This window comes from Centrocercus urophasianus, unplaced genomic scaffold (assembly GCF_019232065.1).
Source record: "Centrocercus urophasianus isolate 14NV4802_14NV808 unplaced genomic scaffold, USGS_Curo_1.0 seq_14, whole genome shotgun sequence".
Classification (NCBI taxonomy): domain Eukaryota; kingdom Metazoa; phylum Chordata; class Aves; order Galliformes; family Phasianidae; genus Centrocercus; species Centrocercus urophasianus.
The window spans coordinates 25,600,179-25,742,880 of NW_024884586.1; the positions used below are offsets into that span (position 1 = coordinate 25,600,179).

At 35.3% G+C, this 142,702-nt stretch overlaps 1 protein-coding gene across 2 annotated transcripts; it reads right to left on the minus strand.

The window, feature by feature from the left end:
• Nucleotides 1-38,210: 38,210 nt before the first annotated feature.
• STXBP6 (syntaxin binding protein 6) lies at nt 38,211-120,449 on the minus strand. Of its 2 annotated transcripts, XM_042814011.1 has the most exons (7): nt 120,349-120,449; nt 110,609-110,743; nt 92,314-92,497; nt 55,769-55,899; nt 53,819-53,984; nt 43,085-43,242; nt 38,211-40,444 (listed from the first exon to the last, which is right to left on the minus strand). In XM_042814011.1, the coding sequence occupies exons 3-7, from the start codon at nt 92,465-92,467 to the stop codon at nt 40,421-40,423; spliced, it is 633 nt and encodes a 210-aa protein (XP_042669945.1). In that variant the 5' UTR covers nt 92,468-92,497; nt 110,609-110,743; nt 120,349-120,449; the 3' UTR covers nt 38,211-40,420. The 2 variants fall into 2 exon arrangements, with proteins under 2 accessions (XP_042669945.1, XP_042669943.1); XM_042814009.1 differs by lacking the exon at nt 110,609-110,743.
• Between the last annotated feature and the right edge of the window lie 22,253 nt (nt 120,450-142,702).

Consider the following 142,702-nt stretch of genomic DNA (forward strand, 5'->3'; position numbering starts at 1 on the left):
GCGACTCATGGTTACTCATCATTATATGTCACTTCAGACATTCAGCTATACACTGACAATGGTACTGGAGCCAGATATGCTACAGTGTAAAAAACATGGTGGAAGGGGAAAGATCATTTTTGTCTGTACATTGCACCTGTGGTCAAGAATACACCAAGTTCAGTTCAGAAAATTGTTTTCAATATCCTATAATGTGTGTTAAGTTGAATTTCTTAAAATATTTCTATACTGTGAAGAAATATTTAACTTCCAGGCCTCAGAATTTCAGGATTATAGGGATTTTTTTTTTTTTACAGTAATGTTGGTCAATCCTGAAACAAGTGGGGCAGTTCATTGCTTTGTTCTTGTTTGTCAGCTCTGGTCAGGTAATGAAAACTCTTACAGTTTGATGTAACATGAAATTGAAATATAGATGTTAATAATACAAAAAATATTTTAATATTATATGACACTAACATGATAAAACAACTATCACAAAGGAATCTTAAGGAGTCCTAAATGATTCCTGACATTTAGAGATACTTGTTAGCCACCTAACACATCCCAACATGCATATTTATTTCTGTGGAACTTTACATGTTAGTAAAAAATATTTTAAGGATCATTTCTATATGAAGAAACATATCTGGATGAAGATAGAAATATCTAAGCTAGTTCTTTTTGTCATACTATATTATCATCACAAAAGGACTTTAGGGAGAATAGATTCTAAAAACACAGTCTAGGTTTGGGCTAAAATCAGCATGCTCCTAATCAAAATCTCTGGTTTGAGTCTAATTAGACATGAATGGGTCCATCCTTGCTTTTTGTAAAACAAAAATCTGACCTGGATTAAGAAAATAATAGTAACAATTATAGTTTTACCCAATTGTACATGACTAAATTTCACTCAGAAAAAAAAAAAAAGTCCTGGGTGGGAATGGCTATTGTACTAGGAAGAATCTTTATTTTTGTCCTCTAATTCTTGCAACTGAAACGTATTGTTTCAACAACCATTTCCTCCCTCAGTCCTCTTACTTCAGGAGAATACTGGAGTGCTGTAAGTGTCAGTATAGATAACACCTTCGCATGTATGCTGCTCACTGACCTTAAATTACATGAATAAAAGGCCAAGAGGAACCATGGTGGAATAAGATGCGGTGTTTTTGTAAGGAATGCATGTTTTATATTATTTGGCATTATGCTATTCTGTTCAGAATTAAAAGATGGATTATTGTGGATTTGTTTTCTTTTAGGAATTAGGGCTGGCCCTGGCTTAGCTTCAGTACTGCAGAGGTATTAACTGCAATGCATTTCTGTCTTACAGCTTCATCCCATTTAGCCATTGTGACTTTGGAGTGACTTCCAAAGCAATCCAATCAGAATGAGTTGGCAGATTAATGTTAACTTTCATGTCAGGACTGAAAGCAATGCAAAATGAAAATGCTAAAAGAAGAGGCATTGCACCAGCCATAGTGAGCTAAAAATAAAACTGAACTGTCTCATGTGAGCTAATGAGTCTTTGTTTAATCTACAAATGGGTAAAGCATTAGTAAATGCTCTTTGTTTATATTAATCACCCTCAAAATTTAAATAAAATTGATAATACAGCCTCTGGCAAGTATAGGAGATTGTACCTAAGGGCTGCTCTTTATTCATTTAAAATTTTGGATTATCAGAAAAGTTTCCATCTTTCTTCGCCTTGGCAGCCACTGAGTTTTTGATAAATTTTCTATTGCAACTTCCCAGAAACTGATTGCTGGCAAGATTAGAAAAAGATTGTTTCACCTTTAGTTTGGGCAAGGATTCCTCCTTGCAACAGATCCTAATTGTGTGGGCTGGTACATTTTAGGGGTCAGAGTCCAAGGGGAAAAATTTGAAATAGTATTAAATAACTTCCTTCATAAAATTTGTATATTTGTTCTAATTCAAATATCAAAGATCAATAATCAGAAGTGCATCTCTTTGGCAGGACTGTGCTACAACTGTGAACATCTTGTATTGTCATGTGTGACTCATGCTTCTATTCTAACATTCATTCATTCTATTCATGCTTCTAGCCTAACACATTTCCCTTAGTCTGATGATTACATTTCTACTACAAGTTAAAATACTTTTTTCTTCTCACCTGCATAGCACTAACTATGGAGAAGGATATGTTTTGGCCTAACAACATTGGAATGTTATATATTATTGTACCTACTTTGCTATTTCTGTTCTCCAGAAATGCAAATTAATAAATACATTAACATGTAACATGCAACGTAACAAACAACACGTTACTGTTATCGGTCTGGTTAAACAGTTACTAACTGTCATTTATCACTTACTTAAACACCAAACAGTAAGCCTGAAATTTGTTTTTCAGCTTTAGGAGAGCTATTTCTTCAGAAGAACTTGTTAATCTTTGAGAGAAATAGAGGCTTGGATCTCTGTGATGCAAGGGAATAGTATCTGTTGGCACTAGTATGACTGGGATGTTCTTAACATTGACACAAAATACTAATGTTACAGAGCCAAACAGCAATATCCCCATTTTGGTCTTCCCATGTCTGTAAGTAAAGTTGATGACTTCCTAGTCATAATAAAATGAAATTAGGTTTGCTGTTCTTACAACATTAGATTTTTTCTTTTCACCAGGATGCTTTTTCTCTTTCACTGAAAACAAATTTCCTGTGTTAGAACACGATTCATATAAATCAGTATTCATGTGTTTCTGTAAACAGAATTAATAACCCCTTAATTTAATATATAAATGCACATCACAGTACTGTATTTATACCAAGATTAAAATATCTTTTCTTATTCATAATAGAATGAAAGTCTTAATATATAAGCCCACACATTTTGCTTCTTGTTTGCTGGGTACTACATGATAGGAGGAAAAATAGCAATAAAAATAGTAGCCATTTAGCAGCAGCAATAATATAACAAAAATTGCAGGGATAATTTCTCATTTTCACACATGGCACGTTTGCTTTCTTAAAAGTATACTGATGCACTGAGCAGTAAGTAAATTAACATTTCTCTGGGGTCTAGCTGCTGTATTATACATAGAACAACCAGATAATGTGGACATGAAAATTTCCCTGTACTAACCATATGCAATTATTCTAATGATAACATTTTAGGCTAATAATATTGTCAACTTAATATAATCTGCATAGTTACTGACATTTTCTAGAAGGTCAAAATCTGAAACATAATTCCAAAAATTAAATATAAAAATGATGGAGCTAAGACCAGCTAATCTCTAATGGAGGAAAGTCACTACATGTAGTTCAGTAGATATAAATTATCAGGTGCATTTGCCTCACTTCCACACTTGGTTGCTTTGTTTATTTTTTTCCCCCAGATTGAATGCGTTTACTCAGGAGGTGGCTACTGTGAGCTATAAGTTCACATGGGATTTCAAGGTGGTGGGGAGTTCCTCCTGCTGCATTTCATCTGATGCCAGCAGAATTCATCCACAGTGTTGCAGTTCTTATGTAATGTCATAGGGCTAAAAGCTGATTTTCCTCCCATTTCCAGCAGTATGCAGCTTTCATTCCTTCTTCTGCAGTGTCACAAATCACTAAACAACAAAGTTTACAATCCTGAAGATCTGAATGCCAAGTGTTTTGAACCTTGGACCTAGCTAACCTTTAGGTAATGTAAATGGGGCAAAACAATCTTCAATACATTACCTTGTTTCTTTTCAGAGGTTTAAACACAAAGAAAAATAAATTTGAAGTGGTGATATTTATAATTTCACATTATTTTCTTCAAATGGCATGTTCACAACTAAGATATTATTTAACTGATATTTACCTGTATAATAGAAATCTCTTGTTGGAAGATCGCAGCTTTTCTTTTCTCAACACAGAATACACGAAAATGCATAGAACATTCCCCACAAGTTTAATATAATTTCGTAATGAGGAGTAGCAAATTCTCTACAGAAATCATTTTCTTGCCTTCAAGATTCTTAATATAACATCACTGCTTATACTAGTTGCTACCTACTCCTTTTGAATGTAATAACATCTTGATATAAAACTAAACTGGAACAGGAATGAGCTAGGGATGAAGTGGTAACATACCATGAGTTATGGATATGTTTATTTCTGTGAACACTGCGTTTCATTCATGACTAATACAATAACCTTCTGATTAAAATAATCCTGTTATTTGTCAGACTGGGAGGCTTGTACCATTTCCCATTCCTGGAATTATATAGGGAAAACACAGAAAATAAAAGTATAGTTTTACTCTTGTAGCAGTAATGTATGTTACAAATTCCTCCTATAGCTATAATTTTCTCTAAGAGAACTAGAGAGATAAGCAAGATCAACTCTTACACACTCACAAAATGTGCAGTGCTCTGACAAAATAGCAATGCTTGGTTTAATTCTGATGACCTTGGATCTAGCTCCAGTCTTGCAGACAGAGTCCTTACGCAGAGTGCACAGCCATAGCTAGTACAATATCATTTAATATTTTTTAAAAATTTCAATGTTGTACTGGAGCATTGCATCCAAGCTAAGGGTGGTGTACAAAGCCTAACACATTAACTCAGTTACAGCGCAACAACAAAGTCCAATTTGCAACTTGAGTCCAAACCTCTCCCACAACACAATATAGAAGTACGTAAGTATATTTGTCTTCTGTAGGATGAAATAAACAAGAAAATGATCTGTTAAAACCCTAAACTTTCAAATTCTTCAGCAAGAGCATTTAAACATATCCCATAAATTTTTTACTATTCATCACCTCACAATATTTAAAAATATTGTACATATTATAGCTCTGTTGGAAATGCAAAACATTAAGATAACATTACCAGTTTATGTATACCAAAAGAGGGATTGATGCATTTCATTTTTTCAAAATGTCAAAAAGCAGACTTTTATATATCTAAGAAACTATAGAACACAAATTTAAAGTATAATGGAACAGATTTAGCTATTCTCTTCATGATGAATCTCTGTTACAGTTTAAACAAGATGCTGATGTGTCTTAAATATTGTAAGTTCCTAAATAACAAGTATTACTCTAAAGTAGCAGTTTCCTTTCTTTTTTTTTTTTTTGTTTCCCAAGTATTTTTCAAACAAATGTACATGTACTTATCACACCTGATATTCATCAAATTTGCTGATTTGAACAATGGTATGCAAATAACTTATTTGTTTTTCTGTTGTTCCACTTTACGTTCATTCACTTTATGTCATATTCTGAAAATCTACAAGAGAAGAGAATTTTTTTCTTCACTGCAACTTTTTCCAAGCAGCTATAGAAATAATACATTTTTTCCTCTAAAATTCACATAAAATAGAAAAGTCTTCAGATTCCAGTCAGACCTCTAAGATTAATCAATAGTATTGTCTTAATTTCTTTCTTTTCAGTTTTCAGGTATTATTTATTGTAAAATTCTTTGAAGTAGCGTTTTTATATCATTAGCAAGGAAAAATCTCAGATAAGGTTAATTGTTGGTGCTATTTTTACAGAGGCTATGTAGTGGACTCCTCTTAAACTGTATGCCAATTGTCCAGACAATCCTGACAAAAGCTGATTTTCCAGACTAAGTCCATTTTCGGTATGGCATGTTAAGCCCAGTGGAGTATTTTAAATTCACTATTTATGGTCATTTTTAACAAACTCCTTTCATCCTCTAATAGCCTCCTTCATCCTCTTATGACTATAATTTTTTAAGTGCTGCAGGTGTGCATGATATGCTAGAAGCAGATAACAGACAGTACTGAACTCAAGGGGGTTGCAACTGAAGCTACAGGCTTGGAAATAGTTGTATACCTGCCTAGCTTCTCCCTCTGACAAGGCCCTTGGAACTGTGATCCTGAATCATATCTGATTCAGTGTCATTTAAAGCAGCAATAATTTTAAAATAGACATCAAATTTCAAGTAGAATTAGTTGTAGTGGACCTGATTGGTAGGTTGACTAGTGAACTCCTCAGCCCAGATTTAGGAATTTCCTGAATTAGGGAGGCTTCAGATCTTAAGCACAGGATCCACAGCAGCAAGTAGCTGGGTAAAATTCACCTAAGCCAGCCTGTAACACAGATTAAAAAAAAAAAAAAAAAAAAAAAAAAAAGGTTGTTAAGGACATGAATTCTCCAGGACTGGGGAAAGGAGCTAGTTGCATGTTGGATTCTTAACCCTATCAGTTCATCTGGCTTCTAATAGCCTACTCCGAAAAAGCAAGCAAAAAAATCCCTAACAAAACAAACAATAAAAATCAGGCAGAAATGCTGTTTCTGTTTTATACCATGTCTCAGGGAAAAGACTGAGGTACTTAGCTTCTGTGTAGCCCCTGATTTGGAAGTGAAATTTGAAGGAAGATCAAGAAGTGAATATTATTTAGAGATAATGTAACATCTCCTCTGGCAATAGGATGTCTGAAATTTGATTTGATTGTTGGCGTATGAGGATGTCTATGAAATTAGTCCCAACAGACTAGGCATTCTGTAACTTGGCTTATTTGAGAATCTGTCATTTTCGCATTCACAGCTGCTCAGCATCTTCAAGATTTGCAAAGGATATGTCTTTCTAGCATCAGAAATTTGGGCACCTAGAAGAATTTACTGGGAGAGTATTTTGGAGCTGAGATAATTTCAGTGCCTTTCAGGCTAAGTAGAGCTTTGTGATGGCCTCAAAGTTTTAGGGAACTGAAGGGGTTGTCTAAATTTAAACAGCTGAAGTGCTATCAAAATTCCATTCTGAAGCTATATGTAGAGAGCTAATCTGCTAAAAGAGGATAGGTATTCTAAAGGTTTGAACAAAAGAGATGATTTGCCAATGCAACCACTTAGATTCAAAGAATACAGTACTTGCTTTTTTTCCTTGCTGCATTGAGACTATGATGAAAAAATTGTTTGAAACGTGCATTTATCATTATTGTTATTGTTTTTAAAAGAAATACAGTAAAGCATTCACCACTCATTCAAGGTCTTGCTTTAAGTGTTCCTCCTCCAGGAAGGAGGTGCTCTGAACTTAGGGTATTTGGATTTAGATACCTTGAGTAAAACTTGTCTGTGTAGCCAAAAAAATAGATCACAGATATATATTTGGATGTGGTTTTATTAGCCCTTCTTCCTTTTGCCCTTTAAAAGGCATGTAATCAACTTATATTGAATCTGCTATCTAAATCAAACACAGCACCTCTTTCATGTCTTTTGTTACAGCAACTACACATAAAAGTTGACTTTCATTCATTCTTTCTTTCATTTTTACTAAAATCCACTTCAGAAATACGTTGCAAAGGAAGTAAAAGTATTATCCCAGAATACAGTATTTTTTCTGTGAATAAAAAGTTCTCCTTTGAGAATTTGTGTATCAAATCTTAATCTGGATAGGCTACTCATCAGTAAGTTACAGTATGTTAATTGCCTTTAAAATCCAACCTGTGAACTCATGGTTCACATCTACACTCAACTGTTATGAAGTATAGTATGTTTTTATCTGAGTTCACACTGCACAGACAGTTCTCTTATGGATTTGGGTTTAATACAATACATTTATTACCAAATATTTTGTCAACATAAATAAAATACACAGGGGATTTTTTTAGATTAAAATGAAGTCTGCTTTGAGTACTCCATCAAGAATTCCTTAAAATCTTGAAAAATCAAATGAAAATACTCAACAGTGAGTACTGTTTTAGTCTTTGTGATGGGGACATCATTTAGACATGGTCCAAATCCATATACAGAATTAGCTCTAGCTTAGATTAACTTTGGTTTTATCTTTTACTTTTAAAACTTCTTTGTGAATGCCATAAAAACCTACTATCCTTTACTCCACCTTGTACTAGTATTGTTATTCTACATATTACTGGACTAAAGTGCCTAATTTCAACCTGAAAACCTAAGAGTGGATTTACAGTTTTCTTGACAACTTATGTCATTGCTTACCACATGAATAGTAATTCTTAACAGCAGGATAATGGTTTTGCTCTATAGAGTAATTTTTTTTTTTTTCCCCCTCTTATTTTTTTCTTTAGTGAGAATGGAAGTTGTTATATCTTGGAGTTTACTTGTTACAACATACTTGAATGAAGAAATATAAAATTATCAGAAACCATGTTTTTCCCTTTCACTCCCTCTTGCACTATTTAATAGTACTTAGTAATAGTTTTCTCAATAGTGGTTAATCACCAGCAGTTAACAACCCCTTCTGGCATTTAGTTAATTGCATTGTCTTTGACTCTGGTGAAAGGAAATGGCTATCAAGGGCAGTGTTTGCTCAATTAACCAAAAGCAATAGGCACATGCTTAGTTGTAATTGAAAAAGGAAATCCCTCAAAATCTCCCCATCTTACTGAATTGTCCATAGGAGATAAGCAGCCTGAAACAACAAATTAAAGTAGATTTTTTTTTTTTTCCTCCCCGCCCGCCCCCCCAAAAAATGGGGCAAGAACATTCTTCTGTAAGATGCAAGCTCCTAGGCTCAGCCAAGATTCATGGCATTCTCAGAACAGCTGTGAGTAACTTTGGCCAGGATGGTCCCTTTAATACCCTGTGAGCTGAGCTGGATGTGGCCCAGCAGATGATTCTGCTTGGCCAGCTGCCTTTTCATTAGAAGAGCTGCCACAGCTTCATCCACGTGTGGAGGAATCTTATGGAGGGCCCAGCACCATCTCCATGTGGACTATACAGAATGAACAGTACAGAGCTAGTATCTGTGCTCAGTAAATAAGGTTGGGCTGTATGTAAGCTTTGTAACAACAACAAAAAACGCACTAATCAACTAACTTACATACAGGTTTGCAAAAAGTTCTTCAATAAAGAATTTCCTGGTTTATTCTGAAATATTTTTGTAAATAAAAAAAGATCGTTTCTACTCAAAAAACAGCTGACATCACTAATCATTTTCCATTTTTCCCATGAGAAAAAAGTGTTGTATTTTCTTATATGTCATAATGCTGAATCAGTCCTTTAATAACAATCATCAATGATTGTTACAATCATAAAGGCTAGTGCGGTGGAAAGACAATACAAAAATGTAACAACAAAGGGACCAGTGCAGATAGGATGGTATTTCACAGGACAATAAATGCACTCACCCATCTCTGAAGGCCTAGGCTTGCAGAAAGGACTCCATGAGAGATCTCCAATCAGGGATCCTTCCACAGTGGCAGTCAGCCCTTAAATGGGGTCTAAGAGATGTAGAGCCAGGCACCCCACAGATGACTTGCCTTCACCTGTGCTCCCAGCTGATCAATCAGTGGTTCAGGCTGTGACTCAACAGTTCCTATACAATGATATAAATACAACTGCAGGCAGCCTTTATCTCTTTCTGCATGATCAGTTCATTGACTGAATTGGAATCTTGTATAATCTGAAACAACAAAGAAAATTCTCTGTCTGTACCCTTCTCTTCAATGCTGTCATATCAGAAAATTTAATTGAGCTCTCCATGCTTGAATGGAGGATCAAGTTCCAGTTTAGCAAAAAGAAAGATGTAGTAACATATCATGCCTAGAATAATGTGCCACTTACATGGCAGATGGAGCCCAGTAACTCACAATGATTTGGGAAAATGATCACAGAATCACTGCTTCAGTGCTTCAGCATGAAAGAAGTAAAACACAGAAGAACAGTCATTTTTATTCCTAGAATAACTCCCAGCATATTCTCAGAGAAGTTACTCCTTATTAGAGAAAAAAGCCCAAGTGATAATTGCCTTTCTCCGGGGTGTTGCAGTGGAGCAGATACTTGACTATATCCACTTAAAGATGTCCAGAAATATCACTGTAAAAATCCTTTGAAAGGATACTGTTGTGATTAATATTTTAGGATTAAGTTTCTTTTTGTTTGTTTGTTTGTTTTCCTAAGGCAGATAATTAATCAGCTTTTTTCATCTGCAATGTGGTATCGTGCTTATATCCTTGTAGGGTTCAGTGGAACAGAGGAAGGAGAATTCCAGAAGAGAATTGGTGGCCAGCATTACTTTCTGCCACAATAATGTCTAAAAGTTCTCTTAAATCTCAGCAGGAGCAAGATTTTAAATGTTCTACTTATAGTCTCTCCTAACTACACGTGTCTGTTTTTCTGGCATCACTATATAATTTTTAAGGATTCTAGCAGCACAACTTTTCACACAGCAAATATTCAAACAAAATAGTTTGCATAACTATTTGATTGTTTTTTTTCCAAGTAGGAAAGGTATAACCACAAATGTAACAGAACAAATTATAATCAAATTTACTTTTCAGCAGCATTAACTAGGATAAATCTTCTATGAGTCTCTGTGATACTGCATTTGTAGGGCTAAGTTAGAATGAACAAAATAAAAGTATATGCCATTTTGTAGGATGGTTCAGAGTGGTAACATACAGCCTGGGCATAAAATGGCTGATTTCCACTATAAACAAAAAAAGCTTTAGCATTGCATAATAGTTTCAGGGCTGCTTTCAGCTGTATTACTTCACATAGGGATAAATGTGAGAATTGCAAGGTGATCTGGGGTGAAAAGCACAATATGTTTCCTAAACTAGGAACAGAAAAACTATTGATACATCCTGATAACACTTTCTTTCAAAAGCATTGATAATCAACCCACCTCCTTAAAAGTCTCCATAAATTCTTAATACTTTGGCACGAGATTCTCTGAACTTTGTGTAAAATATTTTGTCTTGATTTCAAATCATGGATCACAAAATATATTTTTCAGTCTAAATCTGCAGGCATCCTTTGACACTCCACACTCTCAGTGTTTGTCAGCTCCATGGCTCTGGCTTGAGGCACTCAGACAGTCATGAGACAATCTGAGGGAGTAGCCAGAGGTTTGAAGTTAACACAAAGTGACTGAGTTTATATCTAGGACTATGTTAAATAAGGTTAGATCAGCTGGTTTAAGTAAGAATTCTATTTATAGACTATGATGTTCTTAAAGTAAGTGTTTTTCATATAAAAAGTTATGTCAGTGCATTGTTGTGCCCCTCAATTTGTCCTTTAACACAAAGATATTCTTTGTGAGGGGTCATTTGGAGTTATAACTTGATATAATTTCTTAATGTATTCATCCTGTCCTATGAGAGCTCTTTTGTAGAAGGTGGTAGAAATTGAATGTTTACTCTAGTACTAAACACTGTAGAATGTTATTTAACAACTGAAAGGAGAAAAATAGAAACACAAAAATTTTGGAAATTATTTGAACAGCTGCTTTTAAGGAACCACAGAAGGTGTACAGAGGCTTTGAGACAGAACAGGCTAAAATTAGTTAAATTATGCACTTAACTCTGTTTTTTGAGGAAACTGTATCAGAGAGCATCAGACTTTGAAAAGGGCAGGCCTTCAACATTATTGTTTTTAAGTGGGTTAGCAATGCAGTTAGCAAGAAGACATTATCTCTTTTTGTCAGGCTAGTAGCTAGAATATCTGTTTTCTCAGGAGCAGACAATAGATCTCTCTGATGACTGGGAGATTAACTTTGCAACAGTATTTTGAGTGATAGCTGCTCAAAATTGAGTAAAATGCTAGAAAAGAAAGAAAACGTTATTTCAAGACCAGAGTAACCATTTTGCAGACACAAGATCCTACAAACCTTTTCAGTGTGTTTTTTCCTTTGAGCTTCTTTTGATGATGAATACCTAGAAAGTATGTAGGTTGCTCAAAAAGCAATGTCTCCTATTTATTTCCTTGGAAACTACAACAAAGAGCACAATAATGCTATTTGATCTAGCAAATTCTCAGCTATAAAACACTATTTTTCAACATAGCCAGCACCAGTAGCTTTTAAAAATCTGAACCAGCACACGTAACCCACTGTTGTCACCACTGCTGAAATGTACTATCCACTGCCTCACTGTGCTCACATCCACTGTTTGGTCTTCATATTCAGCAAGTGTAGGTCAGTGAATGTCAAGGAGTGAATTTTTTTCCTCATGGAGGAATTCAATGACACTTTTCTTCAAACACTTCCATGTCAGATGCTGCTTTTTTTTCAGACTACCCCTCTGCTGTCATCTGTTGCACAGCAACAAAATGCAACTCTGAAGATGTATATATGGACAATTTCTACCATAAAATTAGAAGAGTGGAAAATAATAAAAGATACAACATTGAGTTCCTGAAAAAAAAAATGCAAAGGATTATTAGTCTAGTATAATCACTTTTTTGTTGATTTTGTAATATTATTTATTCTACACACATTTATTAAACAGTCTAAAAACAACCCAACAAAATCTGTGAACTTATTTACACTAACAATTTACTTTGTAGTAATTGATTTTCAACTAAGTTATTCCACATTGAGCAACAATGGATTTGTAGTGAATCTCTCATTTGTAATGGGAAATCAGTAATTGATCAAAGGTTTTCAGAAAAATATTCTGTAAAATGCAACTATAAAATTCATAATACTACAATCAGACTGTGGCACATGTTACAGGGAATCCACTGCAAATGAAATTGACTGGGATTGTCAAAATCAAAAGGAAGTCAAGATTGTTGATTATTTTCTCAACAAAACAGGTGCATCAGCGCCAACCTGACTCAAAAAATATGTGCATGAACACCTCCTTGAGGCCTTCCAATACTTAAAGGGAGTTTAAACAGAAAAGAGAGCAACTTTTTATGCAGGTAAACAGTGATAAGACAAGATGGTTTAATACTAAGAGAGGGGAGATTTGGAATAGGTGTTAGGAAGAACTTCTTTACTCAGAAGGTGGTGAGGCTGCCCAGAGAAGCTGTGGATGCCCCATTCTTGGAATGTTCAAGGCAGATTGGAGGGGGTGGTGGGCAGAATGATCTATTAACACCTCACGGAAACACGGAAAGTCTGGGAAGAACCCATATCGTTCAAGCTCTGTCTCTTCCACAGACCAAGATAGCCATGATCACTTTACTTTTCTGACTGCTAGGTGCTTATAAAATACAAGCTTTTCAATATGCCAAGAGAAAAATCTTACATATACCAGGTAACCTGCAAATGTTTATATTTGCTGTAGTTGCCAGGCAACCATCACTGTCTTCAAGTTACTAAAAATTATCTGACTGGAATTGACCTTACTTTTATGCTACAGTTAACCCTGAAGCCTTCCCCAAAATAACAAAATTCTGTCAATCTGCCAGAAACAAAATTCTGTCATTACACTGAAATTTTGCAGCCCATTAGTCCCTAACATGAACTACTGCCTTTAGGCTTCCCAAAGGGATGAACCATTCCCAAAGCATTCCCAAATGATTTATTTCAGTTAGAAACAAGTTTTATTTTTGTTTCTCAGTGCATGTACATTTCCCTTCCCTTCCCTTCCCTTCCCTTCCTTCTTCCTTTCTTTCTCTCTTTCTCTCTTTTCAGGATACAAATATTCATAATGATTCTAAGCATTAGACTTGGGACAAATTCTGCATTGTGATCTTAACCAAAAACTAAATTAGATTGAATAAGAATGTAGCCTGTTTGTACAAGTGCAGTATTGGCTTTAGTGGCCTTAGAGCAAAAAAATTCACATAACTAATTACCATGTTTTGGTGTCAGTATACAGATTAATATCAACTCAGAATTCATTACCAGGAAATTCCATGTCCATTAAATCACATTATCTTTTAATATATTTAGAATTCATTACTTTTACTACAAATGAGCTGTAAGAAAGAAACTGTTTTACAAGAGTAGTTAGAAAACATTCCTAATTTGGACCTAGAAAAAATAAAATATAGACATATTAAAGACTTCTAAAGACAAAAAAATCAGCCTGAATTTCACTGTTGTGTAATACTCCTAATTCAGTGAAATCTTAAATTCACAGAGAAACCACTCAGAAAGAAACTGAAGCCTTATCCAGGGAACTACTTGGATGACCTTTAGCTCACTTAAATTTACCCAGCCTAAAAAGAAAATTTCAAGTTATTTTCTCTTTATAGGCAATGGAGAGAGACCCCAAGGATGGTTCATCACATTTGAATGGTATATTTATGTCTGTATTGACAAGACATAAATGCAATCCAGATCAGTAACTTAAAGCAAGTAGCTAACTTTTATACTGCTGAAGTTCAGTGGGATTAGGCACTCAGTTATTGGCAATCAATGGAACATATTATGCAGATGGACTTTGTGGTCACTTTGCAGTTATGAGCAATCAAAGGTCTCAGATTACCTAGCTCTGTGGTTTATTCACCTGACAATACTCTTTCTGTAGATAGTTTTCCATATGTTGGAGAAATCTTTTCCTAACAGTAAATAAAAAAATTAAGTGACTCACTGTTTCTTTTCAGCTGAATTTCATTTATATTCTGTAAACTCAGTATCTTACTATATCACTCAGAAATGAGATATAAGAATAATTTACTTCCACTCTACAGAATATTTAAACTTCATCTGAGTAATATGTGACATCGAATGAGATGAAATTTTGCATGTCTTCTTCCACGATGTTAAATGCTCAGAATACTGCTGGTGAAGATAAAATAAATGAATAAATAATAATTAAGAGCTCCTAACCTTTTTTTCTTCAATTACTATTAAAAAAAATAATTCATGAACTAGTACCATGACAGTGATTTGTATGTGCTTTGTAAAATTTCTAGTTGCATATGTCACTCTTTCGATATCAAACAGGATTACTTTGTCTCAAAGTTCTCTGTGATTCAGGATTATTACAATAGCATTACTGTCTGCACTTATAAAATGCTGATTGATGTGGTACCTTGGTAAGAAGATATTTAATACTTCAGCTATGTTACTCCTAAACCATAAAATGGTCTTAGACTGGCCACAATGGAGCAAGAGGTGCAAAGCAAGTAGTTTCACAAATACCTTATGGCTTGATCACTCTTCCCAGAGTTTTTATGCTCATTTTCACATTCCTATACTGTTCTACTCCTTATTCCAAAACAATCATTTGTGAATGTATGAAAGAACTACAGAACACAATAATCATTCATTTATGTATTTATTGTGCTGAATTAGTTTTAACTCAAGTAATTTATATTATCCCCATTTTTGAATCAGAATCTAATGGATGTAGCATAGAGCGCAATTGTGAGGAAGAGAGATCATGTCATAGCAAGGAGAAACATAGAAACAAATGAAGTGCTGGGGCCATTTACCTGTTTGACTATGCTGATTAATGCAGATTTAATATTTGTGAAAAGATTGTCTTAGTCACCTGAGTAGTAGAATTTTTGAATGGTAAATACGGATTACTGGGGTCTTTTTAGTCAATTTTCCTTCAGGATAATTCATTTTTAAATAGCCTTATAGTAATCTCATGAAAGTCATTGAGTAAAAAATCTTGTGTTTAATATTAGCAAGTTTAAAACTAACCTGAAGGATTTTAAAATATCAAATCACAGAGATGCTTTGTCTAAAGAACACCTGCTACTTTCAATATTTGAGTGCTTTCAATGAAGACAGCAGAGCAAGCCATCATGCATCTAGTGAGACTATGTGCTCAAAGACGAATGCTGTCTGGAAGCAGCATTCAGAATGTAGAATGTAAGCAGATATGCTAGAGGATATAATGTTGGTAGCTGAAAGCTATTCGGATAGCAAATGCTGCAAGTTTTATGAATGACAGTCAGGAGCCAGTGGAATAAAATAAACCTTACATAAGCCACAACAGAAGCATGGGTATGGACTTGTAAAATATTTTGTACTCCCTTTTTTAGGATCAGATGGAAGACCTAGGTCTAGATCTGAAGTTAGATGGGACTGATTTTGCTAGGATAGTACAGAATCTCTCTTAATTTCTAACCTCAGAAGAGAATAGCTCTCAAAGATAAAAATGGATACATTCATGAATATAAGAGGAATCTGCCTTGACATATCACTCCAGTATCTAGTTAATCTTAAAAATGTAAACACGTCTAATGTGATATGATCTATCTTCAACTCTCAGCTTCTGGTCCTTCAACGCTTTTTTTTTTTTTTTTTTTTTTTTTTTTTTTAATGCTAGACTCAAAACTTTTTCTGTAACATCTAGCAATCTAGAGAATGTGACCAAATAATTAACTAATTTCTTTGTAGTTAGCACAAACAGATACCTCGTTGAACTTTTCCCTGCCAGGAACATCTTCCTATGTTTTTAATCATAGCTGGGGCAGAGTTTCGCTTCAGGCACCAAGAGAACAGGATGGCAGGCACCTGGTTGCATCAAATACCTCCAGGACTTGGCACCTTAGGCATTGGCTGCTTATTTTGTATCTGTGAGGAGATTACTTTGTCTCTGTGGGAAGAACCGGGAGGCAAACTTCTTAAACAGTAGGTCAAAATCTCCTTTTGCCATTCAAAATTTCTAACCTAAAAATAATAGAAATCAGGCTAAATAGATACAGTCTCTAGGACCATAAATGCTGAAATATTTTCCTAAAACTATTCACACGAATATAAAGCATTTTGTCCAAGAATTATAAATCACTTTACAAGGAATCACACCCAATTTTCAGCCATACGGAAACTAAGTAGTCATTTGCCTAAAGTCAAAGTACTACTCAGAAACAGATCTGGAAATAGAAACAAACCTTCTCTTTGAATGATCATCAGAGAATGAATCAAGTGTGTTCTATGATATAATGTATCTATTTAAAGCTCAAGTGAGTATTTAAAAGTAGTTCTGCCATTTAAATATTAAAATCATGATTTGGTACGAGTTCATATGAATGATTAGATCTAAAACGTAAAATGTCCCAGAGAAAGATGCACAAAGATTTGAAATGTACCTTTTGTTTAAATTGTAGTCTTGGTTGATTTTTTTATTTTTTTTTTAATCCATCTGCCATGTTCTTTTTAATAAGTTAATATATAAGAACTATGAGCTGTCAATCTTCAGAATCTTATTTTATTTCTATTTTTAATTTGTTTCTACGATCATTTGATCAGATATGACTATAACACCAGGCCTTAGACCAAATAAGTCTGAGGGTAGTGAATGAATAAATACTTGTGGACATATGCTGTCCTAATTTAATGTAGCTGAAATTGTGGGTTTGCTCAACAGTTGCTCATATGCACCATTAGTGCCCTCTGCAGTATTTTAGCATAATATGACACTCAATATAATGATAAACGTACAAAAAAGAAGAGCCAGATTTCTCAGTGTTAAGGAGCAAAAGTGTGAGATGCACTGTTTGATTTCCATCAATTTAATATCATTATGCAGCACAATATGATCCCAGTTTATTTTTGAATGAAGATCTTTACTAATGCAAGCTGCTCCCTGACATCAGCTATTAAAAAATTCTAAATTAAAATCTTGATGCTGCATTATGACAGTTGCATGACATTGCTAGGGATGTGTGCACGACTCAAGTGTTTCAGTCAACAGCAGTGGCCTTCCAAGGCTCATCAAAATATCAGTGTTCTTCACATTTTGACACTGCTACTCTCACTTTGTCCTATGCAATCTGTCATCATCTCAGCTTTTGATTTAATTTAGTTTACTATTTTTATCTAAAATCTGAAACTGATTTTTTTTTTATCTGAGACAGAACTGCTTTGTTTGGATAATAAAGTCACAAGAGAAGTGAAATTTTCATAGTGAAGGCTGTGCTGTATTATACATGAGTAGTCTTGGAAAGAAATGGCTAGGGAGGTTCCCTGCATTGAGAACTGTAAAAAGAGGACTTTAAAAGAACTTATTGTGCTTATCATGGCCATTTTCATGCTGCTACACAATTAGTATTATTACAAGTCCTTGGACATCAAAACAGTTTTTTAATGTTATAATTATAGCTTAACTATAATGTCAAAATCCAGCCACACTCTGCGTTATTCTCTCTGTTTCAGTTTAGTGCAATAATCTGGGAAGCACTAATTGTGGAGAGCTCAATGTTCCTAAGACTGTTAGAAATAAATGAACAGATGTTTGTTCATTTGTTTGTTTTTAATCTGATATTATGATAAAAAGCAAGAAGAAAATGCATACATGTACAGACATATATGACAGCCTGTATTATCGAGAATGATCTAGGAATTAAGTAACTTTATGTGACAGTGAAAAGTGACTATTTTGTCAACTGAAGGAAGAAAAGAAAAAAGAATACCTAGGACTGAATATTGAAACTGAGAGCTCAGAGAGAGGAAGAAACCAAAGTGAAGATGACATGCTATTTAAAATTTTCTTCTAAATTCAGTAAAACGCCATAAAGCAAGGGCTTTGAAGGAGCAAAAGACTGCTGAGGCATTTTTAACACTTGAGATAAAGAAGACTGCACTGAGCCTCGGGACAAAGCAGCATTTCTAAAATGGTATCAGGCTAATCAAAATAACACATTTGTCCTAAGAAGAACTGACATATTATTGCCAACGGGATGAAAGTTTGGAAAACATGCTTGCATTTTCTGAAAAACAACAACAATGACAAAACAAGAACAACAACAACAACAAAAATATTGAAGACATGACCGACAATAAATGTGGAAACGAGGTGGATGTTTTGTTTGGGCAAAGGGTTTTGTTTGCACAGACTATTTCAGCACATTACACATGGCTGAATCTTGATGCCCCTATTCAGGCTTAAAATTTTAACCCCTCATCTATAGGTCACCTCCCACAGGACAGTCTCCTGCAGCTACCAGCCAGTTTGTAATGAGAACAGCTTGTAGCACAGCCAAGTATTTGGAGCATTTCAGTAGGCTGGAAGACTAAAGTAGACCTTCACCTTTTAGATTCATAGCTTTCAAATTTAATAACTATTTTTATCATGGTTATACCCTCTAGTCAAGTGAAAATCTGTTTAGCTTAATTTCCTACTTCTCTTTACGGTTGACTTTCTAAAAAGGCAGCAATTTGAAGAAAATAAAGGAATAAAAACAAACAAATCCAACCTGTAAGAGCACAAATATAAGACTTGGAGGAACCTCATGGTTTCTAGCAAAGAAAGGTGTCTCAAGCTTTAGCTATAGAATGCTCCTCTTGAATGATGGCCTAGTACTAGCAGACTAATGTAGTTATTTAGCTACAGTATAGTCTAAGACTAGATAAAAAATCAACTTTCTGTACCTACGTGGAAAAAAAAAAAAAAATCAATACAACCCAGGAAATCTCCAGACATCCGTAAAATCACTTGCAAAAAAACTTTGACTCCTAAAAATATTTTTGGTGTGCCAAAACTAAAATATGCCTGCCCCAGGGACTCTTTCTCCCTCAGGCTACTTCTAAGGGTTGATTTACAACTCTTGTTTTGTGTATGGAAGCTAAATATTCACATGTAAATAGGCAGGCAGAGTTAGCCAGCATCTGTTTTCATGGGACTGGTGTGCAGCTGCATCAAAAGCTGCGAAGAAGACAGGTCTGGTGAAAATACAAGCATCTCTCTAGAAAATTTTGATTATATGAATTTATACCTCTGACCAAACCAAAAGGGTCTTTCTGGATTATTTTGCTCTACCAGTTGAATGAGAGTCAGTAGTGCACTCCTGTGGCAGTGGGGCTGATTGTGTGCTGGGCACACAGCTGGACCACACCAGCCACTCTTCCTTAGGAGGTCATATCTGCTGTACCAAGCCCAGCATGAGATCCTCAGCACAAGGAGATATTGGCAAACTGGAGAAAGACTGTTGGAAGGCCACCAATATGAGAGACTGTAATGTGTGCCCTCTGACAAGGAGCTGATAGAGCTGGGTTTCTTTGGGATCATGGAAAAAGCTGAGGGGGGCAATTGTAGTCTTATTAAGTCTACCGAAAGGAGGCTCATAGGCATTCTTCCATCTAAACCAAGTCTAGATTTTTGTTATTAGTACTGGCATTTTATCTTAACTTTTTTTTTTTTTTTTTCCTCTTTTTTTTTTTTTTTTTTTTTTTTTTTTTTTTTTTTTCCCCCAAACAGATGCAAAGGTTTTTTAGTATGCATATGCTGGAAGACCAAACTCGTATTCTCTTGAATTCCTAGGCAGTGTTGCTAATGAATCAACAACAGTGAGGCACTAAAGGGTGCATATACTTTCTGACTGAATGACGTGGCTGTTTAGCTAACACTGCTAATCATATGTGGCACAATAGAACCGATAGTTAATCAGAAAGTTTGTGTTTTTAAAGAAGACTTTCAAAACCGTTAGAGAAACACTTGCATCAATAGTTACCCAAGACTTGAAGCGTCTAACTAAATGAATACAGAAATATCGTGTAACTATTTACGTCGGGAATCACTGAGATAACGAGAGGAAAGCAATATGACTTTTTTCTTCAGTCTAAATAATCCTATAAAAGCACTTATAGAACATAATGGAAGCATATATTGGGATTGAGACAAAAATAACGGTACTAAGAATCATTACTATTACCACCTTCCTATAAGACAGAGATGATACTCCATTGTGAGCTTTGACTGAGTCTGAAGGAGATGCAGCCTGATTTTATGAAGTATTTGAGAACATTGTCTTTTCTTCAATGTTTTTTGGGAAAAAAATAATTCTGTTTTTGTTTGTTTGTTTGTTTGTTTGTTTTTGTCTCCAATAAATCTTGGATTTATAGCTGAACCTTCAGAAAATGTAATACTTTATGAATTACAGTGCTTTACTTTATTATTTTGGCCTTTTCAATATCCAGCAATTTACGTGACTATCACTTCAGCTATCCTCTGTTTATATCACCACTGACTTCCCTCATCACTGCTCTGAAGTAGACTCAAGCCAGTGCTGGATATCACATACTAGAAGTCCACTAACAATAAACAATAAAATGTCAACTTCAGAAATAAACTAAATGGCTAGAATTACATATCCACTACAAAATTAACTCTAAATATACCCTGATTTTATGGAAATATATCTCGAAAGAGAAATCTAGACATATCCTTGTTATTTCAGGAGGCAGTATTTCGTTTTAATGGTGGTGCTTTTTTTTTTTTTTTTTTTTTTTTTTTCCTTCCTAATTCAAACAATAGATCTTGCTCCATCTAGTGGCCTTACAAAAATTCTCCTCAACGTGTAATAGCCACTTCGGCATCTAATCACAAATTATTTCCAGAGGTGTACAATGACGAATCACTGATGAAAAAGTAAGAACAATGCACTAGAAGCTTAAAAGTAATATTATACTATGAGAATCTAGCAATTTCAAATTCTGCTGCTCCAGTATCAGATATTTGAGTAAAGGTGAATGGTGAATGTGACAATAATACGGCATTCTTCTTTGCAAGGAAATACCCAGTTCACATAAGTAATATAGCCGAGGATGATACTTTCATTAAATGCTTAATTTTTGATCTCTGCTACACTGTAAGTCATCTGACTGTCTAATATAAAGACATCTACTATGCCGTTGTTTTTTACGTCACAGTATTTCCTTTACTTCTCTCCAGATCTCCCAGCTGCTGGAAAATCAATTAATGATATAGGTTCTGCATAGAAATTCATGCCCTTGGACAGTCAGCTTAGTTCCTGGCAAGGCATGACTCTGTGTAATTTATATTTTTGTCTAATTAGGTCACTAATCAGCCATGACTGAGCCAAAATGCCACCAGCATGGAATAGAGAGAGTGTAACTATCACAGTGCCAAGCTATGGAGCTGATATATCTCAGCATATCTCAGATTACCTAACTTGAGTGAAATACTGTGTGTATTAGAAGTTTAGAAGTCATAGTTAAAACACCAGGTTTTACAAGCTGATTTGTTCTTTTAAATAAAAAAATTCTCTCTCATTTCCCTTTAAAATATGCATCAGGAAATAAAATTCTCAGTGTTGTCTATTATATCCACAGTGTATGTGGAATTTTGCCATGAAATCATGTGTTATTTAAGCAGAACCGGAGTACTCAATTTCTTAGAGATTAAAAAGAATGACTAAGCTGCCAGGAAACATATTATAATGGCTGCCTTCTTATTGTTTTATAAGAAAAGAAAAGAGCAGAAAATATAATTTTCTACCAGTAGATATCCATTATCTACAAGGTGTGGCAGTAAATCTCAAAATCTGAACTACATAGAATAATTCAATAGAATTCAAATTAATTCAGTATTTATTTTGTGTATTGGGTTAAGTAGTCATATCTCTCAGCTTTTCTTCTGGATAGTTAAACCATCAAAATGTCCTGACATTTCTTAAGTCTAGATAAAAGTTCAAGAAAAACAACTGTCATCAGGTATGCTGAAGATTAGGAATAAATCTATTTCACTACTATCTTTTTAAAAAAATCTCCATCCATGACATCTGACATAGAAAGTCCTTTAGGAACCACTGAAAATTTGCTTTTGCTCAAGAGACTTTACTAAAGAATACTTCTCAACTTTCCTGATTTGTCATCAGCTAATTTAATATTGCACTTTTTTTGCCTGCTTCAAGTATTCTGTAAGTATTGCTTTGCATTTATCTAAATTGAGTCTTTAATACCTCTTTTATTGCCCAGTTTTCTTGAACCGTATGCAGTAATTTCTCTCTGTATTTTCAGGTTTGTAGTCTATCCTAATTTGCAACTGCCTCAAAATGTAAGTACCATACAATTGTTTTCTTTCCCTAGAATACTTTTCATAATATAGTTATATAATTATTATATAATTATTATATATTTATAATTGTATATATATATAAAAAATACTTATATTGTGAAATCTATTTCAAATATATTTGAAATAAAACTTTAGCTGGATGCATCTTCTCTTACTGCTTTGTAAATCTTTCTAAATTTGATCTCATAATTTAAAATCATTTTCTCATCACTAAGAAGAATACATCATTCACACATAATATTCAAGGTATAAATCTTTCTAAAACATCAACATAGTAATAAACTAATTCGAGATGTACTTATCCTGAATTTATTTAAAGAATCTTGAATCGAAATGAGCTGATGCTATATTTGCTATTCTATAAGGTTCAAGTTTGGAAAGGAGAGGTGACAAATGGCAGTTCTCATAAAAAATATCTATAAATTCCCTGGATAGAAAAAGTTAAAATTCAGTGATTTACAAACACTGTGGGCTCCCATGTATCTGGGCTGGAAACAGACTTGTTTTGTGCCAGGAGAAAATAATCATGACTATGCCAAAAATTCAATTGCAAAGAAGGTTGAGATAAATCCAGAGGTGGCAAAGTGTATAACACACAGGTCTCAGGAAAATTAATTTTAGAAAGATACAAATACATAATCTACTCACATCAACAACAGAGTTGAAAATCAGACCAGAACAATGACAGGTAAGCATTTTAACTTTCCAGCTTAAATACTTGTATAATTCTTGCACATAAGTAGTTCTATTAACATTCTTGTTTGTCTGCCCCCTGAGAAAACTTTGAGGAAACTACTAGTACAACAGTTATGCTAAACCAATCCAGATTATGATTTTAAATCCACGTAATACTTAATGATGGTGTCCCACAACTCTGCTCTAGCTGTGAGAAATCAGCAATGAAAATCTCACGTGATACACACAATTTCCACAGTTAGAATGTGAATTTAGGAGACTGAAGACACATGTGCTTGCCACAGTTATCTGTTCTAAATACTGCGACTGCGTTGACTGCTTGAAATTATACTTGAATGGTTCCAGAGAGGGGGGATTCACAGCCTCACTGGGCAACCTGTTCCAGTGTCTCACTGCCCTCACAGTAAAGAATTTCTCCATGATATCTAGTCTAAATCTACTCTTTTCTAGTTTAAAACCATTTATCTTCATCCTGTAGCTACCTGATTTCATAAAAAGATCCTCCCCAGCTTTTCTGTAGCCTCCCTTCAGGTACCAGAAGGCCTCTATAAGGTCTCCTTAGAGTCTTCTCCAGGCTGAAGAACCCCAGCTCTCTCAGCCTGTCCTCATAGGGCAGGTGTTCCAGTCCTCTAATCACCTTCATGGCCCTCCTCTAAACCAGCTCCAACAACTCCACGTCCTTCTTACAATGGGGGCACCAGAACTAGACACAATACTTCAGGTGGGTTCTCATGAGAGCAGAGTAGACAGGCAGAACCACCTCCCTTGACCTGCCGTCATGCTTTTCCTGGTGCAAATCAGGATACAGTTCTTCTGGGCTGCAAGCACACACTGCTGGCTCATGTTGAGTCTTCCTTCAATCAGCACTTCCAAATTCTCAGGGCTGCTTTCAAGCCATTCTCTGCCCAACCTGTATTGTACTTGGGATTGTGCCAACTCAAATGCAGGACCTTACACTTGGCCTTGTTGAAATGCGTGAGTTTGGTATGACCCCATCACTCAAGCCTGTCCATGTCCCACTGGATAGAATCCTTTCCCTCTAGACTGTCAGCTGCACCACTCAGCTTGGTATTGTCTGCAAACTTGCTGAGAATCCATTCGATCTCACTGTCCATGTCACCTACAAAGATGTTAAATAACACTGGTCCCAGTATTGATCACTAGCTTCCACTTGGACATTGAGCCATTGATCTCAACTCTCTGAGTACGACCATCCAGCCAATTCCTTATCCAGCAAGTAGTCCATCCATTAAATCCACTTTTCTCCAATCTGGTGACCAGGATGTCATGGAGGACAGTGTCAAATGCTTTGCACAAGACCAGGTAGATGATGTCTGTTGCCCTCTTTTATCCATTGGTGCTGTAACTCCATCATAAAAGGCCTACAATTTTGCCAGGCATGACTTGCTCTTGGAGAAGCCATGTTGGTTACCTCCCACCATCTCATCTTTTTTTGCCATGTACTTTCAGGAGGATCTGCTCTATGATCTTGCCAGGCATAGAAGCGAGACTAACTGGCCTGCAGTGAAAAGAAAAAAAAACTAAAAATTTGCATTTAACAGTAAGTTTCTATTTTTCTCAGCAAGGAAAGGCATTTATAACCTATATATACATATCAAACATTCCCTCAGAATTTGTCTTTTCTTTAATTAATATTCAGAAGAATGTTCTTTTTAGTTTTTTTTTTCATATGTAGGCTATGAGTATTGTCAGATTTCAAACTGTTGGAAATACAAGTGAAACATTTCCTATCGGTATTCAGCTACAGTTTCCTCCCTGAAGTATACTGTTTGAAACAAATATTACTGTTGACTCGACTCAGGTTTTTAACTTGAATGCCTTCCTTACGTTTCTGACTGTCAAAACTCTTTGTTCTCTGCATTCTTAGTAGCTAGATTTTAAATTTCTCCGAAGAGACCCATATTTAATGTAACTTCCAAAAAGCAGCTAAGTACGGTCTTCCTCTTTGTACTTTTACTCAATTTCAGCTAAAGCTGGGTCAGCTGTCCTGGCTGTGTCCCCTTCCATACTTCTTGTGAAGCCCGCTCGTTGAAAACACTGCTCAGCCATAGCTGAAACATGGGTTTTATCAGCACTGTTTTGGTCACACATCCAAAACAGCACCATATACAAGCTGCTCTAAAGAAAATTAACTTCATCCCGGTTCAGTTACACAGAAATCAGTATACTGATTTTTCTCACTGGCAAGTCTAAAGTTCTATTAGCAGTGAAGAAAAATGAATGACGATAAAATAAAAAAAATATCTGCTTGGACTCTGATCCAGTGCAGCTTGATGCTCTAAGAGAAGAGCATTGAAGGGGAGAGCTCCTTGCAGGAATCTTTATATTCAGCCAGATTGCCTTTGTCTTCCAGGAGGAGGAAGGGAGAGAACCAAAGCCAGGAGGACAGGGAACAAGATATGTTTTATCACTATTGAGATTGGGAAGGCACTAAAATCTCAGCACACCAGATGGTGCTTGGGGAAGCTGTTCTGCTGCCATTGTGATTTTGCTCTCTCTGCTGCTGCCTCAGGCAACTTTCTGTTTGGACTGGACCTACAGCTGCCTCTGCCTTAGCACATGTGTTCCTTACAGGTTTTATGCCAGGTTTAGAAATTTCACTTGGGAGCTGTCTCATTGTTAATAATATTTTCAAGTTGTAAAAAAAAAAAAAATAATAATTGAAAAATCATTATTTTAAATCAAAATGCTTCTCTATTTATAGAAAATGTCACTAATGCAACATTTAATTCAGCCATTCATTAAACAGTAATAAAAGTATGATAAACTATATATAAGTCCATAAAGAAGTACCTGCATTAAAAGGTATTTGCTGATTCTCATGCTGAATTTAAGATGGGAAATCCTCTGCTCTGAAGTTTTCTTTATTAATTTTTAAACAAAAGTGATTTAAAATCTACACTGAAAAGAAGAAATATAACATCTTTATTGAATAAAGAATATGTCAGTTGACATAGAATCATATAGAAAAGATAAATTGAGGATGTGTCAACCATCTACAAATATTGCAAAACTTTTAGTAAAAAAACTCTACATGTGTGCAAGAGAGCACAGGTATGAAAGAAATGAAAGAAATGAATATAATTTACTCATATATATCAAATAGAAATAGTATTACAGAATGATTCTTTCAAAAGAAAAAAGCATGGTGACTACCAAAGAAAGAGAGAAACTTCTGAAAACAGTGATTAATAGATTTTAGACCTACCTTTCAAGGAAAGCGAAGTATACCATACCAGTCATGGCTAATAATAGTTATGTCTTGATAATTTATTTCTAGTGGAGCAACAGCTCAGAAAAAATCCTCAGGGCACATAAATTATGATCACAATAACTGACTCAGTAACAGAGTTTCTGATCATAAGGTTTAATGCACCTGGAGAAACTGGGAAAGTACTTGTAGCGGAAATGTTAATCACAGCCTGAAACAGTGATTGAGCATGTGGTGGAAAGGCAGGGCCAACCCAGGGATGCTCAGGAGCATTGCACGCGCCTGTGTAACCAGAAGGGGTGGATCCTGGCTCCAGCCTCATCTAATTGTTGGTAGTGGAAGTGAGGGTATATCTTGTTGAAGACCCCTGCCTGAGGCCTTCCACAGATAAGAAGCTCTTTTCCTTCATTTCTGAGTTTGTGGCGCTGCATTTGGGCTTGTTCTCATTTGCTGCAGTTAAAGACTTTTCCACCCTGCTATTAGCACGTTACTTTCCATCTCACTGTACTACATTACACTACTGCACCTCTGTCTACAATTTTCTTTCTGAAACACAGTGAAATGAGTACTTGGAAAAAGTCTTTACTTCCTTTACACAGAATCTTTTGCTTTTCCACTAATTTATTACACTTTCATCACCTTTCTCTAATGTGATTCTGCAGTCCATCAGATGTAGTGAAAATAGCAACAAAATCCTAATTACAGCTAACATCTTATTCTGCTGGCTCAGAAACTTGACATAAATAAGGTGAAACTTCAGGAAAAGGAAATTATGGAAGAAGCAGACCTACGTGAGCAATCCACAGCATATGCAATTCTTTTATTTGCACTTATAATTCAATGAAACATACCCCATGCTCTTGGGAATGTTTTTCAGGTTCTTATACTCACAGCATTGATATCTGACTTGAATGAACTTCTCAGATTATCTCTATAACTAAGTTACTGATGCACAAGAGGGCAGTATGTCACAGGAAAATCTAGCTTTGAATTTATAAAGTGCACTGTTACTGCTTCTAGCATCGAAATGCTTTGGGACTGGTGTGGTTACTTATTTATTTCAAACCTAATCATTGAACCAATGTAATGAGCCCAAAATATGAGCAAATTAAACCCCTTCTCTCTCTCTCTCTCTCTCTCTTTTTTTTTTTTTTTTTTTTTCCAGATTATATAGGTTTTGTATATACATCTTCCAGATTATATAGGTTTTGTATATGTTATTTCATAGTGTAGGGAATTCTGCCAATGCTGACAGCATTTTTACATTGTTGCAAGTGCTTCAAGGAGTTCTTGAGAAGGGCAACAATCAACTCAGCAGCGTGGGTTGGATTCAATACTCCAAGGTCACCTTTTAGCAGCAATAGAAAAAATTCCAAAGGTAGATTTTTGACTTCTGTGAAGTTTCAGGAAACATAAGAAAGGTTTGCAAAGAATGTTCTGACAGAATATTTTAACTTACCTGACCATTAAACAACTCTTCATTGTCCCTGGACAATAGGGGGAATGGATGTGTCGTTCAATATGACACATTAATTTATGCCTTACTAAGTCTTTAAGCATCCTAAGATACTATAGCATGTAATTATCACCATGTAGTCTATGCATCTTTCTGTTTAAGACATTGTGAACACCTCTGTGGTACAGTAATGTTTTCTTCATACACCCACTTTCTTAGTATAAAAGCAGTTGGTTTTACAATGAATGTAACTTTGCTCATCTGGAGAGCATTACTCTAATGCTATTATGATTCTTTACTTTAAAGAAGCTTGGCAAACATTTTGAAACAGCATAATACAGCAAAATACATCAACATTTCTAGTGAAGTCTGGAAGTATCTTCTACTGAAGCCAGGACATGTCAACATAGACTCAATAGAATCGTCAAACATAGACAGGTTTGTGTTAGAAGAGATCCTAAAATCCACCCCCCATTTCCAACCCCCTGTTGTGGTCAGGGCTGCTGCCTGCTAGATCAGGTTCCACAGGGCCTCGTCCAGCCCAGATTTGAATGCCTCCAGGGATGGGGCATTTCTGGATTAATCTCTGCCAATGCCTCATCACCCTCTGAGCTTCCTCACAATATCTAATCAAGTCTTCCCTCTTTTAGTTCATCCTTCTTTGTCCTATTGGAGAGATACTCATACAATCCAAGGAAACTGGATAAAAATGCACACCTTTGTGCAGTCATAGTGTAGTCATAGTCTAGTACAGTTCTTTTGTCTCTGCACAAACACATAACTAGCACAAACACATACCTTATCAGTGGAATCTAGCACAGAGAATTACTATACTATAGTAATACTATAATTTAGTATAAATAACAGAAAAAATACCAGGCAAATGGAAACTTAGGAAATAAATATAAATTTCATATATAATATGATTTCAGTTGGAAATCATTGAATGGAGGAATAGAATCCTAGAATCACTCAGGTTGGAAAACACCTTAAAGATCACTGAGTCCAACAAGATCTCCAACTGACAGGATCAAATGGTTGTCAGAGGTGGCTGCGAGTGAGACGACCCCTAGAACAAATGATAAGCTATACCCTCTCAGCACTTCTGCAAAACTGAAGAAGAAGAGCTCATGGACCAAAATGGTTGGTTCACTGCTTTCACTCCAGCAGACAGCATCAAACACTGATTTGCTCAACCTAAGTTGGAGAGAGTCCTAGAGTCATGCATTGCACTGGACAGTTAGAGGTATTTAATAGCAATATTGAAGCTTCAAATGCACCTCTGTCTTTTGCTTTTGAAGTTTTTAGATATAATACAAAAGAGTAATTTATCAAAACTTCTGGCAATAATAGTCACTTTCTGGACATATATATATATTTTTTGTATTTCAATTTTCTACATTCTTACGCTTTATGAAATAAGAACAAAACAAGAAAATAAGCCAGTAATAAATAGTATAATAATCATGTTAGGCACAAAGTTAGATATGTGGAATTTTTTATTTCTGCACAGCTATTCAGTGCTGTTGGTCTCTTACTTCTACAACATATCCATTCAGTAACACTTGCCAAGATCTTAATGTGTCAGGTTTGATTAAAGGTGACTATGAATTTTGGATCCTGCTTACGGTGTTTAGTGACACAGACCAAAACTGTTTAGAAGAGTGACAAGGCAGTCAACTTTAATTTTTATCTCTTTCATTATCTTAATGCTTCTAATTTCTCCTTATTTTTAAGGCTCTTCAGAATTGCTCTGCAGAGACGTGCCCTAATATCGAAAGATTTTTCTACTATGCCATGTACTGAAATGGCACTTAAAAGCAGTCCTCAAGTAAATGTCACTTACAAACTAATTTAATTCGTGATATAATGAGTATGTCTAGAGAACCAGTACAAGATAATTATTATGTGAAACACAGTTTGAGTCAGTCTGTTTAAGTGAACAGCTAATAGAATGGCAATCAGAAATCACAGAACCATTGATAGTGTGGATGAAAAGGATGTTGAAGTCACTTGCCTTAGGAGAAGATAAATCATACCTCCAGCATTTCTGGTTTCAGAAATAGCACCATTTATTTTATAGTCTTCAACACTGACAGCAATGATAACTGATGTAAAAACAGCAGCATCTAGTAATTGCCTCTTAAATGGGCTCAAGCCACTTTGATTAGGTTCATATCTAATAAGAAGAGCCAAAATAACCTCAGGACACAGTGAGCCAATATTCAGGTCTTGCTTTGAAATCGGGTATGCTCAGAAAAATGGGACTTAGTCAGATTGTCTTCTGCTCACAGCTAGATCTCAGCAATCAGAGAACTGCATCTTAACCTTATTTTTCCTATTGCTTGTTATGCTAGTACTTGATGCAAGTTGAAAACTGTTTCCGTATTTATCTCTTCATCTAAATATTAAAAAGAACTTAGGATCTCAGAGTATTAGAAATATCACATTAGGAATGGATATAAGGACACTTCCCATGCCAAAATGGAAATTCTGAACACATCAGACCTGAAGTTTTGAAATTTTTAGAGGTCTGAGACAGTCACACCATTCCATAAGCAGGAAAATAGAAACAATAGGGAGCTTAATGACAGATGGTTTAATTATTTCCTTTGTCCCTCTTTGCAAAACTTGAAGTATTTCAATAGAGTAAAAGAAAAGAAATGGTGCTAAATTTATCTTGGTCTAGTTTTGACCAGGGCAGACGATTTTTTTTTTTCTTTTCCTGTTCTCTTATTTTGACATTAGGTGGAGTGCTATAATCACCTGAGAACTTCCATATGAGAAAAAAATCATCGAGAGCACTGCTTTGTGGGTTTTGGTTGGTTTTTGTTGGTTTTTTGGTTTTTTTTTTTTCTGTTTTAAACAGGAAGCCTCAGGTGCCCAACAGCCATTGATTCATCTCACAGAGCATGAAATTGACACTGTGATGATTTTTAAAGAACAGTACAGACATTACTCTTCAATCTTTTTTCTTCCTTGATCCAAATCAGTTCAAACATACTTCTAAGATACTTTCAGGACAAAAGTAACCAAACAACTTCCAATCATTTCTTACTTCTCTTTCTTAATGTCCACATTTTCAGTGTATGTAAGGCTGGATGACAAGTTGAAGATCCCCTATGTACATTCTCATAATCTTTTGTACGATACAAACCACAGAGTTCAATAAATAATGCATTTGCCTTGAATGCTCTTTCTGCTAGAATATTGATGTTCCATCTCTTATTTAAATTGCTTGGAATGTGTCATTAATATCCTTTGTTGTTGAGATTTTAGTAATCTGTTTAGCTTTAAAATGCAATCTTAATATCTAAGTTTTTGAACCCAAAATCTTTTCAAGACTTGCCATACTGAACTCTTTATCAATAGAAAATACCAACTCTGTCTTCCTTTACTACTTTCAGTAAGCCAGGTGCCTTGTGTGCTAAGTGTGCAATACTGAAAGCAAGCTATTAATAACTTTAATATTCCTTGAATTGCATTCCTGTAGTATTTCCTTCAACAGCATTTTTTCAAAAGAAGTTAAAAGTAATGTCTCAAAATTCAGGTTGTTTGCTTTTTTTAATTGGCAGGAATGATTAACTGTCCTTTGTGAATCTTTGCCTAGTATTTATGTACAGCATATTGCATACATGCCACAGTTACCTCAGAAAATACAGAAAATATCTAAATCATGGTTCAGGTTCTTAAAGAACACACTTCACACAGCAACTTGGTTTGACTTTTCAGTAGAAGGTCATTACTACTATTTCTTTGAACTGCATCCTGCACATGCTGATCAACCTGTTAGAATTCCTGCATGTGCCCTTCAGTGCTGAACAGAACTAGAATTAAACAGAAAGGAAGTAATCAATAGTAGTTATGTACTGTAGCAAAGTGAGAAGTCACATTATATATGAAGGATGTTTAGGGAAAAATAGCAAAATACCTCGTTTATAACCTGGCTGTAAATCTCACTTTAAAGGACAGTTAATACAATGGTGTACTTCAGAAATAAGTAGAACAAGTTGAATTCTGATGGAGAATATGGGAGAAATTCTTCTTCTTCTTCTTTTTTTTTTTTTTTTAGTAAATAATACAGTAAATACAATATATGAAAAATTAGTTAAAGAGTGATAATTTAGTCTTAAAAAACAACACTCTAGAATTTCTAAGTGAAGTTAATCTTCATATCATGACATTAGGGAAAAAAAAAAAGAAATAAAAATTAACAGATGATTACACTGATAGCATAGCCCAAGGCTTTACAGTAGATTATCTAGCAAGAAAAAAACCCAGATTTCTCACTTCTTAGCAAAAGTTCTCTCTATTTTGTAACAGAGAAAAAAGTGAAGTGAGTCATAACTGTTATAGAACGTCATGAAGAAAATATTCCTTTTATATGGAGATGTCATTTTATAAGCTAAAGCAAAATACGTACTGAAACAGAAGTGATAAACTAAAGAAATGCATCTGAAACAGCATGACCATGAGATAAGAGTTGAAATTTAAAAAAAAAAAAAAAAAAAAAAAGGAAAATTTTTAGAACCTTTATTGTTTAATTAATTTTTTTTTTTTTTTTTTTTTTTTTTTTTTTAACTACAGATGATTTTCCAGTAGTTTATACATTAAGTATTGGACTCTGAAAAGATACACCTTTTTCAAAAACACATAAAAGACACTAGAATTGTCTAGTAAATCTTTGGCAATTTTCAAAACACCACTAATAGAGAGTACAGTGCAGCTGTTCATTAGTTTTAAATGCTTGAAGAGACAATTGTAACACTCTAATAAATCCACATACAAATTCACACTCTTTTTTCCCCCAAGTTCAACAAAGATACGGCAAAAATTTTTCATTTTGTTTTTCGGAAAGAACAGTTATGCTTGAATGCCTGACTGAAGTGTGCCATGCTCCAGATATTATAACTATCTTGCAGTAATACAAAGTAAGTTACAAAAAATTTTTGCTCTTCCTGGAGTCACCATTTTTCAAAGCAGTTGTCAACTATGCAGTTACCAATATTTACTAAAATTGACTTCCAGAAATTCCTTTTCCTGATAATTTGAGGAAAACAAAACGAGACAAAAAACAAGTGGATTAGTATAGTATAGTTGGAGAAGTATAGGAGGAAAAAAATTCTATTTGACCTCACCAATTAGTTCTGTGTAGGGGTAAAATGCATTTTCTAACCCTGGTTACTGTTGCATGGTTTTTGAGTCTTGCTTCAGGAAATAGTGGTATCAAAAGTAACAGTTTGACTCATACAAATTATGAAATTTTTATCACATTACTAGACATATATGCTACTGTTTGTTTTCCAAACAAATATTTTCAGTTATAATATTCTAAGAAAATGTTCTCATTCTTTGACAGCTGGCTAGATCAAGTAACTTCATCTTTCATTTGCTGAGATAAAAATAAGAAACTAGGGTACAAAAATTCTCAGAAAAATGAATATTTTCATGTGAAAAATTGAGTCAATTTTAGAACCATATTTCATTTTAGAAATCTGTTGTACTGACAATATGTTTTATGTGCTTGTGTGCATATGTGTAACAAAATCTGTACGTTTTCATTTTGTGCACCTGTGAACTGTTTTCCTTTCCATACAAAGACACGAACGGGCGATAGGTGGGTGTGAATGAGTCTTGTAGAAGTTCACAGTTAATTTTAAGCTCTGTGGACAGTATACGAGTGAGAGTTATTAATATATATTATATATAAGTTGTTATTTTCATAGAAAACTGTGAATATACAACTACAGAGATTGGAATAAAAAGCTGTCTAAAACAGATCAAAACAAATCCCGCACACAGAGACTCCCTCATGCTGGTGTCATTCCAGCATTGTTTTGTTTGTAAATTCATTGAGATGTTAAGTTAACCCAAATTTGTCTGAAACTGACTGCAGTGATTAATTATAACTAAAAATTGATCCACTAAGACACACTAATTATTGTGCCTTGACTGTCATTTAAAAAAATTATTTGTTGCTCATCATAACTTTAATTACCCATACAATTCCATGGTCTACCCATCAGCAGGATTTAAGAAAAGACTATGTTTATCTCGTCTTTTGTGTTTTTGTGTAGTTGAATGTGGATGTTCAGTGTAGCTCCAATGTTAGGAGGAGGATTTTCAGTGTTCTGTCTGAATTTTACTTTTTCTATGAGTCTAAGGATAATGAGAATGAAACAGTAGAAGCAATTAAGTTGTAGCTTTGGCAGGAACCTGTAACTCTACACAGCATCTTTTGACAAAGCATAGAAATTGTCTAGGGAGTCTAAGATTATTCAAACAAGGCTACATCTGAGCTAATACAAAGCAACCTTTACATATTATCCCTGCCTAGAACATTCTGCTCAGCACTCTTTGGAGATTCCAACCAATCATTCTCTTCACTCCTTTCAATTTGAAAAAATAAAACACTTTATTACTACCATTCCCCAACATTCTTATCATTGTTTTACATTGACTTGCTTGGAATGAAAAATCCTGAAGCAACTTTGACAGTTATTCCCCAAGTCAAATCGCAAGTGCAATTATTTGCATCACGGATATCTAGAAATCTGTCTTGCATAATACCAGTCTGCTTCTTTACAGTCTTTAGAATAGAAAAAGACACAGATTTAAATTCTATATAACAATAAATAGTAATTCCTGTCTTGTTTAACATAGTGTTTGATAGAAACTTGCTAACACTACTCTAGATTGGTAAGTCATTTCAGGCATATAGTTAGTAGTATGAGTTACGAATCTTACAGTGTTAACATACGGAAACTGCAGTTAAAGAAATAATAAGAATAATAAATAATAAAATAGAAAATAAGAGACTCATCTCATTCAAGTAGTAAAAGTTTTACAAAACTCAGAATCAAAGAATTCCAGATTTGGTGAAAGGAATTGCTGAAACGTAATCCTCCTGCAGGGCAAGGAAACTTGGCAGAGTGAAATACTAAAATACTAACATTGCAAAGACGTGTTTTGTATGGAAAAGATAGCCAAAGAATAGTCTTTTGTGTTTTTAATGGGTGAGAACATGTGTAACCCAAATGAAAGGAAAAATAAACCCTCTGAAAGTCGATTAGCATTTGATTAAGAAGGAAAAAGTTGCTCGCAGTTTAGTATATGCAACCTGAAAATGGTCCAGTTCTTGTAATTATGAGTGCATCAGAGAATAGAGTTCAACGCTGTTTGTTAGAGAATGATGAATTATTCACTGTTATACAATGAGCTTTCTCCACTTCCATATTTGCAAATTTTCTGCATTATCTTAGGAAATCTAACATTACATAACTGCCTTATTTCTCTCTTGGCAATCATGAATCACACTGTTTTCAGGCTGTCACATCATCCCTCAAATAGGGTTTTGCAGTCCTTTGAGGGCCATGTTTTACAGTAAATCCTCATTTCTTCAAAATAATTACATCACTGTCTGTGATATGAATTGTTCAGCTAATCCCATTACAGTACTTCAAAATATGAATATTTTTAAATTTTTATTATCTTTTCTTGAATTATATCTTCCATGCTTATAGAAGGGAGGGTTCATGTGCCTTTGAAGGGCATTTTTAAATGAAAGTTGACAATAACAATGCATCCTGTGTTGGTCTGACACACAGATGCTTTTGTTCTTTACACTAACCTAGCATCTGTAAGAGTTGCTTGAACACAAGAGAGCCAGTTTTTCTTCACAGCTGCTGAGGCCTGTGAACAACAAAAAGAGATGCACAGAGCATTCCTCTAAAAGACTTTAAACTGGGTTCCTTCACTGCAGTCATACAAATACTTTTAGCCTGAGAGCTGAGAGCTTCTTCCAGTGCTGGTAAAACTCAATCAGAGAAGTAATGCTTTCTCAGCCCAGCTTTTCTCTAGTGTTTCTTCCTCTTGGACTCTCTCTCTACAGAAAGATTTTGCCACAAGTTGCATTTCACAGTGTATACTGTGCGCTATCAAAGAGGTGATATTGCTGGAGCAGGATGAAAAAAAAGCATGCTTGCAAGAAGTCTACTTTTTTTTCTGATTCTTTCACCACAAAGATAAATACAATGTTTTCAATTACAACATATTGAACTAGGAATAAGGAGATCTGGGTTTTACAGTTCCAGATCTCTAATTTATAGTAAAACAATGGACAGGAATAGAACACTTACCTCCATAATGTTAATGTGTATGTGAAATAAGTTAATGTTTCTCTTTGAATTCTTGATACAGAAGGGTGGAAAAATGCTATGAAGGCTGCTCTGGAAGTATCATCTCCTGTTAATGGTGGTGACAATGTTAAAAAACAATGTTTTGTAGCTGAGAATTCACTCTACCAAAAAGTGCTCTCGTGATCTTTGTATCTGTTGTAGTTTCCATGGAAATAAATAGGAGGCATTACTTTCTGAGCAACCTACATACATTCAAGATAGATGATTCTTCCTTAAATTTGTTAAAGGCTTTTTTTTTCAAAGTGAAGTGTGTAATAACAAGGTTATTTATTGCTGGGTAGCCCAGCACTATGATCTTCTGACTTTTAATAAATCTTGTCCTCCCAAATCCTTTCAGACCTTCTGAAACACTTTAACTTTGGCCTCGTTGAGTGTTTTCATTTTATGTGCAGTACATATCTACACCTTCTTCATCTACAGACAGTAACAGGCTACATCCAACAACAGAACATGAGGTTTTAAACACCAAAAGGACAAGGGAGTGCAAAAGATCTTACTATGCGATGGTCTTAAAGGATGAGAGGTAACTGTGGAGCTACCTCTCTGGATGAAGGAGTTGCAAGTGAGATAATAGGACAGAAAATTGTTATTGAGTATGGGAAGACTGTACAAAAGCAGGAAAAAGGAAAGACAGCCAGAGTTGTAGAGGAAGCCACAAATAACCTCGTACATTTACTGTGTCATACAAAAACTGAGGGGAGGATCCTATGAAGCATCACCAGTCAGGGAATGTGAAAACACATCCTTCCTCTTTCCACCTCCTTTTCCTCTATCAGTGCCATTGCTATATAAAATACTGTTAGATTAAAATCACTTCTACTGAGGTCTCTAATATGAGTTAATCAGCAACAACTAACAGTTAACAATGCTTTCCCTACGAGTGCATGCTAAGAGGAATGAAACCGCGTCTGGCAGATAAATCTTATGCAACTGTTTAACTATCTCAACCATTTGTCTTACAATCCTGTATGTACAGCTATTATTTCAGTTATGGCAGCTCTGCAGTTGTTTATAGTCTCAGTGAAGAATAGTACCTGACAAGATGTTTGAGTGCTCTGCTTTTTAGCAGACCTGTTTCCAGCTTGACTGAAATGAAAAAAAAAAAATGAAAAAAAAGTGAAAAACAGCACATGGGCAAGCAACAAAAATGAACAGATATCCGGATAACCTAGGGTACTCATTTCTCCATACATACTTTTAAAAACTACTCAGAAACACTCTGAAGAAATTTTGCAACAAAAAGCTGGTTAAATCACGCATGGTACTCCAGTGACTTGTGCAAAAACACTAATCACAAGATCTCTGCCACTGCTGTTCTCTTCCCTGGGCACTGTTTGGCTCACTTGAGCTTAGTGAGATACCTTAGTGAATACCGAATAGTTTTCACTCATCCGCTCACTGGTATAAGTGATTTTTATGAAAAATACTAAGATTCAGAAAAGAGTCAGTGTGGCAAAACTGATTTTAAAAATGTTCAAACAATGAACCAAATACATTGAATACATTTACAATAATGAGCTGCATTACACTAGCTGAATTACAATAGGAATTATTAAAAAAAATGCTCTTCTGATTAATATCTGTTCTGATCCACCAGAGAACTATTTCTTTTACTGCAACTTTCATTCAGCTTGGGCATCATGCATGTATATGATATTGAATAGCAGATAGACGACAAGCATTCTAGCAATATTTTTTTCCTAAAGATGTACTTCAATCATTTGATTATATTTGTCTACACTGCATTTTGAGATTAGGAACTTAGCGCCCCTAAGGTATTAAAAAAAAAAGTGATAGTGGCAGTCAGTTCATACTTGATATAATTCTACAAGCAGTCCTCATTTTAATATATGGAATTGCTTCTATGTTTATAGACCCTCATCACCCTCATAATTTTGAATTCCCATAGCTCAAGGTGAATTTCTTTTGTAGACTGATGAAAGAAAGAATAACAATTTGTGAGTAACATTTTACAGAAAACAGACAAAATTAACAATTATCTTTATCCTATATCTTTTAGGTAGAATAATTACCTGTGTTAAGCAGGGTCTGGAATGTCCTTCTACCCAGTTCCCATTACTTTTTAAAAAAAATTTATTACAGTATCCTTTATAAAAACAGATTTCATCATTCCAGTGAACACTAAAAGAACTATATTTCCAGCAGAACTGAACAAAAAGTGAGAGTAAGATGAAAGAAAGCATTATTTACAAATCATTTGTTTTTCAAGTAGACAACAAAAATAATCCAAGGACAGTTTTGTTTTGACCACATTTGAAGTATTTAATGACAAAAAATAAAAATAAAAAATAGGATTTCCAGTAATTACACAAGAGAGCAGGTCCCACTTTTTGTTTTCCCAGAATGGCACAAAATTTCTACATCTCTGAGAACTTTTGAGGAATTGGTTACATAGATACCAGCAACTATTACAATTTTGGTAAATCATAGCAAAACCTACCAACAATTTAGGAGCACTTTTTTGTTAATATTTCACATAATGCACAACTACTCTTGACTCAAAAATAGCCTTTTAAGACAGAATTTGCAGCACAGTAGTTTCAAGTCTAACAATGCATTATTTTTTTCCTTGCAGAACTTTAAAAAGATAAACTATTGATGTTGTTACAATTTACAAATACATTCTTTCATGTGAAACACTAACCTGAATTATAGTATACGTTATGTACATCACTATCTAATAATACTATGTTGTATATGCTACAAACTGATTTCCAGGAGGAAATTGTAATGCTATAAGATTTATCTATTTATCTCTGTATGGACATTTATACATCTCTTTTTTTTTTTTTTTTTTCTTTTTCTTTTTCTACAAACTACCAAATTTAGTAGTTAAATGAACAGCAAGAAGAAGGTGAATACATAAATAACCCCCTTTTCCTTCATTTAGTAACACTAAGTTACTCAGAATTTTGATAGTAAATGGCTTTTTATGGCTGAATAAAAGTCCTGAGTTATGATACATAACACAATACTATTAACTGGAGAATATACAAAAAAATCCTGAAGAACTGCCATTGGGATTAAAGCAGTGTTTTAGAGCAGCTGAACTCACAAAAGATCTGGAACTTCGCATTGCAACTGTGACCTTCACCTTTTCAGCAGAAATTCATGTAAAAGTCTGAAAATCTATTATATTTCTATCTGAATTTAGAAAATTCTTATCAATTTAATGATGCTAAATCTGTATAAATGATTGTGTGGTACTACATAGACGACAAAAATACACCTTCTGTCAGTTTTCAGTGTTGGGTTAAATAATAAGCATCATTAAAACAGCTTAATTATTTAAAAAATAGATGCACATTTTGAATGTACCGATAAGAATGTAATGTCTTAAAGTTTTTCTAAAGACAAACATCTTTTTACAACATGAGTATTTCCAAGCCAGAACTTCAGTTACATCAGCTTGTGGTAATTGAAGTATCTTAATTGTGACAGAAGATTTTATCTTTTGTCTAGCACTGCTTGGAGGGCTTCAGATTGTTTAAAGTGTCATTAACAATGGAAATATCTTATTCTGCATTGAAAGTGAAAACCAAAGTGCATTCATTTAATGCCAGTTCTCTGGCTCTCCAGTAAGATGAGGACAAACGTTTCTGAAGTGCATTGCTTTTAAAGTGCATGCATCTCCAGAAGATGAAGACTGAAGCTTCTGCTAAAAAATAATATGAGATGTTACTTTACACCAGATTGCTAGACACTAGTTTATTTCTGAGGCACAGCTATACATATAGATTTATCATTCTCTTTTTCCTCAGTTTTGAAACATCACACATACATTCACTGTATGTTTCTTTCATTTTTCTCTTCGAACAATCCATCTGGAAGTTAAAATAGAAATATTCAAAATGCAGCACTGGAAACAGATTCCCCTGTGAAATTCAGATATGCCCTTCAGAATGCTGGTGTTGGCACATGCAAAACTTTCTACACTGGGTAGGCTTAACAAGTTTTCTGTTTCCCAAGGCAGTATTCTCGACCACAGTTAAATCCTCATGTGTTTAATTCCAACATTCATATTCTGCTGATGCTACATAAATTCAAGAAACATGTATCCCTTCTTTGGATTTTATTTCTGCATGCATGTCTGCACTTAATTAAAATACTCTTCTATGCAATACCAGGGAGGAGTACTGGCAAAGAATATTACTATTTTAATTTGGATCAACTTTGTCATTTGGTCCATCTCCCTTGTTCACTTTAGTTCCTGTAATAAACAGAAATAGAGGTACAAAGTACTGCAAGATTGTGTTGCAGTATTACAAAAGAGGAACAAAATATAAGTCAAAAAGGTAGAAAAGCAACATCTTTTCCTGCACGGAAGCTGAAAGAATGCATCTCCACTGAACTGGAATGAAAAAAAACACACACAAGTCTTCATCTCCTGTAAAAACTGCTCAACCTAGGCTTTTCAGTTTCTTTCGAGAATATTTCAACTTTGGGCAGTATCTCAGCATTTGTGCTTCATTGCAAGCTGAAAAGAAAAAAAAGAAAAATGAAATAAAGGATCTATTTGATTTTAGAGCTGTGTTTCCCAGTGTTCTATTCTTTTGCTATACATTATGATGGCTGTATGTATTAGCAAGAGCCCTGAAATAGAGGCACACACACATGTAATAAAAGTAATACTAAATTATTTAAGTCCAATGTGTAATTCTATACAGGTAATTTTAAGAGTTGTCCAGCAGCTCTGCCATTACATGATGAAAAAAGATTGTCTTTCTGCCTCTGCAATTACTGAATATTTCAATTCCAAGTAATAAAAAATGGACTGAAAGCTGGTAAAAGAGGGATAAAGCAAAGCTAACGCGAGATGAAAGCCATATAAAAACTGCAGAAAAACTAATTTTGCCAAAGCAAGTAAAGAACTTTGTTTTAAATTTCATATAATATAAAAATGATATCTGTACATAACAGCATGGTACAGAAAGATGAGATGATTGAACCCTCTACGAAGTTATTTCGAAAGCAAAATCAGTACACGCAGTTAAAATTTCCTAATTTCCTGACAGTGATCAATAAATGACTCAAACTGAAGTGATAGAAACCTCTTATACTCAAGCACTATTTTTGAAAACTCTGATTTGTAGAGACATACTGGATAAAAATTTCAACATATAAAAAGTACAACCAACGTGTTCTTCTCAACACTCCAGAAATCAGAGATATTTCAGGAAAATTATACTTCAGTAAGCAAATCTGACAGCAAATATTTTTATACAGAATCTCACCTTCTATGCATTCACCAGCATGGGCAATTTTTCAGAGAGAAAGAAGGTTAAAAAACACTATCATGAGGACAACTTGAGGAGAAACCCTGAACTAAGTTCAAGACTTTACGTAAGTAAGCCCACTCTGTATGGTACACTGTTTCTAGTGCAAGCTATTTTTTTTTTCTGCCATCAGACGACTAAGATATATTTTAAACAAGCTAGAAAGATCATTCCCATGCCTTGAATCTTCTACCATGTGCATGAGGTTGCATATATATTAAAACAGCCTGAGACATAGCCAAAATAACATCCAGACATGCACAAATTAAGCGGTAAGAGAAATTCTTATTCAGTCATAATACTATAGTGATGAAATTAATTATGGGCTGACAATTTTAATTCTTATTCTTTACTGAAGGCAACCTTTAGCTATTATTAGGCTATCAAAAAAAAAAACAACCTCTGATTTGCTTAAAGTGTTCACCATTTCTGCTAAAAATCAAGTCTTAAGTCTTCCTAATAAAATACACTGCTGGGTAGCTGTCTTATGCATTTTTGTGAGATAACAGATGCAGAATTGCAGAACTACTGCATATTGCAATATGCAATTTAAGGTTTAGGGAAACAATACAGAAAACATGCAATACAGAAAATATGCAACAACATATTACATTTAAGAAGACTTATCCTTGCATTCAAAAAAGATGACAACTAATTTTTTGATGGAGTTGTTCTGTGTTCATGAGTGTATAAGAGAGAGATTTGTATAGATCTGAAAGGGAACAATCCAAGATTTCTAGCACTAATGTACTAGAAATGTAATACTAATTACTAGAAATGTAATAAAGAATTATACAATTACTGAAGCTAGAAAAGATCACTAAGATAATCTAGTCCGTCAACCCATCACCACTATTGTCCACTGTTCCTCACTGCCACATCCACTTTCCTTCAAAACCTCCAGGGATGGTTGCTTACTCCACCACTTTGCTGAGCAGCCTATTCCAGTGGACTACCACTCTTTGTGAGCACAAATACTTCCTAATATCCAACTTGTACATCCCTTGGTGCAACTCATCCTAAAGGATTGTTTGGCACATATACAATAAAGCCAAAAGCCTTTTATCCACCAAGATATAAGCCAGTTTCTTTCTTTTACCATGAAAAGCAGACTCATGCAACAAGTACATAGGTTTTAGAAGCCCAAGGATGATGTGCTAAAAGCCAAAAATTGTATATTCTTAGTACTAACTAGAATTATACAAGTGCTTTAAAGTGGAGTTAGTGAAATTAATCTGACCAAAAATTCCATGTCTTAATTTAGCATTAGCTACCTGTACGTCAAACAGGTTACTTTTTTCTAAGTTACAAGTACCTTTTTTTTTTTAATTAGTGGGATGGAAATAATTGGATAATACAGCTGTAACTCTTTATCTTAAGGTTTGATCTCTTTTCCAAGGAGTTTGGCTACAGATCTATGCACAGAAGTAGTTACAAAGCAGAAATCACTCAAATAAGGAACAATTACAGAGAATCACAGAATCCTTAGAGTTGGAAGGAACCTCATGTGGTTCACCTGGGCCCACTGCTCAAGCATCTAGATCCCCCTGGATGGCATCCTGTCCTTGTGTGTTGACTGCACCCCACAGCCTGGTATCATCAGAGAACATGGTGAGGGTGCACTCAACCCTACATGCAATGTCACTGATGAAGATATTACAGAGTATTCCTCCCAGCACTGACCCTTGAGGGACAGAATTTATCTCCAGTGAGTGAGTCAGTGAGAAAGCAAAGAGATCATAAACAATGACTGTCTGCAATTCTTTCAAGACATTCCTCCCTTCTCAATAAAGGAATGTATGACTTTAACTACTGAGAACCTTATTCTACCAAAATCTTACCTTGTGTGCAGTTTCTGCAAACTGCTGAGCACTGTTTTTCAGTTCCTCCGTCTTTTCTTCTGCTCGACCTAGCCTTTCACCACGCTCATTCAAAGCCTGACTTGCCTTCTGTACTGCACTTGTCACACTGTCTGCAGCTGAATGGAGTATGCTGTTTCCTGCAATATCAAAATAAACAGAACACACACACATATATATACACATATGTTTTGCATTAAATTCAAATACTTTCATTTATAATGTCGTAGAGTGAATGCATCACTTGCCACTTTAGTCTTGCCACTAGACTATCATCTAGTCACATTTTGGATAGTGGGATTAGTTACGGTATTCGATGAAACCATATTACTTGTAAGCTATAAAAAAATACCATAATACCATACTACAGTGTACTTGGAGAGTAAAAGGAAGCAGTGGACACAGGTTAACTATGAGTTGTTGGTTTTTTTAGCCTCATACTAAATATTATTTAGTATATACTACATATATTTTACATAATATACTACATATTATTTCAGAAACTTACTCTAATAAATCCGTTACAGACTACAAAGGAACAGCTTCTTTCAAACAGTCTCATCTTAACATAGAGTAACTTTTTTTGAAACAGTCACACTGTTCCACAGAATAATAAAATGGTTGGGGTTGGAAGGGACCTTTAAGATCATCTAGTTCTGCTATTGTCAGGGATATCTCCCTCTAGACCAGCTTGCTCAAAGCCCTGTCCAGCCTGGTCTTGAACGGGAGGGAGCATCCACAACCTCATTGGGCAACATGTTTCAGTGTTTCATCACCTTCATAGTAAATAATTTCTTCCTAATATATAGTCTGAATCTACCCATTTCTAGTTTAAAACCTTTTCTCCTTGTCCTGTTGCGACCTGCCCTTGCAGAAAGTTTTTCCACAGCTTTTCTGTAGGCCCCCTTCAGGAATTAGAAGGCTACTATAAGGTCTCCTCAGATCCTTCTCTTCTCCAGGTTGAAAAGGCACAGCTCTCTCACAGCCTGTCCTTCCAAGGAGGTGCTCCAGCCCTCTGACACCTTCAAAGCCCTCCTTTGGACCCGTTCTAACAGCTCCATATCCTTCTTGTATTGGAGGCTCCAGAATTGGACACAACACTCCAGGTGGGCTCTCACGAGAGCAAAGGGGCAGAATCACCTTCCTTGCCATGCTGGTCACACTTTTTATGATGCAAGCCAGGATACTGTTCTCCTTCTGGGCTGCAAGCACACGTTGCTGGCTCATATTGAATAACTGATAAATTAACACTCCCAATCCTACTCTTCAGGGCTGTTCTCAAGCCATTCTCCATCCAACACATATCTATGCTTGAGATATATTTACCACTGAATGATGCTTCTTATAAATTCAACCACTTTCTTCAATATTAAATAATCATCCTAATCAACCTCCATGTACAAGTCCACCCTAACACTATTGCTACAGTCATTTAATGTCACACTAATATACTTTCATACTTTGTCCACATGAAATACTAGTCATGGTTTCATGAGACAACATACTGAATTTAACTCATTATATTTAAAGTTACAGCAAGCCCTTAAGATTTAATTAATTATTAAATAATTAATTATTATTAATTAAAGCCTTTAGCTGTTAATTAATTTACCTTTTTCTTCTCTAGAATACTGTGTAGCTGTTTCTTCAAGTTTTTGATAGAAAAACTCCTGTGAATTTCTCCTCTTTGTTTACCACTTCTAAACATTCACTCCAGTTGCTATGTTTTATATACTGCTTCTAAACAGAAGAGCTTATTCTTTTTTGTGGAGAAATTGCTGAAGAATGTTTATGATATGTACTACATTACAAACTGAAAACTGCTCACACAGTGTTGTACATTTTAAGTATGAACTAGTATGTATTAAAATACACATGACAAAAATGTGCATTCTATCCTTTTACCTTTTCAGCAAAAGGACTAGTAAAATATCAGCCTTCCCCAAATTGTTGGTATGAAAATTCTGTAATGTCTTCCAATAGAACTGCAAAAGCTTTAAAATTTAATCTACATTACAATAATTACTTATCTAGACATCTATAAAGTCACTGTGAGAGAAGAAAATCAATACAGGTAGAGTAGGTAGAGTATTAACGACTGGGCACATCATAACTGCTTGTTTTCTGAACTGCCTCTGAATATTGTATTCACACAGTTTCTTCACAGCATTAAACATAAATGTATAACATTTAAATTCTTTATGCTGGTAAAGGTATAAAATTAGTTCAACAGCAATTTGAACATTCAAATCGAAAATTGAGCAGCATAGTAAATTTTTGTTATAACAGAGTTTGCTGTTCTTAGACATACAAAGACAACTTTAAATCAGCAAAAACCAACTGCCTTTACTATTAATCTGAGGGATATGACTACTTAAGAATAATCACAGATTAACAAATAAAACCCAAACACTACATTGAATGATTATTTTGCTACTAGTTTCACTAGGAAAATCAAGAACAAAAGATTCATTGAGTCTAACCATGCAGATAATACCTTTTTCCTTAGAAACAGCAAACAAACACTCAGTAGTGAAACCAGAGTTTGTTTCAGATAGACTATGAAACAACAGTGCAAACTACACACATATAAACTCTTGAGAAAAATAACCACCTTGCAATTTTAATTAACTAAACCAGAACTATTATCACAAAATGAAGATATGGAAGGGACCCAACAATCTACCATATGCTGACTTGTGGAAGATGAATCATAATAGAAATACCAACCTGAGACCTCCTGATAACACGTCTATCAATATTGCTAATGCTACACACATTAGTAATTAAAAATTAAATGTGTATAAGATATTGAACATTGGCAGAATTCTTCGTTTTTGCACGAACAAAGGAACAGCATTTATAAAAGAAAATTGATACTATAACTAAAGACATGAATATCTAAGAATATTGTGAGCTGCCATTTGTTAAGACGTAAGTGGAACTTCATCTTTTCCAGCAGTCTCTGTTTAGCCTCTGAGAAGTCTGGTTATAAAATCAAACAAATCACTTTGTATGTTTTCTTACTTGAGTGTTTCTCAGTCAGTTGCTACTTTGTTCATAGCTTGCTTGTTTAAAGCTAGTTCCACTAATTTTTCTTGGAAGCTTATTTTGGCTTTTGTTCAGGTCATATTTCCTGTAAACAGGCATACTAGGCAATACTGCATTGGAAATAGTTTCCTTTTTTTTTTTTTTTTTTTTGGTGGAGTGATTTAAGGCCTCTTGTACCTCTTGTACAAATCAGTGCTGGTTTTCTGGGATAAGACTTTTTAAAAGCTCTCAACTTTGCCTGTTGCTTTGTGCAGACAGAAAACTTCCGCTGAATTCAAGTGAAGCAAAGTATATGGATATGGAGAATTTCATAAAACTCATAATCATCTAAAGCCTTAAAACTTGTTGGAGAATAGAAGTTAACAGATTGCTGACCTGAAATGTAGGCAAACATAGGAACAAACAATCCTATACTGTATATGAGCAACACAGAAACTCATATCTCAGTATTCTACTGAATTCCATCAGATTATTTCTAGAGCATGTGTAGGTGGTTCCTGATATGATTGACTATGCTTTGTTCTTACATTAGTATCTCTAAATAGTAACATTTGTACTACATTGACCAGACAAGCATTCCTATGAACTGAATTCCTATCACATAAAATTCTTCCTATAAGCTGCAAAACTTTCAAGCTGCTGTACAGGAATTAATTACCAACATTCCAAATTTTTGGACAAGTTAGTTCTGTGACTGAACACCAAAACTGCCTGAACTGCACCTACTAAGAAGAAAATAATTAAATTCATTTCAACCGACTGATGTGCACAGAACCACTTGAAAAAAAAATACACAAAATAAACAAGTAGACATGCAAAAACTGTCATTAACTTTTTTGCCCTTCCTCTTTATAAAGATTTCATGACTTCTGATGATCTTCAGGTCAGATGCAGAATCTGCTCAAAATAAAGCTTTCAAAAACTTCTCACAAAAATCTTCTTGGGAAAGATTTTCTAACACTTGCAAGAGGAGAAAAACATACCAAAAAACTGGTATGGATGAACTGATGTTCTCAAATAAACATGAACACAGAGCAGAAAAATTTCCATATTTTACAATTTTGTGAAACTGCGCTTTTATTAAGTGCAAACACACAGCTTTTTATTTTTATTTTTTTTAACCTAGTAGTATTTGCTGACTTACAAAGTGGAGCAAATAAATACTGCCAGATAACATAGGAAAAATATGCATTCAGATTGAGTATGATTTAAAGTAGCAGATTAATGTTAATTTCTAATATTAGCAAAATGTGTACATTTATGTCAATTTCCATATGAAACTATCAAGAAGGATATTGGGTTTAATTCAGTATTTTTCAACAGAAAATTTGCTATTATATACACAGAAACATACTACAAATTTATTTTCAGTTGCTCAAATGATTGGCTTAAATTGGTAGTTATTAATACAGCTTTTTCTATGATATTTTGTCTTATCTGAAATTGTCTTCTCATCTGAAAAGGAATTGGACATTCAGATTTTCAAATCAATTAATAGCTACGCAGTTCAGTAATCCTTTCTTTAAATTTTACTTCGTTTTATTTTATTAAGCAAATCAGACATTTTGTTTTGATTTTTTGCTGCAGAACTTAAACTTCTGGAATTAAACCCCTCTTTTTCGTTAGAAAATTCGGTTAGTGACTTGTGTAATTATATATAATGTGTCAGATCCGAAGGTGCAGAAGCAGTGGAAGGGCAGCAGCCTTTGTATGAGTGCATTAGACCAGTTGTCCTGGAGGATTTACTTCCTGATGAAGAGACAATGAAGAAACAACATTTTCCAGGAAGCCCTAAAGCTCCTGCCAACTTCATTTTTAGGTATTGATTGTTATGATCACAAACTATTTCAGTGAACGCATTAAAAAGTTCATTCTTAATCAGTACTGTGTTCTCAATACAGAGTACCTGAAAGATATACAGAGTCTATCATCAATCACCATGGAAATCGATCAATTTAAAGAACTAATTTTTGTCCTGAGATACCATTAGTGTTTCCATGACCTGTTTTAACATACATTCATAAAAATTTCATCATATTCTCTATTAACCATGCAAAAAATATTTCATTTCAACCCAGATTTTTATATGTACATCAGTGGTAAGACTTTACAGTCATTGATTTGTAAACACAGGCATTCAATTTTTAATTGTGTGTGTATTTAGCAATTATCTTCTGTTCTGAGAAGGAAATAATTGTGAATATTTATAGTAATTAAGAAGGTCTTTCTATTACACCAAAACAACTTATTTCTTTTTAAGAAAATAAGCTATATATGCTTCCTATTGATCTGCAATAAAACTAGACTTGCATTACTAAATAAATTAAGGTTAAAAGAGTAACAGCAATTAGTTTAAATTCACGAACAAGACCAACTGTAACACGACGTATCTACTCTTTCTGCCCATACATACTATTTTCACTACTATATGTTGAAGTCACTAAAAGTTCAACATAAATTTGGAAACAGCGATTATAATTGAAAAGAATGACTTTATCTTCACTATTTCATGTTTTGTTAACTGTCTGTGAACTCATCATCCAGGAACAAAGGCCATTGCACCATTAAAATATCCAATAAAAAATGAAGGTCTTGAGAGAGATAAATATGCTGAAAAATTAAAATTTCAGTTAAGAAATAATTCCCTTTTCCCAAAGAAGCTGGATCTAAATTCTTCACTCTGGCTTGCAAAATCTTAGGCATAAAAACACTGGACTGTCTTACACTACTCTTGACGATTTTCTTGGTAGAAGGCTCTTAATTTCCATGAAAACTGTTTCCAAGATTAGCCGCACCTTTGCAGGTTCCCTATACTACAACTGGACTTTTCCATTGTCTTCCTTGAATCTGAAGTAGTAAGTTCTAAGTTCACAGCCAGAAAATTCATATTAAACAAAAGGCCAAAGCCTGAACAGAAAACAAGAATTTTCAGGCAGATCAGTATCTAAGCAAACACAAGGATGTTCAGCTGCAGGTGGCAGTGCTAGCACAGAGGTGTCAGATTTCACATCTTTTAGCTTGTACCAATCATACAACATCAAAAGCTCTGTGCTCTCAAGTCACAGATCGATGTTTTCACCTTTGTAAAAATCCGACTCTGCATGGGAAAGTAGCGTAAGTATCAGAATAAGAGTTAACCTCAAATTAAGAATTATTACACTAGTTTCCACAGTTTTGATTTGGGGTAGGTAACTTCTTTTATTTACTTTTTTAAAAAAATCTTTTACTACTCTTTAATGCCAGTGATGGTTCAAAGTAGCTTTGAATAGAAAAACACAGATAAATATTGCGTGCTATTTTGAAGTGCAGAGATTTTTAGATACAGCCAATCACATTTCATACATGCATCTAATTCAGTATTATGTCCAAAGTATATAATTTAAAAAAAATAAAATAAAATGAGTTGAAGTTCACGGTGTGTTAAGAGGAATCTGTATGATTCCTGCAGGGTGGCAGGGGAAATCTGAAGGGTATTATTGATACCCTTCAAGTCAGAAAGGCAATGACTTCCCTAAGTGCAAATTTAAGTCAACACTTGAGAGGACTCCAAATTCCTGTTGAAATCCATAGTTAGCTATAAAGCATTATTTTAACATTAGTTCTTTAGAGGGAGGGAAGGGGAGGAGATGGAGATAAAAGACACTGTTTATATAAGTGCACGCACATGTTTAAACTGAGGCCTTCCCAAAGAATCAAAGAAGTCTTTTGATGTTATATCTTGTCAGTGGTCTGGCAGTAGAGAGGATATGGAAAATGCTGTGTAAATTCATCAATTACGTATCTTTTCAATGAAGAAACATTTCAGAAGGAATAAAGAGATTAGACCAATGACTTTACTAGATTAGTTCATAGTCTGATAGCAGTACAAGATTTACCAGGATTAATAGTTATAAATGGTCTTACAGTATTTTGGACCAACTGCTCATTCACACCTTCAAAAATAGGAAAGCTAAGTATTTTTAGGAATTGTTATTTCAGATTTCATCAGTCTCTGCCCCTGGAAATCAAAGCAGTGATGCCTCCCTATCAAACCTCCTCTCACTCAAGATGTCAGGTTCCATCAGCTGCACAGAAGAAATACAATGCATTAAGTCTACACCGAGTGAGGGTTATGCAAAGGCAATCTGTTTTGAATTTTATGAGTGAGTTTATATACTTTGAAGACAAAGACATAAAATCAACAAATTGTATCCTAGGAGAATTACCGTCATAGCAAAATGAGTATTCTGAAATGGCCATCAAATTAATTTCTCTTCAGCAATTTTCCTTAGGCATATACAGCAAATATCAACTCCCAGGAATACTGCAATAATGTTACAAAGTTCTTATCAATAGCACCATTAGTTTGTGAGTCTGTGCAGTTATACTTCATTTGAAATATAGCAACATTTTACAGCTGGAGTATATGATATCTCGTGTTCACTGAATTGCAGCAGTGGAACCACACAAGATTATTGTTGTAGATTTCTATTGTGATTGACATTCAGAAACTGATTTCTCTGTCAATTCTACTTGTATAAGCTGCTCATTTTCTTCCGCAGAAGTATTTTTCAGGTGGAACTTTAATTAAAAAAACAAACAAACTCCAACCAACAATATAGAAACTTGCAAGCAACAACAGAAAATAATTTAAATTTAAATGCAGTTTCTTAGGAAAAAACACAAAAGCAAAACAAAAGCAGAGACATAGACACGCAAAATACAAATAAGCATAGGCCTCAGAAGTGATGGAATGCACTACTAGTGCTATATAGCAGTTCAGTAGACGAACTGTATTTTATTGACCAAGGAAAGAAAAAGTGCAAGTAAGAAAACAGAACTGTCACAGTGGATCAGGCTAGTGCTTTGACTATTGCTTTATCTACCAGTATGCATTACTGCCTTCTCAAGGGGCCTTACTGCAACAGTAGGTAAACTGGAATGAATACACATAATGAAGCCTTCTCCTAGGGCTCAATACTTATTACTTTTCTTGACCAGCAGAACAAGTGCTTCCAAACCTTGTACATTATTACTTACAGATGAAATTAATCAGTATTTTATTAATCCTTTCAGTATTTTTACATAAGCACCACATTAAATGATTTGCCAAAGCTATTTTTTCTTTTCTAACCTCAGTCTCTGTCTTAATCTTACTTATTAAAATAAATGTTAAATTTAAAAGGATCAGATACTGTTTATAATTTTTCAACAGTTACAATTCAGAAACTTTGTTATCTTCTAAGGTTCAATATCATCATATAGTTCAGATGCCCCACCTTTCTCTGCTGAAATGAAAAGTTTAGCAAAAGTTGCAGAAATTAGAAAAATACAGAAATCAGAAATCAACAGTTAAAAACTAGAAAATACATTGCACAAATATGAAAAGTAAAATTGACAGATCATTGATGCATTTCTTAAAAAAATTACCTTCTATGTTTCCAGTGTACTTCTGTTGATGTTTTTAAACACTGGCATCGATGCTGGGACAGGATGTTACCACATTGAGGATCAGATACAAAGAAAGGAATTCTTAACTTGAATCAATTCCTTATTACTCTTTTTCTTACTCTTTCCCAAACTGAGAAATTTAAACTTAGTTTTATACTCGAATATATTCATATAAATCAGGACAAATCCAAGTTAGTATTTTCAATTTAAACTAATACAAATAAAAGTCTACTGACCAGAAAATTTACTATTATTTATTAGATGAAAAACACAGAATTACATTCTGGCTCAGTTATTTCAAAATAAAAAAATACTATCAAAAACAAGTGATAGATTTTTTTTAATACATAGATAAATTTTATCACAGTACTTTCACTTTAATTCAGAGTAATAGAATAAATTTACATGTGCAAGTCTGTAAGGGTCACATGCTCAAGAACACAGTTTTTAAGTGACTATCAGTTAAGAAATGAAAGCAGTAATTATCAGATATTTGAAAGAAAAGGGGCCTTCCCATCCTAATTCTTAATTTCACGTGTCTTCTAAAGTCATTCATTCAGCTTGAACAGTAAGAAAGAAACCAATACACATTTACTTGGTTTCAAATGACTTATTCCACCATATACCACTCATGAGCATCTCTTCTAATGCATAAAGGTATCCAGATAACACCAACAAAGTATTTTGCATTAAAGCTGACAGTTACTAACAAACTGCAAAACTTCTGTGAAATCTACATTCTGAAACTTCCAGTCTCCAACTGGCTTTCTGAAATAGGACAGAAAAACTGAATTCAAATTGTCTTTTTTCATGTAGAAATTTCATCCTCATAATTAAACCCAAAGAATTAATGAAAACATCATGAATTCCTATTCCTTGATATCTGAAGCTGAGTCAATAGCTTACAAAAAAAGAAACTCATTACCGTTTCACACTGGCAATATATTCTTAGAGAAGAGTGATCCACTAATAATTTTTGTCAGTTGTCCTAGAGAAAAGGTTACACAGGTGAAGATATAATTTATTTGGGTTCTAAGGATATTTTAATTGATTTGACAGAATAAGTACAGACTATAGGACAAAGCTTTAAAAAAGCGAACAAAAAAAAAAAATTTCAAGATCACCACCTTGCTTCCACTCGTCTTCCTTCCTTTTGCAGTTCTAGTGTGTGTCTGAAGGTGGCAGCAATTGTTTATCATTACAGGCTCAGAATTCAGGTTTGTTTTTGTTTAGTTTTGTTACTAACAATTTGTGTAACACAACAATACCTCAGATTAGATGCATTCCAGTGTCACTACCAGCACATTAGAAACATACAGAATTGAAAAGCATTTCCTACTATAATAAGTAATAATAATAATAAAAAAGACAACTCTCCTCCTGCCTTTCTTTTCTTCTACAAAGCATTATCTAGAAACCTCATGTAAGGCACAGATAGGTCTCTTCCCTCGAGAGAGGAACTTGTAATATTTAATACAAGATAACACTGGGAGGAATCTTATACTTACAGTCTTTCCAAATTTGAATATGCTCTTTATTCTAGGAATTAGAATTAACCCAAAGTTTCACTTGATCACATTATCACTATACTCAATATCACAGTCATTTGTTTATTTTTACTCAGTGCGGGAAGAATGTTTCCACTAGATACACACATTTTGAAGTTTTAAATATAATGTAAACCAAAAGCTTTTGAAAATGATGGGAAGATTAGTGAAATAGGAAGAAAGAAAGGAAGCTTTTTTTTTTTTTTTTTTTTTTTTCTAACCTGATGTCCCCTCTAGGATTCATTGTGAAATGTAACAAAAACCTTCACGGATTTCTGCCAAAATCAAATTAAAGGAGTTGACCTCAGCTTATGGGTCCTTTCCAACTCAGGATATTCTATGAAATTTCAAAATCCATATAAGAAATTTAGTAATAAACACTTTGGGGCACGCTTGTATAAATTTATACTGTAGAGAAGTCCTCTGCTGCTGTGGGTAGAAAGAAGGTACTCTCAGAAGATGAGTAGTGAATACTACCTCTTAAACTAAATATTTGAGAAACAAAGACATTGGAAGAATTTGAAGAGATGTTTGATGGTGAAACCTACAATTTCATTACTGTTAGATTAGCATATTCAGACTCATGATATCAAAGTATAAATAAGCACATTTAAGCACAGAATAAGTCACATGCAAACCATTGTTTCATGTCCACATGCTCAGAATACTCCAGTTTCAATTGACTTACCTCCAATAATTTTAGACTGGCAGTTGATAAATTCTGGCTTCTTGTCTGTAAGATATCGCTGACATGTGTGATGAAGAATCTGAAAGAATGTGCATTTTTCTGAAGCAGTGCTTGCTACCCATTGGTCAAAAGCATTTTCAAATACTAAATCAAATTCTGGCGAATCCTAGAAGAAAGAATACGCAACTGTTATTCCAGTTTCATGAATGATTTGAAAAAAAGATTTCCAAAATGATTTTGGAAAAAAAAATTAAAAAGCAATTATGTTGGAAAAAACAAACAAACAAACAAAAAAACCACATGAAAATCATGTAATTTCATATCACCCCAGCATTATTTTTTCTCCTGTATATTTCTGATAAAAACACATGCGGGAATTATTTTCTTTTGTATTTTTAATGAGGAATATTCAGCTAAGAAAAGAAATACCTGAAGACAAGAATATTTTAGATCAAATTACTAGAAGTTGGAATCTGTTAAGAAATTCTTCTTAACTACAGGTATGTAGCTACTTTTACCTTCTATATTAACACAAGGATTTTTGTTTAAATATGTTTGGCCATTCAGTCTAAAATATATTCTCATGCTGCATTACAGTAAATATGGTTCTGGTCTCTATATTTACCCAAAGAAAGAAACAGAAAGCACTAGTCATTGTATTTAATTTATTATCATAGTGTTGTATAGATCTCAGGATAACAAGAACAAAAGATCACTTTCAGAACCAAGTAACCTCCAGCTCTGTGCCTTGCAACGGCTGCCAAAATTGATGGATTCTACGAAAGCTGTGATGCTATACGCTTAGCAATATTTGCTAAAAATCCTTTTGTAAACGAATCCAGTAAATATTATTTTTAATCAATGACACTGAACTATAGAATAGTAAGTCTGAAAGGAATGTCTAAGCTGAAGAACTTGATAGGACTTTGACACTGAATGTATCTCCAGATGCTATTTATAGAGTTCTTTTGTAGATTATGTGAAATATCTATATCTATATCCATATCTATGTCGTTATTCTCATTTTCACCATCCCTCTTATCCAAATAAAATTCTGCTTCCTGCTTTTCACTTAGCAGTGGCCCAAGAACTTAATATTTGTTAGCAGGACTGTACTAAATTTGGTGCACCACTAAGATGCTTATTTGTTTGATCAGAACACAACCCTGAAGAAACCAAGTGCAGTTAACCATGAACATTCTGCTGTACAATGAATGCAGTAAATAATTTTGTTATCACACAATATTAGTCACATTGCTACCTTCTAATTTTGCTGTTTGACTACTGACGATTTGCATTTATAAACACGTTAGTACAATTTTTCCCCAAGAATTCAAGTCAGACTGCATATTCCACATTAAAAAAAACACGTAGGCAAAAATTCTGGAAACAATTCCAAAACTACTGAGTGGGTTTTTTGTTTGTTTGATTGATTTTTGTTTTAAATCAGTGGTCATGTGACACTGGCAGCAAAGGTACACTACAGCCTTTTGTGGATAATCAGGGTGTAGGAATCTGAGGAGTGGACTGTCCTGGGAAAAGGTTCACAGTATTTCCAGAAACTTGAACCTCAGTAACCCCTCCTTTCTTTGTTTCTACTTACTGCCCTTACAACACAGCTGCATGCCAAAATGGAACCCAAGAGGCTTATAGTTGAAGACAAGACAAACACAGCTCTTATTTTTCTCTTTAAAAGAAAAGACAGAGCAGGGAAAAGAGTACGGGAGACAAGAGGGAATAAAGAAGATATCTGCTTACGAGCTTTGGCCTCTTCTTGTCTTTCCCATTAAAATCTATTTTATGTACTCCACCAAATAATTTCTTGTTTGAGAATTTGCACTTAAACCTGTCTCTTATCTTTCCATTTGCCTTTTGAATAATGAAAGACGCTTGTTCCAAAAATCAGTTGTAAGACCTCAGTTTCATTTTTCTAGAACTGTTCAAACTTACCTGATTAGGATCAATACCGTTGACCTGGCGAAGCTGCTCAAGCATCCACTGTGTTCTCCTAACAAATGATGTAGACCCTTCAAATTGCTTGACCTTTGTAATAGTTGCTTGAGCTGGTTTTTTGTTTGTCACTAAACACATAAAAGAAAAAACATGCAACAGTAATGGGCTGAATTTTTCAGAAGCGTTCTGTTTAGTTCAATGTATCAGTTAGGTTAATGGTTCTGTAATAACATATATATATATATAATATAATATAACCATAATATAACCATGTATATATAAAAATTCTATAAGGTCCGCCAAAATTAAAAACCTATTGCTAATTCTGACAGTAGAAAGCATTCTCTTTCATAGATAACTTAGTGAAAAGTATATTCCTTATGAAAGATGACACAATGCCAAACAGCTGTTATATAACTCAAAATTAGGTACATTTCAGCTCATGACAGGTTAAGTTGCCAAGTTATGTTATTTCCAAAACACATTTCTATTTCCAGTGAAAAGATGATTTCTAGAAGCACTGTACTGCACAATCTACTAAAATTGGTCTGTCACTCATTTTTTCAGAATAAAACATATTTCTGTTCATTTTATATGATCCTCCATAAAGAGTAGCATTGGGAATGCCCACTTTTCTCTTGGCTTTCAAATGTTGGCAGTTAACAAAGACTTTTTAAGTAATCAAGTCTTAAATAGTAAGATTAACTCTTTTTGTATACTCCTGTTACCCACATTCTCAGGAAAACTAACAAGACAAATCTGAAGGTATATACTGCATAAACTTTTGTACTCAGAGGACATATATGCTGTAAATGTTGATGTAGTGATCAACATTCCACAGAATTAAAAAAGCTGACATTGTTTTTCAGGATGAAAGTTTACTATTGCACAGGTCAGTGACTTGATGTTAAAGGTACTTTAGAATGGAATAGCAAATTCATATTAATATGAAAAAATCTTTTTAATATCTCAGAAGTATTCTTTTAAATTGAGACTGTGGATGTAAAAGCCCAAGAATCTTCATGAGAACTTGTTTTTAGAAAGAAATTCACTTTCATGAAAAATCCAGTAGGTTAAAAAATAATTAGATATTAACATTTCACATAACAGATAACTGTTTATATGGAATTACTTCAGACTAGAAAACACGGCTGGATTCAGTATATTGACTGGACTATTCATGAGAATATAATTATCATTTTATATATATATATATTATATGTATATTTATATATATTATATATAGAACAGAAGTCTCTTAGTCAACAGCCGAAAACATTGTCAGATCTTAAAGAGAGGAAATCAGTGTAGTATACCAGAAAGGTAGTAGCAAAATTAGATAAGAGCTATCAAAATGCAAAAACTAGAAGTGAGATAAGTATTAAATATCAGTTGATTTCTCAATGGTCTGTATGTTCAATTGGACCACTCTGACTTAAAGAAAAAAGTTACCATAAGGGGTTCATTGACTTCAGGCTGTACTGGAATATTTTTCTGCAAGAAAAACAGCTCAATTGAGCTGCAAAAAGCAAAGCCTAACAATTAAACAAAACAGAGATGACAGGCACCATACCTGTACTTACACTGTACAGACAGATTCTGCTTTTACTGCAAGTTTTCAAGACCATGAAGTAGAAAACAAACAGTATTACATGAGCACAACACAAACTGTGGTCACTAGCTTTCTAAATTAATCCTTTTTGATATTTACTCACATCTTTTTGTCAACACCTGTGTTAATTTTGGCAGACTGAATTCACTGGGCTCAGTTCCACTTATCTTCTACACAAGGCTGACAGAAGAAAGCTATCTAAGAGTGGCCTTAATTTTAGCATCCCTGCGGTATTATCTTTCTAAAGAGATCAGGCAATATTCTACTGCTGAATTACCCACTTGTTAAAAGAAAAAACTGTGCATACAATATGTAAGGCACATATAGGATTAATGCTAGCAGTACTGCAAAACAAAACATTCAAAAATTGGAAGAACTAGACAAAACAATTACTTATGTGTGATGAAATGGTTTTTTTTTTCCTTCAGAATCTCACGGATAATTGATTATGAGGCTTACTTTGAGCTTAAACTTGATTTCAACCAACTGCTCTGAAGAATTCTACATGATATACTTTCTAGTGCTTTTGAAAACAGAGGTCATTTACTATTTCAAGTAGAAATATCAGATTTTACAGACTTGATGGTGAGACGCAGGATGTAAAAACTCCGTAGATTGCTCAGTTAATACATATTTACTATTTGAATAATCTAATTATTTACATTTCTCTACATAGCCCTTTCAACAATGAACAGCTTTTCCTTCAACTTTTCAGTGAAAGCCTATTCTTCAGCTACTCTCAACAATTCCTCTTAGAAAGAAACAGTTTAAAAACAAAAATGAAAACTTGACTAGATGACTGGTTCTATATCATCCATACAGTCAGCCTTGAAGAGGCTTTGTCGTACAGAAAAATTTACAGCACTCTTGAGCATCTCAGTCATTGCTTTAAATAGAAACACAGCCTGAAGTCAGGAGCTGTGACACTCCTGGAATACTAGCAGTTCTCCCTTTAGGTCTCTCACTTGTAGTTACTGTGTGCAATGAAACAGACCTAGTTGCATTATACCTTCTTTATCTAGGCATTTAAGGAAAAGAATGGAATTTCTAGAACATTCTAAAAGCAGCTACCCAAAAGACTACCAAATATGCTTTAAAAATCTTCATTTATCCCATAACAGGTTGACAGTAGTGTGGCAGTCATCAAAGACAGTCATTAAAGACGCTCCAGATTCTCAGACTCCCTGGCATCTGGAAGAGCAATGCTCACTGGCTGCCTTGCAGAGAAGCCACAGAGTATGCCTTAAATTGCAAATATAAGAAGGAAAAAATTGGAAGCAATTACATTCTTCCAGACAAGACATGCAGACATATTTACTGAATTTGTCACAATCTTTATCTACCTTAATAAAAGACTGTACTAAAATCATGTTTTGATTTTAGTGATTTTTCATTCTGTGCTTGATTTTTTTTCTAGCAGAACATTAATCCTTCAAAATATCAAGTTGTAACGTGCACAAAGAACTCTTATTAGATATTATTAGATTCAGTAAAATAGATTTATTTATACATTTAATTGAAGGGAACATACATTTATTAGTAAATTAAGAAAATGTCTGAGAAGTCAACTTACAGCAATTAATGATGGAACAAATTAAGGGCTATTTTACTTAAAACAAACAAACAAACAAAAAACACAACAAAACAAATAGAAAAAAAAACCGAACATGCAGATGAAAACACAGCACTAGATTAACAAATAATCAAAAAGCAAAGAGCCAGAAAGAGCATTACTTCCGAAACTAAAGACGCTACTATTTTGCATCACAAAAATACATCACAGCGTTGTTTCAAAGACAGGTGAAATTTAAGAGGGATGCCTTTAAGTGAAATTATTTTTCAAAAGCAAATTAGAAAATAAGAGGCAGAAAGAATTAACTTTAAATCCCCCTGTGAGGAAGCCAAGAAAGTCACTGCTTTAAAGATCTGAAGAACTTTGAAACACTTATTTGAAATCCAGACATAAGTTAGAATTCTGTACAACATGTGGCTGGAATCTTAAGCAACTAATCAATATAGCTTTTCACAATGAAAGCTAAGGGAGATGAAACTAATGGTCTAAAATTCATTTCATCTGCAGTCCAGAATTCTTTTTTTTTTTTTTTTCACCTGTGCTTGAAGTCTTGATTCTGGATATCTGAGTTCAGTTTTGAATTGTCTTTAAATTTGGATTACTACGTATGCTAAATAACTTTTAAACTCTTTAAGTAATTAGTACTCATAGGACGAATGGTTTTTTTGCCTCACGAAATTTCCAATCATATTGTAGCATGTATCTAAAATCCTTAGTGACTGAAATAACTACTGCAGGGATCACGGAATCACAGAACTGTAGGGGTTGGAAGGGATCTCCAGAGATCATCGAGTCCAACCCCCTGCCAAAGCAGATTCCCTACAGCAGGTCGCACAGGTAGGCATCCAGGCAGGTCTTGAACATCTCCAGAGAAGGAGACTCCACCACCTCCCTGGGCAGCCTGTTCCAGTGCTCCGTCACCTCACTGTAAAGAAGTTCTTGCGCACATTTGTGCAGAACTTCCTGTGCTGCAGTTTCTGGCCGTTTCCCCTTGTCCTGTCTCCACTCACCACTGAAAAGAGTCCGTCCTCGCCACTCTGTCCCCCACACCTTAGATATTTATAGACCTGGATCAGGTCCCCTCTCAGTCTTCTTTTCTCAAGGCTGAACAGACCCAGTTCACTCAGCCTTTCCTCATAGGAGAGATGCTCCAGGCCCTTCACCACCTTTGTGGCCCTCTGCTGGGCTCTTTCCAAGAGATCCTTGTCTTTTTTGTACTGGGGAGCCCAGAACTGGACGCAGTACTCCAGACGAGGCCAGATAAATGGGGGATAAATGAGGATAAATTAATGTACAAAGTCTTGAAGCAGTTAGTGATTGTTGCAACTGTTCACATTACAGCATGGTTATATTTATTTAATAGCTGGATACTACACAAGTGCACAATTGTTCTTAGAGATTTTTTAAGTAGTTCAACTTTTTATTGCTTCTGTGTCTCTTGGTCTTGAGAAAAAGAAAGTAGTGCAAATGAAGATCACTTTCATTTGTAAGACTGACAGACAGAGGAATCTACTGAAGTTACTGGCTATATGTGTAGTTTAATCCAAAACCACCCAGCAATATAATGTTCTGTCTCATCCTGTAGAGTTGCAGTATATAATAATATATAAATATAATAATATATATTTTATATATAATATTTATTTATATATGCACATATATATATAGTATTATAATAATGTAATATAATAACCAGTAATGAAATTTGTATAAAAATAGTTGTCAATAATTAATGACAGAAAAAAAATAAGTCCTATAAAATGCACTCAGGAGAGTCTAAGGTGACTCCAGATTTTATCAGGAAATAGATAAAATGAGCTGTTAATATTACTGGCACAATTAAAAGAAATTTTTTTCACAAGCCCATTCCCAAAAATAGAAAGTAGGTTACAAATAGACTGTGAAAGAAATCATTATTCCTCCATACTTTGCAGTTCTCCAGAGTTACGTATGAGAAGTTGCCTTTTCCCCCCAGAGTTCTGTGTGTGCAATTCACTCTAATTCAGCAAATCCCACTCTCAGCCTCCCAGGAAGCAACCGCTTCATGAACTTGCAAAAGCTCCTTGACTAAAACTCTGACAGACAGAATTCTGGTAAACTATATCTAGCACTTAGTTCAATGATCTGGAGTTTCTGATCTTCAAAAGAACACTGACTTTTCTATGCCTCTAATTGCTTCCCCATCCCACAGTCTGAGTTTTCATATTCAGAGAATAAAGCAAGAGTAACTTCAGGGAAAACCTCAAATGCTTAAGGAAACCCACAACATATCACTTTCTTCTAAATGTATGAAGTCTCAAAGAAAAGAACACATCCCAAATTTTCTAAAGTAGCTTTGCAACATTGAGACAGAAGCTGAGGATTAAGTAAGTTGGTGCATTCCAACATATTTATGTGTTAAATAATGAACCAGATATATGATATCACCTTATGACATGGATTTCAGGAAAGTTATTAATAGTTTGCTTCACATGCTAGTTGTGAGCTTTATTATCAATTTCAGCTTTGAGTTTGAATACAAAAATTTATAGTATTTTATATTTTCACACAGTAATTTCAATAACATACTGATTTAATATGGAGATTAAATTCCTCATTATAGAACTTACCACTGTGGTCGTACAACTTCCTGCAAACTTGAGACCTGCCATGGTTCTCATACCTCAGCTATCTAAGGCAAGGAGGTGCTCTGAGGAGACAGTGATACTAAATACACACACTGCTTCCTCCAGAATGAATTTCAGGTAAAGAAAAAAAGATTTGCTCACAGCAGAAAATACCTAGTCTCACTAAGATTTTTGTAGTATTGCATATAGTTTTGATAAGCTGATTTCTTCATTTTGTTTCTGAAAAAAATGAGGTTTATGAGGTTTTTTTTTTTTTTTTCCCCGGGGAAGAAGTTTTGGTCAAAAGAGAATGTGGGAAAGAGGAAGAGATTCCATATCAGTTATCTGAACAATACGGGATATTAAAAGAATAGAGGGAAACTCTCCCTCTCCTCCTACCTTGCCTATCTCTTCTAAAATAAACAGCTACTTAGCTGTTTATCTTTCACACTATAATTTAAGTAATATTTTTTCCTTCTACGTGCAAGTTCCCTTTGTCTGCTGAATAAAAAAACATAAATTTAAAGAATAGCATTAAAAATGAATTAATCTCAAAATAGACTATTATGTAAATGTATGTGATACTTCTCCAAGAAGAAAGATTAGACATGACGGTTTAGTTGTGTCTTCGAAGAAAAAAAATAAAATAAAAAAATTGCTTTGGTTTTTAATATCTATACGATAACAAATATTTTATGTTGTGTAAGACAAGAAGACATATTCTAAGTGAATGCCTGCACATTTTTCAAACTTACGAAAAAGGGCATTAATAACAAACAGATTCCTCTAAGTAATGCCCCTTCTTTTAGTTTTATACCTGGTTATCCATTCTTTACTTTTCACAGAACAATGTAAATCCATGTCCTTATAAATTGTTTTAATGCCTATTCAATCATTTTAACCCCCCTCCTCAGAACATCTCAAAAGTCAGCCTCTCATTTTTCATTCCTATCAAATTTTTCAAAGCTAGGGAAGTAGAAGCAAGATAGTAATAAATTAATGGCTTTTTTAATGTATTCTTCATATATGACAGCAACATAGCTTAAGGTATTAACACCAAAGGAATTGTTCTCCATTTTGGCACAGTTCTGCAAATGGTTGCAGTTGACAGTGGGAAGAGTGGCAGACTTTGCTTGTAGCCAGGAAGAACCCTTCTGTATTCTTCTGCAATTCCTACATTTCCAATATTCTCTCTCTTTTCTTTAAAATGAAGGTAGTATAATAATCAACCATTACTGAAGAAGATACTTTAAGCAGTTTGTAAGCACTCATGCTCGCTTCAGAAAATCTCACTTCAACCCAATTTGTAAATCAAGGCTGAAGTTACTCACTATGGTGTATATTTACATAGGAGGCTTGAGATATTTATCACATTCTAGTCATTTCAACAAAAAACAGTCACAGATAACTAGTTGAAGATTGTATCACAAATGTATTTCTCTTAATAAATGGCGTTTGGCATAATTCCTACACAATCTAACAGATGTGCATCTGCATGCAGTGAGTACAGTAGAAATTACCTCACCATCCTGAAAACAATGTTTCAGTGTCCTGAGGGGCAAACTAAAGTTCTAGTTCATTCTCAGTATCTCATAAAATGTACTGTATTAGGAAATAGTTTTCCAATTATGTTTGCTTAGATAACTTGACAACCTTCATGTTTTGGAATAAACTGTCCAATGACTTCTGAGATCCTACATAGTTACTTCCATAAAAGAGACAGAGAGGTCAAACAGGAAGGAAAACAAGTGGGCCAAAAACTGCAATGCCAAGTTATCAGATATTATTTTAATTGAAGTCAGTTATTTAAATGAAGTCTATTAAATGACCCTCCAAAAAAACCAAACCCACAAACAACAACAAAAAAAACAACAAACAAAACCAAAACAAAAAAAAAACCCAAAAAACCAGAAATCTCACAGAATATGTATGTGTTTACTCCACTAAAACAAAATGTTAATCCTTTCTTATATCTTAAGCTTGGAAGTCTTAAAATGACATTTAAACTGCAAGAGAAGAAGAGATTGTACTTGAAGATTTTATGAGCAGATAGCGTTGAGTTGCTCTGCATAGTATTTTAAATTACTTGAGATATAAATATTGCATACACTTCTATTAACAGGATTTCACTGTAAGGGTGAGAGCAGAAACAAAAAAATTAAATATTTAGCATCCAAACTGTTACTCCAATTCTTGTTCAACAGACTCAAAGTCATCTGCAATATTAGTCTTTGAGTAATCTTTTGTAATCTGTGTGTATCGGTAATGCATTGATAGTCAAATCAAAATCAGGTGGAACGAAAATAAAATAGTATTCCTCAGATCATGATTTCATTAACATTCAAAGGTTAAAACTAAAAATATTTTGAAGCAGATTAAAGATTTCAAAAGAAAAAAGAAGAAAAAGAACAGGTATGAAATATGAAGAATTTGGATTAGTTTTACTATTCTACAATCTGTACGGCAAAAATTATACAGCTAGGACATTCAGTAATTCCAATTTTTATCAGATATGCCCTTATAGCTCAGAACCATGCTGTGACCATTGATCTGACAGATAGAGAACACTAGAATTACCTGCTGTCCTGGTAGGTGGTTTTGACAGGGGACACTAGTAGTGCTGCAATTAAATTTAATAAGATTTATCTCTAGAAATAGTCATGCACTAGGAGAGAAAAAATCTAGTTGTACATTAACACAAAAAAACCCCTAATCTATGGGAGTATCTGGTGATCCGGTGGATAAGCACCTCAACCTAGGAGAATTAAAATGGAAAAAAGGGAGAAAGGGAGAGAAAAGTTAAGAAAAGTAAGAATCTGGGTATGCAGAAATACTGCAAAAAATAAGCAACATTTATTCCATTGCATGACTAATCATGTGTTAGAACATAAAGAAAATAAGCAACAAGCACAGTTGGCACTGTAATACCCTGCAGATTTGTTCCTACTATTGTTGCTATATAATCATTGCTCATTGCAATTAGAAAGATTTATTTTAAAATGGATGAACTGCTCATTATTGCCCCGTACTTAATCCTTCTGACTAAATAATAGCTTCTCTGTGGTAAGAAATGAGGTGCTGACCAGCACCTACTCAGGAAAATTTGATAATGGGAATGATTGCTAAGAGGTGAAAAAAATGCAACAAATTCCCAAGGGTTTTCTAAAAGCATACATTTGAAATTATGATCTATAAATACAGTCACCCCTGAAGAAATGCACACCCTTCAAAGTGAAATCTGACAGTACAGCTTTCTTGTCTCATGACATTTGCTCATCTCATGGAGTTTTGTTTTTCCAGTCCATACTAGTGCTGTACATGTCTTACAGGAAACTTTCTGGAAGCATGCTTCAAATTGAAAATGGTTTTTGTTTCTTCCAAACATGCACTAGAAGAATCAGACAAGGCCAAATCAAAATAACATTCAAGTTACTTGAAAATTGGATTTCTGAAATGAAGCTACTTACATTATGTATCCACAGAAAACTAGGATCAGTAGTACACTTGCTGCAGAAATCAAGTTCAGTTTCTTATGCCTGTTTCAACACTTAATCTAAAGAAAACTACCTTCAACTCACTTATTTTACACTGAGGTACAGAGACATGCAAGAAAAAACTATCTACAACCAATAGTTGCAGAATACACAGAAAAAAAATTGTAACAAAATAAGTTTAAAGTATCAAATTTAATAAATCAGACTTTACTCTGGAATTTCCTTATGTGGAAAATTAATTGATCTGGAAAGGTTAAAATAAAGTCTAACTTCCCTAACAGCATGATGTTGTTAGAATCTTGCCACACTTATAACTAAGAAGATTTGAAAAAGATGATCAAGAAACTTATGACCAAGCTTACTACATTGGGCAATATTTACAGAAACAAGGATAAAGAAATTTTAGTTTTATTTTGATAGAAACTTCCCTTTCTAACTGACTGTTTTGCAGGTGCCATCATCCCAGTTCTTACATAATGCACTTAACACTAAAAGCAGAGTTGACTAAATAGATATCTCCAAATCTAATATTGAATAGAAGATATCTGTTGGCATCTGCAACAGTCTTACGCACTCTGGCCTGTCTTTGCTTAGCTTTATGATGTTCCTGTTGAACTAGAGGAAGCTGGTGAACAGTCGTATTCCCTCTGAATCTGTTCCACTCCAGAATAGTATGACCTTCAAAACTAAGGGAAGCACAGAATATTTCATTGTTCCAGTCATAGAACAGAGCGCTAACTAGGATCAGCTTCAATATCATCAGCTTCTGCATGCAGCGCCTTGCATCTAGCTTACTAAACTTTGAACTACTGAGAAGACAGAATCCCATTTGCCTTGCAGTCCCTGTCCCACTACCATTCTATGTAGCTATGATCCCATGTGGTTACTAAGTATTAGATTTATATCAGATCTATAAATTCCATTACAAAAATCAATACTTCAATTTACTATTATAATGAGAAACAGTGAACAAGTCATCTGTCTTTTCATATGAGCTTTATATTATATTAAATTTTTACCCTAACCAATAGTCTATATTTTAACACTACATAAGTATGGAAGACTCAGAGTCTAACACTTAAGAAATGACCAATTATACAATGTCATACAATTCATCATACACTGAGCAGAGAATTTACAAATTTCAACTTAAGTAATGGTTATATAAGCTTACAGTAAAAACTCAAATGAGCTCTAAATAAATGCAATTTATGTACCTATACTTGGAAATAATGCAATTAAACTAACTGCCATCTTTCTGTCAGTCAGCATTTTCTTCTGATCAAATACATTGTATATCTTAACATTTCAGTCACAATTACTTTTGGTGTACTGACTACTCTAAAAACTGCAGGCACTCTAAAGAGAGAGGATTAAATAAAGGAAAAGCAAAATCCACCCAAATCTCTACCAAACTACTCATTCTCCTATTTCTCTCCATTCACACTCAAATTCACATGAAGTAACTGAAAAATTTCCAAACACCAGGACTAACAACTGGAATTTCAGCATCTATCAAATCAAATTATTTTTAGCTGGTATGAACTTTATTATTACAAGTATTACTATACATCTTTTTTTTTTTTGTATTTATACTTACCTTTTTAAACATTTTTGTTTGGTTATTACCTTCTCATTTTTCGTTTTTGTTCCCAGCTTCTACATACTACAGATTCAGATTCCATTCCGAAGGGAAAGATCCTATTCTCTATCTAAACTTATATTGTATGTGTAGTACAGCATTTTCTTGATTTTTGTTCTCCCATACACAGTATTAATATATTCTATTATTCTAAAATTCTTTGTTAATGTGCTTTTCCCAGCTGCAGAGTTTCTAGGCAAAAATCAATGTGAGTTGTGTCTCATCTGCTATCCATTCTATGAAGGCTACCTTGTAATTATACTGTTATAGACATCCATAAATACTCAAGGAAAAAGCCAATTAAATGGTGCAGGAAGCAATAAAATATGTCTGCAGTCCTTAGTGCACATCACTTGCTTTAAATGTATTACTGCTTTTCTCAATGCCTTAGAACTACTTTGAAATTTATTTTTTTACTTTATGAATTCAACAGAATGATCTTGAGCTTTAAGTAGTAATAGTACTAATAGCTTGATATCTTTTTTTATTTGTTTCTTTATGATGTTATACTACATGAAATAAAATTTCACTGTTTGTTGAAAATCTTAGACATATCAAATCCTTACAGCAGTAGCTAGAGAACCCAGTAATTAGCTATCTACTTTGCAAACACACAAGAGTATGTGTTTATTAAAAAAGACCAGCATAAAATTATTCAAAAAAATGCATTCATTTTTAAAAGAATTACAATTAAAAATTGCATTTTTTGAATTAGTAATAGCTGTATGACAGCTGTACTTGTATTCAGATGTAACTATTCAGAAAAGAAATTCTGAACATGTTATTGGACAACATCCACTAAAGCTACGTTTGTTATGGGACACAGAGACATTAAACACTTAATGGGTGTGAAGAGAGTCAAGACAGAGGAGGGCTGCGAGTCCTAGCTTAAATAATTGAATGATGATCAAAAAGGAAGAACAGTTTTCTCAAAGTTTCTCACAGTAGCTACAAGGCATCAAGTTAAGTTAATAAAAAATAGAAACTCTACCTTTGTGCACAGTTCATAATTAAACTGTGGAACTATTGATGTAAAAACAGTACAAAAACTGAGTACTAACAATGATTATGAATTCACAAGAAGGATGCTCAGTGTGAACTTAAGAATATAAAGTTCAGTAAGAGCTGGAGCATATGTGCGCACAGTGATGTGAACTAGCATCAAAGAAAACATGGCTAGATTGATCATTCTCAGCATTGTTATGTTGCAAACACCACAGACTTACCAGAGACAGACTTATCCTTCTTTACAGGGAAGTACTAAGTTATTCAGTCAAACTGCACTGCAGCATACAATATAAACATTATTGCACACTTCCATGCAAGTTACCAAACACTTCATTGACACAGAGAAAATAAAACAAAATCAAGAGCAGCATTTCTTAGCTGTCTTCTCTGAAGCCCACGTAGGACTCTAAAGCAAGATACTGAGTGGTGAAAGGGAACCAGAGCTGGAGAGTTCGGGATTAGAGCCCAATATATCACAGTTTTTCTCAGTGCTTAATGGAACAGTGCACTTGTATCATATATCACTTCTGTTTGCAAGGTTCAGACTTGTAACACTTTTCTTTCTAATCCAAGACCTGCAGTAACATCATTACAACCTTATCCAGTTGAGATGAAAGGAAAACAAGACAGGAAGCTTTAGCATAATCTGTTTTTCCTTATATGTTCATTTTCCATTCCATTTCATAGCCAGTCGTCACCAGCAAAAAATATCAGTTTCACACCTTTGGCTGAAGTTTCAGGAGGAAAACTCTAGGTCATCATTTCATACACTTGATCTAACAATATTTTTTTCTTAAATTGAGAAAGATTTCAAGCACGCAGTGTCAAACCATGTTCTGTTTCAGTAAGAAGTAACTGCATGATTTGTTCACACTCCTTCAGACCAAGATTTAAGAGAGAATAAAATAAATCTTCTCAAGATAGAAGCTTAAAAAATTTACCAGCATTAATTAGCTTAAAGTGCTGAAGTATGCCTTAATAGTAGGAAGAAGACAACACCTGAAAAGGAAGAAACAAAACATCAAAACCAACCTATTCTTCAGGTTTATCCTCTTCATGAGAAACATTTTGTTGTTTCACAGATACACATTTCTGCAACAGCTTCCATCTAGTAATTATTCCTAGCTTGTATCCGGTTGTAAACGTTACAGTTTCAGTGAAGAAACTCAGAACAGCATTTCGCTGCTGAATAAAACACTTCAATAACACCAAACTACTTTGTTTTCCCTTGAAAATAAGTAAATAAAAGTTGAAGAAATCAGAGAGGTAAACTGAGCGTATTCTTCTCTTTTATGTCTTCATATAAAAATTTCAAAAATCAAAGAGCAAATAATAAAAAAAAAAATAGTCCTGCACTGTTTTTTTAATACTTACTTTTTAAAGAGTTCTTTCTTTCCTGGCACATTTTCTGTCATTACATTTTTATAAAGCAACAACTTTCTCTTTAGAATTCAGACTTGGTACATAAAATGATAAATGAGACAACAGAATGTTTGGGACAATCTAGGTTAAAGCAGTTAGTATGGGCAATTTGACTTGTTTAACTACTGCAACAGTTGCTTACAATATTTGCTGACAAAGAGCTACTGTCACACAAGTGAACCCCTACTGTCCTCCTCCCACGTCTGAGGATACTGAAATGTTTTGCTCTTATCTGAATAAGAAACTTATATCCCAAACTATCTACAAACCAAAAAGCATTTTAGTTTGCCACTTGAAAAGAGCTATGTACATGTGGTACATTACTGTATCAGTTGGTCAGTTATCACACAGTTACATCTGCATCCTAGCTACAAGGTTACTGCTTCTATCACAGCTGTAAAGATTATGCTATCTGAACCAAAAAGATACAGACATTATCCCAGAAAATTTATACTGCAAAAGGACAGGTAATCAAGTACTTAATTATTTGGCAGTGCTAGAAATTCAGGAATATGTGACTATTATAGCATCTCAGGACAGAAATGGATGGTAATGAGGCCTTCAAATGCTCTTTAGAAGTCAATTTAGCCTCATCAGAGATTTACTGAATGCAGCATAATTGCAAAGACTGCCAACACAAGAAATTTAATGTGATCCAGAGTAAACTGAATAGCTATAGAATCTACAAATAACATCAGGAAAAAAAAAAAGGCTAAGGCACTTGGACTGAAAAGATGCAAGGAATAAAATTACAGGAGAAAAGCTTTGAGCAGCCCCACACACTTTGAAAGGGCTTTATCTTAAACTCTCAGTCTCGTTAATCAAACTCAACAGAATGAAACATACAAGCAGCTATGGTACTGATGAGCAGACTGGTTGAAGAAACATTCAAATAAATCACAAGTTCTCGAAGATTACTGTACAGTACCAGCTCTTGTTTTAAGTTCTATCTTAAAGGTATATTTCAAAGGTATTTCTCATAGTGTTGCATTTTGCAAAAAATTGGGATGGCTTATCCCCAGAATACTAGGTATAGTATATGGCTGACACGAGTAGAAGAAAAAACAACAGGGGTCAGATTACCTTCAAGAAAATATTTGAGCCACATCAATTTCTTCTGAACAAACATGAAACATAATCACCTCCCTACACTAGACATTTAAAAAGGCACCTGAAAGTACGGACAGAAACTCTTTCACCCTTCTGTGTTTTCCAAACTGCCCACAGAGAAAAGCTATCAATCTAATTTTAAATAGCCTTCTGCCTTGCAGAAAGTCTCTGTACAGTAACAAAGATCTCCAAAATGCATGGGCTGTTTCTTAAGTAATGCCTCCTATTTTGCTAAGTTAGCCCATAATATCTGTGGTGGATGTTTGTAGTAGGCAGTAGAGGTTGAACCTTCCCATAAATATTATGTTACATTTTCTTGCCACACTACAGATAGTACTAGAGGGATAGTCTGACAAAATAGCATCTAACAAGAAAGTGCACACTAAGTAAAGATATGTAATTGAATTCCTTCATGTGGAAAAAAAAATGGTGCCTATTGACATTTGCTGAACATGGAGACCAAACAGTGGAAGAAAGCACAGTGTGGCAGTGGGTGGTGTATTTGAGCAGTAACAGCAACATGAAAGACAAGCCATGTTCTGGACAGCCATGCAGATTTTTATGTGCACTGCATGCAGCCTCCTGTTAAGTGCTGGAGAAAATGCATTGCTAACGGTGACTATGCTGAAAAACACTGTTTAGTAACTGAGAATTTTCTCTATCAATTATCCTCTACAATGTGCTCATTGTATCCATTGTAGTTTCCATGGAAGTAAATAAGAGGCATTACTTTCAGTGTGAGCTATGTATATAGATTTCTTTAATAACCGCAGAGCACGCACATTAGCATCTCACTCACGTATAAACACAAGATGAGGGACATTATTCTGAAGCAATGCTTTTGCTTAAGGCAGAAGCAGTTCTGTACTTGCATGCTACCTTAAGATATTCACAAGGATTAGAATGTGACAGCAAAACTAATATTGCCATATGTTCTCCTCTAATTTGTTAATATTGCCAATTAGAACAACTTTTCTCCTGAGGAAGATGAAAATGGAGATATTACAGTCACTTTTGAAATAAATACTAAATTAAGTTAGTTATTACAATAAATATAAAAATGAAGACTTGAAATCATCTACAGTCAATATCGATAGATACTAAATCTTGTATCATTTGCGAATAAAGAACAACTAACTAAGGAAATAAATCATATTTCACACAAATCTGATAAGGTTAAATATCTGTATGACAGACATCATCTTCACAGTGTGACACACAATCATCTTTGAGAGGCTGGAGTGACCAGCATGGTATATTTATTTGGACTGTGATCTACACTCCTGAGGCTGAGAATGCTAAGCAGCTTCCCAACAATCTTTATTTAATGGGCAGCTGCATCCCCTAGCTTCCTCCAAAAACATATTAGTGTATATGACAAATTCCTTAGGGTGACTGGTTGCTACTTGCAAAATATCTTGGTCACATAAATTTTGCTTTGTTCTTATTACAATTTACATACACTTTTTAAAATTATTTTACTTTTAATTAATACATAACTTGCATATCAAGGACATCACTTGACCATACTGATCTCAAATATAGCTCTAAACAAATAATTGGAATCAGCTTGTTCTTAATATGTAGCAACACCAAGTAAGAACTCCAGAGGGGAGACAGCAGAGTATGGTTAGAAGCTTGATAAGCATGGCTCATATCAGACTCTGCTATCAAGTGAGTTCTCACCTTGCCTCATAATGCACTATGTCGCATACTCTGGGTTTCATAGACAAAGTAAGAATCAGACTGCAGTGAGCAAGCTGAAAATATGCAGGAAAATAGAAATATATTTCATCTGAATGAGTACACGACTGCACAAAAAGCAGAACTATCAGAGAGGGAGAGAAGGGAACCTCTTGAGCTGCCACCAAAATCTCAAGAGTGATACTCATAGAATCATAGAATCACCAAGGTTGATAATTCTAGATCATCCAGTCCAACCATCCACATATTATCAATAATTCCTACCAGTAAGTCCTTCCAATAATTCCATGTCCTTCAGGACAATGTATAAACATTTCTTTAACACCTCCAAAAACCGTGACTTGACCACCTTCCTGGGCAGCCCATTCCAGTGCCTAATTACTCTTTCAGAGATGTTTTTCCTAACATCCAACCTGTATCTCCCCATGTGGATCTTGAGGTCATGACTGTTGAGACTGTCCCTGAAGACTCCTCTCAGACCTAAGTTCCTTGCATTCAGACACATCCCCCATTACACTAATGGGCAAACTCCCTGTCTTACATGACCAAGACTGTTCCAAATCATCTCATCTGAATTAAATTGGATAATAGAAGACTAAAAACCAATTCAAATCCAAATTACTGCACAGTATTTAGTGATCTATGCTACAGAAGAGGAGTAAGTAGATTAAAAATCAGGCTTATTGATCCTGTGTTTTCTAAGTTCTAATTTAAGCTACAACCGTCCTACTGATTTAATGTTTGATTGAATCTATTTCAGTAAGGAAAAGTAAAAGCAACTATTTATAAATAAGCAATTTATTTCTGCGAACAGTCAAGTTTAGAGCTATTGTTTGGCATACTTTTTGCTCAGGAGGAGCATCTAATTTAACTTTTACTACTGAATTTGACAGAAGCTTCTTTCTATTGCAAAATTTTGACTATAGAGTGTTAAAGTACCTTTAACAGACCAGTATCGGCAGTTAGAACTTTTTAATAACTGCAGTAAACAGTACCAGAAAGAAATAGATAACTGAAATTTAATAAGCTTGAAAAAAATAAGTGCTACTGGATATATTATCAAATTCACCCAAACAGTTAACAATAGTATAAGTACTTATACCAGTATTGTGGCAAGTACTATGTGCCACTGTTAGGGATGCATAACCTGAATAGTAGCTTTATGATGTTGATTAAAAGACTGTGTTTAATATATGAAGAATAAATATCCCCTGGATACAATGATTTTAAAATAGGAGGAGTAAAAAGGCAAGTAAGAAGTTCTAGTCTAGCAGAATAAATAAAAATTATAATCCAGCCTGATTTGTACTGTGTCCCCAAGTTCTACACCACACTAAGTACAATAGGGTTTTAAGAATTTCTACATAAATATTTGACATTTATTGCAGGTCGGTTCTTTAAAAATCATCAAACAAGGCTATTATTGCAATATTATCAATTTCCAGAAAACTAAAAATAGAGCAGAACTAATCAACAGGTCTTCCCTATGTTTTGATTTCCTCAGATATATTCTCCTCTCTTTCCACATGGAAACTTTCCTTGAACATAAGCCAAAGGTCCTGAGAACATCTGTACAATGTGTGCATTGATTGTGAGCACACAGTCCATTTACTACACTTCAAGAATTAGAATGTTTACTGGTCTGTGAATCCCCTGCAGAAATACGAGAATACTACTTGAAGTTTCTGAGATTCCAATTCACTACCACAAAATCTCTTTTAATACTCCTTCTCTGAAAAAGGTAAAGAACTGTATGAGTTGTACATAAATCTCTAAAATGAAGCAAATAAACACAGATTCAAAAGACCATATGTTTGGCATGACACCAGCTTGTTCAAGTACCTACAGTAAAAACAAACTGATCCTTGACTGATCATTATTTACATTTTTTCCAGTTCGTAGTTGTTAGTACAAAGTCAAAAATCTTAATATATATTTAAAATTTCTAGAATTTCTTAGCCTTCCACATATGAAATTGAGAGCAATTTTCACACTGAACACTTATTAGATACAGTTGTTTCTCATGTGATTAGAAAATGCTTGGTATTATAGATAGGGTTTTGTTTGTCACTGAACAACTCTTTTGTTCAGTAGATTTTCTGCGAACAAGTAATAAATCCTAACACCTAGTACTACTGTTTGTTTTGGTTTTCTTTTTTTACTGGTTGACAATTAAACCAGAATGCCATATTACAAATTTGTAATTTTATAAGTAAATTCACAGCAAATTCACGGTGTATTTGTATTATATTAATCATTTTGAAATTTAATATTGGAGGTAACATACTATGTAATGCTACACAAATTGCAGTTGTACAGCCCAGGTATATAGCCAAGTTCTTTTGCTATTTTTATTTAACCTATTACAATGAAAATATAATAACCAGGATTTAACAGTATAAGCAGCAGCTGCATCTTGAAAGTTTACACAACATCACAAGCAGAGATCTTTTAGAATACATAATACAGATAACATAAAGCCCAAAATACTTATCACGTGGATGGCCCTACAGATTTAAAAAAATACAGCAATGAAAGAGCAGAAAATTATTTAATTATTGAAATATGGTAGACGTTTCTCTTTAGACTTTGTTTACAGATTGTGTGAGAGATCTTACATACAAACAGTTTAATATTACAGGACCTCAGATACCATGCAGTTATCACAGAGGGAGGCTCCAGATAACAGGATGTAGGCATGTCATTGTTGTTTGTGATTGGTTGTATGTTTGTAGCTTTTTTGTTTGTTTGTTTTGGTTTTTTTTTTTTAGTATTTATATACAATTTATAACTGAATGTAAACGTTTCTTAACTTACTGTGAAATAGAAACCAGAATAGCAGGACCCTACAAGATACTTAGTAAAAGCTTTCTAATCTTCAAAGAAAGATATCCTAGGCAGTATGTCAGAGTACAATGTATATCCCAAGAGCTGGATGAAGTAGTGGTTCAGTACTCTTCAGACTAGAAATTTCTGATGGGAAAAATAATAACTTCTGGTCTCTTGCACTGTATCAAAATGGTTACATCAAGAAGAGGTTAAAGGTTCCTAGCAAAATAAATATAAATGTCTTAACTTAAAACTAATAGCTTACTTTTCAGATATAGTGTGTTTTTAACCCTCTTACAGCTTGTGCGGAATGGCAATAACCAAGTTTGAACACAATGCAATGGAACACCAGACAACTATCCAGCTGTGTAATAAATTTAATGACATTCTGTGCCAATACAGATACTGCATATAATAAATAAAATAAGACTTAGTGGAACTGGATATAGTAGTATTCATCTAATAATGCACATCAGCTTACTATCATCAGGATACAGCTGCTGTAGATATGAACCATAGCTCTTTTCCCTTTCTCTACTCCTCTTTGCGTGGGTTATGCTTTCTGGCACCTCACCAATTTCCATTGACACTGCATCTCAAACAATTAACATGCTGAAGATGGAAAAAAAACATATGAAATCTTTAGAAGTCGTTAATACTGTCATCAGCACTATGTCAAACACTATGAGCAGAAGACAAAACATTAAGGGATATCAACCAAGTTGTTTTAGAAAAATCCCTTGAACTTTAGAGAAATGTAAGTGTTCTAAAAATGCTCTTATGTAAAGGAAAACATACATATATAACTTAATATTTGCCTTCAAAATGCACCAAATTTCTTAGAGATGTACATAAACATCTTTTGCTGTTCAAATATTATGACTCATTCCAGACTGTAGATGCTATTGAAGTGTGAGAAAGGCCCCGCAGTAAAAGAGTACAAGTGAGAAAAAAGCTTCACAGAGACTAAGGATAGGGGGGATAGTTATAGATAGTTTATAGAAGCAAGAATGTAGAAGTTGTTAGAAAAATAAGTGATGGCAGACATGGGATCTGGAATAATGAGGGGGATGAAGGCCGTAAAGATAAGGGTTTGAGCAGCCTGAGGACATCTGGCAGTGAGATGATTAGATGTCCACAGTGCAAGCTGAAACTGGGTTGGGCGAGACTGCCCGTCCCGTAGGGTCAAAAGTTAACAGGGAGAAAGACTACAAGCCTTCATGACAAAGATGAGGATTCTTCATCCCATAGCCATCAAGAGGAGACCCTCCTGACTCACTATGCAGATGTGGTGGGGGGCCCACACGCTAATGGGTTCTCAGGAATGTGTTGAATATCTATCTGAGTTCTTGGAAACTACAGATTATTTATTAGTTCAGCCTATATATGTAGCATGCTTTTTTCTGACATGCAAGTTAGGAGGAGCTATCCCCCTTGCACCTGGCGTATGTGCAGCACTGATTAAATATACCTGCTTCTATAACTACTTGGTTGTTATAGAGTCTGATTCCGTACGTCACTACAACCAACACAGAGTTTGCAAGTTTTTATATCAGCTTTGTAAATCAATATCTTTTTGCCTGCTTTCATCTCGTTGTTCAATTCATTGTGGTCAACACCAAACATAGTGCAAGATAAGTTATTACTTCTATCATCCATATCACATCCATACCCATACTACAGATGTGAAGAAAATTATACAGACCCTCAAAATGTTTGAAATCCAGAAATAGTATCTTGATGATTTGCTTAATCTGATATTGCATATTCTGTAGCCACCACCACTCCCAGTGTCTTTTTCTCTGTTGTAAGTTAGGTTATGTCTGCTATTCCCTTAATACAGATTCTGTTTCAATAAAATCACTATGAGTATCATTAGCTAAAACATATTGCATAGAGATACTACATACTGGTACTACACAAAGATGTGCCAAAAAGTGGAAGTGAGAAGAACTGTGGCACAGGTCTATCCCCCTCAGGATTTATAAGCTCTAAGCTTTTCAGAAGGCATGAGTAGTCCGAAGACTTCTAATAAATACAGTGCTTTACAGTGCTAAAAAAAGATCAACCAACCATCACAGAACATTTGCATAGCAATACAATTATTACAACACTAAGAAGGCCTTTCTGTTTCAGAGTGGAAAGCAACTTCTTTGAGTAACAAGGAAATAGATCTCCTTGTGCAAGGTAATCCTGCAGTGGGCCACATTACGATTCAAATGTATCTCTTCATACCTAGAATCCAAAAGGACAAAACTGTTCTTCGCACCAGTTGGTGCCATGTTAGTATCAAAAGACTGAACTTGAGAAGTGAAAAATTCTGTTTTAAACTAGAAACATTACAAGTGGGTTGTCTAGTCCTTATCTGTATAGTAATACTTCCCCCTTATGCAAATTTACAGTCACTTAGCAACTTAGTGGTAACTGTCTTTGTTTCAAGAATATTGTTAACTAGATCAAGAAGCTACTGGCTCAATAAAAATAGCATCCTAAAATAAAAGGCATCTCACTCAACTTATTCCTATTCTAGGAAATTCTGTGTACTCTGAGTCACTTTGCTTTGACAGATAAAGCGGTCAGAACATAGCTTGACAATGTTGCATGTGTATCTATTGTGCTAAAAATCTGGAATTTATTGAATATCACCCAATTCTTCAGGTAAGCATATAATGCCCAAAATGAAAAAAAAAAATCCCTTAAATATAAAGTTATTTTACCTAACTATGTAAACTATTTAATTTTAAATCAGCCCTCAAACTGATTTATTCCTGGCATAGTGTGGGAGGAATTATCTGATTTTGCAGCATTTTAAGTCTCAAATAATTTGCACTTTTAAAAATTCAATTTTCTGTATAGACTGATTTTTGACAAACTGCATTATCAAGATGTTACACCATCAAGGATAAAAATTTTACAGAACAAATAAAATCACCATATTATTCAATTTTTATCTGCAAGTTTTCAAAAGAAATGCTGTGAGATTACTTACAACAAATAGAGGAGCTAGCTCTGAAGTTAGTTTTAAAACACATTAACTTGAATATGTCAAGAGGGAAATGAATTTATATTCTTTCCTGTGTTGTTCACGGAAGCCTCAAAACATGGGTGATGTAATGTTCTATTTTTTCTAATGTATACACGTCAGTATATGGAGAGCTCTGTGCGAAAAGCAAGAGAAGCAGTGAATTATTTGCACTAATATTCATATGAAAAAAAAAGAAAGCATGAACAACTGTACAGCCAATAGAAGACCTATTTGCACTGCAAAAGTAACAAGTGAAAAGCAAGACAAAGCTGAAATAGCTACAGTAGAAGTTAATAGTTGAATCTCAAAGATTTAAGAGAATCTAACACATCTGTTTCCAATATTTCATTCACACAAATGTGACCTAATGACAACTTGTTCAGAGTTATGCATATAAATCTAACATATTCCTAACTTTTTCCTTCTTGATTTTCCAGACTTCTTAAAAATCAATCTTTATGGTCAAAACATTTCAGGAAAAATTTCTCTGCCTTTCTACTATGTGATTCCCTGTACAGAACTCATGAGAAAATGCTTGGATTGAGATAATTGACTATTATACAAGTCAACTGAACAATCCTTTCTAGCCTTATATTAGAAGCTCATGATCACAGAATGGAGTTCAGAAAACCCAAGAAATGTTATCTAGGCTGAACACAGAGTGCAGAAAGAATAAAACTGGAATTCTAAACTCCATATGATTCCTTCTGAGCAGGGAATAATGTCAAATGTCAGGATATCAAATTTTCACGGAAGTGGTAAAAAACAAATCTGGGTTTGCAGCTGTAGCAGGATATAGAAGGAAAGAGAAGCAAAATCAAAATATGCCCCAATGGAGCAGATAAAGTATTGAGAAATAATGAGCATGGTTGACTGTAAGAGAAGGAAGAATTTCTTTAAAAATAAAACAAAGCAAAAAAAAAAAAAAAAAAAAAAAAAAAGGCAAAAAGAGGTGGAATAATCACATGAAGTTAAAAGACAATCAGAGAATGGCTTGTGTTGAAAGAGACTTCAAGGATCATCAAGCTCCAACCTCCTGCTACAGATATGGCTGCCAACATCCACATTTAATACTAGGCCATGCTACCCAGGGCCACATCCAACTTGGCCTTGAACATCCTCAGGTACTGGGCACCTACAACCTCTCTGGGCAACCTGTTCCAGCACCTCATCACTCTCTTGGTAAAGAACTTCCCCCGATATCCAACCTAAATCTTCCCTCCTTCAACTTAAAACCATTTCCCCCTGTTCTGCTTTTATTTACCCTTTCAAAGAGCTGGCCTCCTGTTTTTAGTCTCCCTTTTGGAAGTATGCAATGAGGTCACCTCACAGCCTTCTCTTCTCCTGACTGAACAAGCCCATATCATTCAGCATGTCTTCATAGGGCTGGTGCTCCAGCCCTCTAATAATCTTCATAGCCCTCCACTTGAGCCTCTCCAACAGCTCTCTGTCTTTCTCGTATTGGCCACTGGCCTAAATGCAGTACTCCAGATGGGGCCTCATGAAGGCAGAGTAGAGAGGGACAATCAACTCCCTGTCCCTGCTGGCCACCCAATCCTCTATATCTCTATATCTAGTCTGGGTTAGGAATTTAAAGAGGTTGATACAAGCATGATACTTTTATATCTGTTTTGTTTTTTTGTTTGTTTTCTCTTTAAAGGCAGTTTCTTCTATAATGCTCAACATTTGAAAGTTAAACAGAAATAGAGGCAAGTTGACAATGGCTTGTTACTATTGAATAGCCACATTTAGATAGCAAGTACAGAAAATTAAAATGAGAATTAACTTGTAGAGAAGAAACTATGTTTAGTGACATAAATTTCTCCAAGATGTTGCAGTCTAAGATAATCAAAGACAAGCAGCTGACAGAACACAGTTAGAAAGAGGTAATACACATACTAGCAGAAAGAATCCAATTAACTAGCCATAAAAAAAAATTTAGATAAAATGGAAGTAATAATCACCTTTATGCTTGCTAAAGTTATTCATGAATAAGAATACTAAAAGAAATTTCCCGTAACAGTTTTTGTAGGAAATACTTACAGAAACAAGATTTTTAAATACTTTCCAGCATTTGAAGTCATTATAGATATGCAGAAAGGGGAAAGACAGCATGAAATCAAATTAATTCCCCTAATTCAGTGATCAGGGATGTCTAAAGTCACATAGGTTTTAAAAAGAAGGCAAGTGGAGTGAAAAAAAAAAGGTTTGAACAGGTACACAAGCAAAGAGGAAAAACGGTCTATGAAATTCATTACGCATATGACAAAGACTGAGCTTAAACATTTGTTAGTTGGAAAGTTACGAGCAAACTATTTACAACAGGTTAAAAAAAAGAGCTGTAGGCAGTCACAAAAAGAAACAACTCTTCCTTTTGAAGTATAACAACTTAGATTCACATCGTATTTTAACATTACAGTTAAAAGAGATTTAAATTTTACATATGTTATTTTCATGAAAATAGCCTTTATTGATCAACTGGCTTTTTGCCTGCTGAATTAGTAGTCCTCCAATTGACTTTTCGAATTAATGGGCTTATGCAATCATGATAAGAAATTAGACAGCTATTTTTATTCTGAGAAATGTCAGTGCCACTTTCATTTATCTTCAAAATTTTTCTGGAAAAAAAAACTGTGTCTTCAGATATTTTTCTGCTCAAGAACAGTGCAATAGTTAAGCATATCAATGGAGAGAGCTGCTTTCATACATTCCAAACTAACATTAAGGAAACTAGAAATAAGACATACTTGGAAGGAGGGTGATTTTTTTTTTTTGTTCTCACTTCTTGTCTTCAGTTGATGTAATCTTGCCCCAATCTCTCTTTCTGAAGATAATAGCTGTGCTTAATTACTAAATATTAGAAAAAAAAAAAAAACCTAGGTTTTGTTTTCAAAGAATTGCTTTTGAAATTTACCATAATATTTGATTTATGCTATAACATTCAGAGTTCAGTGGGAATTTGAAGTAAGCTGTACAGTAAGCAGCTGAAGCCTACCTTGAAAGTGAGAGGATTTCAAAATAGCTTTTGAAATTTGGTTTTATGGAAAACAAAGGAGTTTTCCCTTTCTCTAGAAGAGAAGATGCAAAGTCCATTTCCTTGCTGTTATTCTTTTTTTTTCCTGCAGCTTATCTCAGAAATAAACAAACCACTTTACTGAAGCGTGCTGATAGAATTTCATTGCAGAACTACGCATTTTCCTTTCTCTCCAGCAAGTTGTCTTATTTATCGCAATAAAAATCTTTCTGTAAAGTTGCAGTACACCTGTCTAACTTCTAAGGCTACTCCTCAAGCCTCTTATTTCCAAACTAGGTGAAACTTCAGTTAGAGATCCAAAGGGCTGAAATTTAAACTCATGAAATATTCCCTAGACTGATCTTTCTTTTAAAACATTCACAGATTCTTATCCTGAGTTCAGAAAAGTTTGTGGAAGAAGAAAAAAAAAGATAATGTGGACTGTTGAAATTCCTTTAAAATATTATCCTCCTACTTCGCACAGTTCTCAAGGTTTATATAACCACATTTTTTTCCCGCTTTTCAAGAGAACTTACCTCCTGAGTTTTATAGCATAGGCTATTGCTAATTGCTTGCACAACAAAGCTGACTGATAACAAAAATATATCCATAAGTTACATTGCCTAAAAATGGACAGACAAGATTGGAAAAGGGAAAATAGAAATTGAACTGAAGGATGCAAAAAGAAAACCTATGAAACCTGGCCATCTTGCAATCTTACTTCCTTCTCTTCCTGCTTTAAAACATATTTACACACTTCATGTCTTTTGAGAGAATGTCATTGCAAGATTTTTGTCAAAAACATGTTTAATTCCTAAGGCAAACTTCAGTCTCTCAACTTGCTGATAGCTGTTAAAGTACTTACTTTCTAAAAGAAAATGGATTTAAGAGTAAGTTCATTGTAAATAAGATTGTTATTGTACAAACTACACGCCTGAATGCTAATATTTTGATTCAGTTCCTAAAGAATGGATTTCACAGTAATCTGTTGTGCTACAACTAATAACTTGATTATAAAAAATATCCTTGGGGAACAGAAGTAGTTTCCTTAGAAGAGTCCTTTCTCTTGCAGACTGAGGCATTCTGTTACGATTTCAAGTGGTAATGCATTTATAAAAAACTAGCGGAGTCATATGTGAATACACCTGTAACACAAACATGGTATTGACTACCTAAAGCATAACTACAGAAGTATCTGAAGGACCATTCCTTATCTCCTCCTTTTCTCAGATTAAAGAACAATGCTGTACCTATTGTGGGAAACATTTTGAGGAACATGTCTTGCTTGATGCATTACTGTTTCAATTTCTCATGAATCTTTTAGTCAAATGGGCATACAATAACCAGATCAGGTGCAAAATGACGTCGGAAATAAACCCTTGTTTTGAACTTGTCATGGAATTCTCACTCAATGTCATCAGTGAATATAGGAGCTCAAAGTCTGTAATTAGGAAAAAAAAAAAAAAAAAAGGACAATTTTCATATTGTTCCTAAGAGTTCAATGTTCAGACAAGTTCTCACTGCCCATACTAACTCGAAAAAGCAAATAATCATCAAACTAAACTGTTTACAATACTTGCAGGATTCACTGCTTTTAAACATTGAATGGTCTTTATCTGGTAGACATCAGAAGTCATGCAAAAATTCAACAAAACAGAAGAATATCCAACACAGAGAATGTCTCTAGATTGGTACAGCATTTGTTCAGCAACACACACATTTCTCCAGCTGTCAGTCTCCAGCTGTGGAATTTCTGTAAAGATCTCTAATTACTAGATTTCCTCTATTCAGTTTTCAGTTCAAGGAGGTACTAAGAAATAACACAACTGATGACTCAAGATTTGGAGGCTGTATTATCTAAATGAATGGCAAATATAACTCTTGGCAAATAATTCTACTTGCTTACACGGCTGTTCTGAGTAATTTTAGCAGACAGACATAATTGCCCCACTACACATTAATTTTTTGAGATGCTATTTAATTAGCATAACATAAGTAGTGAAACATGACTAAAAAGGTAGTTTTTACTCCATTTAAAAGACAATAAGAGCATTAATGAAATCTGTGTTATTTCTCATGAACTGGAATGAAATCTGTGTTATTTCTCATGAACAAAACCACTACCACTGGATCTTAATGTTAAAATGCTTTAGTCTCACAGGATTGCAGTACAGGTGTAAACATCTGTCTTTCAAAATAGCATCATCATACTGTACACATCATTCACCTCCCAAGCCCTCCTCCTTGCTAAGAAAATAAGCTAGTTAATGTTAGAACAAAAAATACTTTAGAAAGCTACATCAGTGTCTAGCTAGAAAACCAAAAGCTCACCTTTGTATAAAGCAATAAATATCAGTGTTTGAGAGTCTAACTGAACAAATTAATACTCAAAAAATACATTGGTCTATAATTTTAGAGTCCTTCAAAAGCTGTAAGTAGGACATTTTCTTTTCCTCTCCAGTTTCACAGCATCTCTTCAAGCCTTTTCAAATTTTACATTCTCCATAGTTGAAGATCATTTCTCTTCTTTAGCTTCCAAACTAGTTTGCATTACACGATGAATGGGTAAATAACCAAAATTCCCTCACGCATATGATACAGCTAAAGAATCATTTGTGCATATTTGTATGCTACATTCACTTAAGAAATTAGAATTTCTTATTTAAAACTTAAGAAAATTTAAGAAAACTATTATTAAAAAGAGGTTGCAATATCTAAATTAAAAAAAAAAAAAATCGATAACTTTTTCGTAAGTTCTTTACCTAGCTCTTGTTTTCAAGTAGGTTTAAAAAAAAACAAATCTTAGGTGCCAAAATCAAACAAGGCCAGCAAAATTTATCAGACTTTATTTTAGACAATTTCAGATAACCTAGTGCAAGAGCTATCAAGATTTCTTTAGTAATCTGCTAAGATTACAGAGGAACAAACATAATAACTGAAGGTTATAAATATTTATTTAAAGTTTCATTTTTTCCTCTCATTTGGGAAAAGTATATATTGTATGTGTGCCTTGAAACCAAAGTTACTGCTAAGAGAATAGTGCTTTGATTTAAAAATTCTGTTATCTTCCAAGTCAATGATCCAGTCACAGAAAATAGCTCTTACTACAGAGAGAAAAGAGACAGACATTTAAGAAAACTAACACAGCAGGGGCTAATATCATATTATCCATGAACAGCATTTAGTAGTTATTTCATCCAGCAAGAAGCTTATGTTGCAGCTTCCCTTCCAGCTGAGTGACTCCTCTGAAGATACATCTGAGGAGGCAATACAGACAAACAACCCGATTCTGCATTTAGAGCATAAAATTCCCTGAGGAATTTTACATACATGATGACTGTGTTTCAGATTAAAATGATAACTCAGATTAATCCCCTGAAAATGAATTTACCTTAAGTCTTATTAATGTCCTTCATTAGCTTAAACATCCCAACAGGAATGAGAAAATCCTGTGTCAAACAACTTTCAAGGAGACCAAATAATCAAGATTCAGACTTCCATTTAAAACTGCTCAAGTTGGTTTTTTGTTTTTTTGTTTTGAGACACTGCCCTCTGACATACTAAATGAAATATCTATAAAGCATTAAAAAATGTTAATGGAGGTTTTATTGTATTTACATATACTGTAATTTAACAGTAGTCATCTCAAAAAAGCTGCTTGTAGAAAACTGAAATGTGTTTCAGAAGGATCATTCAAAGATAAAAGATTTAAGCTTCTATTAAAAAAAGTCAAAAGACTATGAGGAAAATTTCATCTCATAGGTGAAATAGATGAGATCCCTCATAGGAAGAAAATAAGATTTTTTTTCCTAACACCTAACACTGGAAAATTTGAGCTGCAGTACAGTTGTAACATGATCATTTCCCTGAGGCTACAAAAGGTTATTACATACCGCAGAGCTCTAAAAAAACACAGCAAAAGAGCCACTGAAAGGGTGGGGCAGGCTTTCTCTGTGAAGCAGTTCCAGCTAAACAGTTACTAGAGATTGTTTCAGCTTACACAAATGGGCAGTTCCTCCTTGGCACAAGGCCAAAAGACTTTGCATACTTCATATTCATTCAGCCTCCCCACCCTTCATATGTTGTTTTTTTCCTTCTTATTAGGACAAGCATAATCAGATTATGACAAACAACTTCTGTAAAAATCTTAAAAGGTTTGGCTCCATACATACAGGACAATTATTTCAAATAGCATATATGCATAAATGTATATATTGCCAGTTGGAAATTTTCAGATGTTACACCATTGGGGGAGAATTGGGAAGCATTAGCTCTAAATACCTCCCCTGCAGTGTGTCATAACTGGCCTGTTCCTTGAGTAGTATGTAAGCTTCTGTGGCAGCAGTTTGGATGACCTTGGGTCACAGTTATACCACAACAGCACAACAGCAGATGAAGTTGTAAATCCTGATCCGTTTTGTATTTAATTCACTTTAAAATGATTATTTGCAGATGAAACAAAAAAAAAATGTTTGGAGATCAGGAACATGTTACTCATCTTTGACAAAGCAACAATAAAAGCCCACCTAATGACAGAGGAGCTTGATGTAATACTCTAATTGGCTTAGCAATTTCTTTTTAAAGTACTTATTATGGGCTGCGCTACACTGAAAATTGTTTGATGCTACTGACTTCAAATAGAACTATGAAAAAACTTAGTGGATTTAATTCCTACAGCTTACAGTACAGTAACAGGATAAGATTTTAAGCTGATGTTTACCTATACGAGTTCATAACACTGCAATTAATAGTCTAGGTGAAAGAGATCTTCTAGCAGTTACAAGAGCAAAGCTACATAGTAATTGACAGAAACATTTTCCGAAATACAACTGGATAGAACTCCAGATGTTTCCTACGCCGTATGATACAAACTGTTCACTTTGTATCATCATGAGTCAGAGTGCAGTAATGCTAAACTCCAGTACCATGAAACTTCATAAAATTGTTCAAACTGAATCCTGCCTAAAAGCAAAACACAATTTGAATTACTATTGTAAAGTGAGAGTGATTTTTACAAAAACTAGCAATCAGAAGACACTCACATAGGTCTTATTTCCATAGCTGCCATATTCCAAGCTGAAGGCAAAGTTACCATAAAACATTGCAGATTACATTCTTATTTTTAGCTCTGCTTTTCTATTTCTTTTTTTTTTTTTTTTTTTTTTTTAAATCACATATAAGGTAACACTAACCTCTGCCAAAATAAAAATAAAAATAAAAATAAAGTCATTTGGACAGAGAATGAACAAACTACTTCCAAAGACAGAATAACATTCAAACACTTTAACCTGCCAGTAAACTGGATGCAAGCATCTGTCATGTTCTGAGCAAAAAAAGTGCAGCAAAATATGCTGTGCTCACTGAGGGAAGCTACTTCCATCTCCTCAGGAATGTAAACCTACCCATCAGAAATAATTCCAATGAATGGATAAAGAAATACACTTGCCATCATCTTTTGCAATGGAGGAAAAGCATTCTGCAACCTAATTACTTTCTGTAAGACATTTAGTAATTTTGGGATGCCTCCGTGGAAAGGCTACAAATTCCAGCCAAGAATAACCTCATTAAGCTTCTTTTGTGAGTAAAAGGATAACATAATGCCTCCAACATACAGCTTTGTGAAGTTTTTGTTCTTGGCACAATTCTACAGCTTCTTGCTAAAGTCTCCAATGACAGATTATACAACAATTTTTCAAAGTTGCATACGCTTATTTTCGCTGATCTTACCATTAAAAAACAAAGTTTTCCTTATAGTATCTTTATCATTGTGCTTCATTCATATGAGTCTTAACTGTTTTATCACATCATAAGTCAACTGAAGTTATTCATGTTTCCCGTGGCCAGAGAGCCATATTCATGTACTTGCACTAGCTCAGCTGTATGACTTCAGACAAAAAGCCTCTGTAAGCAGAGTGAGTCACACAAATTTCAGAGACACACAAATTTCAGTGCACAGAAGAATATATGCTAAGAACCTGCTATTGAATTGGAACTGAATTACACACGTGCAGTGCAACTCCATTCACACTACTGAACTGCATCATTGACTTAGTCAATAAGAATTGAACTTCGGAGAAGTTTTTTCATAGACCAACAGAAAGTTAACACATATTTTAAGATAAAATGGCAAAAAATTTAGGCAGAGAACTGGTAATGGTAGCCACACTCTTCTTTACCTTATAGATACTGTATGTAACTGGCAGTCCTTGCACTGAGTACAGATCCCGAAATGTCTTCCCTAGTAAAACTCACATATCAATAGAAGGCCTGATCTTCCACCTGTTGTACTAAGTCCACGAGGTTACAGCAACCACTACAACTGATCTGCAGTAGCCCTCAAATAGCTGTCCAGGTTGGACAGAACCTGCAGAAGACATGATTTATGTTCTACTTTGCATAAGTAATGAAACATACAGTGGAAAGCCTGACACCTAAGTAAGCCAGAGACCCCTCCAGAGTGAGTGCCCTATGCTTGACCATCAACACTGCAGTATTATCCTCACTCCTTAATACTATGTTTAAACAGAGAGAAAATATCCCTGGAAAAATAACCAATAACAACTCTTTACACCATATGACAAAGTACCTACAAAATTCTCCTGGAAAAGGAGTGGAAAAATGAAATTTACTTTCATTTCTTGAATCCTAACAAAAAGAAACCTTGAGAATTCTCTTCATTATAAGATCCTGAAAATGTGAAAAGGAAAAATTAAAGAAATAAATTAGGAAATGGTAACTTCAGCACAGGATCAAAACTGACATGACAAGTGAGAACACTCAAGAAAGTGAGTTATTTTAATCAAAAATGCCTTATCACTACTTTTCAATTTTCACCTCAAGTACCACTCTGAAAAATCAATTGCACAAAACCTGCCCTGGAATTTTCAATTAAATTATGGCCAATTTCTGGCAGCCACATTAACTTATCTTCAAAGGAAGGAGTGATATATGTCATTTTCAAGTAACTTTCCATTCCACGAGCAGTCACTTTGAAAGGAATAACAAGTTTATGTTTGAAAAACAACTTTATGGCATCACTGGCTGGAGACAGAAACAGAATATGAAGCTATTATTGAAAGTGAAACCAAGTGGTGTGGTTAGATTTTAGCTGAAGTGTGTTCTAAGAGCCCAATACAGAGGGTATTCATAGAACTAATTAAGATAACAAGGTGTATCTCTGTTTCTCTGTATACTCTGAAGCAGGAGAAGGGAAAAATCTACCCCCGCACACTGTGGTAACTACAAATCTCTTTTAAAGCTTATAAACTTTTTGTTTGAGAAAAAACGTGATGTGGTCAATAAGGTTACATTTTAGTGAAAGTAGAGAAAATAAATATGCTCTTCCCCTGCATGTACACCTAATTTTTGTATGCTCTTTTATATGCCTTTCCCCCTTCTCTCCCCATTTCCTTTCAGATTTTCTTTCATCATTCTCAGAAAATTGCAGTTTCACATAGAAGTCACTAAAAATAAATAAATCCTTGAACTGAAAGCATGTTAATTTAATTTGGAGACAGTAAAGAGAGGAACAGTAACAACAACAACAAAAAAGAAAGTTTCCACCCTAAGTTTTAAACAATATTATCTTTTAATATTTACACACAAATTCCAACATTTTAACAAGGAGGATGAGAAAGAGAATGGTGCAGCTAAGAGTTATGGCACATAAGAATTCAGGTTCAGAAGGAACCATCTGATTCATTCAGTTACTTGCAACTGCAACAGACTTTCAGTTCTGGAAAGGTCGATGCCAATTCCATACGTACAAACTGGAAAATTTCCAATGCATTATAACAAATTAAAACCCCTTTTAATGTTCAAAGTTACTAAGAAATCATAATGATATCACGTCACAGAAAATAACACAGATCTAGTTTCAGAAATTATTGCCTACATCTTATACCTCTGAAGTGACCTTTTAAGCATTTCATAATTCAGATAACATTCCAAATAAGTTTGAGAGCTCTTCTAAACAGATTTGTTTGAATTATGAGACAATGATTATAAAAAGAAAACTTAAATCTGATCCAATAACTGTTAGCAAGTCTCCTAGTGTGGAGGAGGTGATAAATTCCCACTTTCAGCTCTGAATTTCTTGTCTTTTCTCTATATCAAATAATTTCCTACATTTAATAATAATAATGATAATTCCAGTTTTTATATTCTCTGTTCTGCCTACAACCACACCTCACCTTTGTTTTTCTTATTTGTCTACTCTTTGCTTGCAGTTCTTTAGCTAAATGACTCCATTAGGATCTCCCTGGGCTATGCTTGCCCATCTGTCTTTGTCAGCCATGTAAATACAAAGGGCATGAAGGTTGCAGGTAATCCAACTGTTCAGTCTTCACGAGTGCAGTAAGCAGTTTTGCAGCAGCATTCTTTCCTGCCTTCAGTCATAACTGTCAGGCTTTAGGTATACCTCTTTGAAGCATTAATGAGTATTTCCTTCTAACCAATTCAAACTCAAACTCCAGTATATACAACAAATGTAATTTTGAAGGAAGAACCTCCCTTACTTGCCCACTTCGCTCTGTTAAGCATTTGATTATTTTAATGCTTCAGTACACCAGCTATGTTATCTTGGAATCCTAAAGGTGAGAGTGGTGTGCTGTCCCTGCTCAGGATCTCTGCCCTCATTTACAAAAAAGCAGGTAGACAACAATTAGATTGTAATGCTTTTTCAATCCAACACAAAAAACAAACCAACTAAATTACAAAAAACTGTGTAATTTTTCAGTTACAAACTCAGTAGAAAATAAAAGCAGCTATTACAATGTCAGGTATCTAGATTTCTGCGCTCAGTCTTGAATTAAACTATAACTAGGCAAGACACATTTGTATTCCCAAACATTTATAAGTCTCTTAACAAGTTAGTTTTTAAGAAGATTCTTTCAACTGATGAATTCAGCCTTAAACTTTATCAAATTTCCCTTAGCAAAAGACAGATTGAATCGGTTTAAGGAAACTAAGAACACGAAGATATTTTAGTCACTAACTATATTTACCTAATATACAGAAACCTGGGGGAAAAAAAAATTGGACAAGAGTGAAAGGCTTCCAGATTTGTTTCTAAAACTAGTGTTGCAACACTCAGCAACACTCATTTTAAGTGGAAACTAACATTCAGAGCTCTCCACCAATGCTACTCACACTTAATGCTAAATCACAGAAAAATGGATGGAAACAGAGTATATAAGTACATTCAGCAACCCCAAGATAAAATTCATGTTCGGCTGTGGATACAGCAGAACTGCCATTCATACAGTAACTTATAAATTAAAAAAAATAAAATAAATCCATAAAGATAACACAACTCCTTGCTGCAACTAAGATCATTATTAGTTCAATTTCTTTTAATAATAGTGGCAGAAACAGTTACTACCTACCCTTTAGTTTTGTGTCATCAATTACTCTTGACTAACTGTGCCTGCAATCCTGTTGCATTTGATCATATTTTTGATCACGTTCGAATTATAAATCTGCCCTCAAACGTGAGTACAGCCTGGTAGACCCAGTCTCTTGTTGTCATCTACTGAAATTCCCAGTCATACAATATGTTTGATACCATAGACTACTATGACACTTAATAGAAATCTGTTTCATACTACTGCAGAACATTACTAACAGCATGGCACATATAACTCTCCTAATATAATAATGCAGATTTCCAGTACCCAACACACAGTAATTTTATTTAAACTGTAAATACTTCTCATTGTCATTAATGAGAAGCTATGCTGAAATCAAGACCTCTGCTATTTCTCTTACTCATGACACATTATCCTGTTGCAGAAAGACACTAGATGCATCCCAGACCATTTAACATCTTTAATGTACATTTTTCATTTTGGCTGCTACACACGAACATGGGGATGGCTGAGTTGAGAAGTTCCTCAGAATGGTAAAAAGATAAAATAAATTAAAAAACCAACAATCAGATGAATAGAATTCACCTACATAATACTGCGAGCATAACTCATGCCTCTAACCTATACTCATGAACACAGATGTGTTACGTACGCACTCTGAATGCCCGCACTGTCCTAAAACAAAATTATTATTTTAAATAAGACCACTCAGGAAAAGTAAATTAAAATTCTAAAAACTGACCACCAAAAAGAAAACGAGTTGAGCCTTGATCCATAACAAGTCAGAAATTAGAACTCCTTTTTTCTTCATTTTGTGAGGAAATAGAAACTTCCAATCCCTACATCCTAAGAGGATATCCCAACCACAAATCCAGGAAAAATCCTAGCTGAATCAAACCCTTTCTTTAAACTACTGTAAAGGGGGAAAATGGCAAGTAGAAAATATTAAATCTGTTTTGCCTAATTGTGATCAGTATGAGTGTACAGATGCTGTGCAGCTCACGTTTAATATATGCTTATTTACATATTTACATACATACACAAATGTTATTTGGCAACTTATAAATTCTGCACCTATGCACCATGTTTCAAAACCCAGCATTTCCATGGTTGCTATAAATTCTATATTTTGAAAGTTTTAATTTAATTTGCAGTGAAAAAACATTTGACAGAGTCTGTTAAACTCTATTTTCCGCTTACTTCAAACACAATGGTAATCTACTGATCTTTACAGAGCACTTATCCTCTGACTACTGATTTTACCTCTATTAAGGTGCACACCCTCTAAGGAAGCAACTGATGCTTAAAAACATGACTACAACACCTTAGGGTACCATATATATTCACACAAACTCAATTGGCAGACATCAATACTACAGAGGACTTAATTTAATGTGTTTTATTTATATATACTAAAGTAAATGAACTGGACACCACTTTCATTAGAAAATATAAAAAGTATGTAGCAAAACATACAACTACTACCCAGCCTGTTCTACAAAAACTGAAATTCAGACTCTCACTAGTACTGTTTTGACCTTGGAGAAACTCATGATTCACGTGAACAGCTTACTGACTAATAGGTCATTACTCCCTGTAGCCTGTGATGTCTCAAAACAGGTCTTTACATCATTTTCTCCTTCAAAGCATCTATTTCCTCCTTCACTTTTTTAAAGTCAAGTGACTGAAGACCAACAGAGGTGCTGTATGTCAACAAGCAATATTTTGGATGAAAGTTTCATTTTTAAGGACCCAGTGACACAGATATAATTATGAAAAGAAGAGGAAAATATATTTGCTTCAAATCAGACATTTCAGGGCTTAAAAAGCAGGTACAACATAAATTTTATCCCTCCAAGAAATATCTCAAACCTGATAGGAAAACATTTTTCCAAATGTTCTTTCTTCATAATCTGCAGTTATGCTGTAAGAGAACATTTTTTTAAACAAAGAAATCACCTAATCTATTTATTATGCAGCACAAATATTAATAGCCTGCGTTCCAAATGCTATTATTCTCTGCTTACATTAGTAAGATTCAAGTCAGCCAGCACTGCACAGCTATGGGTAACATGTAATCAATTCATTGAAGATAAACTAAAACAGACAACTGGATGTCAGAATCTTTAATCTTACCTGACAGGCAGATATATGTTGAATATTCACCCTGACCCCCAGTAGCAAGGAAAGGAATCTTTTTTTTCGTTCTTCTTTTAACTTGGACAGCTCCCAGCATCCTTTCATCATGGGGGGCAAAAATTTCTTTGTTGATTGCAGATTTGGCATTCATTGTAGATCAGATATAGCAGACTGACACTCTCTAAAACAAAATCAGAAATAAAAAACTATTAGGAACTACCCCTAAGCTATGTGAAATTCCCTTTGTTTTACACTGGTATTTGCAACTCCGACCCTTCAAATAAAGTCTTTAATGCATTAAAGAATTTACAACAGAATTTTGTGTACTTTGAGGTAGAATTTTCTAACTATCTGAGTTATCCCAGAAGTACTTCTTGTTATGCACAGTTCTCAATCTAGCTAAGCCTATTTTGGACAAAAGCAGTGCATGCTAGCACTTCAGTGTGACCCAAAGTCTTCTCAGATGGACACGTTCTGACTTCATTCTGCATAAAAGCTTCATTAATGTTCTCTCTGGTAACTGGTGGAAATCTCTTTTCTTGATCCTTGTACAACTTTGAAATACCTTGCTCTGTGGTTGTTGACTCTGGAAAGTTTCAAACGAACAAGGTTCTTTCTAACTTCTCAAGCCTCTGATTTTCCATTCTAAAAATTTTCTACTTCCTTTACATTAGTCTTAAAATAAGTGTCACTGATCCTCTCCAAGAATCATCTGTACTTCTTAGGACCAAGTTCCCACAGTACCAGCTTCAGCTTTTTCTTTACTTGGAGGGTGAAGATTTATTTTTTATTTCACCAGTGGCACCTCCAAGCATTTCAATCAAAATTCCTAGAAGACAGCCCAACATGAGGCTCTCATTTGCCCGAAGTGAGAACCTTCATATCTCAACTAGTGAAGTAATAAATTCTACTTGAAGGAAAACACTAACAGATGATACTTGCCACACATTTATCATTGGAAAACACATAAATTCTGGTCAGATTAGATTATAAAGCCAAGAAAGTCATGGAATCATTAAGTTAGTGTGCATAGTATTAGCAAGTAATTGTCTCGCCCTATTCAGCCTCAACATTTTATTGGCATCTCTTCATGATAACCTCTTATGATTTTGCTTCCAAAACACGTATTCTTGGAGGCGTAACAGTGCACAATTTAGTTAAAATCTAGTTAATAACCTATTTATTTGAGGACTTAATTTATACCCTTCACGTACAAAACAGTATATAATAGTTAAGGCCCAGTTTCAGAATTACAGCTGTGGAAATTGACATATTATAGAATCATAGAATGGCCTGGGTTGAAAAGAACCTCAGAGATCACCTGGTTTCAACCCCACTGTGGGCAGGGTCACCAACCACTAGACCAGGCTGCCCAAAGACACATCCAGCCATGTCTTGAATGACTCCAGGGATGGGGCATTCACAATCTCTCTGGGCATCCTGCTCCAGTGCATCACCACCCTCTGGGTGAAAATCTTCCTCCTAATTTCTAACTTAAATCTCTCCTGTCTTAGTTTAAAACCATTCCTCCTTGTCTTATCACTATCAACCCCTGTAAACAGTCATTTCCCCTCCTGCTTATATGCTCCCTCCAAGTACTGTAAGGCCACAGAGAGCTCTTCCAGGGCTTTCTCTTCTCTAAGCTAAACAAGGCCAGTTTCCTGAACCTTTCTTTAGAGATGCTCCAGCTCTCTGATCATCTTAGTGGCCCTCCTCTGGACCAGTTCCAAGAACTCTGCATTTTTCTTGTGCTGGGGGCCCCAGGCCTGGATGCAATACTCCAGACAGGGCATCACAAGAGATGAGGAAAAATCACCTCCCTCTGGGTGCTGGCCACCCAGTTTTTAATGCAGCCCAGGATATAGTTAGCCTCCCAGGCTGCCAGTGCACGCTGCTGATTCATCTTCAGCTTCTCATCCACCAGGATCCTCAAGTCCTTCTTCACAAGGCTGCTCTTGAGATCTTCTCCCAGTCTATATAAATACCTGGGATTTTGCTGGTCCTAGTGTAACACTTTGCACTTGTTGAACCTCATTATGTTCACATGGGCCCACTTCTCCAGCTTGACCAGGTCCCTCTGGATGGCTTCCCTTCCATCCAGTATATCAACTACACTGCTCAGCTTGGTATCATCTGTAAACTTGCTGAGAGTGTACTCAGTTCCATTGTCTATGTCATTGATGAAGATGTCCAAGAACACTGGTCCCAGGACCAAGCCTTGAGGGACGTAACTTGTGACCAGCCTCCACTCTGACATAGAATCACTGATCACAACCCTTTGGCTGTTACCAGCAAACGAGTTCTTAATTCATCAAACAGTCCATCTTCCAAATCCGTTCTTCTGCAATTTAGAGAGAAGGATGTGGTGAGGGACCATGTCAAAAGCTTTGCAGAATTCCACATAGATGACATCTTTCCTTTCCACCAATGCTGTCACTCCATAATAGAAGGCCACTAAATTGGTCAGGCAAGATCTGTCCTTGGTGAAGCCATGCTGGCTGTTGTGGATCACCTTTTTACCTTTTATGTGCTTTAACAGGTAACCACAAGAATCTTTTCCGTGATCTTTCCAGGCACTGAGGTGAGGCTCACCAGCCTGTAGTTCCCCAGATCATTCTTTACTCTCATTTTTAAGAAAGGAAGAATGTTTCCCTTTGCCCAGTCACTGGGGATTTCACCCGATAGCCATGATTTTTCAAATACAACGGCAAGCAGCTTGGCAACCACATCTGCCATCTCTCTTAGAACTCTGAGATGCATTTCATCTGGCCCCATGGACTTATGTATATTCAGTTTCACGAGGAGACCTTGGACTTTTTCCACTGTAACACTAGGATGGAATACACCACTCTCACCCAGATGTAGAGGTTCAGGGTCCTGGCAGACATGAGGAGCCTGATCACCAGTGAAGACCGAAGCAAAGCACTTATTGAGCACCTCAGCATTTTCCATGTCTAATGAAGCCAGTCCTTCACTCTCATTTATCAGAGGTAGAACACCCTCCTTGGTCTGTCTCCTCCTGTCTATGTAGCCATAGAACCCCTTGTTATTTTTCAGATCCTTTACCAAGTTCAGCTCCAGCTGTGCCTTGGCTTTTCTGATCTTATCTCTACATATGCAGACAACATCCCTGTATTCTTCCCAGGCTACACAACACTGCTTCCACTTCCCATACATTTCATTCTTTTCCCTCAATTAAAGCTGAAGGTCCTGGTTGCCCACCTCCTCTGCACAGTTTCTTCTGCTGGAGGATGGAGAGCTCTTGCACTCACAGAAGGATGTCCTTAAATAGCTGCTAGTTCTGTTTGTTCCCATGCCCTAAAGGCCAGCTTCCCAAGAGATCCTATCCAGCAGTTTCTTGAGCAGCTGGAAGCTTGCCTCCTGAAGTTCAGGGTTCTGACTCTACTGTCTGCCAGGCCTGCACTCCTCCAGATCACAAATTCCACCAGGGCATGATCACTTACAGCCCAGGCTGCCTCCAGTCTTAACATCTCTAGTGTTCTCCTCTGCATTAGTAAGCACCGGGTCCAGTAAGGCCTTATCCCAGGTCAGTTCGTGTAGTACCTGGACCAGGAAGTTATCCTCAACAGACTCCAAGAAGCTCCTGGATTGTCTACCACCTGCCGTGCCACTATCCCAGCAGATATTCGGGTGGCTGAAATCCCCCATAAGAACAAGAGCCCATGAGCACAGCACTTTCTGGAGTTGAAGCAAGAAGGCCTTGCAAAGGCTCCCCTTGATCAGGTGGCCAGTAGTAGATTCCAGCCACTAGATGTCCTTTACTGGACCAATCCCTGACTTTAACCCATACACTCCCAACCTGGTCAAGGCTGTTACTCAGACACAGCTCTTCACAGTCTATCCACTTCCTAGCATAAAGGACAACTCCCTCTCCCTTCCTACCCTGTCTGTCCCTCTGAAGGGCCTATAGAGCTTATAGAATGAAGTTACTTTACCCTTAGAAAAATCAATTTATTTTGAAGTGTCCGTTATCAAAAGAAACTTCCAGACCAATTTCAAAGAAAAAATTTTGAAAAATGAATGTTTGGCTTCTGAAGAGATGAGATTTTTTTAACTAATACCATAAAAGTTACCTTTCATGTAACAACAAATATATCAGCATGGAAAAGGAATAAAAATCTACTATCTAGATACTTACAAGACGTCATGATATTTCTTCTGCTTATCATATCAAACTTTTTCTGCTCTTCTGTATTATGGAAGTGTATATTGTACCAACAGCATGCTGCTACATTAGGACTATTTTTTATTTTAATTTTAATTTTTAAATTCAAGGCAACTATTCATGACTACAGCTTCAGTCACACAGTTTGTATCTACATGCTTTTATTAGCTTTGTGATTAAGCTATTTTGTATACATCCACCCTAAATTGCACACAAAGAACAGTAGTAGATATCCAGCATTTCAGCTGGAACCTCTGACAAAGTATGCACTCCATGCCTAGAAGATTTCAATCCTTCTTTTCTCAATACCTTACTTACAGCAGTCTCAGATGGCAGAATTATGAGCTTAATCTAACAAAGCTTACTTGACATGATTTCTGAATTTGTTGTGGGAACCAATGCTAGCAACAAAAGAATGTTTACTGTGGAAAAAAAAGTCCAACAAAAAACAAACCAAACTACTAACTAATAGACTTCTAAGGCACATCTGTTGGTAAAAAAAAAAAAGCAAAACAATTTAACAGAAACTAAGTCAGAAATCAACAGCTAAATGTAAATAAGCAGACTTACATATTTACTAGCGAATATACATGGAAATAACTTTAACCTTTAACCTTTGCTTTTAAATAAATAAAACTTTCTAGTACTCTTTTTTTTTTTTTTTTTTTTTCATTGCAGATGCAATGCAGGGTTTTTTTTGTTTGTTTTGCTACTAAACAGGGAATGCAGAAATGAGTCTCCACTTCTCCAATCTTCCAACAAAAATACCTTTTCTTTCATAAAAAAAGCAGTCTGTACATGCAAGACTTCATGTAGTACCTGCAGATTTCTTTATACAGTTATGTTCTTGGCATTAGCTCCATGAGGAATTCAAATTATTACCAGTTTTCCATGGGTGCACTTGGGTTGGCACACTTCAAAACTCAAGTATCTTCCCCCACACCATATGCTATTCCAATGAATGTTCAAGTTATTTTAGCCATCAGAAACCTACTGAACTTTAATGAGAAGCAATAATTACAAGTGAAAATATAACTCTTCCATGAGGCATAGAAAGTATTTAGAACACCAGGAAAGCAATTCACCCTTAGTCTCTTGGTGTTTGACTTACTGTCAAGGTACTGCTGAAGACTTAATAGGGAAAATTCAGCTTTTGAGAAGGGAAAAAAAAAAAAAAAAAAAAAAAAAAGCAACAAACAAATCCCAAAAGCAATAACAAAACAAACCAATGAAAAGAAAGCACCGAACAAAATCCACACACTAAAGCACACAGCCTCCTGCAGCTTCTTGTCTCCATTTTTAGTCAAAATTTAGATATTTATATATGGATAAATAATTGAAATACTGCATATTGATTTTTTACTACAATTATCTTTTCCAGAGAGGTGGAAAAAGGAAGACAGACAACTGCCTGGATTATTAACACATATATGCCTGTTATCAATGCAGGGCTATTTTTGCTTATTTTTCAGCTTTTTTTTTTTTTTTTTTTTTGCTTGGTGCACAGAGATTCAGAATACAATTTAGGTTATTGAAGCCATCATTCCAACTTCCAAACGCTGACTCCCTGTAGATGTAGAGATTGAATCAAACATCCTGAATATGAACACATGAGTAAGAAATACATAAAAAATAACAACCCTTTATGGATCAATTTAGAGAGGTGGTTCCTTTGATGCACTCATTTATATACAAGACTCAGAATCTAACTCTTAAATACACAGCTCTGAAACATTAGGCAATTTATTCCAGGTCCACCTTTTCTTTCATGACGTCCTCTCTGAATTTTATTCCATGGATCTCATCCAGAAGTTGTGGGAATCAGAATAACCCTGAGGGACTGACCCTCTACAGATTGCACCTTAAACATCCTACTTCTGGATATAATGTGCCAAAAACCCAATTTTTCCCTCTGACCTCTTCCATTTTCTACATGACAGTCCTTGTATCAGCTGCTTTGTGCCTCAGCACAAAAGGTGCTCCTTTTGTCCAAAGTTATCTTGAATAAATTCACATTTCCTTCAAAAAGTAAATAGAAGAGTTCATTTCAATATTTATGAAGGAAAAAAAAACTGGAAACATGCTCTGAAAGTACAAAGTATTATTGCAGGCTCTCTGAGCACTCAGAAGACAACAAGTTCACACTCCCAGTGTTACCTCTGAAGAAAAAGGAAGTAGAGCATTTCAGTAAATGTAAGAATACTGAAAGGGAACCCAGGTTCAATGTGTCACATGCTTTGTTTGTTCTACATACTCGGTTTCACTCAAGTTATTGTGATGCTATTGTCTGAACAAAGAAAAATCCATTTTCCTCTAGCCACTGCAATTTTATCGAATGGGATGCCTGAACATATACCTTATCCATGGTATTAGACAGAAAAGATGTTCTCATATATATTTGATCTGATGCCTGAAGCACACTGCTCATCTGCATCACCTCAAATCCTTCTCTGCTACAATTCATCTCCATGGCCTTTGTATCAGTGAAATCTCCTTCTAGGAGCAGCCAATCTGTCCACAAGCTTGAAAAGGGAGGAAGAGATAGGAATTAAAGGTAATTTCTAAAAACATTTTAAATAAATATAAGAGAATACCTTAAGAGATCCCATACACTTCAAAACAGTAAACAAGGACTGTTGTTTTTTGGTTTGGTTTTTTTTTTTTGTTTTTTTTTTTTTTTTGTTTTGTTTTTTGTCAGTCAAAAGTTTGGACTGCTTTCTGGCACATCTCCAACAAACAGCTGACTTATCTCTGCATCCAGATACTTCACAGGGCCATGCAAGCAAGCTTGAAGGAAAATAACAGTATCTGTTGATGCAATGGAAGACAGGCAGAACTGAAAAAATAATCCTCAACATGCTGAATTTCATGAGTAGTAAGTTCACAAAGAAGTGACATAAGAAACAAGAGAAGAAATGTGAATGGGAATGGAATACAGAGTTTTTTAATTCAGAGTTTTCATTTCCTACCATGAGTTTACATTATCCAGGGCCTCTCTCATATGATGAATTTTTATACTTATTTTTTAAATAATTGGAATACTCCTAAGTTTTGTTCCCCTCCCTTCATCACTCAAAAAAACCTCAAAATAACTGCTCACAAAGACAAATTATCAGCAACATCACTGAAATTCTACAAGCGGTCAAGGAGAACCTGTGCAGAAGACAGAGCAGCCATTTTCATTCCTGAGATCTTCCTCATTCTATTTCTGATACAGCAAGAGGCATACATGCAACATAATTGTAACCAACTATCCTTACTTCCTCAGGCTAGATGGTAGCAAAAGCAGAAAATGTAGCATTACCAGCTACATTCCATTACCAGCTCTTTGTGTCCCAAACTCCCCCGCAGAGGTAGGCAAACCTATGAAAGAGCTGGTATAAGAAGACACATTGACAGACAGGTTACTGCGTTTTCCAGATCAAATTTTTTGTTGTTGTGGTCTGAACAACAACAAGAAAAAAAAAGGAATTTCAGATCCAGAAACAAATGCCCTAGAAAATAATATGGTGGGATCTGCATGCTTGTTCACAACAAAATTCTAATTTTTTGGTCACAAACCTACGGTACTACAAGCTAGAAAACAAATTAAATTAAAATATAAGAGTTATAAGATTTCTGTACTGGAATCCTTTCTGTAAATGACTGCAGGGGGAAAAAAAAAAAAATCTGCTCCTAATAGGCAGTTAGGAGTTAGGCCTATTATTATTATTTTTCTCAAAACTATAAAAGATTCTCTAAGAATTTTCCTTACAGTTGAGAAGAACTCAAGAACTTAGAGCTATCTAAACATACTTTTCCCTGGGCCCAGTATGGACAGCTAGGGATGCTTCTAGGACAGCCCCAATGAGGGATGCACATCACACAAAGAGGTACAGGCTTCTATGAGCAGGTTAAAGAACACTAACAGAAGCTTGCATTAGAAGGGTCCCAGAACAGAAAGTCATAACTTTCTGAGGAAGTATGAACACCATTCTAAACAAGAACTTGTTTATTAAAGAGCGACCAATAACTAGTTGGGAACACTGATCTTGGAATAATTCCTGAATAATCCCCATCTTCCCCTCCCTACCCCCATCCCCCACCCCTTGAAAATGTTTTTTAACCTCACAAACAACTTCACAGAGGAGCTAGGAAATGCCAGACGTTATAACAGAGCCACATAGATATCACATTTGCATTTCTGGAAAGCTATGTTTATTACTTCAAGATGTCAGGAAATTCATAGCAGCAAGAACTAACACTTCTGCACAGCAATACTGAAAAATCATGGTCTTAAGCTGTCAGCTTAAATAAAAAATAAGTTAATGTGACTTTTAGATGTTTTTAGGTGTTAAGGCCAGTTATTGCATCTGCCCTTAGACTATTCTTTGCAGACTGAACTCAGTTTATTTGGTCATTCCTCATGGATTTTTTTCTGGTTTCAGACACTTAGCCTCCCCAGACTGCCTCTCATGAGCATACATCTTTTTTGAACCACCATTCTCAAGTCTGGACTCACAGTTTCTTTAAGGTGAAGTCAATTAGAAGAGTTACTTCATAAATCTTAGAGTTAACCTTTCTCTTTATAGTGAAACTGCCATATGTGAATATTTCCCAGATCAGCAAAAGATGTTGAACTGTCATAGGCTACGTTCTTCAAATCCTCTTCAGAAGAAATGCTACTACTCAATTAGCTTCTCAAAAAAAACAAACTAATGGCTTTTTCTATTCCCTTGATGCTTCGTATTTCAACCACTGATCGTTGCTCATAAATTCGTATTCTATTTTAGAAAGTTATTTGGTAAATTTCCATTAGACATGGAAGCAATGGAGAGAAATCATCCTGTCATATGTTAAGTCCTTGTAAACCTGACTTAAAAAAAAAGTACTATGTATGTATATAACCACACCACAGGATATTACAAGAGATTTTTGACACAGAGAATGGTGTCACACTGAAACAGGTTGCCCAAGGAGGTTGCGGATGCCCCATCCCTGGAAGCATTCAAGGCCAGGCTGGATGTGGCTCTGGGCAGCCTGGTCTGGTTGGCAACCCTGCACATAGAAAGGGGTTGAAACTAGATGATCATTATGGTTCTTCACAACCCAAGCCATTTTATGATTCCATGATTTGATGATGATTTCTTGAATACATGAAATTTTTCATCTGGCTTAAGAATATGCAAAAACTATTAACTTTAGTCAAAAATATCTTGAAGAGAAGTTGCATATTAATCAATATATAACCGTACAATGCATAGTAACATTTTTTAGTTTACAGTTAATTCTGATATAGCAAGTATTACAATACAGAGGGACATAACTTGGAATCTAAGTAGCCAAAAACTAAAACCGATAATTCGTTAGTTCCTTCTATCATATCCTTATGAAGAAAGAAATTGAAATACCATTGTCTTAATGCTTTCATTTTCAGAAATTATGTTTTACATATATGAACAGTGGCAGCTCAGCATATCATGAGAAGGTGGAGAAACAGTGACAAACTTGACTAAGAAGTATCTTAGGGGGTAGAAGAAGTGTCATGAAGCAAGACACGCAACACAAAATCCTACAACATTAATTCCAGAAGTTTAGGAATGATCTCCTCTTCTTCCATGTAGAAATTATATTTATAACCTTCAGGCATCTAACCAATTTATTGTGCAAAGTGGGAGGGCTGCTTTAAAATAAATTACACCATTCAGTAAACTGATCCCAGACTAATCAATGTATCAGATATCCTTCCAGTCTTAGTTTCACTAAAAATCAACCTGTGAATAATTAACATTCTCTCTAAGAAGTGTGCACAGCTATGCAGCCTTACATAATGTAATCTCACAATGTATCTTCATAGGTTTACACAAAGGTAATTGCAGCACCAAAGGACACTGAGTTCAGAAATGCACGTTTTCATCTGATCAAAGGACATCCCCATATCGAATTCATAAGTATAATTATTAACAAACTCCACAGCAACAAACCCTCTGCAATAATGCTGTGCCAAAGTCAACTTAAACACGCACTCAGCTCTGAGCTTCAAACACTGTTATTTTCTTTGTAATACCATCTCCAACCTTGAAACAGTTTACTGACAAAAGCCATGTAAAAAAACAAAAGAGATAAGCTTCTTGGCAACATCCTTAGATAAAACTACATCTAATTGAAAGAACAAGAACATATCCCATACATTCTTAGTATTTTTTATCCAACAAATGATTTCTGCCAGAACAATATGAAGAAAAAGTTGGCATCTTTAACCAAGGCTCCTGAACACAATGCAGGAGAAAACTGCTAGCCATGCATCCCATTGTATTGGTCAACCTAGAAAAGGAATCCAAGCAAGTACATGCATGCTTATCCCAAATACAATATTCTTCCTACAATATAAATGTCACTATGAAAATCTTCCAGGTGTGCAAATCCAAGCCTCCGCTATGCCATACAACTCCTCAAAGATGGACACATCCAATTACGGGTAAGAAAAACTGTTCCAAAGAAATCAATTGAGTTTCATCCTCAGCCAAAAGCTGCTTTCCAGCACCAGCTTATGCTAGTTTAACTGAGGGATGATGTCAAATAAAGTGGTCAGCTTCCTCAATCTCTCAGTGTTTTGCTGATTCATCAGAACACTAGTGCTCTGCTAAAATTTGCATCTGCACATCATTAGTGTCAGCCCAGTGGAATTGCTAAGAACATGCACCACTTCTTGCAATGTCCTCCAGCTCACTCTGCTAAACCAGTATTGAAACCACACCCTTAACTCTGCAGATTCCTTTCTTCAAAGTCATTTCAATTCAAAGGAAAGCACGAGGCATAACCCCAATGAGACAAGCAGTTGCCAAACCCATGACTCATTCTCATCTTCAGGACTGGTTTCATTTAGAAGTACTTCTTAATTTTTTGAAAGTGTTTTTCATTACACATTTGGATAATATCATTGGATTTGCATTAAGTAACTGTTATCCTCTGTAAATATTTATTTTTGTCCAACCCTAAAATGCACAGAATCCCAGAAACAACCAGTTCAGCAAAGATATATTTACTTATGATACATACTTGTTATCTCCTCTCCCACCCTCTGTCATCACTGTATCGTATTGTACATATGGCTCATTATTTTGTAACGTAACATTTCCTCTTTTTTTATCTGGTTTCTTTACAATATGAAGGTGCATCTATATTGCATTTCAGTGAAAAAAAGCTGGCACTTTAGAATATTAGCAGAAGCTAAATTCTCACATCTTAGTGAAATCTACAGGGCAAAAGGAGACATGCATTCATATAGCTGAAACATTAATTTCTAAAAACTCTTCAGCAACTAAAAAACACATGCATAGCTGCACTGACAAGAGATATAGATGTCCAAATTAAGAAAAATAAGTCTGGTCAAACAGATGGAATCTGAATTGGTGACTTAAAAATTAATACTATTTAAAGCATTCCATAATTTCTTTGTAAAACATATGTTTACTTTGATATGAAAAATATAAATACAATACTATAATCACCACTTTCTTACTATAATTGTTTTTCTGTTTTCTTAACAAAGCAAGCAATGTGCAACTGTGGCACTCCAACCTACATTGTCAGCCACCTGAGAAACACACAAAAATACAGAACTTAACAGCTACAACTCAGTTATTTCATAGAAAGTTAGTAGTATCTCCATCAGTAGACCACTATGTAACATCCAGAGAAATGACAAAATAACTTCTTTAAAGCCAGGACACGTTTCCTTTTTATCTTTCCTAATCAACTCCAAATGAATCTAGTTTCAGAGATGTAAAAAGCAGTACTAAAATTATGCCACTTTTAGTCTACCTTCTATCTTACAGAGAATCAGAAAGCATTTCTCCCAAATTGAATATGTTGTTCACATACTCCAGAGAAAATACTTTCATAAAACTTTCTCTACACAGTGTCCATAATAACATTCATTTATTTGTATACTACCATCAGCAGAAAAACAAGTCTTGTTATGGAACAGTAATTTAGGATGCTGGTATTAGTAAAATAAACCATAGTTATTTTTTTCAGTATATGTTGTCTTTTTTCAGTAAAAGGATTACAAATACATTCACGATGTCTGTTTTTATGTATGCATACACACACACGCGCACGCGCACAGCCCATCAATTCAGCATTTGACATATATGATTGCCACTGGTGCTTCTGCAATCCTTTATTTTTTCTTCCCTCCCCCATGTAAAAAATCCTCCTATTTAAATAGGCATTTTAAACAGTTATCTTAATTTAGCTGCCAAAATCTTGTATAGGTCCCTGAAAGGCCCTTTTGTTTCTGATCATACTACTTCAGGGCTCCTCCTGCCCTTCTCCAGCCCAGGTTTCCATATCAGACCTAGCAGAGCCTACAGCCTGTATCTGTGCGGCTATGAGAGGGCTGCCTGTGGACCCACAGCACTGTCAGACCATCCCAGGCTGTGTTTGTTCCTGGTTCCTCTCAATAATCTCATCCTGATGCTGCTGAACTGATGAAAGTCTCTAAACCATCAGTAACTATTTGCACAAGGATAAGGTACACTAGCAACATCTTGAGTAAATGTATTAACAAGCAAGAAAGATCCAAAGTCTATACTTAATCCTTTCATTGCAAACCTATTTACATTCTCACGGTGAAAAAGGGAAAAATAAATGAAGGAATCAAGCCAACAGCATTTTTTTTTTTTTTTAATTTGCTTTCAGGAAGTTTTAAATAACAGTCTACAAGTCACACAAGAATGGAGGCTACAACTACAGGGCAGAAAACTAATGGCAGCAGAGAAACATGATCAAGGAAACTTACTTCATGTGCATCCCAACCATAGCTTGCACAGTAATATCATCTGTATATCAGCTGTCATGCACTGACAACCACAACATTGAACCAAAGACTTTGTGCTTACTTGAGTTTAAGAAAGGCAATAAGGACCTCAGATGAGAAGATACAGATCTTTACAGAGATGGTTGCTAGACTTCCACAAAATTAATTGACCTCATCTAATTGAAACTGAGAAAGACAGGTCTGGAAAGCATTTTAAAAGACGCACTCCCTCCTGGGGAGGACTCATTTAGCACACATTTATAGCTAGTGATTGTCTAAAATGTTTTAGTGACATCACAATGTAGCCTCCTTCCTGAAGTATTTTTTCCCCAGGAGATGATGTCAAGAAGAATCTTTCCTAAATCTCTCTATACAAAAAACAAACAAGCAAAATCTCATCACTTTATGATTATTTAAAAAAAAAAGTGGTGGGGAATGGAAAACAAGCTATGCATAGGCCTGTTTAATATCTTTTTATTCTGCTTACTTACTGATGTCATTTATAACACTTAAGACATCACTGCTACATAAGAGTTCAAACTCACGACCACCAAGCTGTGTACCTATGTGATATGCACAAGTATTTTAAAATCATAATTAATAAACTTGCCTTTTAAAAACAGAAAATACTGTCCCTTTGATGATGTAAAATTAGTTTGAATAGCATTAGAAAAAGATTAAAAATTTCTATTTAGTACTTGATAATCATATCAACTAACATTTGGCAGATGAAAATGATGGACACCTATCAGCCCAGAAGATGACTATTTTTGCTAGTTACAAGATATAACATTCATGTCTGAAGAATACATGTGTTATTTGCATCACACAATTACATTGCTCCATCAGTCATTCCTCTGTTACATACACGTTCCAATACAAAGACCGGGTCAATGTCTACACTTATGACAAATAAGCATGAAGTAACTGGAGGCATTAAGCATAGGATAGAGGCATCCAACACTCATAGATCATGTGCATCTAAGCTAGAATAGCTCAGCATTTTCACAGCAGGAAGTAGATTGTGTGCTGTACAGACTATAAATGGTGATGCTGACAAGCACTGTAAAAAGACAGACTCCTGTCCAGATGCTAGAAATTCTACAAACCCATTAGAACTCCATGAGAGAAATTTAAACCAAAATAGTGTCTATTTGAAAATGGATTCAAAAACTCTCATTTACAGTAAAGTTGTGACTTTCACGTAATTACAAAACTCAGAATGAGAGCTAAATGCATACAAGTCTGTGGGGGCATCAACATATTTTTAGCATTTCTATGATAATCTAGAAGAAAAAAAAAAAAACAACAACTGCTTTTCACCACAAGTAGCACAGTAAGTAGCACATTCTTTTCAACATCTTTCTATTCCAAATTAATCAAGCTGTAATTACTGGCCTCTATTGGGTATTTGGATATACATTGGGCTATTTGGATATACATTTGAGGGATGCCCTGAGAAAATTCATAGTCTTTAAAAGAAAAAAAAAGATTTTTGGAATTTCCTACACATTTGCTGATATTTTTCCCCCTACACGTCCTGTTATATACAGTACTATTTGTATATTGTACTTCAATACAATTCAAACTCCCCAGTTTCACTGCATGACCTGAATATATAGAAAAAATAGATAATGACTTTAACTGACATATGACAGTAGACTGTTAATCAAAACACCCAGTTTATAAATCTTCACTACGTAACAATTTCTTTTTCTTTGTAAACTATTCAGGTGGTATAGCAGAGATGGAATTAGAAAGAAAGTATTTGATCTGAATATTATAACCCTGGAACATTACTCATTCTGATTCACGCAGCCTATTGACTTTTTGGGCGTACTCTGTAAATGAGAACAGTGAAGTGACCCCAGCTGCCACTTCTTATGGAACTTGAATTCCAGGAAAAATGCTTAACTCATCAGACATTTGAGCTTATTTCTTTCAATCAAAATATATTAGTAGATATAATGAGAATCAAAAATCTATTTCCTTAGAAGACAATTTTGATATGAACACCATCCAAGACATTTTTTTAAGACATAATAAAACATCCTTACTATTACTCAACAATGTGCATTCAATGAGCACATTACTTGCCTTATTTTCCTGAGTTTTAATTAAGGAGGTGGAACAGGAAAAACCTACAGCACTGCAAGCACGTATGAGTGAAGCTGGCAGCACACATGACTGAAGCTGATTTAACTTCAAGATACAGATACATAGGGGTGTATATAAAAGACAAGCTGGATGAGGAATTTCACCATCCCTTCAAGAGCACCCCAGACCTGAGTTAAGAGTAGAATTTAGCCGTATTTTCTGGCCATATAAATCCTCAGTCAGCAGATTACATGATTTTTTTCATACAATGCTTTCAAACCCAAACATGATAGACTCTGTAGCTCTCACAGACAAGTTGCCCAGCTCTCTTTTTCCCTTTCCTGCAATGTAAAGAAGATGGCAGTTATATCTCATGGACAGACAGGAAGAAATAGGTTGTTCTAATTCAACTAGGTTTTCTCTGTCCTCAGGTAGAATGACTTGCCCTCCTAAGAATCTTATCTTGGTAGTCAGAAAGCCAGGAATCTGCATCTGCCCCAGTTCTTTCAGCAGTTCAAACCTGAGTTCCTTATTTTGCAGAAAAAAAAAAACACCAAACCAAAACAAAAATTTAGATTACCTCTGCTCATGGACAGATATTATTTGAATGCTTTTATATAACTGAGTTCACATTGAGGATAATACTGCATTCTGACACCTGCAAGCATGTCAATAAGTAAAAGACAAATGTTTGCTGGGCATTCAAATGTATGTTGTATTCCTAAGTTTTGTAAATGCATCAACTACCACAAAGTGTTTGAGAACCAGCAAGTCCAAGCCAAAAAAAAAATATGAAGAAGGCGTACGTATAAACTTAAGTTGCTACTGGCCTTAGAATTGCCATAAAGTTCCTGCTCTTCCATTCTACAGTAATGTAGCCTTGTTAAGCAAACTATGTACATTAGGTTGAAGAGCAAATTCAAATGCTTACTGTCCTTGAGTTGCCTTTGCCACTACACAATAATATTATTTACTGCTTTGGTGTCTTCTCACAAGTGCAGTAGGAACAATTGAGACCTAGGAGTACCATGTGCTCAGCTCTGGAGTTGTATTTGTGCAAAACAATTCTGTTCTGTTATTTGCAGAAAGGGAAGAAAAAATGGCTCAGCACAGAGATTTCTTAGACCAATTACAATTCAGTGAGATGTATAAAGAACTGTGTGAATGCAAGTTGAAGTCAAAAGGAAAGCATTCTTAAAACAAGTTTCATAGCTGTAAGATTTGATTATGATTTATGATTATGTAAGATTTGATTATTATTTGATTAGCTCTAAGATTTGATTATGACAGGTTTTAGGAACAGATTAACTTTTCAGCTCACAGCAGTTTCATGGAAAAAATAACAGCAAAAAAAAAAAAAAAAAACCAACAAATTAAAAAAACAGGAATTCGAAGATAAGAACTCAAGCTTTGAAAAAGATCAAGTTTTTCACACAGAGTATCAATGTGCAATAAAGGTTAAGAATAGATATCTGAGGAGCAATGCTGAACCAAAATATAAACAGTCTATATCCAGCAAAACAAATGCAGCAGATTCGCAGAATTACAATGCATGGAAGTTTCAAAAGGAAAATCACTAAACATGATCCATAAATGGATCTGATGTGCACATATCTATGCACACTTTCCTCTTCATTCTCTGCTACAGTAGCCGAACAAGATTTTCCAGAAATTTAGATGTTTTAGTCAAGGTTCCAACAGCACTGAAAGCTTTAATAAGTGGAATACTATCAGCATTACAGTACTTAAAAATATGCATTGTCCCTGCTTATGTGATAAACAGGAGTCAACAGAATCTTTAAAATTGCTCTGGTAGAGGAAAGAAAAGGTAAAGACCTTTTGGATTTCATTGTATTTTTTTCAATCTCCAAAAAGTACAAAAGCAAACAAACAAATAGCAATAACAAAAACTCCTACTATACATTTGCCTCAACAAAGATACAAGCCTCTCATACACCGAGGAAACGTCTTATGGACCTAGTATCATAGAACCTTCTGTCTTGAAAAGAAAATTTCACTCAGGAAGCATTTAAAGAAAAGGCAACTCTGGTAAAACCAGCACCTGTTAACATGAGGCACGCCATAAATTTGGTATGATATAAATATTATTCTGACAATTTCTTAAAAGGCTTTCATTTCATTATTACATGGATATTAATTTATCAAAAAAAAAATCTGTATGATAGTTGCTTCTTAATCCACATGAAAGAGATTTTGAGATTAATAATGACAGAGATAAGTGCATTCTCTGTTTTTAGCTACTATTCCAAGTGATGTTTCATTCTCTCTTGAGAAAGCTATCTTTTATATGGCCATCTGCATAGTAAGTGAGAAAGAAAGGGGGAGGTTTTCCAAGCAGGGATGTTATCAGAAAAGTGTGGGTATAGCCCTAATAGACAGATGTCTATTTCATTATTTTAAGTTGCTCAATCAGCTTGACAATTCTAGCACCATTTATGAACTTGAGAGAGACAATTTGCTTACTGTGGGAAAGAAAAACAGAAATCTCAAGAGAACTGAAGTATTTCCATCTGGAATCATGCAAGGATACAGTGTTAATAAAATGCTTTTTGTCTCAGCTTTTGTCTTTAGTTCAAGGACGAAAAAAAAAAAAAACTAACAACAAAAAAACCCAAACAATAATTCTTTTACCATGACTTATATTATCAATCCAAAACATAACAGTGTTAAGGCCACATTAGTTGTAAGTTCTTCTGCGTACTGAAAAAAGTGGAGCCCTGCAAAAACACTTCCTTGCATTCAGCACCATACTCTACGTAACAGCAGATTTTTACAGATATGTGAGACAACTCATGCTTGAAGTCTAGTTTTCAAACTAAAAATCAAATATAAAATGCACACACACAAAATCTCTTCACATCCATTACATGCTGATTTTTTTTTCTAAAAAAGCAGAGGTCTTAAAAATAGATAAATTTATCAAAATTTAATCATTAATTTATGAATGTTACTCCAAAAGTAATGACTCCTATTTATTTCTATGGAAATTACAACAAATACAAAAAGCATAGTAATACTATTTGACAGAGTAAATTCTTAGCTACAAAACATCTTTTTCAACAGTCACCACCATTAGCTATACATTTTCACCAGCGATGAACAGGAGCTCATCAAACTCCACACCAGTGGAGGTAACACACTCTTTTAGAGCTGCTATGATCATGCTGTTGCTAGCTTAATCTTACCCATGCAGTCCATCTTTCATCAGCCCAAAAAGATATCAGTCAGAAAATGCCAAATCCAGACTATACAATAGGCGTGGTAGGACAATCCTGCCAAGATTGGCAATGTGCTCCACAGAATTCAAATTGGCACTGGACCTGTTGAAAGAGAAGGGCAGTCTTTGCTGACTTGACTCTGGAAGTTGTAGCCTTCAGATTAGTCCGAGCCATGATGTCCCAGTCAGCGTTGATGGTTTGTTTGGGTTCCAGGAAACCCTGAAGGATCATCTTCTCTATTTCAAAAGACAGTGCACATCATTTTGCACAGCAACAGCCACATCTTGAACTTTCTCCTCAATGGAGAATTCACATCTTGCCACTCCATGTACTATCATTTTGCCTCTAACACACAGTTAGAGACACTGCATCTTGTCATCAGTAATGATATGATATGGAAAATATTCACCTTCAGCCTCATATTGGTTCAATAGGTCCTGACAAGCTTGCATACTGTGTTTATCCTGCTGTGATCATTTATAGGGTACACTTGGCACAAATTCTGCAATATTCCAATAATGCTACCATTGTTTCCAATGCATCAAAACCAATATTCAGCTCTATACACAGTTCCCTGGTCATGATCTGCTGATTCATGCACGTGAACTTATTGAGACGCTCTTCATTCTACAGTGTGATACCTGTGCATGGCCATCCAAAACATGACTCATGTTTCACATTCCTCTTTCCACTGCTAAAATGCACCACCTACCACCTTACCATTCTCGCATGCACAGTTTTACTCCCATAAACATTCAGCAAGTGTTGATGAATATCAGTGGGTGCCATTTCTTTCACATGGAGGAATGACACATCTTTGCTTCATATGTGCTTCCAGATCAGATGCCATTTGTTGGAGGGTCCCTCTGCTGCCATCTGCTACATGGCAACAAAATACAACAGAATATTGGCAAGAAGGTTCATCCTCAATCACCATATTACCAACATCCGCCTCTGATGTCATGGGCCAACATAACAAAGAGCATCCCTTGTATGTTAAAATAATTTGATAATAGTTACAAATAGATATTTTCATAATGGACTATTTTTAATTATGATAAAGATGTTACCAGTATCCGAAGCCTTTTATAATGCTCAGACCTCCTGGAACAAGTAAATAAGCAAACCAGAGGAGGAGACTGCCTTTCAATGTCCTGTATCTCGTGATACAAACGATCTTGGAATGAGATTAATTTCTACTTTCAATCAAAAATTAGAAGGTAGCTAATGGATCTATTTCTCTTGTCTTTGAATCTGCACTGATTCAATTTTAAGCTTATAGAGTACTTTGCATGGCATTGAAATACATATTGCGTTACATTTGCAAGCACCTGTCTTGGAGACAAACAACCACTCAATTACACAAATTTATCTTTTTCTTACTGTTAGTGAACTTTTATTCCTACGTTCTCCTTCCCACACTGGAACACACTGGCCTTTTTTCTCCAGTATAGCAGAAGCAACCATTAGTTACCTATTTCACGTTGAACTCCAGTGATCTCCTTTTACTCTGCATTCCAAATGCAGTTTCTTATTCTGTACATACTTTTTCCAGCTTTTCATTAAAGGACTCTCTGGATAAAGCTATCCAGTTCTGCTAATTCAAATGTGTTTGTTTTTAACAGCCATTATTTACTCAGTGAGTGTAAAGTATTTCGCATCTCCTTCCATAGTGCAGCATAGCTGGAAAGACACAGAATGTACCACAGTGTTATTTCCAGAACACTTTCATTTCGTCCCTTATCACTAACAACTTCATTGTCTCATGTAAAGAATGTAACTCTCAGAAGAATCCAAAAAATTTTATGAAAGGGAACAGACGTGAAAAGTGCAGAGAAAAGAAGAACTAGAAAAGAAGTAACATTCCCCTCTCCGCAGAAGAAGCTTTGCTTACAAGATAAGTTGGACTGAAAGATAAGAATGAAATTATAAGAAATGTTGAATGAACAGATGATGTTATAAAAGCAGAAAATGTTGTGAGAGAAATTAGGCAGAATAACATACAATCATGACCAGGTCATGGAAATAATCCTTTTTGAGGAGGACAGCTGAACCAGTGCTAATGGTTCCATAATGAGATAAACATCTCCATCAGCTTTCACACTTTAATTGTTGAAAAGACTACTCACATCCTGATTTGCTCATGTTCCAGAGGTACTGAATTCTCACCTCTTTTCATATTGACCATGTTTGTAAGGAAGACAACTGTACTTTCTCAAAGTTTTATAGTATCTCCTTGTCTCTTTCAAAACACTTCATTCAGAAGAACTTATAATACATTGCATCACAGTTCAGGTTCTGCTTTTCTGACCTCAGGGAAGCTCATACAATGAAATAAGAACTATTTCTACCTCTCTCCCAGCAAAACACACATACATATAAATAAATACATATATACACACATGTATGTGTGCATTCACACATATACACACATGCATTTATGTATATATATGTGTATATTTTGCTGGGAGAGTAAAAAACAAATTTACAAATGTGTACCATATATACTTTGTGTGTATATGTACACACACACACACACAAACACATTCCTTTCAGTCTTTCAGAACAAGATTCTCTAGAAAAACCACAAGGGAAAGAAACTGTCACCTCTGTCTCATGCTGTCATCTTGGAAGAGATGGTGTTTTGAAGTTGAAACAAAAAGGCAAAAATGATGATAAGCTTTCTTATCAAAACTGAGCACATCTGGAATTTCAGAAAAGCCTATGTTGCAAGAACATGCAATACATCCACATAGTGAAGTGAACATACAGAAAGATAGTTCTGGATTTATTGATTTATAAACAGCAGGAAGTGAATAAATGTGTTTATTTAACTATGGGTGCCAAATCAGGATAAGGTCCATAAGAAATATCCACATCTAAGCATTCACATGGGTGACTTTTATAACTGCACCTGCGAAATACGTTTCCTTCTTGTGCAGACAGGTTACCTACACAAAGTATGTCAAACTGCAGAGCAAGGCATAACAGATGTACTCAAAGGAAGGCAGGAAATATGATAGTCCCTAGATGTCATTGCCATTTTTACTATAAAACCTAACTGACTTTTATTATAAAATGCAAAGGGGAAGAAGTTTATATTATCAACAGAGTAGAATTCTACATGGCGTGAATCTACAGCTTCAAATACACACGGAGATCAAGTCTTTCACTGAATTGCTTAAGATAAAACTAAAGTCCTATACACTGGCAATCTACAAATATGGAAATAGAAAATGGATTATGAAACACAGGTTTACCACTGAAGTATAGCGTGACCTTAAATAACTCTCTTTATGTCATTTATTTCAGCAGTAAATTGGGGTTAACCACACTCAGTAAGCAGATGTATTGAAAAATCTCAGCAGTTGAAAGTGCTTGTGCAACCCCAAGTGGCACACTTCTGAGTACTAGGACAGCATTACTGGCGTTGCACAGCTGCATTCCTCAGCCCCATTAATCCTCCAGAGGAAGTCTGTAGGGAAGCCCCACATAGCATTCCAAGTGCAACCCGGATTACTGGCAACATCTTCCTCCACTGTTCACAGTAAATAAATAGAAAACAAAGAACAAATTCCAAAATATATGAAGTTAGCTTTTGAATGAGTAACAACACTACTTCTGCACACAGAAAATAGTTAGCATTGAAATTTCTTCGTGGTTTTGAGTATATAATTTGATAATTGCTTATCATTCACATCAGCTATTGCTGTTTGAAATAAGCAGTTAACCACTATATAACTCAGCATCTTTACAATGCACTGCCTCACAAGTTTCTATAGGGGATAAACTTCAAGTAAATGAATGTCTGATATTCCTGAAGAATTCCAATTTGTTACTTTTTATTTTTACATTTGGTCAAGGAAGATGTAGTCAGAAATCACCTTGGCAAACATAACACACACAAATCTGTGGCTCCTGAAGGGGCCACCAGTGTTGAGGGAGCTGGCAGAAACGACTGCCAAGGCATCTTCTATCGTATTTCAAAAGTCACGGAAAATGGAAGAGGTATCTGAATACTGGAGGAAAGAGTCTAGTCTTGTTCACATCTTCATCGGTGACCTGGATGAAGGGATAGAATGCACCCTCAGCATGTTTGCTGATAATACAAAGCTGGAAGGAGAGGCTGACATTCAGTGGCTGAAGAAGAATGTGCTTCCATTTAGAGTGAACTGGACAGGATGGAAAGTTGGGCAGAGATGAACTTTACAGGCTTCAACAAGGACAAGTACAGACCCTAAACCTGGGGAGGAATAATCACATGTGTTGACACAGGTTAGGAAGTGACCTGCTGAGAAAGAGATCAGCAGAGAAATTCCTACGTGTCCTGGTGGACAGCAGGTTGCCCATGAGCCAGCAGTGTGCTCTTGTGGCCAAGAAGGCCAGTGGCATCCTAGGGTGCATCAAAAACATGTCCAGCAAGTTGAGGGAGGTGATCTTCTCCCTTTACTCTGCCCTGGTGAGGCCACAACCGGAGTTCTGTGTGTCCAATTCTGGGCTTCTCAGTGTGAGAAAAACAAGGAACTTGCAGAGGGAGTCCAATGGAAGGCCACAGAGATGATTAAGGGCCTGGAGCTTCTCTCTTATGAGGAAAGGCTGAGAGACCTGGGACTGCTTAACCTGGAGAAGACTGATTGGAGAGACCTTACCAATGCATATATATATATATCCACAGGGCAGAGGTCAAGTGGATGGGGCCAGGCTCTTCTCAGTGGTGTCTAGGAATAGTACAAGAAGCAGCGGGCACAAACTAGACCACAGGAAGTTCCTTGCAAACATGAGGGAAAAAAAAAAAAAAATACTTTGAGAGTGATAAAGTACTCAGACTGGAATTGTGGATTCCTCTTCTCTAGAGATATTCAAAACCCACATGCACACTTTCCTGTGAAACCTACTGTAGGGAACATGCTTTAGCAGGGGGGGTTGGACTAGACGATCTCCAGATGTTCCTTCCAATCCCTACAGTTCTGTGATTTACCTGAATATGCTCAGAGTAGAGTAAGTTCCCAAAAAAGCTCATGGTGAGGAAGGGGAAGCAGAGCTGCAAGCCTTCTTGTCACCCACCTAATATCAGTGCAAGAGCACTGTAACTAGCCCCGAGTGACACCAGGATCAAGCTATACATAATGTCAGACCTATACACTCTCATGCATAAATAGTCATTTTTGTAAAAAGAATGAATCAGTAGGTCAATGCAAAAGTAACTAGGAGTAGGATTAGATGTACCTGAAACTATCACAAAAGATTAACAAGGCCCATCATGTGCACCTATTCTCCCACCCCGAAGTATTACCACTTCTTTCAAAAATACCAATCACCAAAAAAAAAAATCTATTTTGCTTAATGTGGCTAAAACTAATATGTATGTGTATGTATATTATATGAAGTATGTCTTTTTTCTTTTATGGAAAAAAGCAAATAGTAATGAAGACATCAGCTCTCAGCTGTTATCTTTAAAGTTCTCTCTTTAGGAAGTTAAGATTAATAGTTTATAAAGAAAAAAAGTTTAAAAAGCTTCTAGTTTGATATATTTTAAATACATAATTTTTTTTTTTTTTTTTTTTTTTTTTTTTTCTTCAAGTGCTGAAACACTGTTAAACAATGTAACAGAATCTGGAACTATCTGACTTTTAATTTTTCTGAGAATCTAAGGGTGCCATGTACTTAGCTCACATTTACTAGATTCCTTAAAGTATAGGCTTTTAGTTTCTTATTCCTTTATGAGCTGATACATTACTCTTCTGTCAGATAAGTGGTTAGATTGAAAATACCATAAGAGACACGAGCTTTACTTTTATTTTGAAGTATTAAATGTAAAATCCCATCTAGGCATTAAAAATAAATTACTGCTCCCAACATCATCCTGACAAACTTAATTGATCAATGAAGTCTCTTTCCTTCATAAAGCTTTCCCAGTGCAAACATCAAGAGACATCACCAAGCAATTGATCTGCAGGCAGGACCAGGCCCAAGAACTCAGCACCAACTTTGTGTATAAAGGAAGACCACTGCCTGAGAAACAGTCAACATCACCTAACACAGTGCAGTCACAAAACTGTACTGTTTTATTTCCAAATCATATGAAAGTTATTTCTGTCCATGCTACTTACTGAAGTAATGCCATAACTACTCTGTGAAGCACTACAACGCTCTGATTGATGCCCTCAAGGCTCCTGACTATTTCCACTGACTAGACAGGAAGCACAGACACCACAGATCTTTATGCAATGCAGTGTAAGCTCACAACATAATGCAAGGAAAGACCTGACATATAAGGCTCAAGTTTTAAGCACAGACTGAAGTAGAAATGAGCAACCTCCTAAGATCCAAGTTGTCATGGTAAGAAAAATCCTTTGTCTTAGATTTGGTTATTTCAAGAATAGACAATATACTATAACCTAGCATTTGATAAATTCATGTCACCTAGTCTTGTGTTAACCTGTTGAAACATTGTCTGAAACCTATCTAAACTCACAGGAGATAGAAAACTAAAACAGCATCACCTGATGAGGCATATCCAGATGCTCTGATCATGACCCAGTGAAATCAACTACAGCTTTCTCCTGAATTTTCCTACAAGTTAAGCTAAATCTTCAAAAACTGAATTTCAGTAATGAATTTCTGTATGCATAATTCAGGCCCCAGTAAACTGAAATTGTTCTGAACAAAGTAACCTTAGCCTGCTAGTAGAACATACCCAAGTCAGTTTGTAGCACAGAAATAAAATAAAATAAAAATAAAAATGGGAACTATTTAAATGTTGAGTTTGTATTGTATTTTTCAAAATACTAATCCTACGCACTACCAATGATGATAGTGATACAGTGTTGAACTACTTTTTACTTGTACCAACACTCACTTCTTAATGGGCGCAAGTTTGTATATCCAAAATTTAAAAGAACAATTGACGTGAAGGATTTCATTTTCCACAGTTCAGATTTTAGTATCTTTTCATATTTTTTGTATTTTTTTTCATATTTTATAACATTCTAGATTTATTTTTTTTTTTTTCCAGTAAATGCAGTACTGCATGCAGCAGTCAGAAAAAGTGTATTAATGAATGTGCTTGCACATCTGGCTACAGTACAAGTTCAACCATTTTTCAAATCCTCAACATTGCCAGCAACTGCCAATCAAGGACTGAGAAAATTAAGTGTTTTCTTGAAGGACTTGATTTGTCTCTGTATACACATTAGCTAGAGTGCTACTGTTTGGCTAAAAACAGGATAAATTAATTTGTAGTCAATCATCATCTTATCCAGATCCACTGTCTTCCAAAACTGCGAATAAAACACTTTTGCAGAACCCTGGCAATCCCAGTTTACCAGCTGTACACTGAAAAGGAACATTAAGTTACAGAAGAAAAGAGAAGTGGAGAACAAATGCACTATTATTCAGGCAGCTTATCTCCTCCAAAAAACAGACCTACGGTTACTCCTCTTTAGAATCAGTCTTTAGTGAATTCCATTCATATTACAGAAATACAAGGCATCTATGTTCCATACAGTTTAAAAACTGCACATTTTTGAAAAAAGCATATATAAAATTTACACTCCAATCCATTAATAGTACAAGTACAAAAGCTATCTGCTGAGGAACTCTTCCTATTTAAGAAGTAAGCTTACACTATAAATAGCTTAAGTAATAAAAACAAATTTAGTTAGGAGGGAACAAAACTTCATACTGAGGATTTTACAGTTAGCTGATTTTCATATCATCCTTACTTTCTAAAAAGTCACAGATGCACAAAAGAAAGTGAGATATCTGACTCCACACTTGAAGAAGTGTGGAAGAAAAAAAAACATAAATATTTATCCTTGAGCCTTCTATAGCACACAACTGCATTCTTGTCACACATCCCTAACTCAAGGTGTTCAGATCCAGTCTGCATATAGAGGGTACACTCAGAAATGTGAAGATAAATCAAATGGAGATGAAAATCAGTGGTGAGTTATAACAAACTGTTTCCAATGCAAACACTCAGGGCTAAAAGATCTCCTACTTTGCATAGCACAGATCCTCAGAGAATTTTTTCACCCAGCAATTCCTTCAGCTGGGGAAGCAATTACAATAAAGAGACTTGGGCTAACTCTTAAAACAGTGCTTTTACCCTGCTCAGAAAATGCCTTTGTTTTCCCTTGTATTCACTGCATCTTTAAAGGTAGCAGCCAACTTTTAAAGCTTATTTTTAATGTGAATCAGGAATGTGCAGAAGGGAAATCAGTGTGGCATGGCTACACCTAACAACAACCTCCTGGTGAAAGGGCTCTAAAACACTTTGCTGAAAGAGGTCTTCTCTCTTGTAATTTACCAGGTCGATTATCACCAGTTCCAAGGGAGAATCATGTCTCCGAGGGGCAAGAAGCTGTAAAATTGCATTTCACAGGGGAGGTGGGGAAAAGAAAAAAAAAAAAAAAAAAAAAAAGCACAAAACTGCTGATGATCACAATTATTCACCCTCAAACTATCTCAGGTATTTATTTCTTGTTCCTTTCTTCAGAACCCACTATACTTGAGAATCCTTAAGGACTCTTTAAAACCAACAACTATGCTTACAGAAAAATTCAAGAGTTAATAGGTGTTTGGAAATCAGAGATATGGAAAAAAATAATAAAATATGACTTTTAAAGTAGCAGCAAGGTTATGCTTCACTAATCTCTGTTCACCCCTCTTTTGAGATGGAAGCAGCAGGATGCCAAGATCCTTCCTTTAGTCAGATGCTGCAGCTTTGAGTAGCTGAGGCAATGGTAGGAGATCTAGCGTCCTGCATTACCATCTTCCAGTATTTCACAACAAAGAAGGGCACAGTCCTTCTGCAGTCCTGCCCTCACTAATGTCAAACATAGAGAGATGCCAGATGATTTCCACCACATGAGTGAGAATTCTTCACTCTTAAAAGGAATGTTATGGGACTGTGGATGCCATTCAAGCAATGAGAAGATATTTCTGACTCATAAAAGAGAAACAGCCAAGCTGAAAATATACTAAAAGCTTGTACTTACAGAAAGACAGAGAGCTTTTACAAGAGAAGGAATTCACCCAACATAAACTCCTCCAGTTGTCTGACAGAGGACAAATGTGATAGATGAATGGCACGTTTCTCTAGATTAAGGTAAATATTCCCTTGAACTTCAGGCTCCACCAGCATCGGTGCCACCCAACAGGAGAAAGAAGCCAGACAACCGAAGTTTAACTTTCCATTAACAAAGCCGGCAGTAACAGAAAGTAGGATAGGCAGTGATGGCGGCTTCCCCGGACTATAAGGTTTATTCCCTAACACATTACTCTGAAGAAGACCAGAAGAAACACTTTACATTTTCTATCCGGCGTTCCGTCACTTTTCAGTACTTTGAAAGCCTCACCGAGAAGAGCGACGGGGACGCGCGCGGGTGAGGGTCAGTGCCGGCGAGAAATCCCCCGCCGGGCAGAGCAACACCGCTCCGCCCGTAGCAGCGCTGCCAGACCCGCACCCGCACCCGCCCCCCGACCCACGTCGCCCGGCCTCCGCGCTCCAGCGAGGTGCGAGATGAGGTACCGGCGCGGAGTTAGTCGTTGACTCGCAGCCCACTTCCCTACAGCTCCTCTGGTGCACTTCCCAGCCCCAGCAGCTCGGCTGCGGCTCATCCCCCGCAAAGGCGGGCAGCCAAGCCCCTCCACCCCTCCCTGCGGCCACCGTGGCCCGCGGACTACCGCCGCCTTCCGCTCACCTTCCTGCAGGCGGGATCTCCTCTACTCGTTGCAGCGGCGCGGGCGCCGTTGAGCGTCCAGCGGTGAGCTCCGTGAGCGCCGAGCCGTACCGCACGGAGCCCCAGCGGCAGCGGCCGCCGCGCTGCCAGCGCTGAGGCGTGAGGGCGGCCCCACGTGCGTTCGTTGCACCAATCGGCTCCGCCCGCCACCGTCCCGGGCCGCCCGCAAACCGGGCGCGGTGGCGGCCCCCGGCCGGGCGCTGGTTTGGGAAGTAGGGGAAAGCGAAACGCTGGGCTGGGAGTTTTGGATCTCCGGACGGGAGGGAACAAAGTAAACCTAGGCAGAGAGCGTCCCGAGGGGGCTTCAGGGCCCGAGCAAGGGCTGAGGGAGTTGAAACGGACAAGGCTCTGAAGTGGAGCGCATTTATAAAGCAGCCCTTCAGTTTGCCGAGAACTGAAATGTGTTCGCGGCTTGTCAAAGAATAGCAGCAGTGTAGGAGTGGCTCTAGCTTTTCTAAATGGTCCGAAAATAGAACAGCGCTACAGCAGCAAAGGGAACCTTTTGCCAGGAGAGCAAGAGCAGCTGGTGGAGCTTGGGACTTCTTGAAAGGCACAACCATCGCATTTTATAAAGCATCAGACCTCAGCTAAATTGTAACAGAGCACCACACACAAAGAGTGCAACTGGAAACAAATGTTGCCCCTGTACTCTGCTCCCTATTTGAGGTGTCCAGTCTCCATGTCACACTTCCGGCAGCACTGCGCTCACTGTGGCCAAACTTAACAACAACAATTTGGGATGAAAACATGCACTCTAAACATACTCTAAACATTTTTTGTACTGTCGTTTGTGATGTTTACAACTTTGCATTGTTGTATGATTGTTAACAGGAACTGTAATCAGTTTCTATTATTTATTGACACTGCACTGTAGGTTGGTGAGTTGCTGTGTGTGCATTTTGTTCCCATCATTCTGTCTTCTAGTTATTGGTGTGACATACTGATAGTTGTTCCCAGTGGCCTCAGTTTCTCAATCAATTACTGTCTATCATACTGCTGCTCCTGCAGACTGCTCATGAAATGTGCTCTCAACTCCACCAAGTGACTCACCTTAATTCCAATGGATTTTTGCACAGCTGTCGTAGAAACAGGCTGATCAACTTTTGTTGTAGGCAGCAGCTTCCCACAAATGCTTTAGTGCCTCCCATCCTTGTTGCAAAGATTATCAGCCTCCAGCGTCCTTCTCTTTTTCCTATCATTTGAGTATATTTTTCCAAAAAAGACAGCCTCCTTTGTAGTATGATCCTTGTTACCCATTGTATCTCCAGCACCCTTGGGCTTATGCACAGGTGCCCAGCCATGAGAAGTAGGGAATACAGGCCACAGCTCTGAGAGGCAATGCCATGAACAATGTCAGGTGGTAGCAAGGACAGTCAGACTGTTGTAGTGTTCAGTCCTTCAAAAAGCCCATGACTATCCTTTTTAGAAAGATAACCTGAGATTGGCCCTGATGTGTGTTTTTATCTGCTATGTAAATATTGAGTCTTCTGAACTTTATGATGTCTCCACAGCCACACAGATCAGTAACATAGAAGATGAGGAAGTCATTAAATTACTGCTTCCAGAAACCAAGAAGAAGAAAGAAGAATGCACATTTGGGCACAATCAAAATGACACCTAGCAGCCCTTAGGTCTTTTTTTTTTTTTTTTTTTTTTTTTTTTAATTTATTCTTCTTTTACTTCCACTACTGTTTTCTGGTGGTTATTCTCTTTTCCCTGTAAGTTCTCTGAAGGTAACGTGTTTCAAATTAGAAAGTTGAAGTCTAGGGTTTTGTTTTTTGTTTGTTTGTTTGTTTTTGTTTGTTTGCTTTTTGGCAGGTATTCCAAACTTTCAAAAGTGCCTCATTTTTGCTACCATCATCTTTTAGTCTTATGGTATTTACTTTCAGTAAGTTAACTGCTACTAGTAATGCTAAACTATCTTGATAGACTTCAGGTTATGTTTAAGCGTTTACAATGATATGTACTGTTCTTCTAAAATGGCTTCTTAAATGTCCTTGGGCCTTGTTGGATTGAAGTGTCATGCTTGTGCTCAGCCATTGTTCTGATCCTACATGAAGATAAATGTACTACTTAGATAGCACAACAAACAGATAACACAGTCCAACAGGCTTCAACCTTCATGCCATACAGGTATAGGCAAGTAAATACTTTTTTCACACGTAAGTAACATTAAACAACCCCAAAAAAGATCTCTCAATAACCACACAAAATTGTTTGAGTGCCTTAGGGTTCTGTCAAGTGATATCTAGTAGATGTAAATGAATACTTTGGGAGCTTAATGCCCACAGCACTATGCCAGACTGTTTCAGAGTGCTTTCTGTCTTCATGGTCTTGCCTTTGTGCCTCTCCTACATGAATCCTACACAATTTTCAGCCTCTCCTACATGAAGTATGCTACCTTGGTACAAATTAACCTCACTTCTATCCTAAACCACATCCTGGTGGTTATCTGGTTCTCCAGGACTCATTCAAGTATTCAAACATAAATCTTAGCCTTTGTTCCAGGAGCAAATGAAGCTGTCAAAATGGTTTGTGCCCAAGATAGGAAATATTCTTGAAATTAAATTTCAGCTAATAAACTACTTTGCTGAAGCATGACCTCTAAATTTAGGACAATTCAATATCATGCAGGCCTGGAAGCAGGAAATCTACTAAAGCTGTACAGCTGAGCCACTGGAGTGCCTAGGACTGTCACTGATGAGTAGTTAGATAAAGGAGTGACGAGAAGATGTCAGAGGGTTGAAAGAGGACTGTACAGGACACCTTGTAGTACTACGTGGGAAACTGAGCAGGCTGGAAATAACTCAAACATAACATTTAAAGATACGTAATCTGAATAAATACTGCTGCAAACAAGTGATGATGTTTAAGTTGTGCTTAACAAAAACAATTTTACTATAACTTGCTGCACAGAATTAATAGAAATTACTAATGTTTGCAAGAAAAGCAGTTTCTCCGCTGTTATCTTCTGATGTTTATTCATTTCCTGTTTAGATTAAAAATAACATCCTTACCTTCAAAGTCAGATCTTCCTTATTTCATCTCCAACTAAAAATTACAGTGTTTAATTAAGAATAAAACCAGAATAAATAGCTATTAATTCAAATCTAATTAAGGTACTAGTAAGTTATATAGAGAGAATAGTGTGTGTATGCATGTAAAAGCAGAGTCTCAAGGTATTAGTACAGATTAGGGCTATCCACTTTCTCAGATAAAGGCACTAGAATTTGTTATCACAGGGTGAATATGTACTGCTTTAAAAACAGCTTTGTGAAAATGAGATGAAGAACTGTCTTTCATGACCAGAGGCACCTCAGGAACCTTTCAGACTTATAGCAAGTCAGTAGGGAGCATGAGTGAACCTTGGAAAGAGGAGATCTTGGAATAGTCGTGACATTTTCTTAACATTCCCAACAAGATGCACTTTAATACTAAAAAATAAATAAATAATGTGGGTTTGGCAGCTTTAAGAGTTATAAAAGTTCTTGCATAGTTCCGAGTGCTTGCTTGTAGGATGGAAGGCCTTAGCATTCTATTAGGTCTGATTGGCCTAGCCACTAATTGCAGCCTTCTTTGGAGCAGCAGATAAGATCTATGTGTAATGGTTATGATTACTAGGGGAGTGCACAGCACATGTCCATGACGCCACATGCTGGCTGGCTTGACAACATGCATGACTTGACCACAGACATCCTGCAGTGATTTGTAATACGGTAAGGGTAATGCAACAGAAAATTATCTATAATTTACATGACATGCCTTTCTACTTATCATCTCAAAGTATTTAATATCATTGCTGTGTGGAGAACAGTGCTAAAGGTCATTGGGATGAGTATGAAATTTAAGGAGTTTAGAACATAAGAAATATTCTTTCCTAATATTTATTTAAAAATATGCACAGCTGTGGGGTTTTTTTAATGGTAAAGTGGATTAAAAACAGACCCAAATTGATAATTTACTGAAATAGTTGAACTTCAAAGCACTTGAGGATTATTTCATTGACTGTGTACAAATACAATTACGTTATTTTCTTAGAAAGAGCTTTCTTGTTCAATTCTATTTCTTGCTCTGAATGAAATAAATTCCAATTGTTTTTGTAATTTTTTCTTCTCCCAGAAAGCCAAGTAGTGTATTTTTCATCACTACATTGATGGTAGGCCTTGATATTTTTTAAAGCAGAAACTGTTATGTTGTTTCACATTTAAAATATAAAATGCACATGAAACATTTCCTCCTTGTTAAAGATTATATTTGAAGCATCTTAATAATAATGCTGAGGAGGAGATGATATAAATACAGCTTAGACAGGCAGCCAATTTTTGAAAACTGTATACTTTCCAACTACATTATCTCTCTTTGACCCACATAGGTCACATCAGGAGAAACAGGGCTGGATCCTTACTTAAGAGGAAAACCATGCAGTTCAGTCAGCTCACAACTGGAAATGTCTCAGACTCTTAAATGTACCTGACTGTGCCTTTCTATTTACAACCTGCATAGCTCAGGCAAAGAGTTAAGGTAAATGTCACCTATACATACTTCAGCATCTAGATAAGCTGTGTAAAATCACTATTCGTTGACACCATCTTGTCTTAGCTAAAAAAGTTTTAGATATTTGCTGTATTAGCTTTTGCATCTAAAAGCAGCCCCACCATCCCACCTTAGGTAAAAGAAAACTGTCCCTCTTCTGCAACTCTTGTCTATTAAAGTTTGGTTCCCATCAAGAGGAGTAGGTGAAAGTAGTCAGGCAAAAACTCCTAAAATAGAAAGAATGGTTGAGGAAGAGAAAGTCATAAAATAATACGCTCTTGCTAATATCCAAATTCTCATTTTAAAAGTTAGTATTATGTAGTAAGTGTATCACTGCAGCTATCTTCCATTTGTCTAGTTCATCATGTCAATGATAAATATTCTGCAAGGTATACTGGCCTTGCTCTGAATGGTGTACTTTCACTTCACTGGGTTCTTGTAGCTAGCCAGTTACGGTGAGATTACTTACCTTTGCATCTAACAGTCATCCTCAAACTTTCTATTAATTTTCCTTTAATGATGTTTTCTTTGTTTAGCAGTGAAAAATATTTCTAAGATTTGAAAAAATACATTTTTGTTGTTTGGCCAAATCTTTTTATAAATACATTACATTTCAAAAATATCACCCTTACAGTTTAGAGCCTGTAGCTCTAAACTCAGACATTTTTTCTTTTCAACTGGCATCTTTTATCTGCATGTCTTTAATATTCTTCTCTGCAACAGTGCAGATGCAAGTGCTCATGAGAGTGACCTTTCTCCCCAGGATAACAAAGAATACACTGCCATAGTGCATAATATTACATACAGATAACCTTTCTGAGGTTAAGACGTCTCAAAACAAGTAAATTGAGAACTCTGTAGATTTCAGGGTGTTTTTTTTTTTCTTTTTTTTCTTTTTTTTTCCAGAACACATTTGATTTTGAAACTCTAAGTGAGTCTGCACAGCACAGTGAAGACAGATTTTGTCAGCTGGCTCCTCATCGCTGCAGGAGAGTCTCAGATAAAGAGAATTTGCCCATTGTTATATGTTTTTCCAGACTTCCATATTACCCACTGTTCATTTTGAATGTTAAATACCTCTCCATATGTCAGTTTCCACTATGCCCAACAACTTGGAGAAAACATGAAGAATACTACAGAAATAGAGCTCAGTTTGTCCCAAAGACTTAAAACATTTTGAGAAAAATGTAGATGAATTTCTCCTTGCTGTCAAATTTGTAGATTTGTGTTGGCCATTCTGGAAGTGGGAAGCAGAAAAGAGAGGTTTGGAGAAAAATATGAAATTGTATATGTCATGTGGGATTGACATACCTGAAATGTGGTCTGCTTCAAGAAGGAGTGTGTTGTTCTTCTTCTTCAGTTCTCCTATGTTGCTTTTTTGGTTCATACAAGGCTATAGAAGGAAGTGGAAAGGGAGGGGAGGGCTCTGAGACTTCATGGTTAATTCTGCAGAAAACAGACACTTTTGTCAGATGGACACCACACTTACCGCCTTAGCTTTCAAACACCACAGGAGGCTGAAGAAGGCACATGAGCTAACGAGGAAGCAGTGGTGAAACAGGTTGATGTGGACATCTGGGCTTTCAGCCCAGTACTGTAACACAATAATTGATTGACTACAGAGCTACAAAAGAGCATAGCGTCCTTATCAAGAAAACTGAAGCTTAAAAAGAGTGTAATAGGTTTAAATAGGTAAAAAGGTTTAGGTCTGAGATAATTAATATATTAAAAAGGATTATACTTAATATGGCATTGTAATATATAAAGAAATCTGATGTAATTTTCTTATTCCGATAATTAAGGTGCAGCCTCTCAAGGTGTCTAACAAGCCATTGCCTTTGCTTCAGCAGGGATAACCACTATTTCTCACATCAGTGTGCTTTGGTACTAATTATTTCACAGTATTTGATGACTAACATAAAGCCAAGCCTTCAGAGGCTGCTTGAGTAATATTTTAAGCATTTTTTTAGAACATACATTTTTTGGTTGGAAACAAAACCAGTGTAACTCTGTTAGTTCTTACTACCTATTTGTAGTATACATTCTATGTCCAAATACAGTGCCTTTAGATTCCAGGTTTACAAAAGACATTTTACCACGGCCACATAGGCTGCGTTTTCTATAATTAATAAGGACATTTTTCATTTCAATGGTGTAATAAACCTAAAAATTTAGAAGCATGCTGCTAATAAATTTCCAAGTAGGGACTCTGAAAGACTATGTAATATTGATGTTTCTAAAGAGATTACAGTAAGAAAAAAATGCAAAATGAGAATAGAAATTAGAATTCTTTGAGTCAACCAGGAAAATCTCCTTTTCCTTCTGCATACTTTGAAGACAACAAGGTATGAAGTGCTACCTAAAAAAAAACTCAATCCAATTATTGGAAAAAAAAAAAAAATAAAAGCCCACACATAATAAAAGTCTGAGGAATTTGTATTTAATACAGCATAACAAGTCCCCAAGACTTTTCCACAGTTTCTAAACACATTAGTGTAATGCTTTTCAGTGTCAGAGGCAGGATCCATATTTTCACAGCTAGCATAATTTTTCCCCAGAGGGTATCTAAGAATTCAATATTTCTCTGTGAATATGATGGGCTCAGAGCTTTTCCTGAACATGGGCTATAGGCATTTTGCCTGTAGAAGTTTGCATTCCACTAAGATCAAGATCACGAGTCTTGCATTCCTTGAAAGTACTTGCTCTTCTTTGACCCAGAAGCAGGTTTTCTATGGTCAGAAAAAAATCTGTGTCTGAATTTTGAAGCTTTGCCAAGAGCCAATATCTGACTATAGAAATAGGTTTTTATGTATCAGTTTTCCCGGGTGCTTTCACCAGTTATGTGCTCAGAACTGTGGGGGACATTTTTTTGGGGGGGAAAACACAGTTTTATCTTGATTCAGTCTCTAATATTTAGAGAAAAACATTGATGAGTAAACAATAATCACGTATCTTTTTCATCTATTAAAACACAGTGGGAGAATAAAATTTTTGCAAGATGATTGCACTTTTAGATATTAAGAAATAATTTTTACTTTTAAACCCTCAGCTCACCTATTCTGCCAGAATCAAGAAGGGGAAGTACCAGTTAAATGCCTTGGGTCTTATACTCTTTCCTTATGCATTTGCTGTCGGCCATGGACAGGATTAAATAGGCATTTGTCTTGGTCCCGTGTAACATTCTTTGTATTTCAGATTTCCCATGCAATTTTGGTAATCCAAATACAGAAGCATTTGACTCTTGCATGAAAACTCAAGTGAAACACACTAGAAGAAAACTCTTAAGAAGAAAATATAATACTCATACATTATGGACCAATGTTATATAGAACAGTAAAACGGTAAAATTTTTTAAAAAGAATTCTAGTTCAATATTGTAATACAGAAGTGACAGGCTAACAGAAGTTTCCTGTCTTAATATCTTGAAAGTTATTTCCAAATAGGATAGAAGGAAATATATGAGTGATGTAATCTGTCTGCTTATAATGATACACAAATGGCTCCTTTCTTTTGTGAGATACCAACATTTTTTTCAGAGTTCCACAACTGCTCCAAAAACTCCACAAACCCTCGTATGTGAATGGACACAAAATACTTGCTCATTCTTTGTAATAAATGCATGATCAACCAGTGAAAAATCAAAGAAAGCTGCAGGAAAAGAAGAAAGATGGAGTGAATAATTTGTTGATATCCCACTAATTGCAGGTGAATTTTTTTTATGATCCTGGGTGGTAGACATACCTCTAAACTACAGAAGCAGAGTAACATCAACACTGATTTTTCTTTTTTATTCTGAATTTACTGAAAGTCTTAACTTCAGTTGGATAAAGACTCACCACCACACCAATAGTATGAGATATACCAGCAACCTGTTTTTCATCATCTTTACAATCAACCTTGATGCTTCCAAGGAAAGTATTTCTTCATTTTCATGCCCATTTGTGCCTTGAAAACCAGCTAAAACTCTGAAGAAAAGTTGTGCATTCTACAACCAACCAACCAAGAAAGACAGACAGAAAGACAGAAAGACAGACCTTCTCACCAGACCTCAGATTGTTCCTGTTTACAGAGCATGCCAAGGCACTATTTTAAACCCTGACGTTTCAGAAGCCTTATTAGTGGATAATCTTCAACCAAAACATAGTAATAATGCCAGTATGGTCAAAATAATTACTCGTGTTCTGAAAGATAAGCACCTGGATATACTTATAGACAGTAACAGTTTTGCTAATCTCACAGGGATTAGGTTTTTTTATTTCACATTTTGTATCAGATCTATCTCCACTTACTGTTGCCACCAATACAGTTTATCTGTTTAGCTTGGGTTTGGGTTTGTGCAGTTTTATCTACTACCCAAATCTGGAAAATCATGGCTTCATACTTGCAAGCTCAGAAAAAGACCTAGTGTCTTGGTTTCACCTGGAATAGAGTTAATCTTCTTCCTTTTAGCTAGTGTCTTGATGCGTTTTGGATTTAGTATGACAATAATGCTGATAACACATCAATGCATGCTTATGAAAAGGGTGCTGGCTGAAAAAAAAAAAAAAAAAAAAAAAAAAGCTGGCTGAATGTAAGGCAGAAGTGTGCCTAAGTGGCCAAGAAGGAATATGGCATTCTGGTCTGCATAAAAAATAATGTTGCCAGCAGGAATAAGGAAGAGGTTGTCCCCTTGTACTCAGCACTGTTAAGACTGAGTCTTGAGTACTGCATTCAGTTTTGGGCCCCTCACTGCAAGAAAGATGTCAAGGCCCCGGAGCATATCCAGAGAAAGGCAATGAAGATGGTGAAGGGTCTGGAGCACAAGTCTCACAAGGAGTGGCTGAAGAAACTAGGACTCTTTATTATTATTATTATTATTTTTTATTTTTTTAATGTCTATTGACGAGGAGGGTCCTGGGAGACCTTATAGCTCTCTACAACTCCTTGAAAGGAGGTCATAGTAATGTGGAGATCAGCCTCTTTTCCCAGGTAACTAGCAATGACATAAGATTTATGGCCGTATGCTGTGCCAAGGGAGGTTCAGGTTGATTATCAGGAAAAAAAAAGAGCAGTGAGGTATTGGAACAGTCTGTCCAGGGAGGCAGTGGAGTCACTATCCCTAAAAGTGCTGAAGAAACGTATAGATGTGGCGCTAAGGGAATGGTTTGGCATTGTGGTGATGAGTTGGCAGTTGAACTAAATGTTCTTAGTGGTCTTTCCCAACTTTAATGATTTTATGATTCTGTGATTCTATAGTTGCAGATTATTTGGGTGTTCAAATTATTTTTTGTATGATTACATTCTCAAATATTATTGCACTCAGGATAGCTATAATATACAGCTCTGCTTTTTTCCAGTGTTCATTTTCTCAACACTTTAGACAGATTTTTGTCATTTTTTGAAAGTACGAATTTTTTTCTTTCCCACTCATTTCTTTTCCACACCTGCCAGATTTACAAACTCCATCTGGGATCTGAAAAAAGCAAGCTGTACTTTCTCTCTGCTCCCCTTACTAATGAGGATTCTGGAGACAGAAGTAAGCTGACAATTTGGATGATGTAGGAAGAAAACTGCAGTTCAGCTCAGCTTCTTTGGAAAAAAATGCAACTGGCATTAAAGTAAGTATATTTGACTTCACAGTATTCAGGGTATAGATACAGAGTAATAGGATGTTACTCTTTACAGTGTTATTATTTCTGACTGTAACCTCTGCAGGCTGATTAGAGGATCTCATCAGATTTTCAAATTGCTTTCATGCATTTCACTAGCATCTATTTCTTCATCTCAGAGAATCAAAGAGAAAATATATCTGTATTTAACAATGCAAGACTGCTTTGGGAAACCTGAATATCTTTCTTCCACTAAAAACACATTGTTCTTCCTTTACCTATATAGCACTGCTGAAAAATTTATCTGACCATTGAACTCTAGTGCAAGTAGAAATGCTGCATTCAGTTTTTAACTGTGGGGGAAAAAAAATCTGATTTATGAAATCACAAAATAAATAGGAAAGAAAAGATATCTGTCATCCTCAATGACAAGCTCATAGCAACTAGATTCTCTTGGGAAACTGCCAAACATCATTTACCTCCCACATATGTGACTGCAGCTCTAGCATTAAAACAGACATCAAAGTCATGTAAATATAACTAACTTTCTGAGATACAACAAGTATTAACAGTTTCACATTCTTTCATTTAAAAGCATATTGGAAAAAATAAATTCAATCTGCACTGACATCTGTTATTTTACATCTTTTCACTTACTGCATTAAAACTAGAAATTGAATCACTTTCTGAAAACTATTGAATACTGTAAATATTCTTTCATTTATTAGCAAAGCAATAGCAAATTATTTTACAGAGGTGAGATGAGGTGATACAAGCAGATATCCTCTTTAATGAGTTTGATATATATTTGTGGACAAACTGAATATGACACAATACCACATATGCCTGACCAGGACAAAAATAAATAAATAAATAAATAAATATTCAAGTTGAAATACTTCTGCCTATATTTTTTTAATGTGGGCAGAGGTGATTTTACATATTCTAAGCATAAAGGGAAAAGGCTTGAGAGATAATGAGTTATAATAGGATAATACTTGATATACATCAGTAGATGAGAAGCAAAACATTGATACATAGTTTTGTTTTTCATTTCCTTTTTACATGCGATAGCGAAGAGGAAAGCAAATTTTGTTAGAAGAAGCACACCACACCAACGTTTGAAGTCAGCAGGGGGTACAGTGCCACCTTCTGAACCACTATGTTCATGTTCAAAAATCATCTCAGTCATACTGTGTGTTTAAAGAAAGTGGATATCTCGCTCTTCTTCATGGTCTTTAGTATCTGACTAGCAAGATTTTCCTAAATTTAGCTGTAAAAAGAGAAACTGTAAAGAGAGAAGTTTCTATAGATGAAAATTCCTATTAAAAGTTATACAGGAAACAAGGTTTTCCAGCACTGGGAGATTTTTTTGTTACCTGCTTTTATTTGTTTTTCTGGGAAAACATGTTTATTAGTGGGCAAGTTTGTATCCTACATACATTATTTAATTTAAAAAAATCAATACTGAAATATTGACTGTTCACTTTTACATCTGATTCTCTTTTCTCAGTTTACTTACACAGAAGAAGAGAAGCCTTAAATAGAAATTTTGGAATCTTTGACTAAAGAACAAAACTGCTACTTTGTACTGAAATTTTGTCAAGCACATATAATATATGCATCACAAGTGCGTTAACTAGCAAGACTTGAAGTAAATTACATTTTATCTTCTAACATCAAACCAAATCCCTATACTGGTGAATATAAAGTTTTTGGTTATGCACAGTTTAACGGTATCATCCATGAACAAAGATTAATACATTATTAACTGATTTCTGTTAGTCATTAAGGGTAATCAACTAGTACTTAATCACGTGTAAACTGATGACAATAGCTCTTAAGATTCTGAAAATTTCTTCTGTAAGAAGAAAAATAATTCAGAAAAAGAAAAATTTGAGAAATTATTTTGCTATTAACTTCAGTGTAAGTCTATTCCTTAGGTCCCACGGCAATTAACATGTAGAAGGCAGCACATTAACAAACAAACCAGGTCACAAAAATATCTCCTTTGATTTTATTGTATATCTAAGAAAGCAGGCTCCTTGTGGGATGAAACTTGATTTGTTCAGACAAAAGAATTGCTCTAATATTTCCCATAATTTAAAGTCTTTGCTTATTACTTGAATAGCTTTATCCTACTACAAATTACCCTTTTTAGGGTAACTTGGATTACAAATTATAGTAACAAGAAAATAGCAGAGGAAGCAACTATTTGCAAACTATCGTGTTAGATCTTTATTATAAATGAGTATTACTTATTAAATCATTTCTGTTCTATTATCCAAGGAAATAGTCTTACTTCAGAAATATTTAAATAAAAATTTAATTTCCCACAGAAATTAATAACATTAGCTCATAAATATTTATACTTTAATTCCATAAGACATTATAAATTTAAATGTGATCTGTGCCATTTTAAAAATAGTTTTGTAACTAATCTTCCTTTCCTATACACATAGAATTCTCTTCTTAGTTGTAACGGGAAGTTCAAGTATCAAAAGACCATAGGCCTGAATACTCTCCTTCCTATGCATCCAACCACATTTTCAGCTGATTAGGTTTCATCTGGGACAGACACCTGTGTTCAGAACTGACAAAAGCTGACAAGATATTGTCATGTCTCACCCTGGACTGGCTCTTGCGGGGTTGATCAGGGAACAGGGAAGATAGAATGTACCTACTCAAAACCTGCTGGTTTTGGAGAAACTGAAAGAAATGCATTTGTTCAGCCTGGAGAAGAGAAAGCCTCTGGGGAGTCCTTACTGCTGCCCCACTCCCTGGTGGGAAGATGCAGAGGAGGTGTTGTTGGGCTCTAGCAGCGGAGTGAGACACAACAGGCAGAATGAAACATGAAAAGCCCATTAGATATAAACTTTTTTTAATATAAAGAACAGATTGTGGATCTTTAGCCTTCATGAAGTTCAGGACTTGATTGGGCTTGGCCTAGGGAAATTTGATGGGCTTGATCTGAGCAGGGGGATGAGGAATCCATGCCCTCCGGAGGTACCTTTTCAACAAGATTATTCAGTGATTTGATGTCCAAAATGTCAAAATGCTGCATCTAATTGTAGAGGAGCACAATCTTGCAAGCACAGCACCTCGGTAGTGACATGAGGCTGAGATTACTCGGGCAATGAATATATTTACTTTGGAGGAAGAAGAGAGGAACATGGAGAAAATTGGGGCCAGAAAAAATGGAAAAAAGTAAAAGGAGCTGCGTAGTCATGAACTGAGTAGTGATACCAGCCAGACAGGTCTTGCACCTGCAGACTAGAGAGAGACAATAAACCAAAACTCTGTTCCAGCTATATTGCAAGGGTGGAGGCTCTTTCTGCAGCTAAGAGGACAGGGTGGAGGGATGCTTCCCTGCCTGGTAGGGAAACATCTGGATGAACAAATCAGGCATTCTGGTATCAGACTCACTGCCCACTCTAGCAGCCACCCATTGTTCAGAAAAAAACATTTGCAATCTCTGGAAGAAAATAAATGTATGAAACAGAAACAAATTAAAGAACTTGTCATTATTTCTTTCTCTAAAAATGTTATTAGTGAGAAATTATCAGTGCTTTAATTTTTCCCTAGATGAAGGACAATTTCTGAGATAGATTAGAAATTTTATTTGCAAGTTCTAGATACTTATCTACATTATTTTTAAATGCAAGCACCAAATTGTCCTTATCCTACCTTGAAAATTATACCTGCTCTCTATTAACACTCCTACACCGCAGCACTGTTATTTTCTATTTAAGCTTTAAAACAGTAAAATCTATGTTACAGCTGATACATTTGTCTCTATAAGCAGAGGATAGTTAATTTCTAGGATTCCTAGGGGGCTAAGCTGCTGCTGTCCCTGTATAATGTTAACAAAGAGCAGAAAAGGACAAAAAACTGAATAATATGCAGACACAATCTTGACAAAATAGGCTTGGAATATGAGAATGTTAAAAGATGGTTCTCCACTGCCAGAAAGGGCAGATACTCTTCTCTCTTGTCTCTTAAACTATCAGGGAGCAAGCTGCACAGGGAGAAGCACATCATTTTTCTTAAAGGTCTAAATAGCATTTTCGAGAATTTTTCCCTCTTATTGTACACATGGCCTTAAGCTCTCTGACTTGGCACCAATGCAGAAATTTTCATAAATAATTCTTGAATAAATAAATATTGATAATAATAAAAACTCAGATTGTCAATTATTTTAGAAAATATTGGAAATAGTAAACTCATACCACAGGATGAATTTTGCTCTTCTCAGACTGGAATTTCTCAGCAATCACTTTAGCAGCTGTAGGTAATCACTTACTCTTTACCTGTATGCTGCCTGCTCTCATGACTCAGTCATGTCAGAAAGTTGCTCATGCAACAAAGCAGTGAATCAGATGCAGGATCTTATCAGACAGAGAATTATTCCTCCCTCTCTCTTCCTCTCTTCCATTTATATCTGATCAGGTCTGTGACCCAATTTACCACATAAGCACACAATGGCTTGTGCTGGTGTAAGAGATTAAGAGGTTTTTTTTTGTTTTTGTTGTTGTTGTTTGTTTGTTTTTTAATCACTGATGACCAAATATATTTTTCCCAATATCTGTGCCAGTTACTGCTCACTGTGTTAACTGAACAACAACGAACACTTAGGTGACTCTAATCAATTTAATCTAAAATTTATCTTTCTTTGGCCTTATGCTTACGTATATTTGCATGGACATTTTGGTCTGAAGACTTACAAATTATAAAATCAAACAAGAACACGATCTATTATTGCTACCTTGTAGCTAAAGATACAGCATATGTTTTAATATAAAATTGACATCAGAGAAAACACATGAACCATGATTTGTTGTTTTGTTTTACATTAGCAGTCAATTTCTTTCTACTTCTATAACTTTTCTTCCTTTTCTTTCAAGCAAGTTTTCCTTTCAGCCTAGCGTAACCTTCCTCAGACAATAACTGTTTCAGAGATACATCTCTTATTCGTCTTTTCAAGCAGTTTCTGCTCAGTCAGCATCATTATTTCATTTAATGTTTTGAATGGCTATTCAAGTGCTCTTTTCTATGTAATAAATATCTTCATTCAAGCAAAGTCATTACCCGTCTTTCCTCCCACCACTCACCAAAGAAAAAAGGCAAAAAGGAAAACAAAACAACAGCTGCTACAGTGGAAGCTTAAATCCAGCATTGCCAAACAAAGGGTTGCAAAAGATACTTAATAGGCTTCCAAATTAGTTTGGGTTACAAATGGAGTTCTGTCTTTGTTCCTTTTAAATTCAGCTTTTCTGGGGTCAGAAGTTTGTTACTGAAATAATTAACAATAATAAAAGCACCCTGATTTTTATGCCATAAATACGTAATTTCCAAGTTAACATAATACTAATGACTAGAGAGCAAAAGCATATGAACCCTGCTAAATAATACAGATGCAAAGGTAAAATCACAAAAGTGTACTTTTACTAACAAATTGCCATAATTATACCCAGAAAAACACCAAATTGCTGCTAACCAACACAGTTAATAAAGACATTCAGGTCTGCATCTTGGTGGCTCTAGAAACAGTGCTATAAACAGTTCTAACTTACTGCAGTTACTGCTATGCACGCAAATTTCAAGAAAAATGGAGAAAGTGTTCAAGTGTGATTTTATTTTTTTTTTTGTACAAGTCTGACTACCCTACTAAATGACTTTTGTCATTTAAGAACAGATATCACAGGATAGTCAAATGAGAAAAGACCTGCTTTATCTATCACAGGGTACAAAGCAGCACATTTGACTCAATCAAGGAAGGAAAAAGGATGTTCACTTAGCCTTCAATATAGTTATGCCACTTTTGGTGGTATTCCAATGGCCCATGGAGCATTTCTGAGAGTGACCATGCTCTATTTGCTCTATGGAGAATTTCTTCATTGGTATATATAAACTACAAATGAAACGTACACTTCAGGGCTGTTTCAGGTAAATTCTCGTAATTGCTGTCAGATGTTATGTTCTGGGTCTTGATATTCAAAATAATTTTTAAGCCATTATGTCCTTAGTCGGGAAATATCCATAGAACTACAACACATTAGTGATATTAGGCATACATAACAAGATTTTGGCAGTGTGAAGAGGCTCCAGAGGTGGCCACTGTGGGAGGAACACAGGAGATGCCCTGTGTTAAGCCCCTAGAACAGAGGAAGATGTGCTTCAGGCCCCACAGCACAAACTCCTACAGCCCTAGAAAAGAGCAGACTTTTTCCCTCATGGACTGTAGTCTATGGGCTGAATCCACTGAAGCATGGAAGAGGTGCGAGAGTGAAGAAGGAGAGGAAATAAACTACAATATGCTGACTGTACTTCTCTCCCCACCGCCCCATATTACTCTCTTGTGCGATGCTGAACATGCAAAAGGGGGAGATTTTGCTTTAATTTTTGTCTTTAGTTCTCACTACCAAAATATATTTTAACTGACAATAAATAAAATTATTTTTCTTCTAGTAGAATCTGTTTTGCCAGTAACAGTAATTGGTAAGTTATTTCCCTTTCTTTATCTTGACTTACACTATTTTCTTCCCCTGTTCTGCTAAGGAGGAGGAGTGAGCAAGCAGCTCAGTGGTAGTTTGGCCCTTAGCCAAGGCTAAGCTACTGCAGTGAAATTAATTTAATATACAGTTTTCAACTTTTCTAACCACTCTTTTTGAAGAGACCATCTGACTCACTGCAGTTCCTTATAAAACTTCTGAACAAATGTAGCAGAGCATTAGAAATAAAAGTTCAGGCTGGTGCACAGCTTCATTAAATTTGTCTCTAGAGTATTTATTGAAATACTAAACAAGTTGATTAATAAACTGCAATTAGAGCAAGAAATAAGATTTGAACACTGATAGCCTGAATTTTATATTGCTGTAATATTCCTTGGAGAATTTCTTGTGTAGAGAGAATGAAAAGCTAATTTTATGCACTGAGTTAATGGTGGCTGTATATTACAGTGAGAATTTACATGCGGTATTATTGCACAGACAACATATGCAAATAAATGTTTTGTTTCAAAGAAATATGTTCAGTTCTGCAAAAAGTGCTTGAAGAGGAAGCTGAACAGAAGAGGGTTTATATTCTGATTTGATATCTGAGCATACACAGTTCTTAAGAATATTGATTTGAGAGAGAGAAGAAAAATAATTGTTTATTGCTGCTTGATCTTATGTACTTGGTGAAAATCTGGTTTATGCATATAAATAAGATTATACTTAGAATCAACTACTGAAATCTTTGCACTGACCTTCAAAAAAAAAATATATATGTATATTTATACATAGAGAGAGAGAGATCTAAGATCAATAAAGAGAGAATTGACTTCTGGGTTAGGATGAGAAGTGAAGAGAAACGGCATTAAAATTTCTAGAGAAAATACATTTCTGTGAAAAAAAGGAAGCTGGATTTCTCTCTTTCACATTTGGTATAGGAAAGAAAATCACATGAGATAGAACTGGATGCTTTGGTTGTATGTCATTGACCAGGTCACTTTGCCTTTCTGTATTTCTCTACGTAGTAGGATATAAATCATTTTGACATTTATTTCTAACAGGCCTACATGAATTACCCATTATTACGAAATAATGTTAAATGCAAATAAATTATTAATTTATTATTTATTATTGTTAAATACAAATAAAAAATAAATACATATTAAAGTAATGTATTATTACATTTCATATAAAAATTTAAATGTGTATTAATAACAGACTACAGGTCTACAAGAAGTGGATAATGAGATTAAAAATCTCTCTTGTTCTCAAGAATAATCCCCATTTATTTGGATTATCTAAATAGTGGAAAGAATTTATAAGAAGTAACACATCAAAGAAAACTTTTCTTCAGCGTACTGGAAAGTATAGTGCATGATCAATTCTCTTTATCCATGACCCCTACTGAGGGATAAGATATATATGAAACATTCGTATGAAACAATATCTAGCAATGAACTAATGAATTAGTTATTGAGTAAAAGATCAGAGGAAAAGTAGGAATAGCTCCTAGAATTTTGTGAAAGTGAAGTCTGGTTCTGGGATACTTTGTCTGATTCTGTTATTTTTCTTCTGTGTAAAAATGCAGAACATAAAAATACAGAACATAGAATTTGCAAGATACAGATCTTCAGAAAGCTTAAAATCACTAGATTTTGAGTTAATCTTGATGTGTATTTCAGTGAATAAGACTTCTGAAAGAGGAGAGATTCACAAATTTTCTCTTAAAGCATATTTAAGATAGTAGAAACACTATGACATTAAACAAACTTGACTTGCTTGCCTGCTTGAACAAAAAAAAAAAAAAAAAAAAAAAAAAAAAAAAGCATTCAGACAGCTGATGAGTATTATTCTTACTACATAATTTTAGCCATCTAGAAAACTATCTTCTAGGCTAACGTAGCTGTTAAAAATGGTCTACAAAATGGAGTCTCAAGTAATTCAAAAGAACTGATTTTTTCACCTGTCTTTGTCTCTCTTTGAACATAATAAAGCCAAGCGTTAAAAATGCTAATACTGTACTATACAAATGAAATCTATATAGACTTCTACAGAAATGAGACATGTTTTAACTTGTGATAAAGGATGTAAAGTTTACTACAGAAATAAATGCATTTGAGCCTGATTTCAAGAATCTCTGAACGGTTGAGTTTGGAAGGGATCAGTGGAGGCTGTCATATTCAACCATCCTGCTCCAGCAGTGTTGCCAAGAATCAGTTGGCCAGAGCCATATCCAGACACCTTGTGAATATCCCCCAATACATTCTTTTAAAAATAACTTCCAAAAAAATATTTTTTTTTACTTTAGAAAATGTTTCATTCTTTAGAGAATGAACTTAAAAGTAATCCTGTATTTCTCTGTATCACCTTTTTTTTTTTTTTTTTTTTTTTTTTTCCCCTCTGATATGGTAAAAAAATAGTGTCACACAGTGAGGGCAACTTGTTGCCTTTGATTTGACTAAAAAAAAAAAAAAATCACTACGATGGAATTTTTTTTGCTTTTCTCTTCTGAATAAACCATCACAAAATCTTTTGTATTTTCTTCTTTCTATATACTTTCATTCTTTTTTCTTTTAAAAATATTTGTCACTTAAATCATTGGGATTATTTGTAAAAAATATAATCTCTTAAAAATCAAAAGTAATTTAGACAAATAGAGATAAAACATAAGTAATTATGCTGAAAAATGTTAATGCTGTGATGCTGAAAGAGATAAAGACATTTTAAACAGTTGTTATATCAGAGATTAAACACATTGCATCCTTATCTAGTTAGAATCAAAGGTTTCTATCAAGATTTAAGAGTGCTGTATTCAAAGAAATCATTGTTCAGATTTCTGCTCTACTTCTCCTTTGAATACATTCTGAATATACTGCTTTTCTGAAATAAATAAATGAATGTAATTTTCATGAACATAACAATATTATGAAATACATAATATTATGATAATGTACAGGGCTGATTTTTTTTATACATTGTTCTCTTTTGAAGCCTGAAATTTTCCCCCTTTTAAGTAAGTTGCAGAGCATCTTCTTCAGCTTCAATGGAAGTGACTAATACTAACTAATATTTAATATTAACATAGTAATTTGAATCCTTTACGCCTCTTTTCCTAAAAATTGGTCTGGGTCTTCTCTTTCCTGATTTAAATTATTCCTGATAAATAGGGATTAGGTAAGCAAATTACCTACTGTTCTGAAGTAGAAAAATCTTATTCTTGATTTAGAATGAACAGTGGTCTGTATTTTGCACATGGAAAGACGTATATTAGATGTGGGACATAGAGCCTGTGCAAGACTTTCTTTATGAAAAAGAAAGTTTAGAAACTGCTTCATTACATAATAATTTGTTAATCATTTAGAGAAATTAAATATTTCAGAAGAAATAAAGTGCTTGTACATACAAAGTGACAGTGTCAGTTATGAGTTATATCATGATTAAACCTCATCTTATGTAAAAGTTCAGTATTGCTTTCCCAGCAAGCACCTAGTTAAGATACCATTGATGCTGAAGTGTCCAAAGCATAAGGAAAGAAAGTAGTAGAAAATTGTAAAATATCATAAATGTAATTTCCATAGCCCACAGCAAAACTATAATCAGTTTTTCACTGAGCTATTTCACAAAACTAATTAGTACATCAGCTACACTACTACTCAGTCTAAGAACAATTTCTTAATTTCAGTGGCTATTCTGCGTAGACAATATAAGAGAAAATTGCAGAGATGTAGTAGAAGTATATGCAAGAAAGGCTTTCCCAAACGTTCTATTTTTAAACTTGAGTTTTTCATGACTCACCATTCTGTCAGCCCATGAGTTTTCAATCCCATCTCTGTCACCTATGTCATGTAAAGTTTCCTACAGAGCTAAGCAAATTGAAGAATTTTAAACTCACTTACCCATCTGTCTGGTAAAAAGGCACTGTGTAAGTCTACTGTGGAATCACAATTCTTACACAGTCTTTTTCTGCTGCAGTTAGTCCAAGTGCTACTTCTGTCCTTATATTTGCATTGTGCATTCTGCATTCACACATTCTTCATAGACTGGCTGTTGAGCTTAAAGTTGTATGTGTTTGACCTCTGTGTTCCTGTTCACATTAACAGAATATCCCCCTTAACTTCTGGATTCTGTCACTTAACTGTTTGTAGTCATCCTTTGTCCTTCCATCTTCCTCCTGTCCTCTAACCAGAGCAAAAGATCTGCCTTATTTATCTTACCTTAAGTCACTGGAAATCAACAGCAATGTTTCCACTAGGCAGCCTGCTGAGAACATTTAATAATGAGCAAGTAAGATACAAATTAACATCTGGTATGAATAGATAGATCCTAATGTGTTCAGATCTGTCTGAGGGAGACTGTCTGAATCGTAACATCTGAATTCTAAACAGTACGGTCTACTTATTTTTATGTTCTTATGATGAGCAATTGTGCAGCTCAGGTAAGGCTAAGACTGGAAGGAAAGCTTTTAGACATCAGTAGGAATTCTCTCCTTGCATGGATTAAAATATGTGCTATAATTTTAACCTGGTTTTGTGTTTTGCGTTAACAACTGCAGTCAACAGGAAATTAAGAATTTAAAAATGGATCATCTCACAAATCAATGAAATTTTTATGATAGATACTCTAAAACACACCCATAGATCAATATCACATCTCACATAGAGATAAATATACAAAAAGTTTTAAATAGAAGTCTATAAAAAAACGTGTGCTCAACATCTTGTGAAGAGTGCATGGCAGTATCACAGCCCAGAAAGTGAACAGAGCATGAAATTGGTTAATACAGAATAGTGACAGTAATGAAAATAAAATTGTCATCAGTACTTATATTTTTCTGCTGAGAAACATAAAGCACAGGCTACCAGAGAAGGTTATGAAGATTGTAACTCAACACTAAGGAATCTGGCCACTTCTGTGGCCACTATTTGTTGTTGTTGTTGTTGTTGTTACTTGTAAAATTTTTTACATTTCCCTTTGCTTCAATAATTATTGGAAGAGAATATTTTTAGAGGGCTGTTCAAGGAAAATATGAGGTACTGTTATAATTTCTGCAAGGCTTTGGAGAATGGTGCTTCTTTGTAGAAGGCAGTTGATGTTAATTTGTTAGTAGACTTAGAGTAAAAGTTCAATAAACTGTCTTTTTGGGAGGGGGGGTGGGGGGGGAGCCTCTACATGCATGGATATAGAAATCAGTGGGCTAGATTCCCTGAAAAACAACTGCCACAAGTTAATTACCCTCATTTTCAGAGCACTGCCTAACGGTTCACTTCTGTACCTTTAAATAACTTATCTATTTTTCTCCAAATGAGAGCAAAAATATCACAGTAGAACACCATACCAGATGAGACCTATCAGGTACATTCAGCAGCTTTCAAACAGCTTTACCCTTGCCACCACAGACTCAGTGCACTGTCAATTTAATATTACATGAATAACTAGGCTGGTTTTGTTGTGAGGAGTGTCTTTGCATCTAGGTGGTCCCAATAATGCCAGGAATAAATAGCAGTACTGTATAGGAGTTCCTTGACAGTGGTTTTCAGATCAAAACTTGATGATGGAAGTGAATCATCAAAGGAAGAGTAATTTCATTTTGCACTGACTTCTCTTTGAGAATCAGTAAGGAAAGTATGACACTAGTATAGTGCAGTGGATGAATGCTAGAGGTTTTTTTTACATGGGGTTGTTGGATGCAGCACAGAAAGG

What these genes read in the sequence shown, in the direction of transcription:
- STXBP6 (XM_042814009.1), bottom strand. Translation starts at nt 92,467, where the DNA reads ATGAATGCCAAATCTGCAATCAACAAAGAAATTTTTGCCCCCCATGAT. An exon ending in ACGGTATTGATCCTAATCAG is followed by an intron (nt 53,985 to 55,768) that starts GTAAGTTTGAAC and finishes TCTTTCTTCTAG; the next exon opens with GATTCGCCAGAATTTGATTT. An exon ending in CCAGTCTAAAATTATTGGAG is followed by an intron (nt 43,243 to 53,818) that starts GTAAGTCAATTG and finishes TTGATATTGCAG; the next exon opens with GAAACAGCATACTCCATTCA.